This window comes from Neolamprologus brichardi, chromosome 4, assembly GCF_056152115.1.
Source record: "Neolamprologus brichardi isolate AB-2024 chromosome 4, ASM5615211v1, whole genome shotgun sequence".
Classification (NCBI taxonomy): Eukaryota; Metazoa; Chordata; class Actinopteri; order Cichliformes; family Cichlidae; genus Neolamprologus; species Neolamprologus brichardi.
Window position 1 is genome coordinate 21,079,367 of NC_142107.1, and position 115,676 is coordinate 21,195,042.

Below are 115,676 nucleotides of genomic sequence, written 5' to 3' on the forward strand. Positions count from 1 at the left end.
GGTGGGCAGAAGATCAGTGGCTGAACGCACATTTAAGGCTTGCTTAGCCCTTGAAGGAGCAGCCAAAGTATGAAACACGGTGCTCTTACACACTCGTGTACACACATATACAAATGTGCGTCAGAGTCGGCGCCCTGCAAAAGCATTCAGCTCACTCTGTTGATTCCAAGAAGGGAGTTAGAGAAAAGTGTTTTCAGAGACTTTGTGTACACTAACACAAAAGCACACCTTCTCCCGCATGTGCTCTGTTCCAAATCATATTTTTTAATCACTTCATAGAAAAGGCAGAGGGAGCCACTGTGAAGCCACCGAATAATTTAGGAAGTTGTGTTTTTGCCTCGACTCCAGCATTTTGGGTGCCTCCAACTTGACATTTTTAGAGTGAAAATGAGATATGAAAGGTGGATCATCCTGATGACCAGTCTCATCGTCACTCGAGACAAGGTGATTTCTTAGCCCCCGACCCCCACCGAACTCCAGCTCAGGCTTAAAAGACCTCTCATCTCCCACACACCTCAGCACTTTTATTCGTTCATAGGACAGATATGCAGTCATTCCCAACTTTCACGCTTTGAGGTTGCCTACCTGCTGCTCTGACTTGGGGGCATGTGCAGCACCTCCATCCCTCTCCCTGCTGCATCTAGCTTATCTCATTCGGCTTTATGCTATTTCAATTTGTCTCTTCTCTCCTCCTTACAACTTTTTGTTTCTCTCTGTCATTATGTCTGACTTAATGTTAAGGTCGACCTTACAATACCAAGACAAGCAAAATCAACAGATAACATAAAGACAGCAGGTTTTCATGCATCTCAAATGCTACATGGTTTTCACAAATATCTCTGTTTCACCGATTTATATTATATTTAAAGGTCACAGGGGCCAACTCTTGAGCGACCTGGATAGCTGATCCTGATATTTTGGTGGGATTTGGTCAGAGAAAACGTACAACACTCATAGCATCGGGCCTTTTCAATCAGAAGATAGTCACACCACAAAGCACAATCTGAGTCACCTATTTTGTGTCTATCAGAGCCATAATTTATGAAATGAACATCACACAGTATTAAAAAAGATTGGGACCTAGCCATGTTGGTGATTGAATCATTCACCAATTGGAAGGTTGGTTTGCTCCTCTGGTTCTCCAGTCTGCATGTTGAAGGACCTTTAGGCAAACACACTGAAGAGCTAGTTGCCACCAGCGCATTCATCAGTGTAAAAGTGTGTCTGCAAAGGTTATACAAGCTGCTTAGGTACAGAAAAAAGTGCTTATATTAGTGTGTGTGATTGGGTGGTTGAGTGCTCAATTAGAGTAGAAAAGCACTATATGAGTATTTAAGTACCAATGCTTTTCCATTTACAATGAAAGTAAATGATTATTTACTGAGCTTACAGTTAAAGTGAGCTTTTTTCCCATAGTCCTCTGTACAATCTGACCTTTTTTTGGAGTTTTCCCCTGCTGAACATTTTGGATTCTTACATATTTGTTAGACCCAGAGCCTGAGTTTATCTTATATATACCAAATTTTGTAAACTAAAACTGTTCCAAACTTTTTTTCCCCAAGTTTTTATCACTAAAGTGGATCATAATTTGCAAAAGAACTAAAACAAGTGAGTGAAACCATGAGATCCTTGATCAGGTGAAAAATATGTTCTTTTTGTTACAGACATTTATACAATTAGATCTTCTTTTGCATCCGCAGGAGGTGCCACCTGCTGGCCATTTGAAAGAATGCATGTTTAAGACTTTTTAAGACCATCCTTTATTTACTGTCTATATCTCCAACACACACTGAAACACACAAACACACACAAACGCACTCTTGCAGTTGCACACATGTTAATCAGTGACCAGCCAGACTACTGGGTATTTACCTGCACTCTGCTTTGTGAGGCTATGGTTACTATGACAACCCATCCAGCCTGAAATAGTCTCACTGCCATTCACTTTTCATTGCGCAGCATGTTTCCATCACCTTGTTTACCCCAAATTCTTCCCGGTTGTCCACCCATGCATGTTACTGTCGCATTAGAAAAGCTGGCGAAGTGGCCTCTGTGTTCCCGTTCCTCTCCTTTCTTCCACCCCCACTCTGCTGCCTCTCCTGTCGTCCCCTTCTCCCACATCGTTCTCACCTTCCTGCCAACCTGCTGCAAAGATCCTCCTCAAATTCATTTTATTGGCAGCTAGCATTTCCATGGAAACATCTCGAAACCATGGCAACTATTTGAACGGAGCCAAACGCTTTCAAAACTGCTGCACTCATCCCCTTGCTATGCCTTTTCTCTCCCTCATGCTATCTTTACTCTCTTTTCTCTTCACTACACTATACCTGCGGAAATTTACAGGTCCTATATATACATACATATGTTTATATCCATATATATACATACATATATATATATATAGTAGCAGGCCCTTCTGTGTCAAAGTGTACTTCATGCATAGATTTCAGACTTCAGCTTTTGGCTGTCTCCAATGCATGGATGTTTGTGTGTCTGTGCATTAGTGTATCCTGTCCCCCATGCACTCCCCTAACATGATTATGTATGTGTGCCTATTGCCTAAGCCTCTTCTCCGCCTCCTTTGCTACTTACCTTGAGCTTGTCCTCTCAAGTGTTTAGCAGCATGGCTGTCTGTCAAACTTCTGACTCCTCCTCTGGGATACAGCCTGATGATGTGAACTGGAGTAAGACTGAGTTGACTGGAGTCCAGTCACAGAATCAGCCCACTCCTGACTGGCCCTGGCACTGCTGCAAGCTTCTGTGACAGACTCCACAAACATTCAGCCAAGCGTGGACTGAAAATTTAAATTTTAGTTTGATTTTAAAGCAGCAGTGGGTGAAGCTAGAGCCTAAATCAAAGAAGCACTGAAAGGTTTTTCCTATCAACACCAATTTTAAAGTACAACAAATAGGAAAATCATTTTTTTAAAGTATTTAGAAGTGACATAATACAATATATGTATTTATCTATACCTATAAATATAACAAAGAATATATTACGTGCGATACACCAAAGGGAAGCACCAAACATGTGGCCTGTGACCCAGGAGAAATTACATCTAAATCTCAAAGATGTGTTTGGTTCTAAAATCATCTCTATGTGAAGCCTTCATGCTCTTAAAGATCCACTTGATATGTAAATAGTAACACACGTGTAATGATTGCAGACTGACTTAATGCAAAAAAGCACACTCTCTAAAAAATACATATTTTTCCTAAGAGCGCTCCTGCTGTAAATCAGCTGTTTTTGTACATGAATTGTTGAGTACAATCGCATGTTTGAGGTTGTGTTTATAATTTGCTGGATTAAAAGAAAGATAACATTTTGAGCTGTGTAAAAATATACACATACTCTGGGCTTTTGGGGTTATTTAGATGAAATTGTGGTCAGGAACTAAAACGAGTTTATCACTCTTGATTCAAATAAGAGACACGTGTAAATGCACAATTGTAGAAAATATGTTCAATGGCAGGAGCTTTTCAGCATTGAATTACTGTACTTTTTATGCTGACTGTTTATTTAAGTGCCATGTTTTGTTTTTAGCTGTTTTTCCTGCACAGCTGCACAGCACTTTGGCCAACATCTGTTTTCCTTGACTTGAAAAAATGAAAAATAATCACTGAATATCAATGTCCCAGAGGTTTTCATTTACATGTACAGCAATCATTCTCAGCTGTATACTATAATCATATTCAGAGGGGCATTTTTTTCCCCTCAAAACTGCCCTTTAAACTTGTAAATGTGTAATTTGAAGCTAAATACATTATTCCAGTGATATTCACATAACTGCATTCTGGGACTTCCTCAGCTCATACGTTGATTTCTCGGGATATCAGCAAATATTTAAACCTTCCAGAGTAGCCAGTGAATATTCAGCACTTCCTGTTCTGTACTCTGGTCGTTCTTAATGAATGCAAATAAATTTTTCACAAGTTAAAAAAAAAATAACCAGAAGATTGCCAATAGTTTTGAGATGTACACAAACTGTTTACATGCAAACACGCTGGATCATGAGGTTTGGTTGGTTGAAGTGGAAGTACAGAAACGGAAAAACTGAGTTAGGCTGTACTTTTTCAGTGTAAAAGTAAAAACATAAAAAGTGAAGCCAGCTATTTCTGTGCAGTGCTAAAGGAACCTTGTGTTATATTAATATTAGGGATGCACTGATACCGATACTGGTATCGGGGCCGATACTGTAAAATGTGTGTGTACTCATACTCGTAAAAGTTAACCGATACCATGAACCGATACCAACTTATTTCATTAATCAGAGGGTGGCTTGTCATTTCTGTTGTAGTTTTTTAGATTGGCCACTAGGGGGCCAATTATTATTTTATTTATTATTTATTTTATAATTTTTTATATTTTATTATTTATTTAATAATAATTATTTTGTTTGTTTGTTTACAATTTGGACACTCTGCAATAATTTAAAAGTTTATTTTATTCGGAAACCTAATTTGTATTTATTTTATTCCAAACAGAAGTGTTTATTTATTATTCTGAAAGCTCGAGACAATAGTTCAGTGATATTTTGTAAAATTACAATGTGGAGACTCTGCAATAATTTAACAGAAGTGTTTATTTTTCACTTGAAATTTTTTTGTGGTCATTTTTATTAAGATTTCATTTTTTATCGGCAGGGAATATAATAAAACCTGTCTTCCAATTAATTGTATTTGTGTGTGTGTGTGGTAGAAGTATCGTTTTTTGTACTCTGTATCGGCAAGTACTCAGATCCAAGTATCGGTATCGTATCGGTTTGAAAAAATTGGTATCATTGCATCCCTAATTAACATGATAACAAATAATGTTACTCTAAGGGAACATCAACTTCTTTTTTAAAAAAAACTTTGTCTCCACACCTAAACAGAAATGAGTACAGTCAGGAGTTAAGAGTAAAGAATATGTTTTTACAGTCATGCAATCACTGGGTGACTGTGGCAATTGGCTCACAACCAAAGCAAACCCATAGAGGCTTTCAGTGCAGCACTTTCTTTGCTTATGATTCAGGAACTCGACTGACAGTCAGGGAATTCATATTCTTCCCAGAGGTTCCCAGAGGGTCATCGACCAGTCTCTGGGTGACTAAAGCCTTAGCTGAAATGCCTTCCCACCGCTGGCTATTGTATGTGTCACTCTGCACCAGACATCCATGGACATTGTTTCTAGGCTAAATGATTAGCCATTCATGGCCTTTTAAAAGTGTCCCTTTTAATGTCTACCCCCGAAACGGAGCAGTTACTGTCATGTTTCAGCCCTGCATCAGAGGTTAGTGAGGGTGATCTCTGCCTATACAGTTTACTAGGGCCACCTTTGGAAAAACACAGAGCCTATTCTAATTATCATTGAACCACATATTTATTGTCGGTTTTATAACTAGTCCTTAAAGTTGCAGGGGAGGTCATAATAGGTCGTCTTCATGGAGGAAAAGTGAAGGCTAAATTTGGCGCAAGGTAAAAGAAGTGACTACTAAAAAGACTTTAATTAAACTTACACTGAACAACGTCCTGTTTTAGTCTAAAAGATGTCTCACATGAGAGAAGAGCCGAGACTATAGACACCACAAAGCTTCAAAAATCACGGTCTCGAGTGTTATTGCGCCGCTTTGATCCAAAAATGTTAAAGTTTGCCTTTATTTACCAAAAGCACAGCTTGACTGGACCCCATGACTACAGCGAGCAGCATCTGACTTATCATCTAAGAGCTATTAAAAGTTGTTTATTTTTACTTTTTCAGGTACATCTCAGAGTCACTTCTTTAACACTGGGGCTTTGGATGTGACAGTGCTGAGTGAGACGAGAAGATGTGAAGAAAACATTTATACACAAATGCGACCAACAACGCTTTTGTGTGACTTCTGTCATGTGCCAAAAAGGAACGAGGGAGGAAAAAGTGCCATAACTGTGAAATTTAATCTGTCCTATTTTAGATCGGTTGGTAATAATTTATATCGTACCACAGCTCTGATGCATCAGTGGGCTTTGATTTTTATCTGAAGGATCTAATTGTAAGGCTGTGGTCATACAAGCACAAAGAAACTAATAACATCACTCTCAACATGAAAACTGGGCAGATAAAATAATCCCCAACCTTAATGATGAGGGAAGATGTGTAGATGAGTGGGGAGACGTGTCTTCATCTTTTAATGTTGAGCTGCTCTCATTGTTTTCATCACAGAAAGCCATAAAACACAACACGCATTAATTATTATCCCGCTTTAATCACGACACTCTCAGTCTTGTGCTCATCCTGTCTTGTATCCCTCTTCCATGTTTCAGCTTGTGCGCACTTTCCCATTTTTTTTACCAGCCCTGGATTTCTTAAAATAAAGCATTTCCTTTTTTTTCTTTAACAAGTAAAGTAAAATTAGCGTAATTGTTTTAATGAAAAGACCTGAAGGCATTTTCTTTTTTCTTCGCCCTGTGATAGCAGATGAGTCCTTTTCACCTAAAGCACAAGGCTGTCCTCAAAATCATTGAGGGAGCAAAGAAGAGAAAGCTCGTAGCAGCAGAAAAATATAATAAATAGTGCAATGTTTAAAAAAAAAGAGAAAAAAAAAACAATACCCTAAAATGATAATACTATTACTAAACACAATGCAGATGAAAGAACAGTCATATACACAAATCTATTCCCCAAAGACCTGCTCGGGATTTGCTCAGTGGTTAAAAAAAAAACAATTACAGTGCCATGAAATGAATAAAAGGTATATTCAGTTATCTGAGTCCTTTGAAGATGGGTGAGGACGAGTAAGCAAATCTAATTCAACAGCGAGGGTTTTCCTTTGCAGAAGAGCCTATGAGAAAAAAAGTCCCAAAGTGCAGAGATTAGTAAGCAGTACTGCCAGTTTCTTCTTCGCTGGGGGAGTGTGTGTTGTTGCTCTCTCGCACGCTCTCATTTCTGGTTGTGTGTGTGTTTGTGCATGTGTGTGCGTGGTGGCACTGTAATAGTCCAATCTGGTCGGTGACAGTCTGAAGAGACAAACTTCCACTGTTGCAGGATTCCTGGGAGTTAATGATGAGGAGCCAGCAGAGGTGAGGACATTATGATCAAATGCACACAGAGAGAACTAAATGAACCCTGTTCGAGGGGGGGCGGGCAAAATAACAGGCGCACCCTAACAATATGTGAATATCAAGCAGCTAATAAGGAGGACCACCACCCTTCGCTCTCTTCATAACAGCTGCAGGCCTCCCCGTGACGCTTTCACGCTGCTTCGTGGACTGCATGTGGTCGGATCTTGGAACTTCTTTCAAGTGGGAAGCTGTGAGTTACGAGAGACAACAGAAGCGAAACACCCAGCGTTGTTTAGATCGGCTGGCAGAAACAACACTGCTGTTTTCTTCAGAATGTTAAAAAAGTGCTCGATTTGCCTTGAAAAATTTAAATTTTTCTTTAAATGTGTGTGTCCTGCATAGGGAATTATGTGGCATTTGTTAATTACTCTTCATACCTTTTAGTTTGATCCGCTCTCACTTTGTCAGATGGTATACCTTAATCAACACCAGCAGTTTTAATCTGAATGTATTAATCTGAAGTGAAACCTGGATGTTATTTAACCCTGTTGTGATGCAGTCACACTAGGAGAAGCAGCGCCTGGAGACTGTGCCATCAATTTTCCACTTTTCAGGGTCACGGATCTTGATCCCATCACAACTGTCGCAGGAATAACGCATAAAAAACAGGCTTCCTTTCAAACCTACAGGTTAGAATAACCCGTAAACCTAACCTGCACATCTTTGGACTGTGGGAGGAAGCCCGAGAACCCGGAAAGAACCCAAAAAGACACGGGACAACATGCAAACACTCAAACACAAACTAAGACCTTCTTTCTGTGAGTCGGCAGTGTTAACAACTGCATCACTATGCTGCCTGAGACTGTGCCACAGCCAAGACTACTGTGATCATGTGCAATCAACTTGCAGCTTTCTTGCCTTTGCTTCAAAGATGGGGAGCAAGTCTGCGACCACTTCCAGTCGTCTTCGAAGGAACTTTGGTATATCAAGACAGCAATAAAATGTCAATAAGACAGAGACGATCTGCCATCAGTCTGCTAGTCTGCAGCTGAGTGGGGTCAAGTTGGCAATTAAAATTGTTTGTGATAATATAGCAATTAACTGTGATAATTGGGGACAATTCCAAATCTGTTGCTATCTACATACACAGAACTTCATATTAACAGTTTATATTCAGAGTGCAGCTAGAAACTCATAGATTTAAGCAGAAATTCCCTGAGTGATGTAGTTTCTGTGGGAAGCTGATTTCACTGCAAAATTCGACTGAAGCTCTACAAACTTTCTTTTATAAAGGAAAAATAACCAGTCGGCAAACAGTTGAGCCATGTCCCTTACAGCAAAAAGATGCATCGGAGATAAATTGTGCTTATCAGCCCAGACTGTTACAGACTGATTGCTATATGAAATTAAAAAAAATACTCCAGTAAAAACTGAAGTACTGATTCAACTGCTTTACTCAAGTAAAAGTGAAAAAGTATAGGCTATGAAACGTAAATCAATAACTATTCAAGTAAAACACAGATACCAGAAAATTTTACTTAAGTACTGTAATGAAGTATTTACTTCGTTGCTTCCCACCTCTGAGTCAGACCACAATTGTTTGGAGACAGGTTACTTCCCAGCATGCAACCCATGCTGGTCAAACGTGGTCACCGTGGGGCTGAAGGTGCCAGCTAGTCGCCATGTACTTGCAGTAAGTTTCTGAACTTGCCATCCTATTTTTCCTCTAATGTGACTGAGCTGTGACTGTAGTTATAAATGTTAATACAAAGCAATAAAACCCAGAGCTGACAAAACGAGGAAGTGTCAAAAGCTGCAGTTCCTTGAATGGCCACTCGAGGCTGACACCTGAAGTGAGCCAATCCGCATTGACTCCCATGTCAAAATGAACTTTACAAATAAAAAAATTGAAAAATAACTTTAATGAAAGCAAACCAAACCCAGTAACAACAATTCAAGCAAAGAGATCCAGAAGAAGCAGGTGTGAGGAGCGCTAGAACATCAGACATTATCACAAGGAGACCACAAGCTGACAAACAGGATGTCGAACAGACTGATTAAACAACATAGTTAGAAACAAGACTACATACATACACAAGTATGGGCACAGGTGAAATCAACAAGGAAATGACACAAAAGAAAGCAAAAAAAAAACTAAACTAAAACTGGAAGTGACAAACACAGGAACACAGATAGAGAAGCATAGGTAAAAACAACGAGAAACAAAAGTACAAGAAAAACTATAAATATGGCAGAGCATAACACATACAGTCTATAGATACATCTACCTAAGAAAGCTAGAACTTAGCACAGCACACTGTCTTCCTTATATGGTCACTTCTGGCTCAAAAAAAACTTAACTTGAGCTTTAAAAATGGGACCATTATAATTACAATAATTTTCTACATTGAACTGTCAATGTAAGTTTGGCCTGTCATACTTTTTCCACTTACAGTGGAGGAAGCTGGGCATTTCACCCCATTTAAGCATTACTTATAGCCATCTATTTCAGCCGGTTATTGCTTACAACACTTACAACAATTTAGCTATCACTTTAAGCAAACTATTACAACTAATTTAGTGATTAAAGAAAGACTTGGCATTCTGCTCACTTGCTAACTAGCACATTTTTTTACTCTCTCAGTGCCAACACTGGTAAGGTACTAAAACTGATTCTGGAAAAGCTCCAGGATTACTAGTCTGTGAGCAGTCACCTTACATCAGTGCATCGGATGCAGACCACAAAGACTCAACTATGATACATGTCAAAAATAAATAAATAATACCGAGCATGTCTCGTGTAGCGTAGACATTACGATGGAGCAGCGTTTGCACCCCTGGGTGCCTCTGCCATTTCAAATGGCCTCAGACTCCTTGTCTGTTGCATGACCATGCAGATCTATGATCAGACCTAAAGCCTGTGCATGACTGACAGCAGCTACTGTTAGAGATCCACCATCGCGTCTCAGAGCTGCCAACCCATACTGGGCTGAAGGCTTTCCTAGGTTTGCTCCAAAAAAGACAAGAAAGGGAAATGTCAACCACCTGAAATATTTTTCTTCACTCCACGATGCAGTCTGTACCGTTTTAAGCTTTTTGACCGATCTTTGTCTGCATATGTTTCCACGATTTTGCAGACTGTTGTTTTTCTCACACTATGCAGGTGGATTTACGTGAACAGCATGTGATTCACCTGTGTGTGGCAACATATTAAACACCTACACACATAAACATGTATGTGTGTACCCACACACTTTTATTTATGAGAACCTTCTGCTGACTCTATTTATCACCTATGTAACAGCCACATTTCAACCTAACATTCAAGCATTTAAATCCTAAACCCTTTAACCTACTCTATTCTATGATATTAATGAATTCTGCACACAATTTATAATTCAGCAGACATGTCCATTACAGTGAGAGCAATCAGTGCATCGCTGAAGACAGAGCAGCATGTTAGGACTGTACTGGGAACCGTACATGAGGAATAAGAAGCTCAATGACAAATCAGGAGGTAAAACTTTGATAGGAATAGTCAAGCCTATTAGCGGTAGGTGTTGGACACTAAAAGCTTTGTTACAATTTGAATTTTTAGTTGGCTTATCTCAGGGTATTTGTTAGCCCTTCTTTTGTTTTTTTATTTTGAGCAATGGTCTACAGCAGAGTCTTCTTCCAGGCCAAAGGTGCTTCCAAAGGTAAAGATTATATACAACCATAGCAGCAGAAGTTAAAAGTCAGGCAGTGCTATTTCAATATTTTAAATTTAGAGGTAATTCTGTGTTGCTGTGGATACTGTTTTCTGGTTGAGCTGCAGCAAGACCATTTTAAAGACTCTTTTTTGGAAAGTTGTCTGCCTGATTTTTAATAACTAAGACTTGTGAATCCTCAAATCATTTTCAATTCCACTCAGTCTGAAATTGGTGCTGAGAAGGCCAGTACACCAAAGGTGAAATATTTAAATCTCAACAACCCTTTCAGCTTATACACAGGCATGTGAATTATTTTTTAAAGCAGACTTAAAATCTTTAAAGCCATTTTTTTTAAGATGTATCGCTGCATCTAAGATGGCCAGCTTCCTTCTGGCTGGGAGTAGGTTTGTGCAAGTAAAGGTGCTCTCATGGTTTTGCTGATTAGTGAGCGTACATAAGATGCAGAATTAGATATTAGCCAGGGTTAAGAAGAGAGTCAACTAAGCCAGAAGCTAAAGCTGCAGATATAAAGTCTACTCTTAATTTGTGTTCATTAACTTTAAAGTAATAAGATTATTATTACGGCTGACCTGAACTATTAGCCTTCTTTATGACAGTCTGGGCTCAACCGTATTCGAACTGGATAAGGACTTCTGTATCCAGAAAAACCCCAGCTAAGGCCATCTGCTTCTTTTTTTTCTTTTTTCTTTTTCAAAGACACCAACTGTGGTTTTGGCATCTCATCCGGAGCCCTCGCTGTGTATGGAGGTTTTCTGGGCATTAAGGAGGAGACGCAGAGCACAATGCAGGGATTATATAGACATCCCTTTGGACCCGAGATTGCTGAAAGAACACCAGGAAGAGTTGGAGGATGAGTTGTGGTTGAGGAAATGGGTGTCAGGGCTAGTTTGTGTCCCCTGGACCATGTAGTGCAGGAAAAACGAGAGGGGATGGTGTTTTAAAATGAAGTATATTGCCAAACTCTGTTACATTAAACCAGGGGTCAGCAAACCTTAACACACAAAGAGCCATTTGGAGCCGGTTTCCACGCAGAAGAAAACACTGGGAGCCACAAATACTTTTTGACATCTAAAATGAAGATAACACTGTATATATTGTTTTTTACTTTTATGCTTTGTGTGACCAACTAAGGTGTGTTTCTTATGAAAGTGCTACAGAGAAAATTACATTTTATTTATGTAATTAACACATTTTGAACTCTTAAAGAAATATAACCAAAGGAAATATACCCAGCTGAATTAAAATGATCCATGTAGCAAACAAAAGCTGTTGTGAGCCACCACCCTTATATCGCCTTTGGGCTTTTGGAGCCTTGACCTGGCTTTTAAAAAATAATTGAAAAAAAAGCACTATGCTGCTGAAAAAAATAAAAATATATATATTTGCAAAATTCTGCCTAAATATGTATTTTACCTGGTTAATGTGTGTGGCGGGGCGTGGTCTGCAGGGCCGCTGCAGGAGAGGCGGACGCACCTGAGCGGCGCTCGCAATCACGCCTCCCGGCCTTAACGGGGCTGTACGAAGTCACTTTCATCTTTACGCAGGACTGTAAGCTGTCATCTGTGAGGTGTGAGCGGTGTTTGTTTTTAACATAGTTCACGGTGGAGAATAGCTGCTGACATAATGTGGATCCAAAGATCCATAATTGGCCCACCTGGGGTTGAAAGTCTCGATAAATGCACGGCGTTTCGGCGGGTACACCGGCTTCCGTGAGTGTGACGCTTATTTTGAGCGATGAAAAAAGAATATAATTTTATTTTTATATTTCAATATCACAGTAATCTTCCAATTTAGAACAACAAGTTAAAAAAGAACTAACATAAATAAAATACACTTTAGCTAATTTATTTTTCCCAAACCACAGGGAGCCGCAGGTTGCCAACCCCTGCATTAAACTATTGAAAGTTCCATTTAAAATTACAATATTTAATTAATTACACAGTACAGAGTACATCATAGGGGCTAACGAAAAACTCTGTTTCTGCTGTTTCATCAGCCTATACTGAACCAAAACACAAAGGCACATTTCTAATAGTATAAACTATGTAAAGATGCTAACAATACCACGGCAACCTTGTGATAAGAGGGCGTACCTGTTTCTGTTGGCTGCATGGAGCTATAGACTGTATATAAAAGACGGACATAGTGGTTCAAATAGTGATGTTGGTTTTTAAACACTATGTCATAAGTGTAAGAAATCACAAGTGTAAGCTATTTAAAGATGGCTGCTCCTTTTTGAGCCTGTTTCTGCTGGAGATTTCTTCCTGTTAAAAGGGAGTTTTTCCTTCCCACTTTTGCCACCTCCTTGCTCAAAGGGGGTTGGGGTTTTCTGTTATTATAAGGTCTTTACCTTACAATGGAAAGCTCCTTGCTGTTGTGATTCTGCATTAAATAATAGCAGTTTATCACATGCCTCTTCCTTTCCACATTGCACACAAGGTGTCTTTGGGCACTGGTGTCTTGATGCAAAGGCTGCATATTCTCAGATATGCAAAGACCACATGCGAGTTATATCAGTTCGTGTCATTTATACCTTTCTGTTTAGCATTTGGTTTCCCTTTTTCCAATTTATTTTATTTTCACTCACTTTCACCCACTACTTAGGTTTTGGCAATAAAAACTACTTGGTTAGGATTAGAAAGAAACTGCAGGAGTTAGATTCCCATGGCTCTTGTGTCATAACCTGGTGAGGCATGCAGCTACCAAATGGCACCTTTTGAGGAATGAGGCATGCCAGAGGATTTCACAAAATTGTAATATTATAGAGACATAGACTTCTATCCAATTTGAATTACCCATTCAACCAGAGAAGTCCCTGCTCTGCATTAAAAAGACAGCAGGTTTAAAGTGCAAAAGACTTTCTGCCATAGACTGTGTATAAAAGATTGATATAGCCCCAGAAAAGTTTGAGAAATGAAGTGGCTCTTTCTAATAGCCAGCAGGGGGCAAAATCTGCAGTTTCAGAAATCTTCCTTGTTGTATGGAAGCTTTGTCTCTGTGACCGCAGTAAACCCTTTCGTAATGTGACAGTCCATTTTCCACAGGCAAAGACACAAAGGCAAAAATGCTTAGTTTAACCCTTTAAGACCTACCATAGAACCAAGTCCGCCAGAGCTTATATTATTAACATATATTTCTAGTTAGAGAGTTAAAATTTAATTTAATGCCTCAAAACTTGCACAAAAATAGTTTCCCACCACAGGAAATTTATTTTAAGTGTCTTCTTAGTTTTATTTTTGAAATACACCAATTTTTATATACTGCAGGAAAAACAGAAATAGATATTATAATGCAAATTTGCAAAAAAACAGCATATGCATCAAAATAAACTATTTCCAGCAGTGCAATATGAGTCCTAAACATCCCAGAAACGACACAGAAAGTCATAAAGTCAAACATAACTTTTAAAAACACCAGTATAGGCTCATGAGGCCCTGATGGTAAAAAACTACATTTCCGCAAAATGACGTCCCTTCCGGTTTCAGGCAGGTCATGGCGGACATGCGATCGTTCGCTCTGATGGACGTAGGAAGTGATACAAACAGCTGATCGGATCGGCAAAGCGTGTTTCTGGAATATTATGTTTTTGTTGCTGCAAGTGCTTTTTATGCAGTTTTTGCAAAGCTATATGTGGAAGGAAACTGTGACCAAGGACAAGCTGATGGCATAAGATGTAAGTACAACTCCTCCGGTTTCATATGCAAAAAGAATTATTGCGCTAGCTTACATGGTTGCAGAGCTACCGGGATTTAAAAATAGTTACGCAAAACGGAGCGTGCCCGCGCTGACCGGCTTTAAAGGGTTAAAGAACTTATTATGCTTTCAACATCTATGAGTCTGCTAGGATCTCCTCACATCTGAGTGGCATCAATTTCATCATCAGATGGCATGCACGCAGTCAGTGCAAACATCCCAACGTCTGCTTGTTTTTTGTGGATAATTTACAACACAGTGTGCAAACTATGGACACTGAGTCTCCAGTTGTCTGTGTCCATGCCTATAAGAGACGATAATGAAGTTAACATCTTTAACAGCTACCCATCTTTTATATACAGTCTATAGCTTCTGCACTGGCTTCACTTTTCAGCCCAGAAAGCATTTACTCATGTATAACTTGTGTATGCAAACATTTCCAAGCTTTACGTTTGTTTGCTTTTTAGTGCATAAGGGAGTCGAACCTGAAGTTGATCCGGCTGGCAAAATGCCGACGTTGCAAACTCTAAGCGTTCACCTGAGCTCTAAAAATGGGAATCTTCCTTTGCAGCGGTATGACAGCGCTGTGCCACCGTTAGCAGAAACAGAGCTGTTTCTGTCAGCCGCATGCAGTCATGAAGTTGTCATTATTGTGAAATGCGAGGGCAGCTCGCTACTTTATGCCCCCCACCCCGCTGCAGATACAGTGTGCTCATTATTTGGATCATGAGCTGCGGGAGGGTTCGGGCTCTTTAATCAATGAACAGAATGACACAGGGTATAAGTCACAGTGATCTTCAATAAAGCACACCACAGTAACCAGAAGATGAAGACATAAAGTCCATGTGGTGAAATGTTACAGAATTACTGTGCAATAGCCTGGATGTAGATTAAAAGTAGCTGGCTGGACCTGGTGTGACATTGAGAGAAAACAGGTGGATGGTCCAATATAATGTGTGTGTTCCCCTTCTGTTTCATTTAGTTCCTATACTGCAATTACACGGATGAGACTCACTGCAAGGCTTTTTCCCTCCAGTGCTCTTTCTCTCTCCCTCTCTCAATCCAAGTCTGTGATTTCATGTATAATTACTTGCATAATTATAGTTCCCTCCGTTCTACTGTTTCAGGAGGTCTGTTTCTGTCTCTCTGGTATCGCTCGTCTTTCTCGAGCACTCACACATCCCGCGCACACAGACACAACAGTGCTTGCACCCTGCTGATTCTCCCACCCTTTCCCTTTGCCTGGTGGTAAGACTTGTCTTGTCACTTTTCTTTGTTTAGTCGTCGTCTGAGGCAGGCCTGTTCTAATATTGGAAAGACAGAAGAGCAGATACAGTGTGCACGAAGAAGCTGGTGCTTTACTCCTGAGCTGCCATGCTTCCTCATTAATTATTCATCCAGACATCGCAAACTTAAAGAGCCTTAAGGTGTGTCACAGGGAATGAGGGGAAACAAAATGCTCTGTAATTTTTTTTGTTCTTGCTTACAACTTAAAGCTTCCCGAACTGTGTGAGAAGACGAGAGGCGCACACACACATAAACACTGATCGTGGCATTGTAAACCAGCACCTTCTAATGTTTTTAAAGTTTCCTAAGGCTTGTGGATGATGCCAGTAGATACAATTAGTTTGATTGCTTAGCAACAGAACATCACTTTTGAGACAGGGTGAGATTCAGGTGGAGTATCGAGGTTACATGCTGGTTTTTTTTCCCCAAAGAATCTGTTTTTCCCAAAACTTCCATGCAAAGTAGCACGCGGTGTATCTTCAGTGCCGCTTTAATGTGTCAATCAGCAGAGTAACACACCACGCTGTGTCTCGGGTTAACTGACAATAAGATTATATCAACACCACACATAATCCACACACGCACACACATACTCGCAGAGTCATTTACTGCTCGACAGGGTTCAAAATATAAGCTTTGTACCGCACTGCAGGTCTACTGTGTAACCAATCATGGCCTACTTTCAGGTATCTGGAGGATTTCCCCGCTTTATCTGGCCACATATGGCCTCATCCTATTTCAACTCATCTTTATGCTGCGATGTAAAGGAGGAAATTCAATTTCTTGTACTTGGAAGTGTTTCAGGATGAGTGCCAAGACTTACGGGGAGATTGGCACAGTTTGGGAGCCAGGTTCGGCGTTTCGATAAGCGGTGCATCAGTAATGTAATGATGCTTAATAACCTGCCACTCACAATTACAGCACAGACCCTAATGGTGGTCAGTTGTGTTCTTTGTCACTGTGCTCTTACCCCCTCTGCTGGAGAGACAAGAGACCGGGACCTGATGTACTCAGCGGTGGGGCAGGTCTCGAGAGTAAAAAGCACCTTCACATCTCCAAGGGAGGGTGATGTATTTGCCCTAGTTCACAAATGTCACACCTCACACTTTCACTCTCCAACTTGAGCTTTTCCTTCAGTCAGGTGAAGTTAGGGTGTGTGTGTGTGTGTGTGCGTGTGAGGGAGGGCAGGCACACTTGGGTCGGAGTTGCAGCACATCGGTGAGGCTTTAATTTGGTGTGCGAGGCGAGCCGCCGCGGACTCTCCCAGCAGAGACGGTGCTGTGTTTGTTTTGCGGGTGTGTAAATTAGCGGTAATTCGTTTGCTCAGTAATGACGTGGGAGAGCTAATTAGGGCAGTGTTGATGGGTGCATTAATTAGTCTCTAGTGTGTGATGCTAATGAGACCCTGATTTGGAGTGTGTATGTTTGTGTTCGCATGTGCATGAGTGTAAACCATGTTTCTGTAAAGGCCCACCAGTATAGGTCATGCCATGAGGAGCGTAGTATGAGAGCATGAGGGAATGGGTAAATACTGCAAGAGAGCGCGTTGTGAGTCAACACCGGTACTTTGTGTGTGCGTGTGGTGGAGCAGCAGGGCTATATCTGTGTATGAGAACCTCTTTAATCCTGGTTACGCCACGATGTCGGCTATGCCTGACTGCATATTGATCCCTCCGTTGAACCATTGCAGGCCCCTGCTCACACACCACAGCGAGGAAACAGGGGCGTGCGTACAGCCGGTCAGTCACACTGCGGTGCTTTCGGTGCTGCAGCTGCATCCCAATCATAAATTCATACCAACCTATAAAAACGTCCAGGACACAAAACAGACAACACAGGGAGCCGTAATGGATGAAAGGCTGTTTTATAAGTGTGTTCAGTGACAGGTCCACTTCACAGATAAGAAGGATCCATCTGTGTGTGTGGTCACAGCAGGGCAGCTCTACTACTCTACACTGTGGGTTCTCTCAGTCAGGGAGTGACAAGGTGGCAGCGTGCTGAAAGAATTTATGGCATATTACTGATACGGCATTCATCATAGCAGCGGTGAAAGGCAAGCATATGCGTTTAGGGGGGTGGGGGGGTGCACGGGGTGGCTTTAGAGCCTCACAAGTGATCTATTTTAATCATATTTATTCATGACTATCCCGTTATACATAATCCATTACTATTCCTGTTCAACTGTATCCTCTGCTGTTTCGCAGTGCCGCTCATTTCTTCGCCTCCTCCCCTTTCTCTTGTAAAACTGTGGAGAAAAAGAGAAATTTAAATCAGCACGAGGGGCCAGCAGATCATCCTGTTTAAAGTCATCTGTGGCTCCGAAACTTTCTCTGACAAATACAATAAGGTGATTTATATTTAGCACAGGAAAAGGAACAACAGCTCAGGCGAAAGGGGTTGAGGGGATGGAGATTTGTCATGGTGAGCTTTATTGAAGCCTGCCAGGGAGAGACTTGCCCTGACTTCAGGTCGTGCTTTAGCTTTGAAACTACGTTGTTGTGGGAAGCGAAAACCGCATCGACATACCTCGAACCTCCAGAGTGCACTCCACCTCGTCTTCCCCGAGGTCGTTGACGGCCCTGCAGGAGTATCTGCCCCCATCGAACAGGCTCGGCTTGCGGATGTTCAGAGTCAACACTCCCTGGTTGTTTTGCATCAGAAACTTGGGGTCCTCACCGATGATCATTCTGTTCTTCATCCAAATGATCTTTGGCTGAGGCACAGTAGGATGTTGGAGGAGCAAGCAAAATTGGTGGGATGCAGGAAAGGAGAGGGGAAGGGTGTGTGAGTGTGAGTGTGGGGGGGGTAACACAGCGAGGGATGTCAGAAGGGTAGGAGAGAGCAGAGGGAGGAGGGTAGGAGGTGAAATTAGGTCAACGTTTCGCCTTGACAAATCTTTGTCGATTTTGTGTGATTAAAAAAAATACACGCGCTAAAAGATCGAGCTGCTCCACCTCTTGTTCTAGCTTCCTACATAAAAATACATTCCTGCAGCAAAGGCATCAAAATCCTCTCTGACTGTTCACACACTCACTGCTTGACACTCAAAACCTGTGAAAAACACAAAGCAGGAAATCTGTGGCAAACCCATGCAGTGCAGCTATCACAGGCCAATCCAGGTAAAGTCCACACACGATGGAGCTGTAGTGTGTAGTGTAGTCATTTGCAACAAACAGCTGGGGGTTACCTTTTGTGCATTCAGCACTGCTTTATTGACAGCCATGACTGTGCTCACTTTATTTCACATTTATTTCACTCTTCACGCATAAACTAGGAAGCACACTTCTCTATATTTTATCTTTAGGTTTTCTAGATATGTTTGAATCTGTGAGCTGCACACAAACTACCATCAAAATTCACATACTGATTGGTGTCTAAATACCTTGTTCCTTGGTTTATAGACCAATTTTTAAACCGATTTTTTAAAAATTATTTTATATCTTAAAAATATAAAAAGACAAATAATTAAGAGCAGAAGGATAAACACCTTGGGTTGTAAATGAACTCCAATCAAATTCCCAAAAAACGACATCACTGACACACACCTGTAAAAAGTAAAGTTCGGATACCTTGGGGTTGCCACGAACGGCACATGAGATGGCGGCACTGTATCCTGCAATGACACTTCTGTCCACCAGGGGAGCTGTGAATTTAGGACAGCGGCTCACGTCTATCTCTTTGTAGGGTGAAGGGTTGTAACCCAAACCTGGACATGGAGTGAAGACGTTGAGACACACACACACTCACACTGCTTGATGTGTAATAATAACAGTGGCTGCTATGAAGCCAACACAGATATAATGAAACATAATCAAAGTCAACATAGATGAAAATAAAGTACATATATCCATAAATAAATCAAAAGGCAGGCTAAAGAGGTAAGCTTCAAGTTTATGATTAAAGATTTCAACACGTCCTCCAGCAGACTGGAGCATAAACACTAACGCTGACTCCCCAAAGGTTTTTGTCCTGTGCTTTCCAGCTCTTCCTATGATGAATGTGCGACTGAAATAAGACCGAATTTGCTTCCTTGTATCAATAATGGATATTCAACAAATTTACCCATTGATGGGTTAAGAGGAAATTCAAATAATTCTGAGAATTTTCCTGAAGAATATGATGAAAAGACAGATGAAGGCCATGTAGCTGCAAAGGCTTACATAGTGTAGTGCAGGGGTGTCAAACTCAAATACACAGTGGGCCAAAATTCAAAACTGGAACAAAGTCGCGGGCTAACATTAATATTTATTGAAATATATTTATTCATCCAGATATAAGAATTAATCTTTTCTTATGGACTCAAACAGGTTTTGCTGAAAAACTGAATATGGAACAAGCAAAGCTTAATACTAAACAATATATATATTAGCTGTATAATACTAGTAGGCCAGCTCTAATAGTAATTTGGTATGGCTTCGTGGGCCAAATGTAATTAGGCGGGTCAGAGTTTGACACCTATGGTGTAGTGGATGAAAGATGTTTTCATTTCGGTGGGGCATGTCTCAGTTTAAAAGACGCCAAGCTAGTTTGTAGCATGCTGTAAAAGTCGATTCTGTCCAGGAAATGTGTAACACATAGACTAAAATGCATAATTATTAACCTTCAGTTGTCACTGTCCACTATTTTGGGAATGTAATATCCACGCCGCATCCTCTCACACAAGCAACTGTTCTCAACTGGCTTTTAAGTTATCGAGGCAGGAAGCTGATTTTTTCGTTTTATGCTCAGGTCAGGTGGGCACCGCGATCAACAACCCTCCAGATTTTATAGGCCAGACTGATGCTTGGAACACAAAAGAGATTGGCTGGTGGGCTGCCAAGTTTTCTGGGAGAGTAAGCAAATGCAACAACACAAAAACAGTAGCAGCATTTGGCTGGTGGCAGGTGTTAATTTCCCAGCCTGGTTGCTTTCATAACATGCGGCCAATATTAAATGGTATTTAACACTCTGTCAAAGAATATTTCTGTAAAGCGTAATCAGTGTGAATTAATTTCGCTTTAAACCATGTTCAAGCAATTAATCACAGCCGATAATTAATCATAGGTAGTTCTAATGTCGTTGCTGTGTTCTACAGCGAAAATAATACGAGGCTGCGTTTTATTTAGCGTAGCTTCTGTTTTTCACTACTGTACCCTTTACAAACCACAATGCTCACTTTATCTTTCAATTGAATACAATGTGGTCTACCGCTCAGCATGCGTTAGATGTTGCTCAGCATCAAAAGCAATACTATCGTGTTACAGAGAGCAGAGCTCTGCGGGGATTTCATTACCTGTTTTGGTAATGACAGCGGTGTTCTTGCTGATGCCAGGCTCATCGCTGAGGCCACAGATGTTTTCGCTGAACACTCGAAAGGAATACTCGTTCCCCATGACCAGGTCAGACACAGTGCAGCTGGGCCTGCGGTTGTGCTCGTAGACCGTGAACCACTCCTGATGTGTGAGAGAGAAGGAGAGGTTCAAAGAGGCTTATAGCTGAGGTGGAGCTCTATATGCTGAAGAATCTCCAGTGCCCAACATCTGTGTTCTTCTAGGCCGCCTTCCCGTCGATTCATTCAACGTAACGACCATGGTAGCGTACGACGGCTTTGCAGCCACTGCTAGCAGCATGGTTGTAAAAATAGAGCAATAGTTTAGTTAGCATGAGTAAAACTGGATCTCCCTACTCCAAAAGAAACACTTATGTGAGTCATGAAACACTGAAATGAAATCAGGACTTCAGAGCTGCTTTAATCACTCAGGGATGGTTGATGAGACAATTTTTATTTCCCACCACCAACAATCAATGAGTACAAATACACCAACTCTGATCTTTTTTTATCCAAAGAAAAAGATAAGACAGAGCAAATATCCATCACCTTTTAAGCTGATAGAGCAAACATGTTGGCACACAACCTGTGCACACTTTCCGTACAAATGATCTTGTTAATTCGGCGCTATAGTTTATAGCTGACTGTATGCGACTGTCTTTAGATCTGTGTTTGAACTTTAGAAAGATGCAGTCATGGTTGAAAAGAACGTACACCCGTATTAAGTCTTTATTCCTTAGCTCAGTGGTCCCCAACCCCCAGGCCTCGGACCGGTACCAGTCCGTGAGTCGTTTGGTATCGGGCTGCGAGAGTTGAGGCTCAGGTGTGAAATGTATGGTTTTTAGGGTTTTTATCGGTTTTCAGCGTTATTTTGTTATCGTTTTTATCGTTAACTCAGTTTTCCTGGGTCTTTTCACGTGTGTTATGAATAAATCTTCTTTTTTTCGGTACCAGTACTAGTTTTATTTTGTTGTATTTATCCGCGACACTTTAAAGGCTGGTCTGTGAAAATATTGTCGGGCATAAACTGGTCCGTGGCGCAAAAAAGGTTGGGGACCGCTGCCTTAGCTAGTATTGCCTTAGATAGTATGCCAGGTCTCTCTTGGAAATGAGATTTTTAATCTCAATGAGATTTGTTTACCTGGATAAATAAAGGACTAATAATAACAATCTAATAATAATAATAATAATCTCTTTATTTATTTAACAATTAAAAAGACAAAATACGGAAAGCAATGTGTGAAAAACTAAGTAAACCCCCTTGATTTAGTAGAAGTGCCTTTAGCAGCAATAACGTCACGTAACTTTTGAGTCTTTTTTTATGTCAGTCCTTCACATTGACAAGAAAGAATTTTAGCCCACCCTTCTTTACAACATTGCTTCAGTTCATTGATGTTTGAGGGCACAGCTCTTTTAAGGTCCAACAAGAGGATTTCATTCAGGTTAAAGTCTGGACTGAGTTTGGGCTGATTTTCTGGTGTGCTTACCTCAGTTTGGGCCAAGCTTTAGCTCACAGAGCAGAAAGCCTCACGTGTGACTCTAGAATACTTTGACATGTAGAGGAGTTCACAGTAGATACAAAGATTGCAAGGTGCCCAAAACCTGCTGCTAAACAAGCTCAAATCATCACACCTCCACCACCGTGCAGACAGTTGCTATGAAGTTTTTGCCAAAGATCTCTGCTTTGGTCTTTCTGCCTAAAGAACATTGTTACAGAGGTCTTGTGATTTTTGCAGGTGTGACTTTGCAAAGCTAAATCATGCTGCCATGTTCTTTTTAAAAGAGAAGGGACACTCATATCTTTTTCTAATCGGACTGTCGTTACTTTAGCATTTAACATGCTAAAGTTGGGTTTTTTGCACATTCTCTGAGCATTGCACATTCCGACTTTGGAGTAAATTTTCTAGGAAGCCAGAGTGGGAATGCTGTGTGGAGATGACATGTTTTTCACTTGTGAAAAATCTTTCTCACTTCAAAGCCTCAGAACACCTTCCCAGATTGATGGGCAGCAAATATTGTTTCTTTAACACGATAGCTGATGTCTTTGCATCTTGGCAATGTATCTACACACCTGAACGCTCCAGACTAGCTTTTACAGGAGTGTTCTCACTTATCGACTATCAGTTAATTAAATGCATTTGATTATATGCACTTGTCTTTCACTTTCCCTTTTATTTTCTGTCGACACAGTAAGGGTGTACTTACTTTTTCTGCACACTGCTTCTGTATTTTGACTTAGTTTTTATTAAATAAATAATGGCACGGTGTAATATTTCATATGTAATTTTACCCAATTTTAACACCTTCCAAGGATCTTTATTATGTGCTGATTGACAAACTGATTGAAAAACTTAGAATTGTATATATATATATATTAGGGGTGCAACGATACACAAAATTCATGGTTCGGTTCGGTTCGGTACTTTGGTGTCACGGATCGATATTTTTTCGATACACAAAAAAATGTTGATGCCTTTTTATTAATTTGTCATTTATTAAATTTTCACGGCTCATTCTGCACCACATCTCTGTGCGTTCATCATTTGTTTAAAGCCAGCTCACCTCCTGCAACCACTTTTCCGAGAATACGTGCTTCTTTTGTGGTTCGGACTCCTTCTGACATTTCTTTGGAGGTGGAGGAACACCAAAGTAATTGCTTAAAGGAGCTTCTTCGACATCTTTAAGAGTTCTAAACAAATGTCTGTCCTCCTCCTGAAAATCTTATGTACGCAAACACGCGTTGCAACTTCTTATCTTGTGCGCGTTTTTTATTTTGACAGCGAATGCGCACCTGCGGACCACTTATGTGCAGCCCTGGTTATTTAGCTCATCATATTGCAGCCACAGAAATTCTTTTGTCCATGAAACCATAAAGCTGCACTTTCTTTTTGCCTTATAGTCTGATTTGTCATAACTTTTCCGTTTTGTGGTAAGCTTTTCTTTGGCTGTCACTTCTTCACCCTGACCTGTCTTATTTGGCTCAGCAGAACTAAAATATACATCCTGCTGCTTTTACACACGCACTCACATAAGCTCAGCGATTCTCTGCGCGATCAACCTCTCACATGTTTAAGCTGCAGGAGATTTCACTTGTCATGTTTGCATAGTAAGCTAACGATTGATAAGACGATGTCAGAGGAATTGGTGCGCAAATTATCATCACTCACCAATCAGTGCTATCGCTCTCTATACACAGTTCGCGCGATTGCAAAGTGAAAGCAAAAAACAAGCGCAAATTCAAACGCGATTTCAATATGTCACATATTGACAGTAGCTCACCGATGCCAATGACATAATTACCCAGCTACATTTCCGAAAGAATGCAAAAGCATTGACATATATTTTTCCTTATTACGATAGGCCGACGAGCAGAGCAGGGCAGCCCGACTGGAAAAATCGCTAGCCCCGGGACGTCGGGCTAGCGATTTTGCGAGCCCTGTATCTGATTGAGGAATCACTCATCTTTGGAAAAGAGAGTTTATTACAGAGAAATGTCTCTTTCCAAAATAAAAGCTATACTATACGCTTCTTCTGGGCTATATTCTCAGCAGCATATTAAACATATCAGGTCCCCATAAGGAGAATCATGTGCTAACGGCTGTCTAAATGACTCGGGTAAAGTTTGTATGCGTGCTTGTTGTTTTTGTCTGCTTCCACTTGTCTTTGCACTAGGATGCTATCGGGTAAATGTGCAGTCATATTCGTTGTGTTCCCACTAGTGCTGTCAGCCTTAATCTGAAATAAGGTTAACGCCACAACACGGCAAATCTCCGTTAACGAGCTACCGCGGATTGCCCCGTGTGTGGGGCTGGACAGCGTCAACACATTAACGAGCTAACTGCGCTAACACACTAGTTCCCACTCATGTAATTGAGCATTGCGTGGCACATCTGACATACTGTTTTACTTTAGTCCATGACACCCTTACCTTCAGGGTCATACGTCACATGAAGACCAAAATAGTTCCAGACGCCAGATCTGAATGAGGGTGGGGGAGGTTCAATTTGCCATGTTGCAACAAGCTTAACTTCTGTCTAGCTAGCTTGCCCTGCGCTCAGTGAATCTGTGTTCGACTACTCCGCCTAGGCTGCACTGTCGAGTGCAGATCCACTGAGCGCTCAACACAGACAGCACCGTCAGAAGGAAAGTTGATAAAATAAATTAAAAATGTTGTATCGTTCGATACATATGTGTACCGAACCGAAAGCACTGTATCGAACGGTTCGATATCGATACGAGTATCGTTGCACCCCTAATATATATATATATATATATATATATATATATATATATATATATTAAATTGATGCTTTTTTCAACATAAAACTTGGGTTAGTTCAACATAGGAGTTGAAAAGTGAGCTCTGGAAGTGATCCAGAAGTGCACAAGGAGGCGACCCTGATGGGCGAAATGGGTCAAGTTTAAATCAGGTGCAGTTTTTGTTTCTGTAGTTACAGAAAGTTTACGCTTGCATTTTCTGGGGTTTTTTACATTCTGTTTCTTTTCTGATGATCAGACACACATGAGACAGTGTGTGATCGTTCCAAATGTATTCTGCAGCAGCTAATGTCAACAAAAGCAACATCCCAAAGGAGGACTGATCTTCATGGCGCGTGCCTGGCTGTTTAACATTTAGCAAACCACAATATAGAAAATGTCAGGCCAAAACAATTAAATCTAATCCCAGTGACATTAAAAACAAAACACAGAAGAATTTGGTTCAACTTGTACTTGGATGCATAATTTAAAAGACACTGTTGCTCCAGAGTTGCATGCCTCCAGCACTATTATTAGCGAATTACCTTGCTTGACAAACCCTCTCAGTACCACCTGTAAACTCTGTCATGCATACCTTAGTCTTCTTGTCAGCTTTCTGAATGGTGTAGCCAATAATCTCGCAGTTGCCGTCATCTTTAGGCGGCTTCCACTCCAGCGCAGCATTGAAGCCCCAGATATCTGTGACACGCACGGCGATGGGAGGACCCGGCTTTTCTGGTGGGATTGTGAGAAGTGGCAGAGTCGAGATACAGGTGGAGGATTTTGTGTGAAACTATGAACAAGACAGGTTCATTAAACTGCACAGCTCAAGGGTGGTGAAAAAATGTTCCACGCATGCATAGCTGGCTGAGATAACTCTCTTCTTTGCCTAGACATAGATGTTGGCAAGGCTTTTGGAGGCTGAGAGAGGGAGAAATGTACAAACAGATATGGAGCAGGGAAGTCCCAGTGAGAGAAAGAAATCAACACTTGCAGCCGTAGAGATTTGACAGATTAGACAGATTAGAAAGATTGACAGATTAGCAGAGCAAAAGACAATAGGATCAAGGGAAGGCGGTGATAGCTGCATACATAACTAGAAAAACTGTTGGCATAGACGTAACAAAGAAGCAGTATGCCTTGATAATAAAGCAGAGAAATGCAGTGTATTTATCACTGATCCTTCTCTGTGGCCTTCACCAAACACAGTGCAGTAAAGAAAACAGTGCAACATAGTAGTGTGTGTCTCATTAATCTTGCTGTGAACACTCTTTTCTTTCGGAGTACAGTACAAACTGTGAGCACTGCTTCTGTTTTCCCCCTTTAATCCCTCCTGTACTGTCTCCTGCTAAACGAGTACAGTGACAGACCAACTGAGGAGGGGGGGATCAGAGCCTCTCATTATTAGCTCAACCTTCTCAGCAGAGGAAGTGACAGAATAGCCCTCAAAATCCAAACCTAATCCAAGTCTATAAGCAAATAATCTCAGCAGAGCCCCACCAAATAATCCACCCAGAACCCTGACCCGCGGAGACGAGCAGTAAGCTGGGGAATGAGCTGGCGGCCACAGAGGCAGGAGCCAGGATTATAAGAGAGTGAGAGAGAGAGGACTGAGCACTTTGATGATTTACTACTTTGAGTCACAGATCCTTCAGAGTATGAAATAAGGAATTATCATCAAATTTGACAAAAAAAGACTCTTGACATGTCACAGATTCAAGCTCGAACCATCATCCCATTTCAAAAAGGTTATTAATCACGCACTTTGTGAATTACGTGCAATGTTCTGATCTTAATGAGAGAACATGAGGTGCGAGTTTACATTCTTTAGGTGAAGCTTAGAAGGTGTTGCCATGGTGAAGGGACTGACCTACAACCTGGATGTGTATGTCAGCGCTGTCTGACATGTTTTCAATCTGAACAGACAGTGTGTACTTTCCAGAGTGGACCCTCTCGGCAGAGCGAATAAAGAGGATGGTGTCAACTTCACTGGTACGAGTTCCCACTGTGCGGTCCTCCATGGGAACACCGTCTTTATACCAGGTCACAACAGGACGAGGCTTTCCCTGTAATTAAAGGAAAGGAAAGGAAATGATTCCAAATATGTCAAGGGATACAGTCTTTTCAAAATTGGGCACAACCCTTATAGCAAAAGAAGATCATAATTTCCATCATGTCAGACAGTATGTCTCTATTGTCCCATGAGACCATTCTGCCCCGCTAAGCATTTATTTTAAATACTGAGGCAGCAAAAGAAGCAGGAAGACTTCAGCACAGAACAGAGGAATCATCACTGTCAACAAACCTGATGTTACCCACATAGCAAAATCGGTATGGCCCAGATCTGGCCCACACAATGTGCTTACACATGGCCCACATACCGCAAAGAATGACGGCCCTTTGGTGGCCCAGATCAGGTTTGCCAGATGTGGCCCACGCATGGCCAGCAATGTGTCCACAACTGGCCTTTTGCTGGGCCAGAACAGTTTCAGCTCCAGATGTCAGCCTAATGTGTACCTTAATCAAGCCATGTAATAACAACATGCACAATAGTGCAAAGTAACATGACAAAACCCTGTTCAGACAGTGAATGGACTGATTCTTATAGCACTTGTTTACTCAAACACGCCACACTCACTTTCTCTAAACTGAGTGCTTCCTAACTACATTTATACATATTCACACTTGACATGCAGACTGGAAGAGCCAGGGATCGAACCACTAACCTTGTGATCAATAGGTGAACTGCTCTGCCTCCTGAGCCACAGCCACCCTGTAGTAAACATGAGTGTACACTCGCAAACCTGTCAAAACCTGCATTTGAAATGTTGGCTACTATACCAGTGTTGCAACATGGCATTTGGGTCTTCTAACTCAGCGGTCCCCAACCCCCGGGCCTCGGACCGGTACCAGTCCGTTGTTTGGTACCGGGCCGCGAGAGTAGAGGCTCAGGTGTGAAATGTATGGTTTTTAGGGTTTTTATCAATTTTCAGCGTTATTTTGTTATCGTTTTTATCGTTAACTCTGTTTTCCTGGGTCTTTTCACGTGTGTTATGAATAAATCTTCTTTTTTTTGGTACCGGTACTAGTTTTATTTTGTTGTATTCATCCGCGACACCTTAAAGGCCGGTCCATGAAAATATTGTCGGGCATAAACCGGTCCGTGGTGCAAAAAATGTTGGGGACTGCTGTTCTAACTAAAATAGGAAAATAGGAACATAAATATTGCCATCATTGCCAGACCTGGCCCACATCTTGTTGACATACACCCTGCCATGACACCAGTCAGTCAGAAGTGCCAGCTTGATACCAGATCCAGGCCAGACCAGTTTTCTATGGGCCTGGGCCACATAAACCAAACCACAATCGAGCCAGATATGGCATGCCATCACATAGAGAGTGCCATCTATGCCATACCTGGCCCATATCTTGATGTCATACGTTTTACCATGCCAGAAGTCAGCCAGCAGTACCGGCTTGATACCAGATCCGGGCCAGACCTGCTTGCTATGTGGGTAGCTGGGGTAGAGGTGGGTTACAAAGCAGCTTGCAGATACAGAGATACACAGCCTGCCCAAAGATAGAGATATGCCACTGAAGTAAATCTGAACAAAGATTTGTTGGCAAAGAATCGCAACAATATCAGATGGGCTGCAGAGTGAAGGCAAAAGGGCCAACAAGTGCTCAGCATCTCTGTAATATAAATATTCTGATCCTGATTTGAACCTGCTCTTTGCTCTTGCCGTACATCTGATATCTCATCCCAAGCCATCTCGACTGGGTTTAGGTGACCAAGGAGTCCAGGCCATCTGGCGCAGCACTCCATCACTCTTCTTCTTGGTCAAATAGCCCTTACACAGCCTGGAGGTGTGTTTGGAGGCATAGTTCTGCTGAAAAATAAATGATGGTCCAACGAAACGCAAACCGGATGGGATGGCATGTCGCTGCAGGATGCTGTGGTGACCAAGCTGGTTCAGTGTGGATTCAATTTTGAATAATTCCCCAACAGAGTCACCAGCAAAGCACCCCCACACCATCACACCTCCTCCCAGCACAGATTTCCACTGGTCTAATGGCAATTCCTTGTGTTTCTTGGTCCAAACAAATCTTCTTTGGGTTGTTGCTTTTCCTTAGTAGTGTTTCTTAGCAGCTATTTGACCATAAAGGCCTGATTCGCAGTCTCCGCTGAACAGCTGACGTAGAGATGTGTCTGCTGCTGGAACTCTGTGTGGCATTTATCTGGTCTGTAATCTGAGGTGCTGTTAACTTGCGATTTCTGAGGCTGATGACTCGGCTGAATTTATCCTCAGCAGCAGAGGTGACTTTTGGTCTTCCTTTCTTGGGGTTGTCCTCATGTACGCCAGTTTCGTCGTAGCTCTTGGTGGTTTCTGTGACTGCACTTGGGGACACATTCAAAGTCAAATTTCCCAGACAGACTGACCTTCAGTTCTTAAAGCAATGATGGACTGTCATTTCTCTTTACTTAGCTGATTGGTTCTTGCCATAATATGGATTCTAACACTTGTTAAATAGAGCTATCAGCTGTGTACCAACCTGACTTATGCACAAATAATAAATAAATAAATAAATAACATTTTATTTATATAGCACCTTTCAAGATAAAATCACAAAGTGCTTTACAGAGGCAGAAAACAACACAACTGATGATCCCAACCCCATTAAGAAAACAACAAATTCCACAAATAAACCCTGACGAGGCTCATCTGTGAAGTGAAAACCATTTCAGGTGACTACATCATGAAGGTCACTGAGAGGCCAAGGGTTTGCAGCGCTGTCAACAAAGCAAAGGGGTGGCTACTTTCAGGAATCGAAAATATAAAACATATTTAGAGTTATTTATCATTCAAGGACCACAGCCACCCAGCACATCAGCTGTTCTCCTTGTTACCATCTGGCAGACGTTACAGGAGTCTGTCTGCTCGGACTACAAGACTTAAAAACAGTTTTTACCACCAAGCCGTACGACACCTCAACCACAACACTTAAACACACACAACACAGCACTCAGAAGCTACCCTGCAGCTTCACAAGTACTCTGTTTAAATCTGCACTGGTCACTTCACTTCATTGTTATTGATATTTATATTTAAAAGTGCAATACTGTAATTTTCTGCTGCTCATTCCTGTGCAATATCCCATCTGCCCTCCCGTCATATTTCTTTTCAAGATTTTCTTATTTAATCACTAGTATACATATATTTATATTTATAGATACATATATCTGAGTGACTGCTGCTCATCAAACACATTTCATTGCAATGTTGACCCTGTGCTAACTTGCATATGATAAATAAAACTGAAAACTGAAACTGAAACTCATGTTTTTCTTTGGTGCATAATTCCATATATCTTGCTTCATACATTTGATGTTTTCATTTCATACCTACAATGTAAAAAGTAGTAAAAGAAAAAACACATTAAATGAGAAGGTGTCCAAGCTTTTCACTGGCAGCGTATCAGAATAACTAACTCAGTAGTCTTCAGCTGATATGCCATTATTTCATCTGACCTCGATCTGGGGGCCCACCTAAACTAATGCTTTGGTTAATCTGTTGAAAATGAAACAACTCACTTGATTACTCACTAAAAATGTCCTTACTAGTAAATTGATCTTATAGAATATTTAAAAAAAAAACCAAAATGTAAACTTTTGCACATAAAATATTTTATTAAACATGTCACCGATAACTTTAGTTATGGCCTGATATTACATCAGTGTAAAAACAGCCGCGGGAACACACTCAGTCCAGCTCGTGGATGAGATGACAGAACAGTCGGTGCTCTTTTTTCCCAGGAGAACACTATGTAGCCACGTTCTCTGTCTCAGAGCAGGCTTTTCATCTGCTTCTTCAAAAGGAGACCGAGCTATGGCTCGCTTTCTTCTTGTCTATTTTTATTTAGAACAATGGTTTACCCTTTACAGCTTATGGTTAGATTCTTTTTCACCACTGCCATAATTTGCAAGTTGCTGTCAAAAGCTGTAACGCTCCCTGTGTCTTTAGAACTCTTGTTCCCCTGTTACTACCAACATTAGCACATCGGATTTAGATTCCAGAAGAGGACGATATGTTTTCAAGTAGCAGCCATGGGGAAATAAGGGCTTGGCTGTTTTTTCTTCAAATGACCACTCAAGGATTCACTTAAAATATCTACAATGTGCAGTGGGATTGAGCTTGGGTAGGCTTTGATACAAATGTTACCCCATTTTTAGATCTTTAGATGCCCCGGTGCATGATATAGCCATTTGTTAAAGATAACTGAAAAAAGCAAGTTTAAAGTTAAGGTAATGTGGTATTTACAGATGGGCCCAAACACCAGAAATGTGAACCAATAACTTTTGGCTGGGGATTGCTTGACTAGCTAATCGTGTTTTTCTGCCATCTTTAGGTGAAATTGCATTTTCTAGTGGAAATACATTTAGAATAGCAACAAGTAAAGATTTGAATGTATGTCTTTTTAAATCATTTTCAACAGTTAGTCATTATGTTTTCTGTCCAACCTCACGGTTTTGCTCACAGCTCATATTTCAAAGCTCATGACTGATTTTGACTCCTTCTGTATTTTTAGATTCTATAAATATTCCATAGGCAGTCGAGTGGAGGTATGTGTGATGTGAAAGACTGATTTGCAATGGGTGCAAAACAGTTCTTTAATCTACTCTCTGACCACTTTACCAAAGCTAGATAAAAAATATTTTTATGTGTCATGTGGATATTCTGCCTTTAGTCTCCTTTAATTAAATATTAGACATGGGGTACTGACACTTTGTTCAAAGTTAAAGTGTATAAACTATCACCACTAGGCTTCAGTAGAGTTTTTACCCCTCAAAAATTGTTAGTGTTTGAGGGGTAAAGGGCGACCGTGGCTCGGGGGGTTGGGAAGCGTGTCTGTAACCGGAAGGTCGCCGGTTCGATCCCCGGGCTCTCTGTCCTGGTCCTTGTGTCCTTGGGCAAGACACTTTACCCTGGTGTTGGCCAGAGGGGCCAATGGCGCGATATGGCAGCCTCGCTTCTGTCAGTCTGCCCCAGAGCAGCTGTGGCTACAACTGTAGCTGCCTCCACCAGTGTGTGAATGTGAGAGTGAATGAATAATGGCATTGTAAAGCGCTTTGGGTGCCTTGAAAAGCGCTATATAAATCCAATCCATTATTATTATTCTGGAGGCTTTAAAACTCCTCCTGAAGTGAAGCTCACTTCTGTGTGATGACAGCGATACTGGGGGGAGTTGTTTAGGAAATCCTGAACTTTTCTTTTGGTAAGTGCTGCTGTTTTTGCCACTGTTAGCTGCTGTTAGTGTGTTAGTAAAAATTTCTTTAAAGTGGATCTACAATTGTTGGACTTAGTGGGGACTAAGACTGATTATAAGAGGGAAAGTGTGAATTCTAGAACACTTGCATGATGTTAGCTTATAACCACCTGTTGTTGTTGTTGTTGTTTAGACACGTCATTATCAGCCGTCCGGAAACAGGAGGGTCACATTTAATGACGATAAGTAATTGCAAACATATTTGGAATAAATAAGATGGTTTTGCACAAACCCTGACTTCAGTTTGGGAGATGAGGTTTGAGGTGACGAGAAAAAGCATGATATTTTAACCAGATGCTGATTGTGTTGTCTCGTTCCTTCACGTTTTGCATCTTTGGTGATGAGAACCCCGACTTATGTGATAAAACATACTGTAGGTACGATCCTTCATATCTTGAGTCTGGCGTGAATAAAAGTTGCCCTGACAGCAAAAGAACACCTATGAGTTCTCTTCTCCACCGCCTTTGATGTACCACATATGCAGCTGGTCTCAAGCCACACATATAAAACACAATTAAGCAGAACAGCAGCGTCCATCTCAGGTGCTATAGTCAAGATGGCAGGGCAACGTGATAGCTTTCACAAAGCAGTGCCTGCTCCTTTGTATTTTTAATGGATTATTTAAGTTTATTATATATAAGTTTATTAGATTGCATCAATTTGTTGAAAGGCATAATTATACATCACATTAATGAATGTATATTTATGAGTACAATATCCTTTTTTTCTATTAAATGAACTCAAAAAATACCTCAAAAAACTTTAAGGCATCTGACCAGAATTTTAGCCTTGAGCTGTATTTTGGCTGTTATTCCTTTAACATAATCTCATTCTCCTCAACCCTCACTGTCTACTCATATATCCCCCAACTTACTCTGATTCAAAACCAAAAACCAATCATTAAACTTTATGAGAAAACAAGCCGTATTTGCTTTCACTCCATATTTTTTCATGGTCATCTGTCCCTCACCTTTGGTGACTCTGAGCACATGCCAAATGTAGGACTCCAATAAGCAGGCAGAAGGTAACAAAAGCAAGCCTTTTATTTATACTTATGTATTTGACAAAGAAATCCAAAAGCACAGAAAATTGCACACATAAAACTTAAACGAATCCATAAACTTTAAGGGAAAGAACAAAGAGAGCACAAGGGAAGATAAACAAAGACTGAGGCGAAGGACACGACTACTTCTACACAAGAGGGGAAAAGTGGAAACAGGAGGGTAACAAGACACAACTGAACCAAATCTATACAATGAGACAGAAGGTTCTTAGTAAAACTAAATGTAAGACCAAAGAGACGAAAAAATACCAAATGAGTAACAATAATTGCAACAAAGAAAACACAGAGACACGAGTGAAGGTAACAGATGGGAGAAGACGCAGAATGAGACAGAGGAAGCACTGAGGGGACCATAAAAACAAACTAGAACTAGAATCAAAACCTAAATAATAAACAGAAATAAAAACATACAAAAAAATTCATATTTCCAAAAACTCAAAATGCTGGAACCACCCAGAGAACCCACTCCACAGTTTGAGAACCACTGTTCTAATATTTGTATATTCTTAATATTTACTATGATTGTTTACATTTCTGTTTTTTGTTTGTTTGTTTTTGTATTTTGAAGAGGAAATATGTGGTATTTACATGAGGCGTGAGACTGGTCTGTTTACAGTTGTTTACTGCCTGTGACTGCACCTTGTTCATTTACATTTTATGCAGTTAAACAATAAACAAAGTAAACAAACAAACAAACAAAAACCACATAACCTTGTATTGTCCACTCTTTTTTTCCTGATATTGCAAATGAAGTGTAAATGCTAAAACCAGACTCACCTGGAAGGGGATGACCAAGTTCACCTTCTCGCCCACCTGTGTGATGAATTTGGTTCTCAGACGGCGAGGCAGGCGTATCTTTGGATTTTCTGGTTGGTGGACACAGAGAAGCAAAAGTTAACTTTGTGAAAGAGTGGGTGGTGTGGGGGCGTATAGATATGTAAAATGTAAAACATGTCGAGCTTTTAGGATTTGTGTATGTTCCTTTGCGTGGTTACAGTAGAAATTAATGACTCTTATTAGTTAAAAATCTCTGATATTTGCAGTAAATTTATAATAGCTAAATTATTTTTTCCCCTTGAATTGATCCTAAATGGTTGCTGAACATGATGTCTATCCCTGAATACACTAAATATTTCTAGTGCTGTTAAACAAATGTGTTCATTAAATGCTGTGTTTGATTAAAGCTTGTTTCTGACCCACGATCTCTCGGATAGTGACGGCTTGGGAGAGAACGGCAGGAGGACTGTGGCCGGCAATGTTGACTGCGATCACTCTGAATAGCATTTTCTCCCCCACTGGGAGTCCCTTCACCCTGTAATGGATATTTTCCACCGGTTCCTCATTAGCCCGCACCCACTGGTCACCTAAAAGCAATAGTAGGAATAGTGAAGAAACAGATCAGAAAAACAGGATTAGTGTGTAACTTTGAGACTAATGCTGAGAAATTAATCACGTATAAATATTGCTTACCAGTGAACAGGCAGATATACAAATAACACTAAAACACACACACAGGCACATTGGCACATCTTATACCTACTAATCTTAAAAGCTCACATACAGTTTGTAAATAGCTGAATGATGATTGCTATTACAGTAGGCAGAAAGTTGGACAGTTTTCTATAGCGCACATTAATCCAGCCTCAGGTGGCCTTTTCTGAGGGGGTCACAAGCTAGTGTTTTTCTACAGCCTGGATAAATGAGAAGGTTGCATTAGGAAGGGCATCTGGTGCAAAATCTGTGCCAAATCAAACATGTGGATGTGTGTGCTGTGGCAAAGCTTTGGGAAATAAGGGAGCATCCAAAAGTACCTCTCACATTACGCCAGACACATGATTTCTTTTGCCTTTGCTCATGTTTTTTTGTTTGTTTGTTTTAAGAAGGATTTGTCATATTACTTTAACCATGACCATTACAGTTCCTATAATAAAATAACTTTTAGGCAGAGAGGTTTAGCAAATGATCAGTCGTTCTCTTTGTATGAATAATTTTTGGGTTACCAGGATTTGAAGAACCTCATTTGCATGACTGATTTCTAATGTGTCTAAATTCCAGTGTTCAGTGTTACTGTAATCACATTACATTTTTCAGTAATGCAGTACAAACTGAAGAAGCTTCTCAGATGAGAGGTGAAACGTCTTCAAGCAACTTAAAGAAGTCCCAATGCTTTTCTTTCCAAGCTCCTTAGACTTCTTCCTACACTTGTGCTGCGTTCAGCTGATTTTTTTCCCGTGCATGACAAGAGAAAAATGCTGGAGCGGTTTAGAGCTTTTGAGGAGCAGTGATGTGGATATTATTATTTTTTCCATCGGACAAAAGAAACTCCAGGACATAAACAACTATATTATACTCCAAAACTTTGGCTCTTTGCAAGCATCTACTCAAACAGCATGCTAACATAAAGCTAGCCAAGAGTGACGATAAAGCTCAGCAGACAGCTAGCAAAAGCAGCAAGGAGTCAGGCTTGTAGCCTCCATTTCTCTACAGCAGAATCCCAGTGCCATGTAGTACATTATGTACACTATGAGTTGACTTGTAAAGGAAATGAATTTCAACCGGGTAATGTTGTGTTAAATCCAACATGTTAAACTTTCCAGTTTCAGGAAATAACATTTCTAATGTTTGACTGTGATCATCCCACTATCTTCTGCCTGTCATGCCTCTGGCTATACATAATTCATGTATATACACAAAACACAACAGATGCAAATATCACTGTTAGCATTTAGATTGTAATGATTATCTAACCTGCTTAAAATTGTTTAGAGGCCCCTTCCTTTCTGTTGCATAGACCACTGAGCGTGACAAGTGTTTCACACGTGTAGAGCATGTCATGCAGCCTTGATTGAGAGCCGGAAAACAGTCATAAATGGTAAATGGCCTGTATTTGTATAGCGCTTTTACTAGTCCCTAAGGACCCCAAAGCACTTTACACAACCAGTCATCCACCCAGTCACACACTGGTGATGGCAGCTACATTGTAGCCACAGCCACCCTGGGGCGCACTGACAGAGGCGAGGCTGCCGGACACTGGCGCCACCGGGCCCTCTGACCACCACCAGTAGGCAACGGGTGAAGTATCTTGCCCAAGGACACAACGACCGAGACTGTCCAAGCCGGGGCTCGAACCGGCAACCTTCCGATTACATACACTATTCATACACTCAGAATAGCAGGTGTAAGTATGAATTCCTCTTGCTAGCTAACTCAAAGGTGCATAAATATATATTAACCCACAATTACCTTTAATATCACCAATTTGTAAAGTTCTGACATTTATCTAATGTCGTTAGTTATAGCTTACAAATCCAAAATAAAGCCTTAGTATAAAGTAATATCCATTTTGGTTATTCTTACTTCCTTCTTTGCAGTATTCAATGATGTAGCCATCGATGCCACCTGCTCCGATTCTCTCTGGAGGACGCCACTTGAGTGCACAGGTAGAGTCTGTCACATCATCTACTGTGAGACGAGTGGGCTCACTGGTGGGGGCTGAGAGAGACAAGAGCTAATTAATACGTTAATACGGGGTATAATGGGATGGGAAGGTAGGTTAAGCTGCTTCAAAATGAGCATTGTGTGAAAAGCCTCTGTTAATTAACCATTCTGCTAATGACAAATGGCAACGCACCAATGGGCATGAAGGGCTTTGAGCTTGCACTGGGCTGAGAGATGCCAATGCCATTGACTGCAAACACTCTCATCTCGTAGAGTACACCTTCAATCATCTTCTTAGCCTCGTATGTGGTGGACTCGTAAACATCAAAGTTGAGCTTCGTCCATCTGGGCGAGCCTATCTTCTTCCTCTCCATCAGGTACCCTCGAGGAAGCAGGATCAACATACGGTGAAGTCGTTAAAAACATCCACGTCAGTTCGAAAAAAATATTGCAATGTAATAAACAAAATGGAATTTAAACTCCTCTTTTCTCCTGGGAGGAAGACATCAGATGTGAACATTAGACGCTGCGTGTTTCAGGGGTACCTTTAACGGCAACTCCACCGTCAAAGGCGGGAGGGTCCCATGTGATGATGGCAGAGTCCTCGCCAACTGATGCGCACTTGACGTTCTCGGGAGAGTTCGGCACATCTGGAGAGGCAGGTTACAGTTGGAAATTGAAAGCATGGAGAGATGAAACACAGAGAGAAATGGGAGTGTTTGAGGTTTTTAAAGTAGTACAGTACATAAGACAACATGCAGATGTGATTTGGGGAATCGACACCAAATGCACTGGTAAAGCCATCATATGTTTCACTGATCACAAATGAAAGACGTTACATTTTTTATTACCTCTATATAGACATTGCCACTTTGTAGAATAAATTACATCAATGGTGATTACAAATCATGTTAGAGCAAGGTATTCAGTGTGTTTTATGACTCTTAAAAACTATTAATTGACTATTAACTATTGACTATTGAGTTTTTCCTTTCCAGTCACCTTTCTCACTCACTATGTATTAATAGACTTCTCTGCATTGAATCATATCTGTTATTAACCTCTGTCTCTCTTCCACAGCATGTCTTTTATCCTGTCTTCCTTCTCTCACCCCAACCAATCGCAGCAGATGGCCCCGCCCCTCCCTGAGCCTGGTTCTGCCGGAGGTTTCTTCCTGTTAAAAGGGAGTTTTTCCTTCCCACTGTCACCAAAGTGCTTGCTCATAGGGGGTCATATGATTGTTGGGTTTTTCTCTGTATCTATGAAGCGCCTTGAGGCGACTTTTGTTGTGATTTAGCGCTATATAAATAAAATTGAATTGAATTGAATTGAATTGAATTAATCAAATGTTTCTATGTCCCTTATTTAAGTAATTTCATCCACTGCTTACCCTAAAATCCATCTTGGACTAGAGACTAGATAATTATTATTTATTATATAAATTATGTCTTGGTCATTCTTAACTCTATTAAGAGACAGACAAATTCCTTACAGTATGTATTTTAATGAAAAACAATATCTGAGGTGAAAGTTAATTGTTCTGGGTAGAAGCTGCAAAGACACTGGACCTCAAATTCAGATGATGTGAGTTTTTAAAACATGGCACCACTGTTGAAAATTATGGATTTTCTTTTTTCTTTTTTTTACCATGACCCAGTCTCAAACTCTGAGGAACTATTGCCCTCAGTCAGACAGAAGTAATCGAAAGGGATCAAGGAAAGAAAAAGGCAAAAGTAAGAAACAGCCACTGACCCACAACTCTAACAAAGAGATCCGCCTTGTCCTCGCCGACAGGGTTAGTCACCGTGATGGAGTATTGGCCCTCGTCCACTTTCTCCGCCCCCTCTATTACAAAGCTGCACACGTTCAGCTCTGACTCCACGTGGACCCGTCCCTCAGCCTCGGACAACACCTACCACACAGAGTGAGAGACAGAACAAAAGGAGATTGCTGAAGAGGACGGTGTCGCATGACGACAGCCACCACAAAGACAGGTGATTCAACCGTCCCACTCTAGTGTTGTTTCATTCTTCTTTTGTGCTGTTTAATGACTAACGGCGAGGTACTCCGATTGACGCAGAACATATAAAATATCTGACGCGTTTATGATGCGAGGTGAAGGATGAGAGGCATTTCTTTCTCACTTGGTCTCCTTTCATCCAGCACACAGTGGGGGCCGGCTCTCCTGTGATCTGAACGTCCAGGCGAAGTTTGTTTCCAGCCACCACCGTAATGTTGTTGTTGCCGCCGGAGCTACCGGTGTCCAGGAAGATCTTGGGAGGGTCTTTCATTGTGACCAGATGAAGACAGGAAGAAAGAGACCATTTAGGTTAGAACAATGATGTTGGTTCTTTTTTTGTTTTTTATATTTGAGATTCAAGGTGTCTCAAAGGTGGCACAAAGACTAAATTTACTGTTTTTTTATTCTATATATGGTCTTTTTGGGGGGATTTGGGGGTTTTACATTTGGAGCAGCATCATACTATACTGCCTAAAGCCAAACAAGCAAGTTGGGGCTTTTGTCTACTCGATGGCTTTCCAGAGCTGTGAGCATTTTCAACTTTCACATTCTTCGATTCATTATATATTTTTAAATTGTTTCATAGAAGACCCTTTTGTGTTGCATTTTATGAAAAGATCCCACAATTTTGAGAACATAACAGAGAGTAAAGAGCAACTTAACAGCAGCTAAAAGCAGTTTGCTGTGATTTAACTTCACACCTTTCTGCAGGGATGTATAAATGAACTCCAGGGTACGTCTGTAAACTCTAGGGTGTTGTTGAGGGTGGAACAAAGTGCACTATAGACATACCTAAGCATCAGTCTGAGTGTGGTTAAATAACAAAGGAAGTGCAATTTCACCAGTATTGTTCAGTTTTATGATTAAGAAATGCTGCTGAAGTAAATCTGTCAAAAAGACATCTGTCACTATGTTTAAAATTACAGAAAATGCTCCCCCTCATGGACCCATTATAAACAAATATAAGTTGCTATAGTAAAATGCTCCTGTGTTTTAATTGTTTTTGTTTACCTATTACTTTATTATTTTGGCACAGTATGAGTAACAATAGCAGAGTTCCCTTATCAGTAGGAAAAACTGTAAATACAGTTAAGTTCAGTGACAGGTTTTCAGTCCCTCCATCCTCTTATGGCTCAGGGAGGGACATTATAAGTGCAGCAACCAGAGCTAAGCTCCAAACAAACCCTGCACATATGGATGCTCGCCAGTATCTTCAGCCTTTGTTGCATTTTTCATTTGTTCATTGACTGACAAAATCAAGAATTTCCTGTAGGGTTCAGACTCATTCGTCATCATATATGACCTTTGTTCTCCAAAACAAGAAGAGAAAGTTGCTTCTTTCTCTTCTTGTTTTGAAATTAGAGCAAAGTGAACACAGCATAGACTCACTGTCCTGTTTTTAGGTACAAATGTGGCCTTGTGCAATGGGACACCACTATTTTGGTATCATGTGAGCTTGCTTGGTATCTCTGGAAACAACATGCAGACACACTGTCATGATTGTTTATCAATATTTTTCAGCTAATTCATTTTTCTGATGGTTTGTTTAACAATCTTACATATTGCATATGCAAGTATTCCCATAATTATGTATGTAGTAACTTTATTTTAGGCCAGTTACTGTAGCTCTCATATAATCACAACCTCTGTAGCTAACTGTTGATGAGTTTGTATAACGCGAAAAACACAACATGCACACAAACATTACATTTTTTTGATGACTATATGAAGACTAGAGACAGCCCAGATAACTGTCACCCAGTCTATTTGTATTACCAAAGCATATAATAATGTCTGCGCTAAAAAAAACTGAAATGAAATCCTTGATGTGCTTCTGGGATAGAGGAAAAGCTGACATAGACAGAATATGTCCCACGAACCATAACGTACGGTTAGGCATCAATCAATAAGAGTGTTAGACTAACAATAAATGATCAACTATTTGATTTTTTAAAAGGGCACAAGGACATTTAACCATCTCTCTGTTCAGAGGGTCACACAGTGGCATGGGAGGGAGAGCCTTCAGTTTTCAGGCCCCTCTTCTGTGGAACCAGCTTCCAGTTTGGATTCGGGAGACAGACACTATCTCTACTTTTAAGATTAGGCTTAAAACTTTCCTTTTTGCTAAAGCATATAGTTAGGGCTGGACCAGGTGACCCTGAATCCTCCCTTAGTTATGCTGCAATAGATGTAGGCTGCCGGGGGATTCCCATGATGCATTGAGTTTTTCCTTTCCAGTCACCTTTCTCACTCACTATGTGTTAACAGACCTCTCTGTATTGAATCATATCTGTTATTAATCTCTGGCTCTCTTCCACAGCATGTCTTTATCCTGCCTTCCTTCTCTCACCCCAACCAATCGCAGCAGATGGCCCCGCCCCTCCCTGAGCCTGGTTCTGCTGGAGGTTTCTTCCTGTTAAAAGGGAGTTTTTCCTTCCCACTGTCGCCAAAGTGCTTGCTCATAGGGGGTCATATGATTGTTGGGTTTTTCTCTGTATCTATGAAGCGCCTTGAGGCGACTTTTGTTGTGATTTGGCGCTATATAAATAAAATTGAATTGAATTGAATTATATGATATTTGCTATATTTTCTCAACAGCTCAATAATTTAAGAGTTCACTTGTCAATTTTTATTTAATTTAATTTAATTTAATAAACAATTTTTCTTGAATATAATGGGTGTTGACACAACATTTTGATGTCTACTTTCACTTTTAAACCAAATTTCATGTTAGGTATGTTTTAGACCTCTAATTGACAGAAGATTCACAGCTGAAGGAAACCTAATGGCATCCAGCTTTCAATGATGTCAGCACATTCACATATCTCTAACATTTACTGTCATACACGACAGTATAAAGTATGAATTTTGTCTTTTAAAAAAAGCACCTACCTTGTCGTGGAACATATTCAATTTTGATCTCTGTGGGGAAAAATTAAACAGATCAGGAAGATTCGAATTTGCAACTTATAGGTTGAATTCAGAAGAGCCGCTTGGTATTTGGATTTTTACGTCGCTCTCACCCAGGAAGTTCAGTTTTGCTGAGAGAGAAAGTGCGTAGCCATCAGGGACGAAGGTATAATCTCCCGCGTCTGAAGCCTTCACGTCATTGATCGTCAGCTTGTGGATCCTGGGGACATGTCGCCAGATGTTACCAAGGAGACAGCAGTTGTTATGACCCGCATTTATGCAAAGGACAGTTGCCCTAGCAACATACTTCAAGAGACAATATCGCAGAGTGAGAAAGCTACTAAATGGCTTTCACCTTGTGTGACCGCTGTCACCTTGGCAAATCTCCTTCCGTAGGCCGCTCTGATGGAGGGCTTACTGAGAGAAAACCCAGACCCTTGGGGTCTGTTTGTTGTTTGTGTGTGACCATGTGCGAGTGTTTGAGGGAGCGTGTGTATGTGTTTAGAGGTTAGAGCTTTACAGATTGCAGCCTATCCCCAAAAAATGGGTCAAACAACTAAGAAAGCCCTCTGGTAATAGTTTTCCAAGCCATGTAGCAAACTGTTTATTGTCATAGCTATATGATTTTGTGAGCCTGGGTGTGTGTGTGTTTGCTGTTGTCATAATGCGTGCAGCTGTATATGATAGGTAGCCGAGCTGGAAACAACAGTTTTATCACAGCAGAACATTAACCCACTGGAGTCTGATAGCGATACCTTCCAATGTGTGAAATTTTGATGCGATCGCTGGCCTCGACTTCGACACCATCCTTGAACCATTTTCCGGTCACGTTTTCATCAGACACCTCACACTTGAATACAGCTTGCTCAGATGCCTTCACTGTCAGGTCGGCTATGCTCTGTAGAACCTCCAGCTCCTTATCTGCACCACAAAGATCAATCAAACGTTTAATTAATAAAAAAAAGCCTAATTAATTAAGTGTATCCATGCAAAATTAGTGCAAATACAATGTTACAGTTTTGTGCTTGAGTATTACAACTTCCTGGATTTTATTTGTGTGTTCCCATTTCCAATCTTAGTGTTGAGTTACATTAACTACCCATTAGTAACGTTGGAATTGGAGGAATTGTTTCCTCCACCATTTTTTCTTTAAAAGAAAAAACTCTCTACTATATTCCTATGCTGGCATTGCTACAAACTAACAGCGACCTCCACAACCAAATGAAACCATTGCACAAATGTCAAAACTGCAGTTCTGTGAATGAGCACTTGAGGCTAAAACTGAGTCAGTCTCCACAGACTCCTATGTTAAGCTGCCTCTTGAACTGCAGGAATAAACATGATCGCAAAAACGTGTCTTTAGCCATTTTCCCCCTTTTATGCATTCGTTTTAGTTAGGGGTGCAACGATACACAAAATTCTCAGTTTGGTTCGATACTTTGGTGTTACGGTTCGATATTTTTTCGATACAAAAAAATGTTCATGCTTTTTTAATTTGTCATTTATTAAAATTATAAATATATATTTTAACTCAAAAGTACAGTTTTTAAATTTAATGTTGCTGAAACAACAAGGGGATAAAATAATAAATATATCTGATGGAGAAATCACTCATCTTTGGAAAAGAGAGTTTATTACAGAGAAATGGCTCTTTCCAAAATAAAAGCTATACTATACGCTTCTTCTGGGCTATATTCTCAGCAGCATATTAAACATATCAGGTCCCCATAAGGAGAATCATGTGCTAACGGCTGTCTAAATGACTCGGGTAAAGTTTGTAGCATGCGTGCTTGTTGTTTTTGTCTGCTTCAACTTGTCTTTGCACTAGGATGATGTCAGAGTAAATGTGCAGTCATATTCATTTTGTTCCCACTAGTGCTGTCAGCGTTAATCTGAAATTATGTTAACGCCACAACAAATCTCCATTAACGAGCTACTGCGGATTGCCCCGTCATATTTGTGTTCCCACTAGTGCCGTCAGCGTTAATCTCGTTGAAATGACGTTAACGCCACAACACCGCAAATCTCCGTTAACAAGCTACCGCGGATCGCCCCGTGCGTGGGGCTGGACTGCCAACACGTTAACGAGCTAACTGCGCTAACGCACTAGTTCTCACCAATGTAATTGAGCATTGTGTGGCACACCCGACATACTGTTTTACTTTTGTCCATGACGCGCTTACCTTCAGGGTCATACGTCACATGAAAACCAAAATAGTTCCAAACGCCAGATCTGAATGAGGGTGGGGGAGGTTCAATTTGCCATGTTGCAACGAGAGCTTAACTTCTGTCTCGCTAGCTTGCACTGCGCTCAGTGAATCTGCGTTCGACTACTCCGCCTAGGCTGCACTGTCGAGCGCAGATCCACTGAGCGCTCAACACAGACAGCACCGTCAGAAGGAAAGTTGATAAAATAAATTAAAAATTTTGTATTGTTCGATACATATGCGTACCGAACCGAAAGCACTGTATCGAACGGTTCAATATCGATATGAGTATTGTTGCACCCCTAGTTTTAGTACAACTAATCCATTCATACATTTTGTAAACCATTTCAGAGACACCCCAAACCCGCTTTTCTGGTCATCTTTTCTCTGAAAGAACCCATCCTACTCGGGTTCCCTAACCACCACTATGGAGTAGCAGTTCTGAGTTCGGGATGACCTAGAAGATCCCAGAAACAGTACAGAATAAACTAATTTTCTTATATCCGCAATTTGCTCGCAACCACAAGTGAACGGTAGGAATGTAGATCAGCTGGTAAATCAACACCTTTGCTTTCACGCTCATCTCTTTCTTCACAGTAGATCTGAGCAGTAGTCACATTACTGGACGGTGACACAGGCAACACTATGGCTATGCCCATCTGGTATGTGCAGTGAAAACTATTATTCAGCATTCCTTCATTACCTCGTGGGCTTCAGCCATGCTGGTTTTAGCCACTTTGACTGTAGTACTTTGTTTATATCAGCTACCTAATTCACAGTTACTATAACTATACTATCCTTTCTCTGTATTTCTATCCTTCATCTGAGGGGGAAGGACAGAGATTTTCTCACACTATAATCAATTTATGGGACTCGTTTGACTCACAGCGTGTAAGTGCCTGATATCTGAAGCCTGATATCAATTTTGGAGATGTAAAACCAAATTAGTATGACGAATAGTGTGATACAACTGATACAAGAGATTAATGAAATAAAATTAATGATGACATGAGTAATGACTAATTTGTTGCTTTTCATGCTTGTCAGGATGGAAAACATCAACATGTGCTGAAGTTTGTTTCTAACTGAGGAGTCATACTGGAAATATGTCCGTAAACTTTAAACAGCACCGCAGATTTCATGGCCTTTGCAATTTAAGAACATTAATATTTTAATTATTCATTTTTTATTTTAATTAATAATTATGTAATGTTTAATTTTCAATTGCTCCAATAATATATGATCATGTTGTTATTTGCTTTTCATGATCCCCGTTTGTTGTCAATAAGCCCGGTTAGCCTGGATAGCAAGTTTTCAAGCACTGGTGGACTGGAGGACAAATACCTTCAACCTCCAGCTCTCCCTTTGACTCCCCACCGTTGGTATAGACGTAGTACGTTCCAATATCCTCTTTAGTGGCTTCATTTATGATCAAAATGTGCCTCTTCCCATCTTTCTTTAACCTGTACTTTGAACCTGCAGTGTCTCTATTCAACTCCACTCCATCTTTCATCCTGTGAAGATAACACACACACATATATACAACTGAGATACTTCAGCACAGGAACGCGAGAAAATGGACTGATACTTGAGATGTTGGCAGTGTTGTAGATAGTGAGATCCTTCAGGAGTCAAAAGGCTTTGGGACAAAGTTGTGCAGTAGGTGAGGATTTTTTGTGTACAATATCTGTACCAAAAAAAGCTGTGTGTAGCAAAGAAAAAAAATGCATGCATTCATACTCATATCTTTTAGTTTGGCTCTCTAAAAACCTCTGAGTGGAATAACCACGTCCAAAAAAGTGCAGACAAGAAGGAAGCAAGGAAGACAGTGTCCCAGTTAACAACCCGTCTAGGCATATTTGCACTGCACAAGACACTAAATAATGTGGATTGCACAACACTGGACATTATACTCCTCATTTCCAGTTAATACTTGTACAGCTACATTCTTATATATTTCTATACTGTGTATTGTGTATTTCGTTGTACAGTTATTTTATTTTCAACTTTAATTTATATATTTTATCTTATTCTTTCCCAGTTAAATTTACCCTTCATTCTAATTTGTGTTGTACAGTTATCTCATTTTTAACTTAATTTTTTATATTTTATTTTATTTTATTCCTTCCAAGTTAAATTTACCCTTTTTAATTTTCATATTTATTTCCTATCTTATTCATAGCCTTTTCTTTTTTCTTTAGGTCACGAGCAGTTGTCTAAGCATTTCACTGCATATCGTACTGTGTATGACTGTGTATGTGACAAATAAAATTTGAATTTGAATTTGAATTTTGATTTTAGGCTTCCCCCAATTGCTCAGACAGCTTTGATTGCTGTGTATTATTTCAACAAAAAAAACAAAACCCAAACTGTCTGGCTTTATACAACAATAAAACTTAAAATAAAATAAAATAAAAGCCACAAAGATTCTTCTTTTGTGGAGAAGATTATTAGACAATGATATTAGAGGCAATTGCAAAATGTTTAGCTAATAGCAATGTTTCATATAACAATTTGGTTGAGCTTATTGATTGATGCTTACTAATAATGGTTTTGGGGGGTTTTGTTATTCATTACACCTTTTGCACCAATAAATCTTTATTTTAATGCTTTTCATCACACCATCTTGGAATAATAAACCATTACAGTACTGAAGTGACAGAACAGATCAATCTCCACCATTGCCTTTGGTAAATAGTGGCTCGTACTGCCAATCTTTTTAAATCTTATCTTAAAACACATTTGTATTTACTGGCTTTTAATACAATATGGGAGTTATTTGACAATTCATATTTGATGTTTGCTATCAATATTATAAGTTATTTTACTAGGTATTTTGTATTCTTCTACAGCACTTCCCATATGGAAAAGATATATATAAATCTTATAAAGTTTGTATCTGTCTTGTGTGAAACTTGTATGAAAAGCATACAAGAGTGAAAACACATATAAGATCCCTTGAAAAATTATATAATGAAACTTGTGTGTTTTGAATACTTACTAAAAAAATATATGAAAGTAATGAGAAAGTGGCCACTTTCATGAGTAAATCATATATGTTTTTACTATTTCTTTTCCATATGGGAATACTTGAAAAACTAAGACAGGACAGAAGACAGAAAACCTGATTGAAACGCTGTGCCGTCAATAAACTCAATGAACCTCAATGAGCTCAAGTAACATTGTAAAGTGAGCCAAAACTCTGTGAAAGCCTGATAAAGTCGTACAGAAAACAGCTACTTCAAGTTACTGCTGCAAACATTCGCCCTAAGAGGAATTGAATCAGTGGGTACTTTGCTTTTCACACAATGCATTTTGGATTTTGCATTTTCGTTTTTAAGAAATAGATCATAATATGTTGTAATATGTCATGTGCTGTTGTTCATATCACGCTGTATTTACAGTATTTAATTTTAAATTTTAAAATGTAAAGTCTTAGGAACTGACATCTGTCCTTTTGCCATGACTCTGTTGGAGTGTCCTTATGCAGAAATCTCAGTTACACACTATTAGCCAGTATCTTTTAAGTTAGCTTGTAAAAGTTACAAAATTCACTATGTGAGCTGTGAGCATTGCTTTATGAGGCCTGAAACATATTGTCTCATTGGACTGTTTATCCCGTTATACAGAGAGTTTTATTAGCTGAGTAGCACATTGATGAATTTCAAACTCAAAACGAACCGAAGGGTAAATTAGCTCACCATATGACGTTAGCGCCTTCCTCAGACACTTCCACTTCAAACTCCACCCTCTCACCCACCACTGTGTGAACATCATCCAGCAGCTTGGTGATGGTGACTGGAGGTTCTGAAAACAAAGAGCTTTGAGTCAAACAACAGATGGAAAGTGAGTCATTAAAGAGATACGCTATTTTATCTAAATCACCAACTGGAAACTGGACATATCTAAATCACCGGAGTACACAAATACGAATGGAGAGTAAAATAAGTGTGGCAAATAAACACATCTGCAAGGAAGCAGGACATGAGGAGAGTGACTAATTTTCTACGATATCAACAGCAATAAGAATCTATCATTAAAAGATATTAATTATGTCATAATACAGTATACATGTAGCTGTAGGTCAGGTTTTTTAGCATTATTTTCTTCTTTTTGAATGGTAGATACCCTACTTTAGTACCTGTTAGCATAAAAATAGGATAGCACATCGTATTTGAATAACAGCATAGTATATTTCTGAATTTCTTATCCAAAGCCACCAAACACACTCGTCTTGTGGAGGTGGAAGGCACCTCAAGTCTCCTGAGCTGGTGGGAGTTACATTGTGTAACCACATGGTGTGATGCTTGATGCTCTGCTAGCCTCAGCTATTTGTCACAGTCGGCCTCCAGTCCCCCTCCGGACGTTTCAATTCTTTCTCCCCTTAGCTGGTGTGCCCGCGAACTCTCTGAACTACACTCACAACACCACAGAAATATGTAAAAATCTGACTGCGGCCATCACAAAAGTTTTGTGAAATGAATTTGATGTTGTCCACATAAAAGCTGAGGAATATATTCTCTCTGGAACACACAGACACAGCTAGAAGAGTATGACACTGACATAGCTCAGTGGGTTTGTAATAGCAGCCGTACCTTCAAGTCTGGAAAAAGCAATATGTGATTTGTACTCTGACATGGAATAACCGTAACATGTTGGGAGGCTCCCAGAAACTCTAAAAGTGAGACGCTGAATGCAATAGAAATGTAGACGTAGATACAAAGTCATGTAATCAATAGTTTATCATGAATTTGTCAATGAAGTAGCTGAAAAGGCAACTGAGTGATACAGGTTTCAGTTAGGACAAGAAAAGCAATATTTAATCTAGCTTTAAGGGTTTTTTAAGTTACATAATCTGTTTAGTGTTTAATAAATAATCACAAGCTTCATTTCCAACTGTTTTTTTATGTCTATTTATCTCTTATCCCTTTATATTATCATTTTGTTAGTCTATGTATTTATGTAAGCCTGTATTATTATTATTTATTATCATTATTATGCTATAACAAACAAATACGGGATATGTCTGTGAAGGTTCTCAGTCATCCAGGTCATCGTAGTCAAAGGAGCTTGCAAAGAAAAGCGTCTGGACTTCTTTAAGTTGCTTGAAGACGTTTCACCTCTCATCCGAGAAGCTTCTTCAGTTCTAAGGTCAAATGGTGGAGAGTCCCAGATATAAACCTAGTGGGAGTTTCCCCCCACAGAGGAACAAAATGACCCCTGATGATCCTCTAATCGCCTGAGCCAAGGTGTGGAACTGGGTGTGGGTCCCAATCAGCCAGAGTTTCAGGTGAGCTCATTGTGAAACCTGGCCCCACCTTATCATGCGATTTCCTGAGGTCAGATGGCCCAGGATGTGAGTGGGCGTTAAGGCGTCTGGGGAGGGAACTCAAAACTGGATTATAGATGGCAGACAGTTGGTGTCGTAAACCACCGCCTCTGTTCAAAGATGGTCGCTCACAGTGGACATAGATGCTTCTTTCAAACCATCTGTCCTCTCTGTCCAAAATGTGAACATTGGCATCCTCGAAAGAGTGTCCTTTATCCTTAAGATACAGATGGACTGCTGAATCTTGTCCTGTGGAGGTGGCTCTTCTGTGTTGTGCCATGCGCTTGTGAAGTGGCTGTTTGGTCTCTCCGATGTAGAGGTCTGGGCATTTCTCGCTGCACTGTACGGCATACACCACGTTGTTAAGTCTGTGTTTTGGAGTTTTGTCTTTCGGGTGAACCAGTTTTTGTCTGAGTGTGTTGCTGGGTCTGAAATGCACCGGGATGTCATGCTTGGAGAAAACTCTCCTGAGTTTTTCTGATACACCGGCTACATAGGGGATGACAATATTGTTGCATCTGTCCTACTTATCCTCCCTCGCTGGTGTCTTAAAGAAGTCCAGACACTTTTCTTTGCAAGCTCCTTTAAATACGGGATAAATAAAGTATAAACTAAAAGATATTTATTAACTCAATCTAATAACTTGTTTTATCTAAACTGTTCCAGCTGGTCCCTGCTTGGCTACTTTTCTTTGATTGGGTGATATCTGAAAAGTTCATTTTTGCTTGTATATTCTGTTCTTAGAAGGAAAGACAGAAAAGAAAAATATTGGTAAAACTGGAAATTGGAATCGTCCAAGACAATCTAAACTGATGCATCTTTACAGTAATGATACTATAAAGGCCAAGCGAATCTACTTTAAAATAGTATATTGTAGTGTAGGATAGTATTCAGAATATGAATTTGAAGATGGAAATAAGCATGAGATTTCGCTTTAAGAATCTAGTGTTATTTCATAAAGAGCTCAGAGGAAAAATATATGAAACTAAAGCAAATCAACAGAAAAAAATGAGTTTCTGAGCACATCTCAAACTGATGTCTGCTAGCCAGCTTACAGAAATCACCTCTGCAGTCAGATTTTGACCTGGTTTGCTGGAGCTGAAAATGCTTCCTGTCTGAGCACACCTTTACGAGTCATTTTCGATCAAGACACATAGACACATTGTAGCTGCCTGGGAGTGGTTACAGAGCTTATTTTTATGGTTCTAATGATGTAAGAGAGTAAAGTATGGGATTAATATAAAAGCAGTAGACTGAGTTACATCCATTAAAATGTACAGTAAAATTTAGTTGATCAAATAGGCCCAATTAATACCGAAAATGACATGTGTTACAAGAATACGCAAAATACAAGTGCTTCTTTCAAAAAGCCCGAATACAGAGCTATCATACACCAAATCTGCCTAGCAATTTTACTATTACCATTGATCCGTATTCAAATTGTCCTTCAAAAACACACATATCAGTCAAACTGGGATAAATATGTCAGCACATTAATACAAACAGCACGGCGACAATGATACATGACAATAAACAAAGCATGAAAATTTCACTCGCCACGTACCCATTAAAAATGAGTGAGCAGACAACAGAGCGCAGCATGTTACTGCGTGGCATAAAAGCATTGAAATACACAGATGACAAGAAGGGAACAGAGCTGTCAGGCCTCTCAACGCTCAAATGACAGCATTTGCTAAACCAAGCAGAAAAACCGCTCCCTCCTGAAAGGATTCCTCCAAAGACAGTGACTCATATACCTTTGACAAAAACCTCCGTGAAGCACTTCTCCTCCCCGACCACGCACTCGTATGCTGCGTCATCCGACAGGTTGCACTTATTGATAGTGAGTGTCCGCTTGTTGCCCACGCTCTCAAACACATACCTGGACGCAGAGGGATGGCGGGGGAAGATTATACGAGTCGGATAAAGAAGAAATGAAGTGAGAGACAAAGAAAGGGAGAGAGAGCGAGAGAGAATAATGATTAAGTGCTTTCAGCAAATCCAACCGCTGTGAGGCGAACGGGGCCTAAAGACAACAGAGTGACTCAAAGTTACAGATCGAGACAAAGAATGCACACATTTAATATATGCTCCCACACACATGCGTTGAGCTCGCTGTGAAAATATGGTGCCAAACATCAGAGAGCTACAGTAATGCCACAGTGTCATCACACGCAACGATGAGGCAGTGATGAGAAAGATTCCCATGGTTACAAGCTGCAAGCATTCACATCATCAGACCACTCAAGGTCCATTAACAGTAGGTGTAATTTGAATACTGAATAAGTACATATTGTAAGGCTAACAGTTAAGCAGAAATGTTAGAAACAGAGTGTTCAGGATTAAAATGTATTACATTTTGATTTCATTGATGTAAACATGTCATGGTCCCTGGATTTCTTTATTATTCTCGTATACTGCTCGAGACAAATAAAGGAACACTTAGGAACACTCAGTGACGTGTTAGGAATAAAATGATGCCACATCACTTGATGGAAATAAAAACGATCACACGGCTGAAGGCTGAATTGAAAAGTACCCCAAAAATCAAAGTGAAAAATACTGTCGGCTGCGATTTCTACCCCTCACGGCAGTTTCAGAAAACCTGACCTCTGAGCTTGACCTTGAGGTGGAGGTCACTGAGACCCAAACAACTGCAGTATTCATTTCAAACCGCTACGTCAGTTCATTCTTGAATTCTCGCATTCACAAGCTTGCGTGTCTGCACCGCCAGCCCGCCACTCGGCAAGGTGCTTGCTTGTATGCATGCCTGACAATGTTGGGGAATGCTCCTAATGAGACAACAGATGGTGTCCTGGGGGATCTCCTCCCAAATCTGGACAGGGCATCACCGAGCTCCTGGACAGTCTGAGGCGCAACCTGGTGTTGTCTGATGGATTGGTGATGGATGGGGGGGGGGGCAGTCAGTGGTATAAAGTCCTTCATCCTCCAGGATCCTCCATGGATATGCCTCCCTACACCATCACTGATCCACCACCAAACTTGTCATGCCGAGGAATAGTACTACCACTAGCAGTGACGCTGACCCTAGTCAAATGCAAAACTAGTGAAAAAACAGTGAGGAAAAAATGTCAGTGGCCTCCACATGTAAAACAATGCCTGTTTTGAGGGTTGTCTCATTGTTGCCCCTCTACTACAACTGTTGTTAATTTCATTAATGCCAAAGTAGCTGAAACTGATTAATAAGCCCCTCTGCTTTTTTTTTTGAGCAGCGTATAATGTGATTATTATAATCAGTAGTAGAGATTGTAATAAACTCCCCATTGCTTCTTTTTGTACTTTCTAATGCTGTTGCACTCATTGGCAAAACTAAAAACTAAAGCAAATGTGACCATGCCAAAAACTTGAGTAAATCCTCATAGACTCCAAAGCTATAATACCTTACTTCACAGCAAAAATAACCATGGTTACAGCCTCGTATTTAGAATAATTTTAGTCTCTACAGCATACACTGGCTATGGCAGATTAATATATGAGTGCTAACTCAGCTAATGCTAATGTTAGCAAGCTTTTGTAAGCTAGTCACTCATCCAAACGTGAGCTCAAATGGCTTGGATGATCTGTAGCACACCACAATTTGTCTCATAACCTCAATACACCTCCTCCAGAAGGAACCAACCGCTTAAACGTGGAGTGAACTGAATTTTCAGATGATAGATGATAGCTAGAAAACAGCTACCATCGATCAAATGCTCCCAAACCTTAAAGCTTACCAGCATCTAAGAAGATGAAAGTTCACTACCATAGTATTGTTATAAAGGGACAAACTTTCCATAATGGCAACAATTGTTTATTTACCGAGCTGTGAGGGTGGTTTTTATTGCCTGAATTCAGGAATCAAACTAATATGTTTATGATAATAAAATAAATGAAATCAAATAACAAAATAAAATAAAATATTTGCATCTGTATGGCTATTTCAGGGGGTGATTTTGTATGACTCGCTCAGTTAAACTCTTAAACACTTGAAGTTTTCGTTATTAGGGAAGAGTCCACTTTGACTCATAGGTGGACACCAATACTGTCTCATATAATGGGAGCCTTCAGCTATCAGGCACCTCTCCTGCGGAGCTAGCTCTCCATTTTAATTCGGGAAACATAAATCCTTTAGGATTGAGTTCAAAACTTCCTTTTTTGATAAAGCTTATAGTTAAGGCTGGATCAGGTGACTCTGAACTATCATTCAGTTATGGTGCTGTAGGCTCGAGCATTTGCTTTCTCTCTCCCATAATGAATGTTTTGGCATAATCTCTTTTACTCTCTTCTCTTTCCCTTCATCCAAACAGTCACAGCAGGTGGTTGTCCCAATCTGAGGCTTTCTTCTCTTAAAAGAGAGTTCTTTCTTTTTGCTACTGCAAAACCCTACACATATGGGGTCATCTGAACTGGACCACTCAATGCTGGTTAAGAGGAACATTTTTAAAGTAAACATCAAACAACTAGCATGACTTATAGTGTAATTAATTCTACAGCCCAAGAAGTCTGTGTTTTAGTTATTTTGAGTAAAATTCTAGTATTTGTATGTTATTCTAATAACGAGCAGGTATATACGACTGTACAATGCATCCATACATACAATAGATGCACTTTGCACTGATGCACTGTCCAGATATTGTCCTCAACTGATGACAGACGAAACTTTAAATTGCAAGTACACAATCTAACAAGCCACATATTTGTAGGTACATCCATCTTTAAAATACAGTCTGTTTGCAGAACTCCCTATGCCCATGTTACCCACAATGCACCTAACTCTGCAGCTCCAGCTGACTCAACTAGCATCACGGGTGGTCTTTCATTGCCCATATGGAAAAGAAACAGAAAAAACTTATAAAAGACTCGCATCAGATTTGGCTTGCTTCATATAATGAATCATATAAGGCTTATATGATTTACCCATGAAAGTGGCCACTTCCTCAATACTTTCATATATTGTTTTAGGAAGTATCCAAAACATACGAGTTTCATTTATATAATTTTTCAACGGATCTTTTATCTGTTTTCACTCTTGTATGCTTTTCATACAAGTTTCACACAAGACAGATACAAACTTTATAAGATTTATATATATCTTTTCCATATGGGTGATGTGTTATTTCACAACACTCCCTCTGTAGCTACAGACGTCTTTTTATACTTTATTCCCCAACACCTGCAAACCAACTTCAGTAAACGTCTGTTATTCCACGACATTAGTTCTTGGAGGTATCATTATGTCATATACAGCGTCCTGCAATCTTAAATTATGGTAATTTATTAATAGAAGAGTAAATTAAAGAAGTGCAGATAGACTAAATTGAATCAGTATGGCATTTTTTCCTCATCTCTGAGGCTTTGGTAAATTAAATGAAACAAAAAGACAACTCAGCCTTCAAGAAAAATCACTTGTTTGTACCTAATAAACAATGTTTTAAGCTGCTATCAGTGAAGGAAAACACAAAACAAAATTAAATTTATTTTCTATGGTGTAACACTGAGTGGTAAAATAGTGAATTTCAGCTGGCCATAATAAGATAATCTCTTTTTATATGTATTATGTCAAATGAATTTTTGGCTTGGTTTTGGTTTCATGCTTTATCCACAGCAGTAGTAGGAGTGAAATAAAGCAACAACAAAAAAAGAGCAGGGCTGTAATACCCTGATCCCAATGGCTTTTAGTCACTAACCTAAAACATTTGATTTGTTAGAGCTGAATGGTCACAGCCCACAGCCTGGAGAGACCTCCAGGGAGACTGTGCTCAGGCCAAAATAAAAGTCGCTTCTCCCGATGTAACTGTCTTAATCATAACAGGAAGAGGGCCGCCTTACTTTCCAATAACAGCATGAAGATTCATGAAATAGCAGATGGTGGAGCTATTGAAAACATAGCACTTGAAACAGCTGTAGCCTCTTCAATGAAAGACCACAAGTAGCCTTTGAAGAAGGAGGGAAAAGAGCACAGAGGAGAGCGACGCAGACACTGGATAAAGCTCAGCAGGCTAAAGAGGCTCAAAAAGTAACATATGTATTCTGTCAGACATCCCAGTCAGAGCTAAAGGATTTTGAATTAACCGTTTACACTCCCTGCACCGTGTTTTGCTTGAGGATGTGCTTGCTGAACTGCTTGAAATGTACTCTGCAACTCTTGCAGTTGCTCCAGTTGGTCAAGTTGTTATTGTTATAATGTTAGTGACATAATGAGAGCAATCAAGCTAAGCTAAACTATTTAAAGGACAATTATGTTTTATTTATAGATGTTGCATCTCCCCTTAAAGTGACTATTGTGGCTGCAATGCAAACTTTGCACTCTTAACCTCTGTTGAGATGCAGGGAAACGAGAACTCTGACAAATCTGGGACATCCTGCCAGCTGATCTAATCACTAGCATATTCATGTGCCCACGAGTTTGTTTATGTGCATGGGGCTGACCTTAGCTGGCGTCATACTGTCAAAAGTTTGTCTTCTTGGGAAAGTCATCACCAAAATGGGGGATTGCCCTAAAACCAGTTATCCTGCTACGGGAGCAGTAAGTCATTCTAGATGCTCAGCCATATTAGTGAAACCAGCGTCAAGAGACAAGGAGCTACGTCAGATACAACACGAGACCTGTAGGATGAAGACAGAACGATAACAGGTCTATCCTGAGACATGGTGTTGAATTGCACACAGCATGTGAGTTAGAGTTAGACTTACAGTTGCCACAGTTATGTGTTTTCACAGGACTCTGTGTAGTCCGTTAAAAAAAAACTAAGTACACCCCATCATTAGCTTGTAGAGTATGCATGTTCTATATCAGCAGTCCCCAACCAGTACCGGTCCGTGAGTCGTTTGGTACCGGGCCGCAAGAGTTGAGGCTCAGGTGTGAAATGTATAGTTTTCAGGGTTTTTATTGGTTTTCAGCGTTATTTTGTTATCGTTTTTATTAGGGATGCACCGATACCGATACTGGTATCGGGACCGATACTGTAAAAAATGTGGTATCGGTTAACTCGTAAAAGTTAACCGATACCATGAACCGATACTAACTTATTTCATTAATCAGAGGGTGGATTGTCATTTTTGTTGTAGTTTTTTAGATTGGCCACTAGGGGGACATCCTGTGCTAAACAGGCACAGGGTTAGACGAGTGAGACTGGCGGCTCCAGATAAAAAAGAGAAACTGGAGGCTGCTGTAGCTAGGCTAAACAAAATGTCAGCAGTGTGGACCGGAACAGCTAACTTTAACTCAGGTTTTGGAAAAGCGAAGAAAAATGTCAAGAGAAAATCCACGGGCAGTTAAAATAACAGAGGCTCTGACTCATTTTATTGCTCTGGATGACCAGCCAATGCCGGTCGTGGAAAACATAGGATTGCACCGTCTTCTCAGCATACTCGAGCTGCGATATGAAATTCCCAGCCCATACATCAGGGAGATAATGGTGCCAAAACTTTCTAAAGGGGTAAAGACAAGCAGTGTGTGCGATGTCAGTCCTTGGTTTAACGGCACAGTGGACTGATGATCCACGGGCAGATGGGGAGTTTGTTCGTCAATGCCGAATACTTTCGTTATTTTGTTTGTTTGTTAGTTTACATTATGGACACTCTGCAACAATTTAAAAGTTTATTTTATTCTCAAACCTAATTTGTATTTATTTATTCCAAACAGAAGTGTTTATTTATTATTCTGAAAGCTCGAGACAGTGCCAATAGTTCAGTGATATTTTGTTAAATTACAATGTGGAGACTCTGCAATAATTTAACAGAAGTGCTTATTTTTCACTTGAAATTTTTTTGTGGTCATTTTTATTAAGATATTATTTATTATCGGCAGAGAATAAAATAAAACCTGTCTTCCAATTCATTGCATTTGTGTGTGTGTGTGTGTGGTAGAAGTATCGGTTTTTGTACTCGGTATCGGCAAGTACTCAGATCCAAGTATCGGTATCGTATCGGTTTGAAAAAATTGGTATCGTTGCATCCCTAGTTTTTATCGTTAACTCGGTTTTCCTGGGTCTTTTCACGTGTGTTATGAATAAATCTTCTTTTTTTCAGTACCGGTACTATTTTTATTTTGTTGTATTTATCCGCGACACCTTAAAGGCCGGTCTGTGAAAATATTGTCGGGCATAAACCGGTCCGTGGCGCAAAAAAGGTTGGAGACTGCTGTTCTATATCACTTCATCTGCCTCTCACATCATTATTTTGGTCCACTGTTCTTTACAGTGTTGCTTCAGTTTGGTGCAGTCCTTGTCCTGCTGAATGACCCAGCTTCAGCTGTCAGACAGATGGCTTCGCACTCGATTCTGAAATGCTTTGGTATACGGAAAACTTCACGGTTGACTCAAAAACTAAACGGTGCTCAGGGCCCGTGGCTGCAAAACAAGCCCGAATCATCACCATGTTGACAGTTGATATGAGGAGTTTGTCCTGATATGCTGCAGAAAGGGTGTACTTCGATTTTCATTACATAGACTCCTATGAAAACTTTCTTCTTCACATAATCATAGATGACAGAAATGTGAATCTAAGTACAAAAACTGGCACAAATGCAGGATAGTTGCTCACTTAGCTGATGGTTTGATTTCCTGTCCATTTTTGAACCATTTGACTGCAACGTCGGGGTCAGCCACTTCCACTGTGAGATGGATCTTCTCGCCCTTGTCCACTGCGTACGCTGGATCCAGCTTCATCAGGAAAGCTGTAAAGACAAAGCAGCAGGCATACGCTAGCACATATTCCACCTGTCGTCCCAGCAACAAAACTGCTCCTCCTTAAAACGCTGGCCTTTATGTGCTGCTGGTATTTCCAGCCTGCTGCCTGTTATCTCATTCAAAGCACAAACTCTGCTTTTGCCTCATAACGCCGTCCCGTACCATCACTCTTTTTGGACTCAGCCTTCATCTTCTTCAGCCTCGTCAGCATACCCCTCAGGTCTGTGATGCCATATTGAAAGGCAATCTTCTCATAGTCGCAGGGCTTAGCTTTCTTTAGGATTTCCCATACATCCACTTCTGGTTCCTCCTTCCTCTTCTTCTTCTGCCTGGTGGTGTTTAAGATTGATTGTGAATGAGATAATGAGTGCAAACCAAGTTTAAGACACATATAGATGGAAGATGCTTCTCCGAAAATGTAAATGATCTTGCCTTTTCTTGAGCAGTGCGCTGAAGTCTAGCTCTCCAGCATCCTCATCTGCATCTCCACTGGAATTAAAAGAAATTCAATTCTGGGATTATTATTTATTTCGTTTTATCCTGTGCTTTTTACTTTATTTGTAAATTAGGTGGCAAAAAAAGACATTAATAATATATTTACATTCAATAATATATCCTTTTTTATTCCATATTACACATAGGAAATTCTAATACGCAATAATACTGAAGATGGTCGAACAGTAAACTTCTAACAAATTTGTGCCTGTGGTTAACACTTACCCTTTTACCATCCTGCATTCAGAATGACGCAACAAAGAATATAGGGGCAGTGAGAACATAGAGTGAATCATAAGCTCTGATCATGCCCTAAACTTGACTGACAGAAAAATCATAACAGACAAGCAGCATGTAATAACATAAAAGTCTGTTTATATAAGACTCTTGAGCTGAAAGATCTGTTAGGTCTCTGAAGTACACAAAAGCCACAAACAGAGGACCATGTGACATATCACAGATGTCCAGCAGATTTGGACCAACATTAAATTACTTATTGTAAATTCTGTGTTTCAAAATTGCACATTTTAAAAAGTTATTTAGCTATGAATACAATTTGAGCATTAAAAAAAGCTATAACTGTGCAACCCACCTAAGTGTTTTTTAAAGCACAATCTCTATAGTATGACTAGGCTGTACTTTTGTGTAGTACCAATTTGTACCACAAGACAGTGGAGTGAATCAGTCAGACAAGTCATTAAGATTAAAATTGTTATTTACAGAAGCAGCCTGACTAAATGCAAAGCCTCCGGAGGAAATCGGAAATGTAAAGTGAAACCAGTCTGTTAAATCTGCATTCTTTCACATGGCCAGCAGGGGGCAACATCTCTGGTTGTAAAAGGAAGGCAGATTGTACAGAACTCCATGTAGCTCTTGGCTCCCTTATTCTATGTATGATGACTTTACATGTACAACTGACTAGGGATGGGTACCGGTATCCGGTGCCACGATGGCACCGGTTCTGACATAAACGGTAGTAACCAGACCGAAAAGCAGCGCACATTTCGGGGCTTTTTTTCCCCTGAGATGTCATGCACTTTGAATTCTAGCCAATCATTTACGTTTCCGAGGATAGTAGGCGGGCCCAGGTACGTACGTTCTTTTAGAGCAGAGCTACAGATTAAAAATGCCCAAGGCAAAGCGGTCAAAAGTCTGGCTGTACTTCACAGCAAGAGATGCAAACTCAGCAGCCTGCAACAAGTGCTTTAAGCTGATACTGTGATACTGTCAAAGGAGGTAACACCTCAAATCTGATGAAACACTTGGCGACGTATAGCGTTTTTTTAAAAGCCGAGAAATGCGCCGTATTTGATAGCTTGGTGCGAGACCTCAGACCGAGCACATCTACTGCGGGTGGGTTGCCTGTTATCGACCCGGAGTTAGCAACATCCCCCAAAAACCCGAAGAGGAGAGTCCTGGCCCCTAGCCCTGCCAGTGTAGCAGAAATGATGACGGATGATGATGCAGCAGCAGCCGTTCTTCTCTGTGTGAGTAGCTTAATGTTGTTTGTGTGATAATTTACGTTGAGTAGGCTAACCACGTTATTATATTAATGCACGTAAGGTGAACTAGCAAACACCGTCCTAGTTACATGCGGCTGTCTTCTTGTTTGATGGCAGATACTCCCTTCACCCTGGCCAAAAAGGCTAAAATGACCAAAGAAAAAGTGAAAAACAGTTAAACATGAGAGGTTTTTGGACAAAGTTTGTGTTTTTTCCATTGTTTAAGCACTGCTTCCAGCCAAGAATGATACCATATATGCCCCATAGCTGCAGAAAAGGCTAACATTGTTATGTTTTTACAAAAAAACAGCTGAACATGAGAGGTTTTTGGACGAATTTTGTGTTCTTCATTCTTTAAGCACCGGTTTGAGCACCGTTTAAGCACCGGCACCGTTTCAAAAGTACCGGTTTGGCACCTGTATCGGATAAAACCTAAACAATACCCATCCCTTCACCTGACTCTTTGGTCGCTTCTATCGGTCTCTAGTAAGTCTATTTTCATCTGTTTAGCAGGTCATGTCAGTGGGGGGATCCCGGGGTTTCTCTGTGAATTTCACGTTCCTGTGGCAGCGTGCTAGGAGCCACATTTAATTTTTCCCTGTATAAAGAAGTTTTCTTCCCACACAGAGTGTACAGTGGACGCTAATGTCAGTACTTTCAAGCTTTAAACGCTGCATGGTCGTACTCTCTCCCACATTCCATATTATCCATTGTTGATCTGCACACGTCTGTTGCTGATGTCGCACGTTCGCACGTCATTGTCATGAGAGACTCTCACAAACAAAATCACGGTTTAGTAATGCAGTAACGCAGAGTGCTTACAGGAAAGTGACAGTAATCAAATTACTTTTTTGCAATAGTAATCCCTTACTTTACTAATTACTTGACAAAAGTAATCAGATTATCTTTGGTCAAGATGTGGTTAAAGACAGTATATGTAAGAATGAGACATAAGCATAGTGAAAGGAAGAAGATACTCAAAAAGCGACAGTCACATGCAAAATATTTTGTTGAATACAAGTAGGGGGAATTATGCATCTGTAACCATGCATAAAACCCTTTATTACCCTTCAGGTGCACATTTGCAAGTATAAAATGATGGTGAATATGTCATGTGCTGTGGCATAATCAGTCGCTGTCTCGTGCTCAACAAGGTGACAAGCACTGTGTGTGGCACACACCAATAAATGTCTACAGGATCGAGTGCTGCTTGTTTTCCACCGTGACTGGTTTAGGCAGCTCCTTTACAGCGTGGAGTGTGTTTTCCTGGCATTGTTGAGGCTCATTGAACCCCCCAGAGATAAATGCCAGTAAATTCAGAGCCATTCTGAGTGATAATGCTCGTCCTATGGATGAACAGTTCATCCAAGGATAACATCCATCCGTGTTATCCTTGCCATCCTAATGGAGGTAAATTCTCGCTGGGTGGTATTGTCGTCGATCACCAGGCACACATGACCACCAAATGATAAAAACGATGTCTGCGGTGCTGTGGTCACAGCAAATGCAGAATCTCAATCTGCTTGAGCACTTCAGAGAGCTTCTCTCTACACAAAAGTCAAGTTATGTGAAAAACTAGACTGGAAGTTTAGATGAAAACAGAGGTGAAGCATGTGGAATGAGAGCAAAGAACGATTAATGATACCTGTTAATGTATAAAATGCATATTATTGTGTGGTACGGCAAACAGTGATTCACACTATAAATTCAAATTATGAATGAAAAAGCAGTGCTAAACACTAATAGACTGTATAAAAAAGATAAAAGACTGAAGCTACAGCAAAGCGTCATTATTATGCATTCTTTTTGATGGCAGCTAAAGGGAACTTCTCTGGTTTCATAACTTATAATGTAGAAAAACCTATGAGAAAATGAACCTATTCAGATGTAGTTCAGTGAACATTTTCCTGTTTAGTTAATCTCAATTGCTGGTTTAAGTATTTTCTATTAAAGGGTGAAGCTCATTTTGAAAAAAGGACACAATTTATAGTCAAAAAGATATAGTGGTGCTATTCTATGCATTTAGTGTGTTTGGTTTTAAATGGACCATTAGCTTGTTTGGTTCATTTGTACTAAAATATATTCTGAGAGAGCCCGTTCTCACTCCCGAGGCGTAACATGCCGACATTTTGTCACGTCCCGGGGCGCTCCTGATGAACGCGAAAGGAGACCTTCGGCGTTCTTATGGTACGCGGCGGGTTATGGCCGAAATCCAGTGCAATGACGCTCCCGCGGTAATAGACGTTCCAGCCCTGTATTCCAGCCCTAAACCTAACCTTATCCCTAGCCCTAACCATAACCTTTTTCCTGATCTTAACCAGGACTTTAATGATGTTAAATAGCATGTTTCTAAGCGATTTGAAGAAAAAGAGCGAACATGTGTAGATTGAGTCCATACGGTTCTCATATTTCCTCATTTTTCTGAGGTCGTCATTTAGGAACGTGGTGGGTAGCCGAAAACGTAATATGTTGACGATTTGTCACCTAGCGTGAAATGTTACGCTTTGGGAGTGAGAACGTGTTGTCTGAGAAGATGCTTGCTCAGTTTTTCTGATAAGTAGATTTTGTTCTAAACTTGGCCTAAAATAAAGAAAGATAACAGATGCACTGTAACATCCAATGTGGCTACGTGCTACTGCTAAGCTCTAAAACTGTAGTCCACAAACCAGAGCGATGGTCGCTAGAACCATCTTTTATTTACAGTATATTTTTAAAAAAACACATTATGTGTATTTGACCTCCACAGCTAGTAACAACAGTATTTTATTTTTCCTTGATTTAGCGTGCAGTAATGAGATTCGCTATCACCACCTATCGCGGCCCACTAAGAAATAAATCAAAATAAAATCCGGTGTCAGAGGAATTCTTTGAATTTAGACGTGCGGTGCATCTTTACACGTTGGCTGAATCTGTTATTTTGACCTTCATCTCTGTGCAGTAGTGCCATGGCATACTATCTAACGAATGCAGATATGCCCGTACGCATTTCACTGATAAGAGTAAACATAGTGGTATAATGAGAATTCTACCTAGGAATGCTTTTAAATGCTGGTGAAACACTGCTGTGTAAACATACAGTGTGTGTTTTCTGTTTCCCTTTGAAGCCCTCTCAGCTGGCCGACCAGTCAGAGAAGACGCAACACAAAGAAAAAAATAGCCTGATATGCCTGGGGCACACAATGAGGAGCTTGTGCTAATTCAGGCAGACACGGAAATCTGGTGTTAATAAAACTCCAGAAATTAAGAGAAGAGGATTGTGTATCTTAATGCATGCAGACTTTGTGTTAATGAGAGAAGCACAAATGATCCTCCTATGGGAAACAGGATCCTCTATTCTTATTTTACAGAAGCTAAGCTGCAAGACTTCCACATAACACTCATACGCTGTTTTCTTCCAGGAACATATTTGAGTTTTAACCAACTTTTCACTTTTCATTTATCTCACTAACCTTCTCTCTCCTTCACCCTCTTGTTCCCTCCTATCAGCACTCTGCAAATAAACGCACCGACATCCTGTCTAAACCACAATATGATGCTGTCTTTTTGCATGTTGCCTTTTTCATCTTACCTGCCCGTTTTTGCTCATGCTCTAATGAGGGAGGGAAATTATATTTTTGATCACAGATTACAAAAAAGGGGCAACTCGAGGTATCCGTGCAAAGGTGTCAGCTGATTTACCAGCACAAGGCACGTGTACGTATGTACGATTTACAGGCTGAGAACAGCTGAAATCTCATTTTTCAAAAAATAAAGAAAGACTACACATTCGCAGGATACATTAGCATAGACCGACTTCACACAGGCCAGAAGCAGAGACGGAAATAGACAGTGAGAGAAACAGTTACACATACACACAAAAAGAAATACTCCCTTCGGAGACTGTTACTGAGACATGTGACGAAATACATAAGATCCTAAACCACGAGGGAGTCCAGGTGAAGCGAAACACCAAGGCAGCAGATGCACTGAGACGTGACAGAAAGAGAGAGATGGCAGACTGAGTGACTCGTACAAAGTCGACTACAACCGAGGGATAGACAGGCACACGGGCAGAGACGCTGGTTGAGACTGACAGATGCCCAGAGGCAGCGATCTACAAAGGAGCATATGCGAGACAGTGTGATGGGTGACATGTAGAGTAGACCCACGCCGACACTGACACTCACGATCGCTTAAATGCCTCCAAGATGTTGTCCTGCTGGTCCTCTTCTGCAGCTGAAACCAGACAGAAGGAGAAAGGCTGGTGAGAGCTCAGCTAGGTTAATTCATTACTCAGCAGGCTTGAGCAGCAAAGGAATAATGGACTGATGACCTCGCTAGGCCACTAAATGATAGGACCTAATGTATATCGCACTCACTGAGTTATTGCCTGACAAAGCTAGTTACATAGTAATGGTGGATACGCTGAATGGAAGATGACAATAATGTGATTAAGTGTCTGTCTCCAGACCTACCCTGCACAGAGACTTCGAATGTGCAGCTGTCGCACTTGTCTTTGGAGGTGACCTCGCAGCGGTAGCCACCTGCGTCTCCATCCACTAGTTTGATGATGCTCATCTCGTAAGTGTAGATCTGACAGAGAGAGGGGGGGGATGATATGCTGGGAACACACATAATTCAATGAACACCCAAACGCAAAAGCTCAAACGTACACGCACGTATATAAGCCGGCCGTGCTGACCAACAGGTGCTCGAAGTATAGATAAAGCGAGCAGGGTGACACTGATGCCTTGAAATGTTGCTCAGTTAGCTAGTCACTAAGATGTCGGGGAAGAAATGTCATTAAATGGTAAGAAAACAGATTATTTCTACCAGCTTTTATGCTGTTGGTTTTTCTGAGTTTTACAAATATTGACTGAAATAAACAAAACTTTGTGGGCGTGATCTGGAAAGCATAAAATCTATTAATTGCAAGTTTTATTTTCAGTTGTTCATTACTGCAATTTGCTATTAATCTTGGCAGGATTTTGCACAGGCATGCCTTCGTGCCTTTGTTTACAGTAGTATAATCCAACAGATTCAACACGTTTTAAACGAGAAGCTTTTTGTGCCGTGGTGGAATAAATGTGATTTCACAGGATTCAAAAAGTGAATAAATATTGAAGCACATTACTATTTGCTACCACTTGGTCGATCAGTATAAACAGTTGAGCTGAGTTCAGTTACAAAGTTTGGATCTTTCGTTAAAACCGTCAATTTTACACAAAGTTTTATCCCAATTTTTTTAAAAACCACCAAGAGTCTGAGACAAAGCAATGAGCAGGCTGACTTGCATGCAGTCAGGATATTTAAAAACTGATATTTAGCCATTAGCACTTTCACATTTTATGCCTGAAACTTACAATGCAGGTCACTAAGGAAAAACATGTATTTGCCAACCTGTTGCCAACTGGTTGCCAACTGGTTGCTGAAGGTTGTTGGCTGTAGTTTCACCAAAAACCTCTGTGTGATTGTTTTGGTTTGTAGCAGATTTCACAGAAAAGTGATCGCTCTGTAAACAACTGCAAACTAACCACTGAGTGACAGTGAATTTTGCAAAAATGCAATACATACTGTAAAAGGAAACATTTGACTGTCAAAGTAAAAGTTGCGCCAACTGAAACCAACATGTTTCAAAAAGTGCAACTTTGACTTCTCTGTTTCCATTTTGCATCTGACGCTTCAGTTTCACAACCACTTACATTTTGCATTTCTATTTGTAGTCTATCATTTTATCTCCCCCCCTCTTCCCGACCTCCTCATATTAATTTTTTAATATACATGTTTTCAATCCCACTTGTGCATGAAATGAAACACACAGCCATGCAGTACGTCATTAGAAACATTTGTGAAAGTATGCGTCTTCTGTATATCTTACTGAACTGCAACCATTGCAAGAAGTTGGGTCCAGACATTTCTTCCCTGCGAGCTGTAAGTGGTATTATTGCAAAGTGGAAGCATTTAGGAACCACAGCAACTCAGCCATTAAATGGCAGACTGCGTAAAGTTACTGAGCAGGGTCACCAAATGATGAGTCACATCGTACGTAACAGTCAACACGGCTCTGCTGACTGAATAATAGCCAAGTTCCAAATCTCCTCTGGCGTTAATATCAGTACCAAAACTGTGCGATGGAAGTCTCATGCCATTAGTTTTCATGGTGTAACGTTTATGTAGCCCAATATTTCTGTCCATAGTGCTGTACGAAATACCATAACATGCTCAGATGTTTTGGTCTACAATAAAGTGGTCAGCCAACCAACTGAAAGATTTACTATAATATTCATGAGGCTACGGTCCCGTTGAGGATGATCTGATATCCTCGTGTTGGTGTTGTTCCCAGATCATCATGAAAATGTTGTTCCAGGTTCAACATTGCAAGTGACCAATCACATTATTGTGACGTTATTCTTTTGCACACCAACCCATTCGTGCATTTATGAAATTCCAATGTTGCAAGGACAATATCAATTCTGCTTAGCGTTTATTAAAGGGTTAGGGTTAGGGTTAGGGTCCGTTGATCGGCGGACAAAGGCGGTTTCTCGCAGCTTAAGTAGTTTTTTGTTTTACGCCGGTTTTTCCCGAAGTCGCAAAAGTATGATATCACAACATTCTGATTGGTCACTTGCAATGTTGATCCTGGAACAACCTTTAGTATGATGATCTGGGAACAACACCAACACGAGGATATCAGATCGTGCTCCCGTTGATATTACTGTCTCTTTATTAATACATTCACAAAAGTTATATTTAAAACAGAGTATAAATGTGTACCTTGGTGTTTCTGTCATAGGACTCTTTAAACTGAAGATGCTTTCCAGCTTTGCTACCCAGGTCAAGCCACTTCCCCTTCAGCCATTTCATGACCGGTTTCTTTATCAGGTTTGAGGAGTCCACTTTAGCCACAAACGTGATGTCCTTGCCTGCCAAGCACGAAGATTAAATGCAGTAATTAATTAAACTGTGTGTGTAACAACTGGAATTGATCACTAAGTGGTCATTCCTCTCGTTTCAGATATAACTCAGTTTTTATGGCCAACGATTTTTTGCCAGACCTTTTGTTGCTGTAACACTCTCCGGCTTCAGCACAAACAGCTGAGGACCCTCCCCCGGAAGATGATCTGTGATGGGAGTGGAATGGAGAGAGTAACTAAAGTATGAATTTAAACAAGAAAATGTTATCTGAGCACAGCACATAGATTTTACATAAATAAAGGCAACCAGGCGACCAAGCAAACCCCCAAATCATCTTCTTAAGTGCCTATTTGAAAGTCATTTGGGAAAATTTAGAAATTTAGTTCAAGGACACAAAGCCTCAACCCACTAAATTCTGTCTTTGCACGGTTATTTAGTGTTGAAACTGAGCAACAGTCTCTCCACAAGGCAGCTTGTTTGCATTATGCCTTTGTTGTTACACTGCATAAGCCATTTGGGACCCTCTGAGAAATGACAAGCGACCAAGGAGCAGGCTGGCCCACGGGGAATATAGAAACTCCTCAGATCACCCCTGAAGACATCATATTACTATTGACTCTCTGCAATCATCTGCCACCCCGACAGAACATAAGCTGAAGCCGCACAGTCTTATCGTGGCAATAAAAAATGAGCTGCTCTTTTATCTACTTGCTTGTTTCTTTTGCAAGTAAATTGATGTAACCTTTGTAAGGTGTTTGCTTGTCAGTTGATATGCTTTATAGAAATGCTAACATATTCACTTCTCTTACCATCAGGAGGCAACTCTGCATCGGAAGGGGAAAAAAAGAGAAAGTGAGGAACACGTCAGTCTGTACAGTATTTGTGTTGTCCCATTAAACACAAGCGTTAATTGGCCCAGTGATCACCTTGACTTCAGGTGACGAACACTCACACATTAAATCAGTGCTCTCACACTTCAAAAGAACACGGATTTCTTTCTCAGAGTCTAATTAACATTTTTTCCTCTTTTTTTTTAAAGAAAAGCACAACTGTTAATGAGTTATTTCTTCAACAACTGTCCTAAAATCACTTCAACTGTTCTGAGGTACAGTACACAATCTACATAAACTGTCTGAGTCAGACATCCTGCAGATTTAACAAGAAAATGAGGTTCATACACAAGCAATAAGCCAAAGGTACATCGAATCACCAGTCAGATAGAGTGAGTAGGACCCTGACTGGAAATCCATTGGACGAGACCAGTTGCTGAGAGAATGGATCCAGGGTCACAAGTCAGATAAGGTCATGCGCTTCCATAAATTCAGAGAGCCATACTGTCGGCGCCTCTTCCTCTCTCTGCTTTTATGGGCTCAGTTAATTTGATCTTTTAATCAAAAAGTACCCCTGAGGACAGATCCAAGTTCAGATGTTCAGCGTGATTTAAAAGGTTTCCATTGGAATGCTAAGTGGGTAAAACTGATTCAGGGATAGGGCTCAGGGGACACTTTCGAATGTTTACACTCTTACGCTGTTGCACTGGATGCTGGCTGCGTTTGGGATGGGGCTGCTAAATGAAATTGACTCCAGACACTGTCGTACTTTGGCACTGGGAGTTTTAAATGATGCCAAGCAACACTATTTAACCATGCATTACTTTTAGACTCTAAAATACAGCTTATAGATTTTTTTTTAACTGTTTGTAAAGGATTACACAGTATAAATAATATGGATTGTATGGGGTTCTTATTTCCTCATAATTTCCTAATCTTTTCTATAGAGTTTAATAAACTACAACTGCAACATTCTCCTGTTAAAACCTTGGTCTTAGCATTCATGGATATTATTTTAACATTAATTGTCTTACGTTTGCCGGTGAACATTTAAATGATTCAGCGAAGGTATGAGAGGAAGCGCTGCGATTAGAACACCATCCCCATAGTCAAGCACAGAGGTGGAAACATTATGCTTTGGGGGGGTGTTTTTGCTAAGGCTAAAAGACAACTAGATGGAGGAATTTTGGATGAGAACTTTCATGGCAGTGAGCCAAAACCAAGGTAACAAAGGAGTGGCTAAAGACAAAGCACATTGGCTCTCCAGCCCACAGTCCTTTAGAAAATCTGCAGAGGGTGCTGAGGTTTTTAGTTTCCAAGTGGCAGTCAGGAAACCTAAAGGAAGCAGTTACTGTAAAGAGGAGCACGTCCAAATCCCTCCTGAGATGAAACCCTGTGACAAGACAAGAAATTTCTCCACAAAGTACTAAGTGATGTTTTTTGGGGGATCAAAATATTTGTTTCACTTTAATTTCTTTGGAAGGGAGCAAATTTAAAAATTCAGAAGGAAATAATTATTCCCTCCACTGTGTCTTATACTGGGTCTTTCCCCACAGTTCATTTACTGTATGCCCTTAAGCTATCTTATTTCTGATTGGCCTCATAAATTAGAGGTATATACGGCAGGTGGGTGGGGCTTCTTTTGACATAGTGAGCACCATTAGTCTGAGATGCCCACATTAGGTATATCTAATGTGCATGTTAAACTTAAGCATTATTGTAACAATATATACACATATTAAAGAGGGTAAAAAATATAGTACTTGATTCTGTTTAATAACTGCTGCATCCTAGATGCATGAAGGAGCGTTTCCGCAGGTCCTTCCTCCCTGCAGCTGTCAGACTGTACAATCTGAACTGCTCCCAACAAACATAGATGTTTACATCAATGCTGTAACTGCAATAAGTTAGTTAATTAACCAATTCGCACTACAACCTGGTTTGCCTCTTACCTGTAATTATTTTTATTTAATTTAATAACTGTACAGTTCTCTCTGTTTATAGTAACCATTGTCCTTAATGTAAATATGTAAGAAAAATTGTGTATGTTTCTGTTCCGTGTCCTGTGTCCTGTTTGTAGTATATTTGTCTTTTTGGCTGCTGTTACAACCAAATTTCCCCTTGTGGGACAATTAAAGGATTATTCTATTCTATTCTAATAATAGTTTCGTGTCAGATCATAAAAGATGATTTAGCGAAACCCATTAAAATGAATATTCTGACCAACTTAATTCACTGGTTATTGAAAACTTAATTCACTGTGTTAATTTAATTACTGAAATACCTAGTATGCAGTTTGCAGTGTAATTTCAGGTGAGCACTGACACTGACTAAAGAATCAACAGATTTCACACTTGGAGGAAAAGATAAGAGAGTAGTCGGGATTTCTCTAGTTCTATAATGTCAAGGACTACACATGGTATACTACTGTAATCCTGATTGTACAGTACATATTAATATTATTACTTATTAAGTGTATGAAAACATAATGAAACTAGAGGACCTCATTATGTAAAGACATGAACAACAGATCAAAATCATTATGGCTGTAAACAGTAATCAGTGCAGTGTAACTCTCTTCAGCACTAATAATAATTAGGCCATGTCACACACACAGATGGCATATATCCAGCAGAAACACAGGCAGGATATATCGCTTTTTACCAATCAGATCTCATCATTTCACTTTTAAAACAGACGTTTGCTTGGATGCTTTGGTGGAAGCAATCTAACCACTGTACCCTGAATCCTTTTGAAAGACTTTTTTTTCACAAGACATTGTCAGAAGCTTTTCTGTTATTTGCTATATTTGTATTTATTTACTCATTTTACCATCAACGTGTTTCATCTGACAGTCTATCAGTTGAATTTGCCGTGCCTTGAATTGCTTTTAAGCTGCGCCTTTGCATTGATTTCTTCCTTTTGATTTAGGTTCCTTTATCTGTCTGCTGCGGGGCACTTTGTCACTTTTGTTTTCTCCATAAATAAAGTTATTCTCGTCACGATTAGTGTCGTTATTATGTCCGATGTCCAGAAATCACCGTGGCTATATGTCTGCAACAAAACTGCATCTTCATAATGTCTCTGTCTGCTGAGTGAAAATACTGAAACTTTAAGCAACACCAGAGCAATCCCAGGCTTCGGTGAGGAAGCGTTTTTCATCTGATACCCATGTCCACTAACGCAAAAAGTGACTGACACAAAGCGAGCACAAACACGGAAAGCACAAGCAAGCTGGCATGTATTGTGTCGAGTCTTTTGCTTACCATCCCTAGGCTCATTGTTGGCTAAATGAAAAGAAACAGTTGGTACATGGAAATTAGTCTTCACAGCACAGCACAGGTCTCATCAGGCTGCAGAGGGCTGTGTGTGTGTGTATAAAGAATGAAAATGCTTCAACAAAGATCGGATTAAAGACAATGCATAAGCCTATTCACTCAGACAACCACAGTATCTTCAGACAAACACACAAACACACAGATATAACAACAAAGCAAAGCACTTACCTAAATCTGTTAATGGAGAATAAGCACAGGTTTTGTAAATAAACAGGACTAAATAAGTGGTAATGCAGATATAATGTACTGTAAGCTCTCCATGCAAACGCATGCTGTAAATAAACACAGTATGACAGAAAAGTGCTTGGCGTCATAAACCGCCCGTGCCTCTGTGAGTTACAGTGATAATTGTAGAGATAAATCAATGTGTTTAATTTTACAGATGAGTAAGGACAAAATGAGCGCACACATACGTCAGCACACCTATAACGCTATTCAGCTGCAGGACAGTGCTTACCCTCTACAGTCGGCTGCATTTCTGCCACAGGAAGTGACATAATAGTGTAAAAGGAAACAATCGGAAAATTTTAATTATCAGGCCCCAAAACATAATAATCCCTGCACTGACTCAAGCTGTAATGTTGCAGGCCACGAGGGACGATTAAAACGGCATGTAGGTTGTCGGTGGCGAGATCCAGATGTTGTACAGATGTCGACTGAGACTTCCAGATGTAAACAGTGTGCCAGATTACAGATATAAGTTAAAAACAAACAAAAGGCAGCAATCCATGGATGGCTCAGAGGTTTTTGATAGATAAATTAGGAAGTTTCTGTTATGGTGGATCTGTGAGACCCAAGTCAGGCTGGACACAAAATTGAGTTGAAAAGTTGGGGGTGCCGTTTCAGATGCCCCTGGGCCGAGAAGGAAAGGCAATTTTTCCTGTAGTAGCAGAAAATATGATTCAAATTTGCAATACCTCAACAGACTGACTGGCGTCTTCTCATTGGATGATGGGTACTGCCATATTTAAACTTCTCTGTCATGCTAAAATAATGGGGAAAAAAATGTGAGTTCTCACAAACAAATACAAGCTGTTGGTGCCAGCTGACTTGGGTGGCTTTTACCACCCAAGAGACTGTCTGAAGGACTTCTCAATTCTGTTTTGCTATTGTACTCTGGACTGGATGTCGGTCTGGGTGTTAGTTTGTCGTTGTGCATCTTAGACTCTTTAGATGCTATGATCATGTTGTCCATTGTAATCACAGAATGGTAAAAATTGTGTTTCCCAGTTTAGTTGTGGTGTCTAATTCCCCCAGAAATGCAAAATATCTCCATACATGACATGTAAGGGTGAAGTTGTTAACATGCACTATGTATATGTTGTTAAAATCACAGAAATAACATCAAGCTTACAGTCACAAGGTCTGGTGAACTTTCTGCAGCACTTTTGTTTTTTTGTTTTTTTAAAATAGCAAAAAAACCAGAGGCTTATCAGATTTGTTTTGTTTTGTTTTTTCACATATAAATTCATACGGTCCTACACCTGGAGAGAGATCAGATCGGTAGAGTTTCTCTTTAGATTGCAAAACATCACGCCTCCCTCAGTGTTTATGTTCTCTCCCAAAGCGGGACTCTCAAACCACAGCCAACGTTTTAGCTCTGCCATCTGCAGCCAACGTTAACATGGTGGGCACAACAGAAAGGATTTGAGAAACAAATTAGCTAAGTTCACTGGCATATGGCATATTAAGCAAAAGGTCATGGAGTTAAGAACAGACTAAAGCTGTGCCAGCCATTTGCTTTGAGTGTTGCTTTGGCTTTTTCAATCATGTTTGCTTGGAATTGTCTGATTTGGGTTCTAACTGTATATTGGCCAATGTACCCCTTCAAAGACTGTGACTAAGCATAAATGAGCTGGAGTATGAGTAGAAATCGCTGCTCTACCTCATCACTGCACCTGCGCACACACATTTAATCACTCCCGGTGAGCTGCAGAAGGTTTATGTAATAATTCATCTTGACTGCACACACTCACACATACACGGGCAGAGAACCACGTGTCCAACTTTCTTGCTCATGCCCTCTATTACAGTTGGCCCATAATAAGAACTGACATTCAATCCAGAGAGGTGAACTCAAAGGGTGAACATATTACACAAATAGACTGTTCACATAAATGTGCAACAAAGTGTACTTCACTCTCTGGGAACATGTTATTTAAGACTTTTTATGAGCTACAATTAAAGGAAATTCACATAAACATAAATAAAGACCATCTTGCAACAGAATCAAAAACATAGACTGTATAAAAGATTGATTTTTATACTTTCTGGGTCTGACAAGAGAAGAGAGTGTGGAAGAGCATTAACCTGCTTGACCAGGACCAGGTGACTCATTTGGTTTAAAAGAGAATTTTAATATAGAAGTCTATAGGAAAGTCAAGGAGCAACCTTGAAGTGTGAAAGTGACAAAAACTGCAGTTCCTCTAATGGCCACTTGAGGCTCGCTCCAAAGATGAACAAATGTCCATAGCTGGAATGTTTATCCCGGTAGCTCTGCAACCACGTAAGCTAGCGCAATAATTCTTTTTGCATATGAAACCGGGGGAGTTGTACTTACATCTTATGCCATCAGCTTGTCCTAGGTCACAGTTTCCTTCCACATAAAGCTTTGCAAAAACTGCATAAAAAGCGCTTGCAGCAACAAAAACATAATATTCCAGAAACACGCTTTGCCGATCCGATCAGCTGTTCATAAGTCAGCGCAAACTTTTGCATGTCCGCCATTACCTGCCCGAAACCGGAAGTGATGTCATTTTGCGGAAATGTAGTTTTTTGTTTTTTTTTTACCATCAAGGCCTCATGAGCCTATACTGGTGTTTTTAAAAGTTATCTTTTACTTTATGACTTTCTGTGTCGTTTCTGGGATGCTTAGGACTCCTATTGCACTGCTGGAAATAGTTTATTTTGATGCATATGCTGCTTTTTTGCAAATTTGCAGTATAATATTTATTTTCGTTTTTCCTGCAGTGTATAAAAATTGGTGTATTTCAAAAATAAAACTATGAAGACACTCAAAATAAATTTCCTGTGGTGGGAAACTATTTTGTGCAACTTTTTTGTATTTACAGTTTTGAGGGATAAGCCTCTTAAATTTCTCTAACTAGAAATATATGTTAAAAAAGCAAAAATTATTTTCAATTTTTTTGTAGTTTATTGCACTTTTTTGCAATTTATGTAATTACTATGCACTTAATGCATACATATTATTAAAATTTGGGCTATAATGGTTGTATTGATGTATAGCAACTTGAAATGCTCCCAAAAATGGCTCCACAGCATGTAAAAATATAATATAAGCTCTGGCGGACTTGGTTCTATGGTAGGTCTTAAAGGGTTAAGTGACCAAAACAGTTGACATCTGATATCTGAGTGTATACATACAGTTTATGGAAGCAACATTTTCTAACATATCAACCTTAAATTCAAGTACACTAACTCTATATCATAGTGCCGGCCAAAGCCATGACACTGAGGCGTGAAAATGCAAAACTAATGGATGACATCACAATTCCAGGCCATAGGGAAAAACAATAATTCAGCTTTGTTTTCTGTGACTTCAGTAAACCCTTTCCTGATAACTTTACGGTCTTAAAGCTGCTTTTAAATCTTCGTGAATACAACACAATGCCTGTTTTGTACATTATATTTAATTCTATCAAAAAGACAGATAAAGGCTTGTTTTTCAGTGACACACATCTCTCATCACTTTTGATTGAGGCTTGAGGTTTCATAACAGTAGTTCATAAATCAATGAGTGGCTATGTCTTTTATTTACAGGTAACACACCAGCCACAATCTATGAACATATTATATATGTAAACAACAGTTAATTATAGTTTACTATATGTTAAGTGCCTCCTAGGCCCTCCAACTTCCAGTTAAATTGCTCTAACTCTCAGTTTGAGCTGATTACATATGCACATAGAAGGGTGGGGAGGTCCCAGAACAAAGCTATATATTGCTGAACATACATTTTTTTTGCAGAGAGAAATAATTATGTTTCTTACAGATGTCCCTGATGGAAAAAATAGGAAAAATCAGCAAAAGAAGAAAATAAAACTCAGTTTTCTTTCTCACAAATAGCATCTTACATTATAGAGAAGGCTGGAAAACACTAAAGGGTGATGACACAACCAGAACAATAACAACAACAATAATTAGTATAATAATTTATATTACTGATGTGAACCCGTCATCGGGCATTTCAGAAAGCACTAGAGGTGCTGGGTATATCCCAGGTTTACTACTCCTGAATTAAAAATAAATATTAACTATTTCAGTTTGTAGTTTCGAAAAAGGAAAATGAGCTTTAGCCGATTTTCAGAATAATTCATTATTACATGTAATAATTAACTGTTAACTGACACTTAAACAGTTTACGGTTCAATATTCCAGTTAAAAGTCATATTGTACGGAGCCCCGCAGGGGACACAGGAGAAAAAAAAATTAAGACAGACTTTTGCGAGATCTCGCAAAAGTTGAATTCCAACAATGGCGGCAGCTACTTAGTTGTAATATTACTCTTTCTGGGTCACAAAATACACACAGATATTTTGAGGCGTGAATGTAGTTGTGTAAACGTCAGATACCTGCTCGGTTTACAAGACATCACATATTTGCAAAAGTGCTCCGACGTTTTCGGAGATCTGACACCCACTAGCTCGAAGCTAACGGGAGGTCAAGACCTACTACAGCCGGGAGGAACACCGCTTTCCCGGCACATCGTGCCTCGACCTCCCGGTCGGCTTCGAGCTGGCGGCCTCCGAAGAATGCGGCTAAAACTTTTGCAAGATCTCGCAAAAGTCCGTCTTAATTTTTTTTTTCTCCCATGTCCCCTGCGGGGCTCCGTAACATTGAACAAGAAAATGTAAAATGTAAATATAAAAGCTTCCTTCCACGTAAAAGATGGAGGTTAACAGGTTGAGAATCTCCATTCTGTTTTCTAACATTCTTAACCATTAGTAAAACATGTATTATGCCTATCTTATAGTGGTCATTTTAGTGAACCTTTATCTTCACAAAAACAGTAAAACCTCAGCAGGTTATCTGACATTTGGATTAACAACTGATGTTAATGTGGAAGTTGATTAAAATCATTTCTATTTTCATGACACCAGTGTAAATTGTTTAGACCTCCTCACTGCCATAGTTTTATTTAGCAGCACAGATAGCATCAGTTCAGACTTCTGCAGTGGCTCTGCCAAACACATTTACTTTCTAAATTATTCATATCTTTATTATCAGCATTGGTAGTACAGTAGTGGTACTGATGCTATTTAAAACATGAGGAAATAGGCAAGAATTTCTGTAGCCATGACAACCTAGAGATTTTAATTTCAATGCCTTTAATTGTATTACAATTTACCTGCAGCAATTAATACTAAATTTAATGTTTTCCTCTCTGGAAAAAGCAAAAGGGGCGATTTGTCTCCCATGTTTGATTTTGTCTAATCACAAACACTTTTTTGTATATCAGCTAAACATAGATACACATGTAGAAGCTGCAAACAAAAAGTCAGACATAAAACCTACTTTCTAATTAAATAAAGAAACTAATATCAGGATAAATATTGTGCTGATAAGGTGCCAGCTTATCTTTTTCTAACTGATTTAAAATTGGTTGAAGTCCTCAGCTGTTCCCTACACGAATAAGATTTCATTTAGGAACGCTATATTGCTCCAGTAAATTATATAAATGTAGCTAAAAGGCAAATATTCATCTGTATCCAGTGCATGTAATCACAGATTTAAATAAAGCCAAAAATATCATATACATAGACGCGCTCGTGTGTACACGGTGTGACACTTACCCGTGAATTAAACACCTTCCTCACTGCTCGAGATTTTAACAAGTGATTACCGAGGAATTCTGAACTGCTCAAGTGCATGTGTGTAAGTGTGTGATCATGCATCTCCACACTCAACCCCATCACCACAGAAGTTCACTGCTTCTGTGTTTGTTCGGGTTTATCTTTAAACCTTACCCTCCTCCTCTCCTGACATCTCTGAATCAGTGGAAGGAAAGACATTATTTTGATGATGAGGATGAAGGCGATGAAGCTGACAGCAATGATGAAAAGGATGAGAAAGATGAGGATGAGGATGATCTACAGACAGTCTGCATGACACAGAGACAAACCAACACTGAACGCAGGTTTCTTACCCTTGTTATCTGTAAATGAGAGATAAAAAAATGATATTAGAAGCATTTCTTTAAATATTTGTTTCCAGTGCATGTTCTGCTTAGAGTGGGTGGCTACTGTATGCATTACTCAAAAAATAAATTGGATATCTGGAGCACAGCTAGTGGGCCCAGTTTAGATGTCATGAAGGCTCTTACCAGCAGGGGCTGCTGCATCCTTAACACCCTCGGCTGCTGCAATTAAACAACAATTATGTAAATTAATTTGCACGTCCTCATTATTTCATATCATACAACACTAGGAGCAGAGCGTTTGGATAGTCTTTCAGAGCTGAGACTCGGTAAAATGTTTAAAGAGCCACATCCTGTAATCTGAATCCTCACGAGACAATAACTAATATAACCGAGGGCTGCTTGTTTATCGCTATATTTATCTAAAATGCAAAACATCATTCTGTTTCTTACATTCAGCCGTACACCGTCAACACAGATGCTTTCAGATAGGTTTTGGGAACCACTCTGCAGGGACACACTCTTTTTTTTTACTAGCAGTGATCAGACACCTTCATAAATACACCACGCTGCACATGAAATACACTTTAAAATAAACAGTTTTGTTTTAACAACATAAACACACATTCGCATGTACCCGCACAGGGAAACGGCAACCCTGCTTTGTGAACCTCTTCTTGGTTTCTGTAGGGTTTGCCGCTGGCAAAAGACAGAATATCGGATTTCAGCGAGGGAATACGGCGTGTTTCAAATGAGCCACAGTTTACAGAAACAGTGAGCTCGAGATAAATATAAGCAATTTTGTCAGCGATCATGAGGAATAATTGGGCTTAAAAAAAGTCTGAAAGGGGCAGCCGCAAGACAAAAATGCTTTTGATAGGATAAGTACATCAAAGTTCCAGGATCGCAGATCTAGGTTACTTTAGAAGCTCTAGGGTGTTTAATGAGATGGCAGATTAGGTATAAATTTCTGTCTGCCAGACAAACTAAAGCACACAGTAGCGCAGTAATAATTCAGCTCTGGCAGCATTCGCATCTTAACCATCCATTTAAATAATTCTGCAGGTCTGCGCCCTCATTAGGGCCCCTGTTTAAACGTTAAGAAGGTTTCACCGTGGCAGGGAGGTACAGTTGAGACGGCAAAGTTTATTAAAGGGCTGAGCCACAGAAATGAATAAGGACATCATCTTGACAGCTATCGTCTCTCCGAACCACCAACGAGAAGCCACAACTGGAACGGCAGAGCGTCCCACGAGCCTACTTAACAGTGGGTCTAAGATATCAAGGCGCAGCCTTGGCACTCTGGTTGTGATCGAGGCTGGCATGCCATGTGTGGCAAACTGAAGGGGAGGCAACACTTCTATTTTGGATAAGGTTTGTTTTTCATGTAGCAATCTATTAATGCCTCTCTCAGCACTTCAATCCTTGAGAGGATCTGTGGCACAGCAGGCAGTTAAAACTTTCTTTAGGCTCCTGCTGAACCATCCTTCCCGCCTCTCTCCCCCTCGAAATCAGAGGGAAAGTCGGTCACTGAGTGTTGCTTTATTAGGTGCTCGTCTGGTCCTCTGTTTTTCAGGGATGTTGCCTTGATGTCAGTGTGTTTGCTGGCAGGATTTAATCTTTGACTCAACATGATGTAACCGACGACGGGAGGAGGTTTTGTTTTTGAGAAACAATTCTCACCCTGAGAGACAACTGGGGCGTTAAATAAATGTCACAAAATCACCATGGAAACAGCCCCGTGCTGATTTCAGATATGTGTGATTAATAATATAACCGTTTTGCCAAAGACGGCTGGAACTCAGAAAGCGTGCGCTATGCACAGGAGTCCCGCTGGTGTCTCACTTTACTGAAGGAAATATCACAGCCTCTCAGAGGAAAATTTCATATGAAAGACTGTTCATAAATGGTTTTAAGCCCCACAGAATAACATGGAAGTAAAGTGAGAGACATTTCCCTGTTAAATTATAGTGAAATACCAGCAGTAAACTGTTATTTTACAATCGGACTACTGTAATCTACAATAACATTCTTTATTGTCAAGAAATCTGAATATAATCTTTACACTGTTCAGCTGTTCTTTTACTGTTTCTATTATCACCTCAGTAAACAATTTGTTACACTGTTTACTCGATTAGGACACGTTACCATCTATGCATATTCGTTGTAACTCCATCATAACTTGCACAGCAGTTGTGCAACTATTGCCATCAGAGAATTTTAGAAGAAATAATCAATAAAGGGAAACTCTCAGTCGCCAACTTCCAGTTTCATAGGCAGCGTTAACAAGAATGAACTGGACCCCAAATTTGCAACAGAAAATGAAGCATTTTTATCATTATTTTATTGTCTTTTTGATAGAAACGACTGAGCAATGATGTAGCTCCATTTTGATATGTTTTACAGCAGCGGTCCCCAACCCCTGGGCCACGGACCGGTACCGGTCCGTGAGTCATTTGGTACTGGGCCGCGAGAGTGAGACTCGGGTGTGAAATGTATGGTTTTCCGGGTTTTTAGCGTTATTTTGTTATCGTTTTTTTTCATTAACTCGGTTTTTCTGGGTCTTTTCACGTGTTTTATGAATAAATCTAATTTTTCTCAGTACCGGTACTAGTTTTATTTTGTTGTCCGCGACACCTTAAAGGCCGGTCCGTGAAAATATTGTCGGGCACAAACCGGTCCGTGGTGCAAAAAAGGTTGGGGACCGCTGTTTTACAGGGTTTTGATTGTAGCAAAGCGCGAGGCAGGCGTTACTGAAGCAATCATAACCCAACAGTCTATCGAAAATGTCAAACTAAATGAATAGACAGCAAATTTTTATAGCAGTTTATTGCAAGGTACAACAAACAGTACCTGCTCAAAGATCATGTCTACGTCTTACTAAGCCTTTCAAAAAAGAATTTCTACAGTTCTCCCACAGTTTTCTACAATAGTGTCATGGTTAGCACTTCCTTCTCACAGTAAGAATGTCCTGGGTTTGACTCCACAGGCCAGCTGGTGCCTTTCTGTGTGGTGTTTGCACATTTTCATCATGTTCACTGTGGGTACTTTGCCTTTCTCCAGCAGTCCGATGGCATGCATGTAAGATGAATTGATGTTTCCAAACTAGCAGTAGGTGTAAGTGTAAGCATGCATGGTGTGCGTTTGGCTCTGAAACACATTACTATCCAGGTTGTGCCCTGCCTCTCCAGCCCCCATGCAACCCAGAGTTGGATGAATAGAATTGTAATAAAAAACTATATTGTACACCTGTAATTGCACGTTAATAAAACCCAGGAAGGAAAGCCGAGTGTGAGTACATTTTCCTCACATTGTTTGATGGTGAAAGAGCGTTTCCTGACTAAAAGCAGTTCTATAGCTTACTATTTTTTTCTGCACAGCTTTCTTAGATGTAAAAGTTTCAGCTGTCATTGTATGAAATCTCAGTCGGAGCTTCATTGAGTGTCAGCGGAGCAGCAGCACAGCAATATGAGAGTGAATGAGAGTTTTGGTTCACTGGTGTCAAGATATGAGAGAAAGATATTGACGCTCAGAGACTCTGGTTTGACTGTGTTGAAATGTTATATGTGGTGTGACATCTTAGAACTGTCATTGCGGTTAAAGCTAAATCTGCAGTTGCAGGCATTAATGGGAGGCGTCCTAAACAACAGATGAATAAAACAAACATTTTGGTCACGTGATAAACTGGAGACACATTAGAGAGGAGATTAGACTTGCTAATTTGCATCCCAACTGACAACCTTTTCTTCCCCCCTTACATCATAACTTGAAAATACGACGACAAAACAGCACAGGCTTTTTAAAACAAACGTACGGTATAAGATCTTTTTACCCTGTAGCTGCGTTCTGTCTCACCGCAAACAAGCAAGATAGTGACACACTCACCGGTCTCTGCGCAGTTTCCTCCGCTGCACCCAGCAACGCTCATTGTGCAGTAAATTAGGTTTCACAAAAGAATTTTTAGCCCTCAAGGTCACTGCCACCTCCTCTCTGCATGATTACGCAGGGATTTTATACATTATCAGGATCACCCTTTCACATCTAATTTATAAGCTTTTCGCTGCTCTGGATTGGTTATTTTTTTCCCCATTTAGGTAGTTTGCATCATGAGGGTAGTATCAGCAAGCGCTTTAGACTTTTTCTGTGTATCCCAGGTGAAACATTTTATGCAGATGATGATAGAGGGGTGAAAAAATGCAAATTATTACCCAGCATCCAAAATGCAGCACGGAGAAAATATTTAAAGAAGGGACGTTTTACACTCGCAGCTGCAAGTGGCAATAAACGTGAAAAAACACGTGAAGTGTAAAAGACACGCAGATTGCTTCTGTTTCCAGGAAGTGAAATGTCAAATAGCGGCGAGACAATCTTTCTCTCAACACAATACTTCTTCTCTGCTGTTTATGAGGCCGGCCGCATTTGCACTCATTTGTTAATATGTTGAAAATGAGAAGCTTTGAGTGCTAAGAGGCCGGCAGGATCTCTTTCTTATCGCGCTACCAGACGGGTCTCCCACTCGACAACCGGATCTATTCATTCAGAGAGCCAAGTAATTTGCGTGCGTACCTCGGCAATCCTTTGGATAAGTAAGTGAATTATTTTTGGCACATCCCCTGAGGCATAAAATACTCACACTGATACCAAAGAGGTGATACTGAGCAGGTTTGCAATGTACACCATCGTACTTTAGTGTGTTGGAAAACCAAGATAGAGCATTAGCTAACATTAAATCACCTTAGAGCTTTTTTTTTCTTGTCTTGTATCTTCTTTTCTTTTCTGCCATAAGTCAAAATAAAAGACAAAATACTTTTTTATAATGATTAAAAAGTGGGAAATTCAGCAGATTCTTTCATGGTTATCTGATATTTCTTGACATGTTTCAAGGAGTGAAAGATAACTAAATCCATTTACATACACAGCATAATAAAATGCAACCCTGAGCAGGTAAATATTATCTCTCCAGTAGATTTTTATGAAAGTTAACTAATTTTCACTTTGCTGGGTTTTTATATATGAAACATTATAACATACTGTGGAAATGATTTGATGCCCCGAGTCAAGTGAATTTATTTATGAGCAGCTTTAAAAGAAAAACAGATGACCAAAGTGCTGTACAGCTTAAAAAATAAGAAGAAATTATATTAAAACAATACAAATAAAAACAAATATTAGAACTTAGTCTGGCTTTGAATGTCAGAAGCTAAAAATAGAATGTAAAAATACCTTTTAAAATAACTCTCAAGCAAATAAAACATTTCCACAAGCAGCGGCCCAGTCTGGAAGAGATGATGCTCACTTTCCATTTTCTGTTTTTATTTCATTTTATTTTTGTTTTTGGGGGATTTTTTCTGATGCCGAGCTCAAAAAGAAATCAGTCCTGCTGACGACAGGGAATAGCGAACACGACATCCAAAATCAAGCTGGGAAACACATAAAAGCTCTGGTGTTTAAGGCTTTGCTGTAATGACCTTTCCGATGACATATTATTAGGCCTACAGATTAAGCTACCCATAACTGTGTAACTCAGTTGAAATTGGCACCACATTTACCAGCTGCAACATTATTTGATTACCCATTAAAGCTGAGCTAGCCAACATATTTTTGGCATCACTGGACACAAATATCTATAATAACCTCTGAGTATGTTTTTTTTTTCAGGCCTTAGAAAATCTAGCCCACAATGGAGAACTCCGGCCATTGGCAAAACTTTTCAGACCATATCAGTTGAGTAAAGGGAGTAAATAGTGGTGTGATAGGCTGGAAGAGCAGAATTCAGCAGGAGGAACGTTCTCTTGTTAGCTGTAGCATTATTGCAAATTCAGATCCAGGACATTCAAGGCGTATCAGTGATAATCTAGATGTTTTTCATTAGGTTCAAGAGGTCTAAGAGGTGAATCCTATGACACACCTACAATCTGTCCCTGAAACTAAATTTTATGTGAAATGTACTCTTAAAAAAAGCTTTACTTTCCCACAAAACACTCATATTTGAAATGTGCAGAAAGAGGAAATCTACCGCATCTCAGTTAGTCAAGGTTAGTGACGTAGTTCTCTTTTGTAGCTCCACTTTGTGATCAAAGCTGATAAGATGGGTATATTTTATTTAAAAAGAAATCTTGCCTAGTGCAGCTTTTAAAGAACGATTTTATCCTTTTCTAATTATCCATAAGTGACCCGTTTCTCCTTCAGCCCACGCCTGTAGCACTTCCTCTACTGCAGGTCTCTCTGTCCAGCTCTGAGAAAGCTGTGAGCAAGCCGCAAAGTCACAACCAGGATCACTCTAACCCTCGAACCCTCCCTGCTAATGCTGAAGGTAATGCACGGCTGATGAAGGCTCTGTCTGCGAGGATCCATCTGCGCTCTCATTACCGTCCACGCTTCATCGACGGTCCTCTCTGGCCTAGATAATTTCACTCAACAGCCGTCTGCTTCCCTGTCTTCCAGGTATCTGTTAAATGGATAATGTCTCTTGCAGTCTCCGTTCCATCTTACTTTTCACTTAATGCAAATCGTCACTCTCAGCACTTTCCTGTCCCGCCAATTCTTTGTCCTACTTTAATCTGATTCCACCCTCCTCTGAAGTAAACGGCTGAGCAGAGAGGCAGAAACTAGAACTGGGAGAGAGAAGAACAATGAGCCAGACCGACCGGGGTCAAGCAGCTCAAGGATTGGGTTGTTCGGTGGAGGAGATGAGATATAGGCTACATGGTTTATATTTAACAAATACCATGTGAGATGCGTGTTGAAAGAGGATTTACTCACTTTTCGCTGACCCTGCCACCGCCAATACTTTCTTTAAATACACTCATCGCTTGATGCGCAGTGCATCCATAATTATAGACCAAAAGCTTATCACTTATATCATTTTAACGTCTCGAGGACTTTAGCACCTCATGACTGTGGCTAAAAACTGATTAAGTCATAAAACTGAAGTCAAGACATGGGGGGATTTTTAAGCTAAGTGCCTGGGTAGGGGATTTTCTATCTGACCACAGATACTAAAAGGCGTATGCATACCTGAGTTTCCCGTGTGCTTAGAATATAATCTTTCACCACATAGCGTGTAATAATCCATATAAGTTTTAAATATTTTACTCATCTTCGTGCACTTTAGAGCCATTTAATGTTCTAATTTGGTTTTTGAACCAGTTATAAATTAGATTTAGCTCTTGTACTTTTTCTTCAACCAGCCTGCAAATATTGCTGTTTGGTAAGATCAATGTGTCCTTTGGCACAGCTGCCTTGATGTCCTGACATATTAACACTGAGAAAAACCAGTTTTGCCTCACATTTGAGCACAACTGGTTGAGCGTCGTTCTTCAGCTTTCACAGCTAATGCGATGAAGGGGAGCGTTTTAATCCAAACCACGATATTTTCCTAAACCTATTCAAGTCGGTACTGGTGCTTAACTCTTAGCCAAAAGTAAAAAGCATGTGTAAAAGAAGAAACGGAGTGAGAGAAAACAAACCAAATTAAGGTGCAACACACAAACTAAAGGTAACTTGTGACTTACTCCATCGCCACCCCTCCAGCCTCCTTCCTCAGGCTCTGTAGTTCTTCAAAAATCTTTCTTTTGCCATGCAGTGTTGCTGTGGCCAAAGCCTAAGACATCTATGCCAAAGGACATTGTGTGTATGTGTCTGTGATGGCTGCAAAATCTGACATCAGCGTTTTTACATCCTGAAAACAAGTTCCCTAAACCAGAGGTAATAACATTTTTTGCCAGCAAATAAAAGCCCAGCATCACTTTGTTAGCGCTGCTTTTTTTACATGCAGGTACAAGTCCCTGAAAGAGCAATGAGATTGATCCAAATCAGCACCATTTGGGCTGGCAAACCAAATCTATGCTCTAATGACCCAATTCAAGAAGAATTAGTCAGTGTCGATTTGTGTATCCAATTGGCTTTCCCATGGCTGCTGTATACTTGCAAGCAGCTCTGGAGTTCACCTCTAGCTCATCTCTTTTTGTCATGTTGTATCTAACTTTGTCACTGTCATATTTGTGGTCTTTGATGCCTGCTCCGTTCTGTATGGGGATCTAGCTGCTGCTTTCCCTCGCTCGACCTTTCCATTTAAAGCCAGAGAAGTTCCCCCAGAGCAGACACGCCATCAAATATAAATTGCTACAAGGAAACATCAATCTTATTTCGACTACAGTGATCCTATTCAGCCTTGGAGGTGTGTGTTTTTGATCCTACACGAAGTAAAACCAAGATGAAATAATTACAAAAATAACAAATCTGCCACTTCTTTTACCCAATGAGGTGAGGCCCTTGCACGTGCCCCAGAAAAGCATTTATACAGAATAAAGCTACTGCAAGCAAGAGCTTCTTTTTATTTTAATCAATTCTATTGATAATGACCTCAAGACAAGACTTTGTCACTTTAGCTATTGATCTGCTCGGCACTAAAGAAAACACTCGGCTTAGTGCTTGTGTTCTCTGAAGCGCAAGCGAAACACGCAGCACTGGAGACAGTTTAAAAAACATTTATATTCCAGAGATCGCTTATATTACTATTTCCTCTGTAATGTTATAATCGTTACAAATCATACGCATTAGAAAATACAATAAGAACCAGCAACTTATGAGTTTTCTGGGCCGTATCGCAATTAGCCTTAAAAAATATTAGTTTCTCTTCATAAATCTGAAAACAATAAGTAGATTAATTCTGCGCTGATCCTCGACGGTCTCTCTCGCTCTCGCGCTCTCTCTCTCTCTCTCGCTCCGACCACCTCTCGCATCTCTCCTCCCGTTTTGCTTTTGAAGGGTAACCTCTGTGGAATGTGCTTCGTTAATCTCTCTTGACATTTCCCTGCCTTCCTTTGCTGCGTGCGCCTCCTGCTTATTCAGGCAGTTAAGCCAAAGGAGTCAGGCCAAGACAAACATTTGAATCTTGAAATCTTTCTCATCGCTGAACAAAGCCAAAAAGGGCAGAGATTCCTCATAAGAATGTGTGTTTTGATGCTAGATACTGAACAGCTGTCTCCTTTAAACTCAGTGACTGACATATCCGATGCTGCTGCAGCTGAAAAAAGGCACCCATTACACGGTTTTGTTTCTGCTGAAGCTTCATGTTGGAGCACCGCTGAATACATTAAGCGTGTCTATAACCGTAAGCTATTGCACCAGCAGACATGTCAACCAGAAACTGGGGCTAGCGTGGCCTCCTCTACAGCTAGCATAATGCCAATTGGTGGTAACACAGTCCTGCTTCTCATACTTTGTTAATGCATCCTGGCACCATTTTGCACAGCATCCCTGTCATATCCCTGCAGTCTGGATGAGTGTGTCAGGTGAAACTATAAGCTCATGTTGCTGTGTGTGTTTGTTTGCATGTGTGTAACAGATCCGACGAGTACTTTTTTACTTTTTGGAGTCAGACTTGCTCCAGAGGCAAAATAGCGCGAAGACCAGGACTTAAAAACAGGATCTTTCTCCTGTTACACATTTGTAGTACTTGTGTTATTCATGAGATATAATATTTCTTTAAGATGCCAAAAGTTCATTTGTCAGCAGATGGTGATTCGAGAAATCAGACCGAAGAGAAAACCCCAAAGAGTGCAGATCGTAATCATGCAAAAAAATAACATCTGTGCCTCCTAACGGGCTGCGCAACATAAAACTGTCTCATATGTGTGTCTGCGCTTATATTGAATAAAATAATTCTATCTAAGATAACTTATTGATTAAGATTACTTCCCACTAAGACACAGAATCAACAGCTTAAGGTAAACAGAGGAAAAGGTGTGATGGGATTTTGGTACATGTCCACAAGGGAACTTTTGAATGATACAGGTCAGTCCACTTACTAAATGTGCTTAATGGGCATGCCACTACACTACTGTGACAGACTTTTGACAATTGCTCTGCTACTGACTGTGCAAACTCTCAGCTGGACAAATGCCTCTCATATAACCTGTCTGATGTCAGATTTTAACTACAAACCAATGATTGCTTTTCTGAAAATATGGATTACATTCATATCACACTGAAACAACAACATTAAAACATTTGTTTTGGTGTTTCCAGTCATATCAAGACAATTTGGAAACCCCTCATTTGAACAGCATAGACTTCAAATGTATGCAAATAAAGACCGAGCAACTCAGTGCATCTCAAATACAGTCAAGTGAAAAAAGGACGTTTTTTTCAGGACTTTATGCTTTCTTGTAAAAAAAACAAACTAAAAAAAAAAACTAATTACGCCTTTACTGCTTCCACACGATTAAGCAAGTAAGTAGGAGTAAGCAGCAGCCAGGTGCTGTTAGTCAGAGACAGATGATCAACAGATTAGAAGCTAGCGTGAGCACCTCCAGAAGGAGAAGTTTTCGTGTTTTGTTGGTCTGGAGACACTTATAATACACTTAATACACTACCACAATCATCCTAGGAGTGAATGTCCCATCAAACTGACCCCAAAATAAGACCATTCAAGCGTCAGAGAAACTTCAATAAGCCTAAGAGCTACACCTGAGACATTACAGGTCTGAGTATGGCTGAGTATGGTAAGTATGGCTCGTTTAAAAGAGGAGCCAATAGAAATGTCCTCTCCCGAAAAAAAAAAAGAAAAAGACAATAATAGCACAGCTTAAGTTTGCAAAGTTGCATCTAAACACACCAGAATACTTCTGGAAAAATCTCCTTTGGACAGATGAGAGCAAAGTTTAGATTTACAGCCTCAACACAGCATATCAGTGCAAACACTTGGTGGTGGAAGGCTTGTTTTGCAGCCACAGGACCTGGGCACCGTGCAGTCATTCGTCAAACACAAAGTCATTAAGGTGGGGGAACGTTAAGAGAGCTGTGCATAAATGAAAGCCTGCAAACTTCTGTGAACTAAAGCAATGTTTTAAAGAAGAATAGGCCAAAATTCCTCCACATGAGAGACCGATAAAGTCATACCGAAAATGCTTCTTTTAAGTTATTGATGCTAAAGTTGGTTTTACAAGCTACTGAATCAACGTAACGCCAGTGGGCTACGTTTCCTTAAAGACAGATGTGAGTATGTGGGGTTTGACTTGGCAATGGATGGAAAAAGAGAAGTGCAGGACCCCGCATTTCATAACACTTTACATTTCTTTACAAGTTGACCCCAAAAAGTGGAATTTAGCCATACATTTTTAACAGTTTTAATAAATAAATGTGATTCAGGAAGTAATTAAATCATGAACCTCAGAGCGGAGACTGTTCTTTTTGAATTAGTCAGATTTAACTCAACCAGTCAGGCTGCTTCTGCTCTGGGAGCAGCTCTGCTTCTTACTGAGTGATGTTTTCAGTAACTGAAAGTCCAATCCTCTCCAATTCTTACGCATTTTCCGAACGCTATTCAACAGGGAATCCCTCAATGCCTGTAAAGCACCTTAATCCCAATATAAAAGCAACTCACTCTTTTATTAATATATGCAGTAATCACATGTGGCCAAGCTGCTGCTGTTGCTACACTTTCCTTAAATCGCATGACGGTGTGACCGAAAGTATTTTTGTATTTTTTGTATTTTCCACAATATTCAGATACACACACACACACATATATATATATAAATGCAGTGTATTAGCGGGGGAGAAATAAAAAGAAGATTAATATTAAAGCAGTCTATTTATAAACAGACTGTGTATGAGTATCAATGGTATTATTGGCACTTGGCTGGCATCCACGCTGGGAGCAGAGCATGACTGATGTAGTTTCACCATTTTATGATGAGGATGGAGAGCGAAGCTGTCAACAGAATCTGGGTACGCTTAAGCCTCTGCCCTCCCGATCACTCAATCATTTGCCAAGTTAATTTGACAGTCCTGATGATCTTTACAGCTGCATCACGTACTGAATAGACTGTCTCTCCATGTAGGAGGAGAAGGTAAATGGATAAATCTCGAGTAGCAATTAAATAGTTGCTTGACATGCAGGTAGTAAAGGATGGTGTAAAACATCAAAGAGCAGATGTTCCCGTAATTCGAGTGATTGTCAGAATCAAAAATAATAACTGCACATCGCAGAGCAGCTTTCCATGAAATCAATTTTTGACACAGTTTTAAAATAAAAAACATGCAGTTATGAAGATTTTATTGATCTTTTTCTTCTTTTTTTCTGAACTGTTGATCAAAATCACTGCAAATATAAGAAAAAATATCACTTTGAAACTCAAAAAATCTGTATTGATCAAATGTCCACTCATCTGTAAAATTAAAGCCTCGGGAAGGGAGTTGATCTGCCTGGTAAATAAGAACTCGCAGTTTTAACTGCACTGATACAACCAGGAAATAAACAGGAGCGGTCTTTGCAAATCTGGATGACCTACTTTTTGTTTTCAGCTGCTTAGTTTTAGCTTGTTGGAGGAAAAAAAAAACAATATTTAATATTTTAAGGGATTTTTTTTCATATGAACCTTTAAAAGTTGTGAAAGGTGCTTTGAAGAAGATTTAGATGAAAATGGTTGAACATATGCTCCTCCAGACTGTGTCTAGGTTTGAACCATGTTAATCATTATTGCCCTCCTTTTTTTAAAAAGGTCACAGTTTACATAAAATCTACAATCTGAACAAAGCTTGGTTGAGCAATCTGAAAATATATGCAATAATCTCTGCATTAACTTTAACATTTGCTGCTACTAGCCTCCAGTGTTGGGAAGGTTCCATTACAGAATACAGAATACATGCCCTAAAATGTATTTTGTAACGTATTCCATTACGTTACTCAATGAGAGTAACGTATTCTGAATACTTTGGATTACTTAATATATTATCATGCTGTTTACAACTACATGAATGTACTATTGCTGTGATTTATTACTGTTACTGAAGGTCCGCGGCTCCGAACCGTAGTAAAGGGACCTCTGGCTAATACGGTGGGTTCGTGTCAGCTCATAGCCGAAAACTAGCTTTACTTTGTTGTCTGGGTCAACCTTGCTTGCGAGAGACAGAGAGAGGCGTTGAAAGGCTGCTCCAACGGAACTTATTGTTTTGGAGGAAAACACGAACACAGTGTACAGTCGAGTCTTAATAGCTTACTTACAACTGGGCTCGTCAGGCACTCTTCTTGGCTGCAGTGGTTATTATTATATTTACATGCTTCCAGCTCCCGTTTTTGCTCGATGACAGCTCGTACTTTTCCTTTTTCTCCCTCCCTCGCTCACAGACACATAACGGGCATGGCAGTCCATTCTCCCTGCAGCACGGACTACGCTGCCTATGATGCTACATTCTTTAGAGCTATACCGGTAGCATTCTGCCTATTAGCTTAGCACAACAACAAAAAGGCCTCTCTCACCCAGGAAACACGCAGAGAGAGAGTCGCCCTGTAACCATGGCAACCGCAACGCTGCCGCCTGGAACTACTGTCAAACAAAACCCAAACAGTCCTGACCCGCAACAATATGAAACAGGGAAGTACCGCCGTGTAATCCATTTATTTCAACAAAGTAACTATATTCTAAATACCACCTTTTTAAACGGTAACTGTAACGGAATACAGTTACTCATATTTTGTATTTTAAATACGTAACGGCGGTACATGTATTCCGTTACTCCCCAACACTGCTGGCCTCTCAAATGTTCTTCTGTGATAGTAAACTGAGTGCAAGTGGGACAAAACAAGCAATTTGAAGGCGTCACCTTAGACAGCTAATCAATGGATCGAGGAAAGCGGTGGTATTAGTTGTAGCCTTACACTGTGTACAACAGCAAACCTTCCTCAATCTGTGCTTTGATGAGAGATTTGGTCCCGAGATTGTTGTGCTGTCATCCCTTTAGAGAACCCGTGTGTGATTTATGTGTTGATTTATTACAGCAGAAAGGATGAAATGATATACTTTCTTCCCATTCTTTTCAGTATTTCATCTTGATCTCAAAAGCAAGCTCTGTGCTCTATAGAGACTTTACTATAAAGAAAAAGGTCGCTAATAATGTTTCTCCCACTGAGAGAAGTTGATAAAGCTCCGACGGCGCTGACATCACCGTGTTATTCCATTTATACGCGTTCTGCAACAATCCTGCATTAAGCCCGATCGTGGGCCAACGACCGAGGGATTAGACGCACAAGCTTGTGGAGGGAACACAAGAGACTGGATGGTTGTATATAATACTGACTTTTAATGATGATGATAAGAATTACGGCTTGTTTGAATTGGACCAGTCGTGTCTCTTTCCCCCTGCTTCCTCTTCGCTCCTTGCCACACAAAAGGATGAAGATTTATGGAAGAACAAGAGCGCAGAAAGGGAAGGATTTGGTAATCGGTTTGAAAAATGGGTGTGAAACTGGAGATTAGATTTTATAGCAGTGCTGTAAACTTTCCTGACAATTTCAATGAATTGACATTGTGTGAACAAAGCGTTCATAAGAAAACAATTACTAAATGCAATTCTAATTTAGACATGAGGAATCTGTAAACAAAGGAAGCTTTAAATACCATATTAAGCTGTCATCCTCTTCAGCTTTCCATTTATTTCCTTTTGTCTTGCGGCTCACATCAACACCAGCCTGTGCTCCAAATAGGCTAAGGCCTCTCTCTGATCAAAGAGGAAGCTTTTAGAAAAAGGGCTACATTTCTGGGTGTGTATCCACTGCGCATCACACTGCTTGGGCTGCGCTCTGAGAGGCTTTGTTAATGATATTTCGGGGGATCAGTTAACTTTTCACACTCTTTTTGTAGGACCTCATGGCACAGTTGCTTGACTCTGCATCTGTCTGTAATCCATCAAGCAGCAGTCGCATACCTGCGGGAACTTGATGATAGCCTTGGTATGAAGTAATGCTACACTCGACCCGTTGTGAGACGCGTGGTTCGGGGAGCTGAAGAGCAGGGATCTGACATAATAGACATGGGAATACAGGAAGTTTAACCTTCTGCTAAACAACTGTGAAAACAAGAAGACAGGCTCTGGCACCAGTTTTACACACAGATACGTGATTGGTCCAGCTGTAACTATCACTAAGACAGATCCTTGTTTAGATCAAAAGAATTCAGTTCATCCTTTAGAGAAAGCGGTTTTATTCTTGGACTGTGCTGGAGGAGCATGATTCAGAGCTCAAATTGATCCTTATTTATCTTATACATGGCCTTGGTGTAGCCTCTCACTTCATCCACCCGTGTGAAAAAAGCCATTTTATTTCCTTTATCCTGCTCTTTAAGCCACCTTTTTTCTGAGTGGATACTACTTGTTAACGTAAGATTTGAACAGCTGGTAGTTTGGGCTTCTGTCCTCACAGCCAGATCCATGTGACCATAATAAGGACATCCCCTCGCGCTGAAATCAGATAAAATTTCTTCACTTTAAAAGAAAATAAAAACTGAAAAATAATTTAATGGTTCAAAAAAGTGACATAGTGTCAATAGAGAACAGGCCTGCAGCAGTGCCGTGGCTCGATACTCAAATAAAAAGAAAAAAATGAAACAAACTAAAATTTATTAATCATTTTGGAGTTTTTTTTTGTCATCTATTTATGTTCTTTACTCACAGAAAGTTGTACAAACAGGTTTTAGGCTGGTCCCACAAGATATACTAAATATAAAGACTTGACCCTAAAAAAACACTCTCAGGATAACTAAGCAGCAACTTCCTGGCTGATAAATGAAGCCAGAAGTTGCAGAAGCTGTGGCTCCATGACCACTTGATGCTGGCCTCAAAAGTGAGTCAGTCTCACCTGATTTCTGTATGCATAACTTCACAGCAGAGATAAACATTTTTTAGAGGTTGGTACAAACACATCTTGATCTCTATTCATCTATTCATCCATCTAAATCTTTAGTTTAAAATGTATTAAGTTATTGTGGCGTGGCTGGAACAGGTTGATGCTGACATCAATGTCTTTAGCCACTAGCTTTCTGCTACTTTTCACCTGTTTTCAGTCACTAAACTGCACAGCTCAACAACATTTGCAGTGTCTCTGCCTCTTGGTCTGTATTTAATTTAATTCTGTTCATTATTTGACAAAAACTTGGCTTGATGTGCAGGTTTTTATTAGTGGCATTCTAATGCTCAGCTTATCAAGTATCTATGTCTTTGCAAAGCACTCACTGAAACACTAGCAAGAATTAAATGCAAAAATAGAATTTTCTCTCTCTTTTTAGCTACTGCTGGCTCCAAAAGACCAGGAAGGCAAAGACCATTCTTCAAAACAAAAGTCCTCAAACTGACAGCTGGTCTTCTTAGCTGTTATATCCAGTCTATGAGACTAAAAAAAGCTGGCATCAGCAGACGATTTACACGCACTCATAAGTAGCCGTTGAAAATGCGCAGTAGTGATAGCTGTTTTCGTTTGTCTGAGCAGCATCATACTGTCTAACAGACAAGTCTGCAGAAGTTCTGCTAAAACAACTGGAGTAGGAGCCGAGCAGTTCGATGTGCTCGCTCAAAAAAAGTATGGTTACTCCTACTTAAGACATTCAAGAACTTGATGCAGTGGATGAATGCATTTATCAGTCTACATCTGCCCTTCATATGAATCTAATCTTTTTTTGTTAAGCTGGAGCACGCTCCTTTGTATGCTAACAGGGGAGGGAGTGTTTGGGTGGAGATGGCGTTACTGGTAATTAAAAATTGTGTTGTTATGTCTACGCGTGCAGCAGTGGAGCAGCGCCAGCGAACTGTCACCCTGCACCCTCTAACTATTACCATCAACTCTGGTGCGCAAGGTCTAATTATTCTGTCTCATTCCCACTGGTTCATGAGACATAACAATCCATGATTAACATGAAAACTACGATCCTACTGGGCTCCTTCCACGTGTCTTATATGGGTCAGCTAAGGTCCATCCAAGTGTGTTTCCCCTCCCTCTCTAGAGGCGCCTTTCCTTTTGTGGATCCACAAGACCACGGCCATCGCTTTTACACTTGAGAACTATTCTTGTGGCTGTTTATTGGGATGCGTGCTTCTTCCCGATCACCAAGTCTTCTGAAGCCCCAAGCAGCCTTAACACTGGATGAGTCACATGAGCTGTAACCAGCTGATCGACAGGGGCAGAGGGGCTCCAAAGCTGAGGATGTGTGTGGTAGTTCATGAGCGGGGCAATAATTCGGGATGGGTGGAAACACAAGAACAAGAGGAGACTGGGTGACGGCTGTAATGTGGTGTTAGGAACATAATATGTGTGATGTCAGGACGCTGGCCTGGAGACACATTGGATGCAGGGATGGAATTACTGCTTGATGGGAGAATAAAAAGGGAAAGGGTATAAGGTACACTAAAGGGGACAGATTTCAGTGCATCAAATGCATTTTATGATGCATCAACGCTGACGTGCATTTCTAAATACGGACTTCTGCAGACGCATGTCGCTTTCAGCAAAACGCCTTTTTTGGTCTGATCCACATGACTTTGAAAGAGCTCAATGAGTAAAACAGATATCGGAATTATATATCTGAGAAAATGGGAGTTCTGACTTTTACATAACAGCAGTGATATGGTGAACTTCATGCAGATTGGCGAATGGGGAGATTGATGCCAGCAGAGGAGACAGTGTAATAGAATGAGGGAGGCAATCAGGGTCAGATAGATAAGGTGTCTGAGGTGCAGAGATACGACGGCAAGGTAGTTACACCTGACTTGACAGAGGTCCCTCTAACAAATCATTCCCCTCATCTCTCCGCTTTTATCTGTTACCTCTTTCTTCCCCCGTGCCCTCCTTCACTCCTTCCCTCATGCATGCTCTCGTTTCTCCCGCTTCGAGCTGCGAGATGATTTACAGTTTGAGGTTGTTGCTGACAAAGGCGGCGGAGCATATTTCAGACCCAGTGACTGATAGAAACATTACAGCATACACTACATCACAGTGCTGTGGTGATGTTTCAGCGCTGAGATTACCAAATGTTATGCCACATGCATGGGAAGATTATCCTGCTCTGCTGGAACCACATACATCCAGTTTATGGTGCAATGAAAGGGCTTATTATCAGTAATAAAAGAAGGAATTTACTGCTATTTACAGCCTCTGTTTTTCTTTTAATTAAATAACTTCAGTGTATATAAAATGTATGGAGTTTTGCATAATTATATGACACTGGATTTAGTGTAAAAACAAGGCGTATGCACTCTGTCTCTGTAATAAAACATAGTCACTTAAGATAATTGCAAATGACGTGCATTTTCATCAGTTATAACTACGAAACTCACATCAGACGTCTCTATAAGTTTGCCAACTTTTACCGTCTTGCTTTCTTCAGCTAAATTAAACGTCATGTATACAAAACACTTTTCCTATAAGAAAATACAAGTTCAAGCAGTAAAAAGAATAGATTTTTTTTAATTTATTCATAACTTTGGATCGTTTATTTTTGATTACCAACATTTAGGCAAAAAAAACCTAAGTGCATTTAACTCTGAAAGTATTTTAAATATTTGTTAATGTAATGCTTTATTTATTAAAACAGCTGGTTTAGCTTTCATTGAACTCAGTTGCAGTTTCGCACTATACCTCAGAACAGTTGTTTGGGAAAGAGAAAGCAGCACAGTGATACCAAATAAAGGCATGCACCTATAAACCTAACACTCATGCCACAGATTATTAAACAGCTTTAATTTGCATGCCCACTAATAAATTGTAGTCTATATTAGGTCATTCATTACCAACGACTTTATAAAACTCCTGATTTATTGTGATTGAAAAGATAATTTTATAAAGAATGAACACTAAGGGTTAAAATTAGTTAGAAGTGCCTTGATTTTTCTCCTCCCACACATCTGCACCTTGCACAGACTCACTAGCTGTTTTTTTCTGGTCTAATCTCACAGGATGGAGCAGCTTACCTGGGTTCTGGGGCTCAGGCATGACTGTGTCTGTTTACAGCGATTCCTCTGAAAGCGTCTTCGTCCCTGCTTGGCAGTGGCTCTGCCTGCATTTCCAACTCTTCCATCCCTTTTTATGACCTCCGCCACCCCCACCCATACCACCACTACCACCGCCTTATCCCCCTCATGCCTACCCAACACTTTTACTTTGTACCACTGCCATGCCCCCCCCTTAACAAGCAGAACAAGGAAGGAGGAAGAGAGTGACAGAGATGTTGTCACATGAAACCTTAGTGGTAGCTGCAGAGCCCTGAGGAGGCACTGAGACACCATGAGGGGTAAAAGTGGTTCAGAGCCATAAAGAATTCCAACCCATGGGAAAACCTGCCAGCTGATTAACTCATTAGGCCCTGTAGGCAGAACATTAATAAACTTACTGATGCTAATGAGCTCTGACTGACAATTTGACTGAGGGATGCCGCAGTGGCAAAACTCCACAGATGTTTTGTGTTATTAGAGGGGAGGATAATATGTTTTGCCACTTTGATGAGGGTTAGGAGGTTTAAAAAATGAAGAGTGAATCTTTTCCTTTTTTCCATGCCCTAAATCTATAATTAAGCATAGCTTTAGCTTGGGAAGGCCACAAAGTCAAGCTCAGCTGCAGTGCCAGCAGATCAGACGATCTCAGTCCCTGGCCACATCAGCTGATGGCTCAAAGGAAACGTCTCTACACTTCCAATTGACAAATAGGGCATGCTTTTTAAGATGCTTTAGCTCGCTGACAGATGCTGCACATCTGCAACCCCCTTTGCAACCCGTAGGTCCTCACTTCCTCCCGTATCAGACTTAATCAGTGTTATATCTCTCAGTGATGCCTGCTCTTTTCTGTCTTCTTGCAGCTCTGCCTGCCTCCAGCTCTCCATGTATGCACATGGAAGGGTTGTGGGAGAACTATGTCACCATGTATAAATCACTGCAAATGCAAGTATCCGCCCTGCTTTCACTAACGGTCTTGAAATTAAGGCTTCTGTGACTCTAATCTTTTTCACTAGCCAGCACCTGCCTCACTTTATTCCGTAGCACAACAGACCGATCATGTAGAATTAACTTGTTATATAATGCATGTTTACCACAAATATATGTTATGCTGTAGTGAATACCCATTTAGCATTGCTTAGCTACAAAATAAGGAGTATTTGGCGATTCTTTCTACTCCTAATGGGCTGTGTTGTTCCATTAACATGTAGGTTGTGTTGAAAAATTATTGTAAGAGGTGTTCCAGTATTTTTCTGTGTCATGAAAAAGGGTCTAAACTATATATCAATAACCCTGCGGAGGGTGTTGCTCTTCTGAAAAGCCTACCCTAAGGTTCTTCTCCCCCTCTTCCACCCAGTGATTTTTTCACTGTCCCCAGCTGACAAGAAAGCGAGAGGGGGAAGGAAATCAAAAATGAGAGCAAAACAGCGGCAGCCGTGCGTTCCTATAGGCAATGACAATCCCATTTGTTCTTTTGTAGGCATAGCTGTCAACTAGCTGTACTTTGGGAGAGAGGAAAGCTTCATGCAGGGATTTACGGAGCAAGGTCAGAGTAGAGAGAGGTCACCTTATGAGTTCCTGAACTATGTATGCTCACGCTAGGATTTGTTCTTCACATGTGTGACATATGACGTAATCAATATATTTACCAAAAAAAAAGAAAGGATTTAAATGACAGAAAAAGGACAGTAAGCTCTTACTGTAGACCAAATTACAAACATCAGTGTTAAATTATGCATTTAATAAGCCTTTCACTTTCCATTTCTTCATCCATATGCAGTTCTCTTTTTTTCCTCATTTTTTTGCTTTCGAAATTACTCAGGCAGCCCTAACCTTGCATAATAATACGTATTCTTTGAGACTTTAATTTTGGAGAGAGAACTTAAGCCAGAAAGAGAGGCAGAGATTGAAGAACAGCTATTTAAGGTAAGTGCAACTTAAGATTCATATGTTCAAGGAGAACAAAATACCCCAGAGGAAGATTATGGAGAGCTGTTTGAATAGGACATAAAAGGTCCTTGAGTCTGTTAGACTTACTGTATATCATAACTTTACATTACTTTACTTTAAAGCTGAATTATCTTCAATAAATCTTTTTTTACGCATTCACAGGTCATCAGTTGCAATTTATAATGTGACTAAACTCTCTGAATGAGCTGAAATTATTCATATATTGTGGATTCAAAGTGGCTATAGAAGACTTACTATAGGTGTCCTAAATGATCCACTGATTCCCTGCAGAGGATGACACCACAGTTATTTAACGCTTGCATTAGTTAAGCCTCACTGAAAAACACTTAATGCCAGCTGAAGCAGGTCCCCTCCATTCTCACAGCAGCTTTCCCAAGACAGCGTCATAGCACTATATAGAGGTTAAAGCTTTTAATGGATGTCGTTTAGCAATAATTTAAAAAGGAATCTGTTAAGTAAATATATTTTATTGTGTTTGAGAAACTACATTCAGGGTGATATGAGAGTATTTTATGGAAAATGGCAGTAAAAAGACAGAAAATGGTCAGATGAGTATATCTCACCAATAAACAAAGGAGTCTCTAAATGTCTCATCCTGGTGTGTCAAATTCTGTCAGATGCATGTAGTGTCCGCATAGGTTGAGTCGACAGCCACAACAAGTTTTCTTTTTAATATTGTAGGGTCTTTACCTTATAAAGCACCTTGATGCAACTGTTGTGATGAATTGGTGCTATATAAATAAAACTGAACTGAAAAACTGAACATGTGGTTGGATTTATCGTCTGGGCGACAGGTGCAGAGATTGCTCAGATGAAGATAAAAAAGCATAAAATTTGCCATCCACGACATCATACGAAACATTTTCAGAGGTGGAGCCAATGCAGTCTTAATTGCTTAGTAATGGTCGCTAAGCAACTTGTTTTCCAAACCAACTGGGAAATAGGAGGCCTACATACAAATTTCGCTAATCAATAGCACTGAAGTTTCTAGCAACCAAATAAATTCAGTGGCTCCACTACTTAAAATTACTAATATGCTTTGGAAAATATTTGTGTTAAGGGTTTATCACTATGTTGGCAGTTCGGGCTCTATTTTGCACAAAGACTACAGGAGGATATCCTGATATGAGTTAAAACACCATCTTCCCAACAATAGTCCTACATATTTTAAATGTTATGTTTATTATGCAGACCTATGACACGTTTCCTTGATTTTTATTAAACAGAGGCAAACTTTGAAATAATAAGGTGTATGTACAAGTACTTCCGGTGAGCCACAGGTTCAGGGTCACTACTCTAAATCTTCAGTTTCTAGTAGATTTTTTCTTCTCTTGAATCTGTATAGTGCCAATAAGGTACAGTGCCCTGTCTATGGGCACAAGAAGCACCACCCAACTACTATTTTTAAGAGGTGGAACCAATTAGAAAAGCAGGATGATCTTAAAAGGAGCTAAAATAACTCCTTTCAGTAAATTAGTGAACCAAGGGTTTGCATCAAAGCCTAATATCAGATAAATAAGGATTATTCTGAACTGTAACTCAATCAAGTACAAAAATGTGGAGTTGTTAATGAGCCCCCTTTAAGGGTGCACAGTGTGACGCCATAAGCTTGTACTCTATAAGCATCCATAGCAGTGAGTGACAGCACAGACACCAAAGGAAAACCTTATGCATAACTGTCAGATGCCAGTGGCTTTGACAAAACAGCAGTATTTGAAAACAAGCTAGTTATTTCACCTGTACAGATAACGCAGCTTATAAATAAACGTCTGAAAGCAAAAATCTGAAAAGCTTAGATTGACTAGTCTCGCTTAGAAGGAATACCCTCGACCTGCCGCTGGGCTCCAAGCAAGCACGTTTTGAACAGGCTGTGCAACAGTGATGCAAAATCTGAGACACCATTTTTCAATATTTTAGTAAACAGCTAGGCCTAGACCTGATTTGACTCAGGTCTATGGAAACCTGAGAAAGTTTCTACTAAGTATCATCAACCTGTTTACTCTGATGCCGTGTCCCATCAAAATGTATTTTACAATAGATCAGATTTCTGCAGTGGGGATGGACATACTTATAATCTACTCATAGAAAACTACCTCACAACTTTGCAATCTTTGTAGAGTTATACCAGAAAAATATACTGCTCGGGTCCACTGCATTACACCAGCGTGCTTTTGGCCACAGCAGGTACCTGCTTTCAGGTAATAGTATGTGTGCAGCACACACTGCCAGAAACCAAACCTAGACATCCAGTGGACAGAAACATGTCTGCACATGCCACTGATGATGTTGCTTTATATGGGATGTGTAAGCTGTTTCTAATACGTTCACACTTATGGTACACTGAAAAAAAGGGATTGGCCAGCTCTTGGATATAGTGTAGAAACTACATGAAATGCAGAGAGTAGTGATGTGCGGATCGATCCTGAAATATCGATTCCTCCGATACCAATCATTTATGTTCTAGAATCGATTCTCACATTAAAATATCGATATTTTAGTAATTTAGGGTAAATTTGTAGTTTATCATTAACAGGAACACAGTGGAAAGAAACGATAACATTCGGATTGTCTACATTCAAAGGAACTACTTCCTCTTCCAGAAAGAGAAATAAGAGTAATATTAAAACTAAGTAGCTGCCGCCATTGTTGGAAACTGGAATTGGCAATATGGTTTTTCAATTTTGTTGTCCGGGTGAAAAATCGGGAGAAATTTGGGAGAATGGTGGCTCCGGGAGATTTTCGGGAGGGGCACTGAAATTCGGGATTCTCCTGGAAAAATCAGGAGGGTTGGCATGTATGATTGTGGCAACATCACTAACCTTGTCAAACACCTCAGAGTAAATCATATCACAGAATATGACGAGATTATGTTGAGGCAAACTGAAGAGGAGGACAGGGACAGGGACCGGTGCTGTTAGGGCGAGACAGACGTCTCTCACGGAGTCCTTTAATGCTGCAGGCAGGCAAGGTGTTCAAATAGCGCACAACTTCAGTTTTTTTTATTTCTATATGATAACTCTGCATTATTAAGTGATAAAAACAAGTAATCTGATGTTCTGTAATCATTATGACGCTATAATTTGAGATACAATAAATAAAATGAGTTTTTGTACAAAGTATCGTATCGGATCAGTATCGTCGATACCACCCTGAATATTACTTGGTATCGGATCGGAAAGGAAATCAGTGGTATCGCACATCACTAGCAGAGAGGCTAGATTAAATTGTTCATATCATGTTTGAGCGAAGTAAGTCAATAATATAGCAATGTTTAATCCCTCGACACTGCACGGGATTTCAGTCTTGCGCGCTTTGGATCGTGGTTTCAGGAAGGCGTCCATCTCAGTCAAGTCGAGCAGCCGCCTCTGCTTTTTTTGGTATACCGAAAAAAGTAAATTGGGTGGATGTTACATTAAAAAAGTAATTATTTTCATTCATTTCATGTTTCTATGAACGTAATGAAATGAGGATCTGTACAAAATTCAACGACTTAATTTGTTCTTGTTGAGATGACATGATACAATCTAGTAAGAGTGGTTAGTTGCTGAACTCGTGAAATTCACAAGATCGCAGGAGATGTCAAAATCATATAAGAGGCACACAACTACACACACACCATGTGTATGCTATTGCTATTTATTGTGGTTTAACCTGTCAAGGACAAAAACAAAAAAATTCTGCATCAAGCCTTGAAATCATAGCTTTCCTGGATTGGTGGTTAGTGCTGTTGCTTCACAGTAAGAAGGTCCTGGGTTCAAATCCACAATCTGGCTAGTTTGTAGTGGTTTCTTTCTGGGTATTCTGGTTTCCTCCCACAGTTAAAAGTCATGCAGTTATTAGAGTTAGGTTAATTGGTGATTCTAAATTACCCGAGAATGTGAGTGCAAATTGTTGTTTGTCTCTATGTGATAGACTGGTGAGCTGTCCAGGGTGTACCCTGCCTCATAACCTATCACTTCAGGGTTATGCCCCAGCCCCCCTGCAACCAGGATAAAGATAGGAAGATGGTAGTTGTTGTAGATCCATTCAATTTTTATGGTAACCAGACTCTAGACTTTGTTGAACATTATGTAACATGAAGACAACATGTAGTATTTAAGTGACCAAGTAGTACTGGAGTAAAAGTTATTGAATAGTGTTGAAATAAAATGACAAAATTGTGAAGGATTAAAATATTACATGAGCTCAACTTACTTCATCTAAACATGTTTCAATCACATTTTATGAACACAAATGCACGGGTTTACTGAATATGAAAACATTGTGTTGATTTAACTCAGTTGTTTTAAGTTTCTGCCAAAGCAAAACATTTGTGTGCAGCCAATATCCACTATTGAATCAAGTAAATCCAACATGACCTTTTTTCAGTGTAGATTTAGCAGTGTTCATAGGTTTTAAACTGCTGTAGATTGCTGTAATATGTTTAATTTGCTATGTAGCCATGGGATGGATGGATGGTTGCATAAAATTCAGTTCTTTACCCTAGAATATTAGAATGAAAACCCCAACAATCAGTTGACTCTCTATGAGAAACACTTGGCAACAGTGGGAACGAAAAACTTCCTCTTAGAACAAAGAGCCTCAGGAAGAACCAGCATAAAGGAAAATCTCACATGATCCTCGTGGTGTAACTCTACATGGAAGTCATACCTGCGCTGCACCACCCCGATGTAGGATCAGCTTGACAGCCTGTAAAAAATTGTCTAGCGCAGCCACGCTCAGTAGACGGAGGAAAGAGGGAAACAATTCAATTTTAATTTCTATAATTATCTGATTTGTCTGATCAGTTGTAAACACTGCAGTGTGAAAAATTTATTCACAAAGACTGCACTGCTGAGGCTTGGGAGAAAATGTTTTCTTTAGTGAAACTGTGGTAACATATTTACAACTTCTGATGTTTTTTTTCTTTTGTCTCACATCTTGTTCGCTTTCTCTCTCATTTGTCACCCTGCTCCATTTTTAACAGCCCGGAGGCAGACAGGACATGACAGTGTCTTCCTTCAAAGTGAAAGTCCTGTTGTCATTTCATATACATGCTTTCATATTTGACTAAGAATAGTAAGGTGACACCGTTGTTTAAGGTTGTGACAGAGAGTAATGGGCTCTCCCACTGGGGGGTGGGGGGGGGGGGGGGGGAATACTGTATAGGGCTGCATGGTTCAAAGGCAAAGCCGGGGGGGAATCACATGCCACAGTCACCATATGTTCCATACTGAGCTCTGCCTCCTTTAAGCTGAAGACGAAGCCCAGAGAGACAGACCGTTTCCATCAACAGAAATGTAAAAGCAGTATGTGCACATCTATAATTTATGATCAAATAACCGGTTTGAATACATCATAAATACAGTTCATACAATATATTAATATATTCATGTCGGCAGATAAGATGTGGAAGGAATTTGTGTGTAAATGAAAGCAGGTTTCGAGCAAACTTTTAAGCAGATGCACACAACTGTTTTGGGACAGAAGGAAAATATCAATTTTGTAAATGTAGTAATTATTTAGCCATTTTTGCACATTATTTCTTTCAGCTTAATTGTAACTCTTATAAATGTCTGGAATAATAAAGGAATAGGCTTTTTTTAAACAAAAAAAAAAAAAAAGAGTTGTGTTTCAAAGAGTTATATGAATAAATAAATAAGTTAAGATAAGTTGGATGTCCAAAAGTAACTTTGACTTCTTGATATTCTAAACTTTAATGGATTAACGCTGAATTCAAAAGTCCTTTTCAGCACTTTGATGCTGAAATGTGAAGTTTAAAATGATTGATGCCTTTCACTTGTATCCACAGAGGGTTTATTGCATGTCAGCAGAACTCTTCAGCCAAGAATAAGCATTGAGAAATAAATCGCATCAATCACATTTGGCAGAAACGTGTAGCTGTTTTCTCTTCTCTCTGGTTTGATACTTTTATATTTGGCGGGTACCTCTAATCAGTCAAGTCACAGCTACGGTGCTTCTTGTACCTGACCCTTGGATTGTCCAACAGCATTTCAGCACCTTCAAGCCTAGTTAAATTAGCAGCTTGGATCCAGTGCTCACAGGCACAGAAAAGAGCAGCAACGATCCATAAATTCTGACTTGGAGGTGCCACATTTTGCAGCCTTTACTCACTGAGCCTATTGAGCTGAAGGAACGCTGCTATGTGCTAACAAACTGAGGCAGGACCTCTGAGTTTATAGAGCACTGACAGAAAGCTGAGCCCTTCATAAAAGTCCCATTCAAAATTAAATCTAAAAAAATGATTAAAATACTTCTAAATCTTATCATATGCAGGCAGCTCTAAATCTAGATGTCCAAACACCACCAAGAAAACCCTAGGATTTAACTTCATTCTGGGGAAAGAAGTGTGCATTCCTCCACCGAAAAAAAGAAAATCAATATGTGCATATTTTAAGTATTCATGTAGCCCCCTCCCTGTATTTGGTTTCTTTTAATTTAGCAGGAGCACAAGGGAAATAATTTGAAATGAGAGAAACACTCCTAAACAGAAACACTGTAACTGAATTGTCAGGCACTCAAACCCCTACATCAGAGGGCTACACTTAATCCATAAGCTTCCCGGGCACTGGGCAAAGTATACTACCAACTTTAATAATATTGAGAAGGTACTGGAGCCAGACTTAAGTCTTCAAATAGCCACTGCAATCCTCATTTCCAGTTTTTTTGGTGAGTTCTAATTGCAGTCACAGTTTTGCAAAGATTAAAAAAAAGTCTAGCAGGGAAAAGAAATCTGATCATAAGAGGTCACTTGAGACACATTCCAGTGCCAGATGTGAACTGCTGCCAGTTATGACTTGATGTAAAACCCTGATCTAGCTCTTTAGATTAGTGCAGGAGCGGATCTAAAGAGCTTTATTTGTTTCATCAAAGACTTACCCGTTAGCAGGGCATTTACCTAAATAAAACTCTGGCTGAGGTAGAGCATGAAATGCTGACTAAAAGATGTAACACATGAATTACCCCTTAAATATTTATTATTCAGCTGATAAAAATTGCACTTTTCAGGGCATTTCTGTGGAAGTAATGGGGGTGAGAGGAAGGTCGAGGCAGTGTTTTATGATCTGTTAGCAGCCTCTGCTGGCGTTGGATGTGTCAGTACATGTTAATCTCACTCACAAGAGATCTCTATTATGTTTGTTTCAGGATTTCTGTTTTGGAATGCAAAGGAGAGTAAATTGGCATGTTTGGCATATTGTGACAGATATTAAATGTATATAAAATTGTTATTCCAAAACTAATTATACCCTAAATAATGTCAGAAGTATACTCTGACATTAAATTAATATCTTAATTTAAATATAAAAGATATTTGGGGGTTGTTGGCTCATCTCTAAAGTAAATTTTCCATCTCTCTTATTGCTGACACATAACAAGGCATCACCAGAAATACAGACAGATTATTAGAAGCATTCTGTCAACAGTGTGTGTGTGTGTGTGTGTGTGTGTGTGTGTGTGTGTGTGTGTGTGTGTGTGTGTGTGTGTGTGTGCAAACTGTTAGTGTGCAAGCAATGACGTTACCTACATGTAGAGTACATGAAGGTCTCCAATCATTATTAGGAATGATGCAGACAACGTAGGATTACTTGATAAAGATTAATTGATGGTAAGTAATCAAGCTGTCTAACAGCTTAAAGAAATAGGAAAAAAAACACTTGCATGTGATTAAATTTTGTGTTGTTTGTTAACCCTTCGTTTGAAATCGTAATTACTTTTTGAAAAAGAAAAGAAATGAAAAGAAAAGGAGCTTTGTCAAAAGCTTTTGTTATGAAAATCGCCGGAAGTTAATGTGTTATGCCACTTGAGGCGTTCTTCCGGTGTCTGTTTCTGTCAAAATGGCTCGTGTGGTACAATCTAAGGTTGCTGTTGTTTCCACTGTTTTCTTCGTATGTTTACATTTTGCATGTTGTAATAACGGAAGAAGGGTAAGTGTGAAGTGTTATAACATAGACGACATCAATTTAAATGCAGTGAAGTGGATGCTGTACTTGTTAGCTATTTAGCATTAGCTGTGTATGACCGACTGAAAGGCTAGCGGTGGATTTCATGTTCATTCTCAGGTTGGTGATGCCTTGGAGACTGAGTTCAGTGGTTTCTCTGTGCCTCTTGAACACTCATTTGAAGTTGGTGAGAAACATTTATAATTATTTTCTTACTGTAACGTTGTATGATACGACATTGATTATGTTGGTAAGCTAACTAAGCTTAACGCAACAAGAAAATGGTCATGGTAAACGCCAGACTCCATTTAAAAATGTGCCTGTTTAATATGTTTTTGCATTTATTAATGAATGTACCTGATTTGCTACAAATGTACATTTTTTTCAGAATTGGCTTTTTGCGTTTATAACAACCTATGAACGCCTACACTTCACACCTACAGGAGCTTTAATGACATCCTATTCTAAATCCATTGGCATTAATATGGAGTTGGTTCCCCTGTTAGCAGCTATAACAGTCTCCATTCTTCTCGGAAGGCTTTCTACGACATTTCTGTCTGTTTAAAATTAAATTATTCTGAATAATGCGTGCATCTGGGATAAAGTCAGCTGTAACAATACAAACAGTTAAAAGTCATTTCACAGGCCAGAATTAAACACCCTTTGAAATCATAGCATTTGGATGGGTAAATTCAGTATTTATTATACTCTCAAAATGCAAAATCGAAACATGCTGTCAATAAAATAAAAAAAACAAAACAGGAAGTTACAGTTTATCCCTTCATTTAACAATAATAAAACACTCTGCTTTGATGACAGACTTCTGCCTTCATTTTATGGTTAACTATGTAGAGGTACAATGTGTTGGTTCTTTTTTTTACCCAGATTTTTAAGAATTAAAATAAATAATAATTAAATAATAATTTTTTATTTTTTTTTTTCAGATGATGTAGCAAAGTTTCAAGTGCGTGGAGCTCTGCTGTTAAAGCCTGGAAGAGAGCCGAGTGTCTCACTAAGTCAGAACCCGCTGTCAGATGAGGACAGGACCAAATTGAAGGTAAACGATGTTAACCATTGATTTAGTGATGTTTTCTACACATTTCCAAGATGGCCCAGTGATGGAGAGATTTCCCCTGTTTCAAATAAATATTTAGTTGGGGTTTTTTTGTTTTGTTTTTTGGGTGCCGGGGGGTGGGGGGGGGCATCCATGACCAGGACATAAAAACTGTATTTAAATAGCTAGGGCTATTTCTACTCTTGCCGTGCACTGCAAGTACTTGTCTGTACTTGCAGTGCACACTGCAGTCACCTATTCTCATGCTCACTCATGCATTCTGTTAGCTTCAGACATTTTTTACCTGTCACTTAATCACATATGCATCGAGGCAATTTGGGGTTCAGCATTTTTCCTGAAGAGCTGTAAATCAAATAAGCAGTCTTCAGATAAGTAGACAGCCTTCTTCTTGAGCCACCACCTCCTCATCTGTAGAATTACCTGTGACTGAAAGTCACCCAAAATTTTGGTACCAACGTGGGTAACATCACTCACTTGTTCCACTGGTGTAGTAAAGTAAAACGATAGGTGAACTTTCCTAGATTTATACTACATTAACCATAGTATCAGTTCAGGATGTGTTAATGTATCCTCCTTATAATGTTTCTGTATGAACATGCATTTCTAAATTACTTGTTTTTAACTTGGCTATCCCCATAGGAAGTGGCTGCAGTGGACGGTCTGTACAGGATCAGAGTGCCTCGTGTTTTCCTGCAGGCTGACAGACAGACAGAGCGGCAGATGGAAGGCTACCTCACAGCATTCGTCAGAGCTGTATGTATTTCCCTCAAATTCTCCAGAAATTACAGATAAGATTAAAAAACAAAACATCCTGTAAAATTGAGCACGTTTATTGACGGCTTTTGAGGGTAGTTTTCACTGCATGGTTAAACTTAGCTTTTAGATGGAGACAGGAAAAAGGTAATGGCTTGGAGAAAAGTGAGTAAAATCATAGGATGTAATGATAGGTTCTTAAAATATATTACTGTAACTTGATTCCAGCTCCTATTTCTCCTCCTTCTTTTGGCTGTTATTGGCAAATGTTCATGGGTGTTTAAAGCAAATTAATTCACATGATTATTGTGAGGCAAATTTTGCTTTACTCAAGAATCATGAAAATTACTCTACACCGGCTCACCACAAAATATAGAAACTTTTTTGCTAATACAAAATTATATTAAACATTTTCTTCCAGCTATGAAAGAGCAACTTTGAGCAAACATTTTGGCTCTGAATGAGGTTTTTTATGATGTGTACAGTCTAGTTGTTGCTTTTTTTGCTCTCCTATGCTGGAAAAAATACAGTTGGTGTAGAAATGTTATGTTTTTCCACAAAGGATAGAACAGAATATTTATACACTTATGTTATACATATTCTAATGTGAGTTCCTCGACCAATTTGACTTGATAAACTCTTCATGGTGGCCTTATCAAAGGCAGTAAAGTTAATGGAAGTTAACTTACTTGTGTTAAAGAACAAATTTCTCACAGCAGGAGGTCGGCTGTTGGAAGAAAAGAATTGAAATAAAATAAGATGAACCGACACAAGGAGTGGGCGAAGTAGCTTCAAAGTTATATCATCGTATTTCAAGGAATTATTGATGATTGCAGCGGGCAGCATTTATTAGTGCAAACAAAATAAATGAATAGACTACCTAATTCCAAGTTTGAAGTTGTCAGCAGCAGCAATATAATACTACAGTAATGGCACAGCAAGCACAAAAGTCACCTGGTTAGTGTTTTAAGTATAACAAAACTACTTAAAACTTTAGTTTAACAGTAATTAGAGTAACTTAGCCTTATATGTTTTCATTAAACAAGTTTATTGTTTCCATCTTTAGCTATTTTTTACATTTTGCAAAGTATAGCACATGTTGGAGGTCTGACTTCTTGTAGCCAAACTACTATTTGCATACCATTGAAGTAGCCTCTTTTATAATTGCCACTAGAGCAGGGCGATATGATCAAAAATATTTATCACGATATACATTTGAAAATTTGCGATAACGATATAACTGACGATATAATTGACACTAGACAAAATACTTTACAACTCCTCAACTTTATTAGTGCAAAAAAACCCATCAATGTATTTTCACTTAAACAAGCAGCTGTTTTATATGTGCATTAAAGTTATATAAAAATTATCAGAGCAAATGCTGACAGTTTAACCAAAAGGCATTTCCAGTGGAAATTGGCCGACATATCCTCAGCATAACCATGTATAATATCCACAAAACTTAAAGAGTTTCCCTACGATAGCCGTAATGCTCCAACAATCCATCAAGCAGTGCGGCTTCATAGCTTAGCAAAGTCGTACTGAAACATTTAACAGATTTTCGAGCGCCGTGCACATAAAATCGTTTCGAGGTCAGTAAACACAACCAGAATTCATACATAAGGCACACGGGATTATAAGGGGCTCTGTCGACTTTCAGAAAAATCAAAGGATTGATTTTAAGTGTGCCGTATTTTCCAAACAACACGGTAATAACGACGGCCCGCTAGCATGCTCTACCAAAAATAGTGTTTTGTTGTGTATCTGACGGACGAAAGCTAAACCAGTTCCACACCACTGAAGTTGCATTTTTACAAACCAGTTCTGGTTCATCCGTTTCATTCAACGATCCGCTTTCGCCCTTCTTATTCTCCGTCGCAGCCATGTGCGTATGAAAACAAAGGCACCGCGCATGCGCGTTTCACCCATATTCTATCGCGATATTTCATTTTCTTATCGTTGCCCAACATTATACCGGTATCACCGTGAACGGTATGATATGGCCCAGCCCTAATTGCCACGTATTCATCTGAGGCTGGCGCGCTGCTCTCACTCTTAGACAGGAAAGGTGTGGTTCATGTATACACAGATTATGTGATGTATCATATATGAATGTATGAAGTAGAGTTCCTCTATCAGTGGAAAGGTATTATGATAGTATAATATCGTCGGGTACTTTGTGATCCTGTCAATAGAAATTAAGAAACAAAAACGCATTCACACTTTTAAAATATTTGATCGGTGCTAGTTTTGACCTAAAGCTTCTCAAACGGTGTGTAATTAGTGTAAATTGTAAATATTTCTAAGCAATAAGCTGTTATATATTGTTTTAACATTCTCCTCTGATCCTCAGTGCGCCATGGTTGAGTCCCATCTGAGCGATGTGATCGCGCTCCACACTGACGTCTCCGGGTACCTCATCGGTGTCTCCATAGTGACGTTACCTGGGACCTGCAGGGGCACCGAGGTCGAGGATGAGGTCGACCTTGAGATTTTCAACACCACGCTCAGCATAATGGCTCCAGTCAATGCACCTGGGTCAGTCACGCTGCTTTTACCTGTGATTTTGTCCTTTTCTCCTTTACAGCTTCTTTACAATCTGACATTGTTTCCATCTCTACTTGTGATTGTCTCTGCATAAGTCAAGACCTCCTGTGCAGGTTTTTTCCACATCCTTTGGTTTAGCAGCTCTATGTCAGTTGTCCTGGGGGGCACAAGTCTTTCTATACCTTCCACAACACTAATTGTCACCTTTCTTCCAGACCTGAGACGGCTTTCTTCCTTGAACGGATGGAACAGGAATCTGAGAAGAAAGGGAAGAACCCACAAGAGCAGAAATCTTTCATCGCTAAATATGTAAGTACTTACACAGAAAACTGCTGATAGGCTTGAAGGGCCTAAAGATGTACAGGTAATAAATAAATGAAAATGACTGTTAAGCTCATGTTTTCTGTTCTCAGACGCATCACATCTTTTCAAATACGTCTAGTATGTTTTAATATACACCAGAGACATCAGTGCTCTACTGCACTTTTGCTTCTATTTCATTTGCCAGTATTTATGGCAGAGAAGTGAAAATATCTCCCAAAAAGTCAAAATGGTTCCTGTTGTCCTGTTGAAAGGCTCTTTTCTACCTGCAGTTTGTGTCAAACTACGGGGGAAAAGTTATTTGTCTGTACCTTTTAGGCACAGGTACACTTTTCAGTTTGTTTCTCTTACTCCACTGAAAGCAGCGATGCGAGTCCTCCTCCTTTCCTTCTTTGCAATGCAACTCTGTTAAAGACACTAGTAAAAAGAACTGGACTTGGTGGTCAAATGTAGATGGACAGTGTAATCAAACCCTTAATTCTGGAACAGATAGTGTTTATCTTTATGAGGCATGCGAGTATGCAGACTTGTTTTTCGTCTGATTTGTTTTCATACCAAAAACTGCTCCAGCCAGCTGGTCGCTTGCTAGTCGTCCAATATTAGTTTTCCCACAAAGTGCATAAGAACATAAAAAGTAATCCCTTAAACCCAGTGGTAAGGTGTTGTGTGTCTTCAGACTTTCTTAGCTTCGAGCTGTTTTTCCAGGCACAATCCCGCCCTGTATCCTGTCTTAGTTTGCCTGAGCGCTGTTAAATCTGTCTTGTTTTGCTGTTCTGTGTGTTTCTTGCTGTGTTCACTGATCTGTGTTGACCTGATGCTGTACTGTGTTCCAGTGGTATTTGATTCTGGGTGGTGCAATCTTCCTCATGGTCACCAATTCAGCACAGCCCCCAGCAGGGGGAGGCAGAGAGCAGAGCTGAGTCCCACTGAAGTACAGTTTCCTTACTCGTCCCCTTCTTCAGTTTGTATTTAACCTTTAGTCGGCGTGACTAAATGCAACCCCGTCTCCTTTCTGTGTCCACTCATTCTGTCCTTTCATGGTCTCTTCAGGTCCAATGCCAAATACTTGCAATGGTGCTCCCTTTAGGGGTTGCCACAGTGGATCTTTAGCACCAACCCCCTGCATTTCCTCCTTGACTACATCCGTCAGCCTTCTCTGAGATCTTCCTCTTTTCATCTTCAATATCCAGTGTTCCTCTTCTGCACATGCTCAAACCATCTCAGCCTTGCCTCTCTGACTTTGTCCCTCCTATACTCTTTTCTAATCTTGTTTGTGCGTGTCACTTCCAATGAAAATCTGAACACTTCCAGCTCCACCTTCTGTCTTTTTGTCAGTGTAATTGTCTCCAAACTGTACATCATAGCAGGTCTTAAAACCTTCTCTTTCACTCTTGCTGTTATCCATTCTGCATTTCTCTCGTGCACTGTCTGTGATTTGGCTTGGCCCAGGTATTTAAAGTAATTTTCCTTCCCTATCTCGACTACTTGCATTTTTAACATTCCACCTGCGTTTCTCTCATACATGTGTGATTGGGAGGAAAGGTGAAAATGCCAAAAACATGAATTACAGAGATCAAATTTGTTTTTACTCGTCAGCTGTAAAAGGCTGATTGTGTATTGTCGTCACTACGCTGGGCTGGCAGGCGACATCGACACCCAAGTTTGTGAATGTGATAACTCAGAACAAGGCGACGTAGAATTTTGAAATTCATAGCATATCTACTAGGAGGCTTAGGGATACCACTGGCATCCACCAGTATGTATTATTGGGAGTCTACAGGATAAAGCACCAGTATATCTGAAATTATTATTCTGACTATATTTAGCATGTGTTTGGTGTTTGACCCCTGAGATCGTCCCTCTATAGCCCTGTCACCTACTTGTGCCTTTTCTTCTCTTCTGAAGCTAATCTGGGATGACCAATCAGGAACCACTGATGCTAGATGATCACAGTTGATTTGAATGTTGAAACCAAAAATATTGCAATATTTAGTTGCCCTTTTCTTCTTCTCTTCCAGTGGATGTACATTGTGCCTCTCGTTCTCTTCTTGATGATGTCTGGCGCTCAGGATCAGTCGGGAGCAGGAGCTGGCGGTGGAGCAGGCAACGGCGGTGGCCGATGATCAACAACACAACGATTTTTGTTTTGTTTTTGTTTTTTGTGAACTAAACAATACTTCTCGGGCAGTTTTTCATTGCTGTACATAATGCTGTTAATGGAAGATACATGTCGGTCACACACAACTTACCTCTTGTAGAAGAGATTTAGTGCCCTGCAGATGACTGCGTTTTTAATTCTAATGTGAAAATAAAGTATTTATTACTTGAGTTGTCTTTGTTTTTTTGAGGGAGAGTTACTCAAGCTTATATTATTGCTCCTCTGTTATACTATACTATAGGTCCTCTTTACTCCGATTTGTATTTAGTTGCACTAGTAGTATGCTTCCAAAACTTCAGTCAGTGGAGGTAAAAAAAAAAACTACTGTAGTGAAAGAAAAAATTAAAAATCAATACTTGTGAAAAATTGTGGTGCATTCGCTCGTGTTCAAGAAACCAGTTTGAGGTGATTTGGACTTTGTGACATGTTATCCAGCTTGAGGCAGCCAGGCAAACTGGTCATAGCGGGATAATAATCTGTGGTGTTTAAACAATGCATGGTTTAAAAAAAATGTATATATTCCCCACACCATTACATCACCACCTCCAGTCTGAAAAGTTTTGACAAGGCAGGTTTCATCCATATTTCACAAACTCTGAGCCCGTCACTGAATGTCACATCACAAATCGAGGCTCCTCAGACCAGACGATGTTTTTCCAATCTTCTGTTGTCCTGTTTTGTTGAACTGTAGCCTCAGCTTCCTGTTCTTAGCTGACAGGAGTGGCATGTGGTGTTGCTGTAGCCCATCTGCTTCAACGCTGGATGTGTTGTGCATTCAGAGATGCTCTTCTGCGTACCATGTGACTTACTTTTCCCCAGAGCACTGCCAGTCACTGGATATTTTCTCTTTGTTGGAAAATTCTCTCTTATAAATGCAAAAAGTGGCTGTGCAGGAAAATCCCAGCATATCAGCAGATTCTGAAATACTCTTGCCAGCCAATAACCACACCAAAGTCACTTAAATCACCTTTCTTCCTCATTCTGATGCTCAGTTTGAACTTTAGATGATACAAACAGACAAAATGTCCACAAAAATGATGGGAACCCACGCAAACACGGGGAGAACATGCAAACTCCACACAGAAAGACCCCGGCCTGATGGTGGAATTGAACTCAGGACCTTCTTGCTGTGCAGCAACAGTGCTAACCAACGTGCCACCGTGCTGCCTGGTTTATCCGTCTAAATAATAATTTTTTTTATTTTAGTTGCCTCATTTTGGAGGGTATGTGTTTTCTTAATGGAACTGAATGGCAGTTCATGTAGGAACTGTTGCTAAAACTGGACAACCCGCATTCAAACAGTCCAAATGGAAACTTGCACTTCAGGCTAGTGTGACGGCCAGTGGGCTGGCCTTGTGTTTTGCTTTTTCTTTTACCTGTTTCTTGCAGGTCGGTGGAGCTGACCCAATTATTGATGCAGCACACCTGAGAGGCCAGTCCCAGTGTATATAAAGACACCTTGACTGAACCAGAAAGGCGCTGGCTTTGGGCTCTGGCTCTCTCTATCTGGCACCCATCATGTTCATTTGGAAGTTTCAGTTATGGCTGTTATGTCCTTTAATTTGTGTTTAAGTTGCTTTACCTTATTTTCATTAAATATGTTTTACAGTCTTTAGAAACCTGTGTGTGGTCTCCCATTTGTTGGTCACTTCCTATGAGCCAGGTTGTGACACCAGGAAATAAAACAATCAGTTTGACTCAATATATGCAAAAGTCCTCTCTTCTTGACAAAAACAGCAAATGGAAGAAGTATAAATTAAAATAAACTGCAGATAAGAAGTATAATAAGAACTAGAAAATCAGGTAACCAAATCTAATGTATGAGTGACATATACTTATTTTAAGACCTAGCCTCATTTTCAAAACTGTTACTTTAAATCTAGTTCTACATGCTCTTGTATATTTCGGCTTTCTTCCTGTTTTCTTTCACTAATGGGTGAAGCGAGAATTGCCTCTGTGTCACTTCACCACATGTGAACTGGAAATCCTCCATTCAGCAGTTTAATCTTTTATAATACACCCAAGGGTTAACCCCGTGGGATTAGAGCAGCTGCTGCTTTCCCCCAGCACGTGTCAACTGTTGTGACAGTTTATTCAGTAAGTGCTGCTTAAAAAAAACTGCACACACAGAAGAATATTTAAGGATATCCCTTAAAAATAAACTTCACTGCATTTTATGATTTCTTATGTATGCAAGAAAATGGATGTTTGGGGAAACACTAAAAGTGCAAGAGAAGAATGCAACACACTGAACATCAAAATGTAAAAAGCAAGAATGCTCTGCAACCTGCTTGGTTGGAGTTTTCATGTTCCTTCAGCCTGGCCTGGATTATCCAATCGGCATTCTCATTCTAGGCATTTGCTCAAGGATCCACACACCTGCCTGTCTGTTAGCCCTGTGATGAACTGGTGATCTGTCCGGCTTGTATCACATCTTTTTCTCCATCACAGCTGGATAGGCTCCAGAATAAATTACAGTCCTCATCAGATCACAGAGTCTCTTTAAATCAGATTCAGACTTGGCTCATCACAGAGGGTTTCAAGAAGCTAAGATAGCGACAGCAAAATGCTCAGCTTGAGGCTTTACTAACCATGATTGAAAGCAAGGTGGCTATCACCATCCTTTATTTACAGTCTATGATAGCGATACATTAATCAGCTGCAGCTGTGTG

General features: G+C 40.0%; 2 protein-coding genes across 3 annotated transcripts; one reads left to right on the forward strand and one right to left on the reverse strand.

Moving 5' to 3' along the window:
- Nucleotides 1-17,567: 17,567 nt before the first annotated feature.
- mybpc2a (myosin binding protein Ca) lies at nucleotides 17,568-72,515 on the reverse strand. The gene is made up of 28 exons (XM_087840427.1): nucleotides 72,371-72,515; nucleotides 67,962-67,976; nucleotides 67,293-67,358; nucleotides 67,012-67,160; nucleotides 64,713-64,830; nucleotides 64,425-64,473; nucleotides 58,694-58,750; nucleotides 58,424-58,590; nucleotides 58,116-58,248; nucleotides 51,329-51,453; nucleotides 47,944-48,049; nucleotides 45,587-45,756; nucleotides 42,791-42,956; nucleotides 42,149-42,255; nucleotides 42,018-42,047; nucleotides 39,250-39,389; nucleotides 38,858-39,017; nucleotides 37,651-37,755; nucleotides 37,299-37,487; nucleotides 37,025-37,159; nucleotides 34,864-35,031; nucleotides 34,445-34,533; nucleotides 27,149-27,344; nucleotides 25,874-26,013; nucleotides 20,986-21,145; nucleotides 19,283-19,419; nucleotides 18,240-18,426; nucleotides 17,568-17,958 (listed from the first exon to the last, which is right to left on the reverse strand). The coding sequence occupies exons 1-28, from the start codon at nucleotides 72,513-72,515 to the stop codon at nucleotides 17,924-17,926; spliced, it is 3,444 nt and encodes a 1,147-aa protein (XP_087696553.1). The 3' UTR covers nucleotides 17,568-17,923.
- Nucleotides 72,516-106,008: 33,493 nt separating this feature from the next.
- emc10 (ER membrane protein complex subunit 10) lies at nucleotides 106,009-113,174 on the forward strand. 2 transcript variants are annotated; one of them, XM_087840028.1, is made up of 8 exons: nucleotides 106,009-106,132; nucleotides 106,268-106,334; nucleotides 107,092-107,204; nucleotides 107,862-107,975; nucleotides 110,332-110,516; nucleotides 110,741-110,834; nucleotides 111,680-111,777; nucleotides 112,865-113,174. In XM_087840028.1, the coding sequence occupies exons 1-7, from the start codon at nucleotides 106,043-106,045 to the stop codon at nucleotides 111,764-111,766; spliced, it is 750 nt and encodes a 249-aa protein (XP_087696154.1). In that variant the 5' UTR covers nucleotides 106,009-106,042; the 3' UTR covers nucleotides 111,767-111,777; nucleotides 112,865-113,174. The 2 variants fall into 2 exon arrangements, with proteins under 2 accessions (XP_087696154.1, XP_087696153.1); XM_087840027.1 differs by lacking the exon at nucleotides 111,680-111,777.
- The last annotated feature ends 2,502 nt before the right edge of the window (nucleotides 113,175-115,676 follow it).

Coding starts and splice junctions, on each gene's coding strand:
- mybpc2a (XM_087840427.1), bottom strand. CDS start 72,515: ATGGACAACATGATCATAGCATCTAAAGAGTCTAAGATGCACAACGAC. Junction 64,474..64,712: donor ATTCGAAGTCTCTGTGCAGG/GTAGGTCTGGAG, acceptor GTCTGGTTTCAG/CTGCAGAAGAGGACCAGCAG. Junction 34,534..34,863: donor CACTATCCGAGAGATCGTGG/GTCAGAAACAAG, acceptor TCCACCAACCAG/AAAATCCAAAGATACGCCTG.
- emc10 (XM_087840027.1), top strand. CDS start 106,043: ATGGCTCGTGTGGTACAATCTAAGGTTGCTGTTGTTTCCACTGTTTTC. Junction 110,517..110,740: donor GCTCCAGTCAATGCACCTGG/GTCAGTCACGCT, acceptor CCTTTCTTCCAG/ACCTGAGACGGCTTTCTTCC. Junction 110,835..112,864: donor AATCTTTCATCGCTAAATAT/GTAAGTACTTAC, acceptor CTTCTCTTCCAG/TGGATGTACATTGTGCCTCT.